Consider the following 143,540-nt stretch of genomic DNA (forward strand, 5'->3'; position numbering starts at 1 on the left):
CATTCCGATCGTGTGAACACGGCCTTATTCTTCATCTTAAGTCTTCATTCTTTTGCATTTAAACTCATTATTTTCTTCTTGGCCTGCTTTTGTCTGACTGCTGACCCAATGAACATTCTGCTACACCATTTGTCACGATTCAATGTTGTGATCTCTAGCATTGCGCTAGTTTTACATTGTTATAATTGTTTTTTCACATTTTTTTGACTTTTTAGTGTATAATAGATGTCTTTCTTGACTCATTCTACCTGCAAAATATGGGCAATCCCCTGGGATCAAACCCAAACCTTGACGTTGCTAGCGCCAAGCTCTAACCACTGAGCCACAGGAAAGCAAATATAAAGCATTGTTCCTTCCAGTCTTTGTTAACCATTATATATTACTCATAAATTATTATATACACAATTAAAAGTATAATTATTAAGATTGATGTGATTAGGAACTGGTGAAATATGCCTGGAAAAAAATATGATCAGAAAATCTAATTGCATCTAATTACATCAACATTTTCATGGGATGAATACTAGTGGAAGTAACTGTAAAAAATGATTGTCTGAAGATTGTTATCAGTTACTATATAGAAATATGATTTGATATGCGTTGTATTTGCACAATTCTATTAATTATGATGATGATTATTAATATAACCATTATTGTTGCTGGGTTATTTACAATATTGAAATTTGAGAAGTGTCAACACCATATCAGTATGTCAGTACACAATATTATTTGTAAGCTTGTCTATTTACTTACAGTTGGAGATTGAAATACTGAAATGAGCACGAGGTTCACAAACAAGAAAAGGAACCTCAGGAATATAAGGTCCGTAAACCATACCACGAAGGAGCCGCCCGAGTTGAGAGGTGTTTATCCCTAGGGCACTGTACTCATACTCCAGTAGTAAATCCTCAGATTCTCCATTATTAGACTTGACTGAATCTGTAAAAGGTTCACATGATGAATATGTTTCAATGAATATGTTTCCACACTGCACTACAAGAACACAAAACTCACCTCCAAGTCGATTGTATTTTCTGCCCATGTATGGCATGGAATAGCCGAAGTCAATCAGCTTGATGTCCAAAGTGCTCGTGTTGATCAGGATGTTTTCTTCATCGATGAAGTAATGAAAGACGGCCTGGGCAAATAATGATTTGGGAAATAATGGGAAATAATGATTTGATCCCCTGATGATTTTGTAAGTTTGCCTGCTTACAAAGGAATGAAGTGTCTATAATTTTTATGGTAGGTTTATTTTTTGACTGATAGATAACGAATATCAACCAAAAAATCTGAGAGAAGAATGTATATAAAGGTTGTAAATTGATTTGCATTTTAGTCAGTGTAATAAGTATTTGATCCCCTACTAACTAGAAATAATTCTGGCTCCACAGATTGGTTATGTGCCTATATGGAGCGCAGATTAGTCCTGTCACTTTAAGTAAGTACTCCTAAATCAGCTTGTTATGAATATAAAAGATGCCTGCAAACAGAATCTGTATCTTCCATTTCAACCTCTCCACCACCATGGTCCGGACCAAATAGGTTTCAAATGATGTACTGGACAAGACCTGCACAGAGAGAAGCTTGGTGAGAAGGAGAAATCTGATGGTGCGATTATTTGGAAAAAGAAGAAATACAAAATAACTACCAATCGCCCTCTGTCTGGAGCTCTCTTCAAAATTTTCACCAATGGGGTGAAGATGATCATGAGAAAGGTTAATGAAGACATGAATTAAAATTACAATTTTAACCTAAGCTTTTGTTATATAAGAGGGAATCGTATTCACGTGAACATCATGTAAGTGTTAGAACTGAAAACGCCCTTGTTACAGTGAGTACATCTGTTATTGACACCACACGAACCCCAGGTTCTGGAATGCACCTATCTATGATGACATTGATAGGTCAAACACCACCTCCACAGAAGAATATCAATGACTACTTCTCTAGCCCCGCCAACTGGTTCATGCATGACAGAACTGAAGTACCAAAGTGGCGCGGAACAAGATAGAACGAGCAAGCAATAAACAAACATGCCCTTAAAGATACCTGAATATTGTGCCATCCCTGGTTGTGGAAGAATACAGTGGCTTCATAACCTTCCTTCTGATTCCGATATTAGGAATTTGGGGTTAAAGTTTTACTTTAAAACGTTCCAGCTCAAGTGGGAACATGGAGCGTTTGTTCATTTCATTCCTCAGAGGATTCCTTCGTGAACAAGTCAGAGGTCGACACTGGAATTGTGGAATGACTAAATTTTAAAAGCAGTGCTGTGTCATGAATATTGGATCCGATAGGACTGGTGCAGCAATCTTATGCGAGTAAAAAAATGTTGTACTAAGCGTCACTATTGCTTTGCTAGAGATCGCTTGATGTGCCCTTAGCACTATTCGTACGAGATTAGTATTACCTTGGGACCTCAGTCATTTGTATTTATTGCAGAGGTTGTCTGTGATCTTAAGCCCCTGCGAATCGCCATCTTTGTGATCAGGTGGGCTCAAATACATTTTTTCAAGGTGTTATCCACCGTTTGCGAATAATGGAGGCTGTTTTGAAGTATTTTGGTATTATTTTGGGTGCTGGATGATATCCATAAGTTACCGGGAGTCTCCCGTTTGTTTATTTATCATGGAAACTCTCGTAACGCGGTGATCTTTTTTCCTGTTCGGGACCACTGGTCTCAAATGCAGACAGGTAGTCATTTATCATTAAACGCAGTACAACTATAGGCTATACAAACTATACACAAAGCCTTGCCATCACATCCGGGAAATAAGTCAGTAAATTTGAGTAAAATTATACCATGTGATTTCGTCACATGAAATACTGATGTGGGGAGGTCATTTATAAATTACAGGAGGTTTCCAGATAAAACTGATGCTGTGCGATAACTGTGAATGGTGCTAATGTGTAACCTAACGTTACGTCTCTAACCAAATTCACAGCAGGCTCCAACTATGAAAACTTCTATCCAATCAAAGTGGTGGGCGTATACTTGTAAAGTCTTCAATGCGGCACGCCCATTAAAACCGAGCGTTTGCAGAGCTGGCCTCAAAACCCGGGTAGATAATAGCCTATGACTTATTCATTTTGATGTTTTTTAATGTAAAAATCACCCAGAACTACACATAAGAAGCTTGTTAATGACTTCAAGACAGATGGGACCACAGTTAACAAGCAAACCATTGGTAACACGCTATTTAGGGATTTAACATGACAAAGACACAAAACATATTGCCAAAACTGTATGTATGATTATTTAATATATTTTTTTAATTATTTCCAAGTATTATTACAAATTAGATCAATAATATCACAACTTAATAGGCCTAATTAGCCAGCCAACAACTACAACTAAGAAAACAAGATACAAAATTAATTGAGCACTAACAACCACAAACGTGATACAACCCACATTAGGTGCACATACATTTTAATCCAGATCATTAAGTTAAAATATCCAATGGAAAATATCAAAGAGTTATATTGTATGTAGGATAGATAATTGGATCATCTCTTTAACAACTCAAATCAAGATCCATATGGGACTTATGTTTTCAATTTTAGTTTGAACATGTTTGTGGTTCTTGGTGCTCAATTGTTGATTTTTTTATAAAATACTTGAATACTTGTGCAGCTAAACTGAAATGGTTAATATATAATATATAATGCAAGTTAACAGGGTCAGAAGAATATCTTACCAGGAAAGGCCAAGTGGAATGACTATAGAGACAAAATGAGAATAAATTATAAAAAAAAAAAATATGAAAATGAGTAAGAGATATCGAGGTTGATCCAGACACAACATTGACCTGGTCGCCAAAAAGTATTAACTGTATTGTCTTTGAGTTTAAATTACACACACACATATCTATTGTATAGTCTATATTGTTATCTGTTCATAACCACCTGTACATTAATGTTCACAGTATATAGCCTTCTGTTTATATTGTTCATAGTACATACCGACTGTCATATTTTCATAGTACATGCCCATTGTAAAGTATTTTCCTAATATTGTATTCTGTATTTATTCACACTGTATATCCTGCACTTGCTAATTGCACTTCTGGTTAGACCTAAACTACATTTCGTTACACTGTACTTGTATATGTGTAATGACAATAAAGTTGAATCTAATCTAATCTAATATATATATATATTAAGATGTTTAAATTAATTCATAACAATATCAATTAATCGTTAAAAAAATATGCATGTTGGGCCATTTCTTGGTAACAAAAACGATTATCTACCATACCTCTAACTCGTAATAGACGACGAAGTTATCTGTTAGGTCTGTGCTGGTGGTTCATAATGAACATCGATCCCCTACTGGAGAAATAAGGAACAACAGGGTCCTAAAACTACATAGGGCGTAAAACTGCCTGGGGCGTAAAACTGATTGCTCCAGGTCTCCAGACTCCCCCTTCTCGTTTCAGAGGTCGTCATCCCCTGATTGTGACGTCACCGTGTTTGTTTTATTCTATCTGAGCTACAACCAAGTGCAGAGATCGAGCGACCGAGCAGCTAATCTGTTATATTTCAGTTCAGTTCCCACGATCGATTCATTTCTTGTTTGATATCGACAGTTTGAGTGATAGTGTGATGTAAGTCGGTGGAGGTGTCTTTGAGTTAATGAGGGGTGGGGACTGAGGTAATTGAAGTGTACAGGTGATGCGGATTAAAAAGGCTGATAAAAAGACTGATTGAGAGGCTGCTTGTGGTTCGGGAGCTCGAGTGTGGGTGACACGTTAAACGGCCGCTCGAGATAAATAGTGTCTCCGGCGGTGAAGACAGGTAGCCAGATAGAGGCGGGAGTTAATAGAGCTAGTCAGTGAGGGCTGTCTTTGTTGGTTAGGGGAGCTCCTGAAACCTGGATTCTAGCTGACAACGTGCTAGTGCTGCTGCATACCCTGTGCTGGTGCCACGTCAATCTGGATTATAGCTGACAACGTACTCTGTGTCTCCTGTGATCGCTGTTGGCTGGGAGATTGAAGCAAGCCTTGACTAAAGGGGGGTAATGTGCCGTACTGGAGTGTATTTATGGTTTTAATTAAATAAAGCTTTCATACTGGTCCCTGTGGTGTTCGGTCTCTGACTTACATTTGCCTGATTGTTACAATAGTTTGAGCAAAGAGAAAGAGAATCATCGAGCAGTTTATACAGAGAAAGAGCACGAATTACAGATACAACAATCAAGTGTTTTATAATTTCAACATGTCTTCAGTGGAAAGAAGTATGGATACAACTTTGCCCGGTACGGTCATGGAAGACTTCACCGTGGATAAACAAGTACCCGTCAACACGACACTGTCCAAGGGGACTAACTTTGCAATTGGTACGTTAAGTAATGTGTCCATCTTTCAAACTTAGACATTCAATGTTATTTTTGTAGTTGTGCGTCGTTTGGAATCATCAACTAAAATGAACACCAGAAATTTATTAAACTCTTTAGTTACATTTTTTATGGGCATGAACGTACGACAAACACGTAAATGTTTTCCCCCATGCATGACAACATGTGTAAACAAACAGTATTGTGTGTAGTGTACTGAAAGCTCTGTGTCTGTTTACATCAGTACGATACAATGCAGTAAACCTTATAAAGAGTCTAAATCATTATCAAAAAGAACATCAACCTTAAGTTGATGTCAAATCATACAAACCATACAATATTTCCAGAGATTTCTTAAAATTGCATTAAAAACTAGCATTACTGCATATTTATAAAATGACAGGTGATAATATCAAAAGTCATTGAAACAGTGAAGTTTCTGCTGTGGGCCTCCACTGTTTTTTTTTTTCAATAATCTCTTTCATTACTGCAAAGTTTCACTGCCAAAGCCAAAAAATAATTTCCTATTAAATAACTCTAATGCAATAATCAGTGTATGGTCTGTGCTCAGAGATGTTTAAATTGTTTGCTGTTTGTTCTTCCGTGTTGTAGAGCAACATGCCAAAGAAAAAAATAGCAAAGGAAAGGGCGGCTTCATAAAGAGAGCATGGAAGGCTGTGAAGCGTCCCTTCCGCCGCAGCAGTCATGAGACCAATGTGGAGGCTATGGTGCCGGACCCGGCCATCCCGTGTACTTCTGACGGAGAAGAGATCCGCGTTCAACAGTCTTCTGTCAGCGGTCCCTGCAAGGTACCTACCACAGCTTTGCCCCCTAAAGAGGACAGATGTGATGATCTGGATGTAGTGAGCATTACCAGCAGCGACTGGTCTGTTATCTGCAACAACATCCAGCAGAACTCTGAGCCGCCAGCTGATGCCTCAGCAGAGGATGTGGGAACCGAGCCACAAGGTGAGATGATATGAATGTGCAAAAACCTGGATATATAGGCCGACAATAGATAATCACTGTTTCTTGTTCTGTGTTTTAGAACAACATGTCAAAGATGAGAAGAAAGATCACATTGACTTCTCGTTGAGACCAGCGATTTTCGTAGATGCCCAACGATGGAAACTGGCAAAGCTGAGGATTGCCAGAAATGTTTGTCGCAGCCGCTGGGAATACTACATGTTCATCCGCCGCTGTCCACACCACAAATGCTGCCACCACGCTCACCTCTGCTGTTTAAGAAACGATACAATTTTTTTGGGTGTCAGAGAGCAGCTCATGTCTACAGTGCCTTCAGTCACTCGCCCCTTCTTGATCTTCCCAAAACAATGTAAGACAAAATAAATGTCAAAACCTGGACATTTATGCTTAGATAGGAAGGTCTTGGGTGTGTGGCTTTGTTTTTTTGTTGTATTGTTCTTTTTAAATATGTTGGATCTCTGGTTTATAATTATCAGCTGATGATGTGTAAATTTGAATCTATGAAATTTCATATAAAATTAAGCAACTGGTATTTCTTTTAATACAGATCGCAATGAACAGTTTAGGGTACGCAACCCAGAAGGTGAGTTGACATAAATGTGTAAACCTGGACATTTATGTGGATATTAGAAGATAATTTGCCTTCTTGAAATAGTTCTCTGTGCCCTCTCTGGCACGCTTGTATTTTTGATTACCAATGTTTTTTGTTCTGTGATTTAGAAGATGATGACATAAAGGAAGAAGGAATCTTCAAGAGAAAATGGAAGGCTGTAAAGCGTCGCCTTTTTCGTTGGGAGAGCAGAAGGACGCTTTTGCAGAAGGACATGCAAAAGCATGTTTTCGACTTTCAGGAATCAACTTACATTGAACAGATCATTTATGAGCGGCCTTATCTCAGTGTTCCCCCAATGTTTCAGCCTTCTAAAGGTGAGTCGGTCTGTCTGTTTATCATCACCTGAGGGTATGTTTGTGGTTAGTTTCATTGGGGTCAAATAAAAAATTATGTATCAACAATCACAAGAATTGGCGACATCATAAACAATATTTCTACATTCTTTGTGTGTTTTTCAGAATCGTTTGACTCTAGCTACTCAGATGAGAATGTTATTCTGGGGAGAGAACGCTTCGGACAGGTTTGCTTGGCAACCCGTCTATCCGATGGCCAAAAGGTAGCAACAAACCTTTCACTCCTTATGTACCCAGAGATTCATGTCTTAATCAACACATGTGCTCATTAAACGGTTTACAGGTTGTAGCTTGTCATATAATCTTGTTTTTGATTTACAGGTTGCTTACAAGGAATGTAATAGATATTATTACTGCACTTCTACTTATATCATGGTGAGTTGGTCAGTCATATTGAATTTAAATGTGGTTATTTAATGGCCCATGATACGGTACAATTGATATGAACCTGCAGTTAACGAGAACAAAACACAACCTGAGTCCTCACAAAGCTTTTAGCAGGTCTGGCTCTTGTAGCCAGACATAGATCAAATTTATATAATATTCACAGAAATAAAACAATATTTGTTCTTATCTAAAGAGTTAACCGTAGCCACATAATCCTTCTAATTCTCTTCTCTTTAGGCTGGCTATACTGAACGTTTGATGAACGAAGTGGCAATTATGCCTCTGCTAAAACAACCTCCCATAAGCCCCTACATCATTCAGATGTTAGAGTGGTTTCATGAAGAATTTCATACGTTTATAATTTTGGAGGACCCTGGTTCCTGGACGGTATTGGACAAAATAATGAAACTTCATGCGTTGGATGAAAAGGTAGCACGGGTCATTATGCGTCAGGCAGTACAAGCAGCACAACACTGTATTGCCCACGGAGTCTTTCACTACTACATCGATGAAGAAAACATCCTGATCAACACGAGCACTTTGGACATCAAGCTGATTGACTTCGGCTATTCCATGCCATACACGGGCAAAATATACTATCGACTTGGAGGTGAGTTTTGTGTTCTTGTAGTGCAGTGTGGAAACATATTCATTGAATCGTACAAATCATGTGAACCTTTTACAGATACACTAGAGGACGAGGAGAAACACCCTGAGTGGTATGTGCCTGGGTATGATTACAGTGCCAGCTCGGTAAACGCCTGTCAACTAGGGGCGCTCCTTAGTCGCATGGTTTACGGACCTCGTGGCCATCCGCTTCATATCTCTTTTCAAATCTCCAACGGTAAGTAAAGTGACAAACAAATGTTGTCAATCACATAAAGAGTGCAGAACATTATTTTAGAAGATGTCAGATCCAGCAATTTCCAGTGTTGAACCGTCCTACATGTTTCCAGTTGAAATGTTTATCAGTAAGACCATAAGCCCATTTACACACTGTCTCCGATATTTTCGTCCGTCGGACCAGGATTGATATTCTGCGTTTTTTCGCATCCGTAAAAAGCATTTTGAGTGGTCTTTTTTAGCAATTTAGAGACACTGTACAAACAAGAGCCAAATAAGAAAAAAAAATTGGACTATGTGCAAATACCTTTAGAGTTATGTCCTCTGATACAGCTCGGGTAATCATGACTTACCAGCTCTCTTTAAACTTTTACAGAATGCATGAGGCTTATAGATTGGTGTAGTCGCTATGAAATGACTGAACGGCCCACACTGGATCAGATCTTACAGCACCGCTGGTTTACCAAAGAATGAAGGAGGGGTTTGTATGAAAGCAGCCTATACGATAATACAGTTTTGTTTTCTTGTCTCATCCTCGGGTTCCCGTGGACATGGGCGTAAATCTCATTTATCAGTAGGGGGGGACGATACATATAATATTTCTCAAGAGCAATTTTTGAAGGGGACACAAATAATACAGTTAAAATTGTACATGCTACGACACTAAGCGACAATATGCATTAGGTTTATCATGCAGACTTGCAGTCATATTATAACTGAACTGTGAACAATAAAGCTTTTTTCCATTTATATACATGTTTTGTCTTTGTTGTGAAGACAGGAACTAACCATGATACTACATGCTGACGAGTCACTTTTTAAACACTTTTAAAATGTTATCCCGATTTACTACAACATTGTTTGACAAAGTAACCGTACATCGACATTAATTAGTGGTTGTTATTTTCCCCGGTAGTGCCCAATCTCCGCTAACAAACTTTGTTCATGTTCGTGTACCCAAACAAACTTAAATTCTGTGTTGTACTCGTTGATGAATCGCCCGAGTTTCAGTAAACTGAATGTTTATCTTATCCGCCGCGCACATACTGAACACAATAGATGCCGAAGAACGACCTTCTCTAACTGAATGAACGCTGAGCACCTTTTGTGGACATTAGATATAGTGTCAACATCACAAAACTGTAACCGGTATGTTTGCGGCTGTGTGTGACACGGGACCTGAATGACAGGATCATTGGCTAAGTGTTGCGGTTAATGTTCACATCATGACAGGTCGCTTAAAATATAACAATGCATGAGAAACGGCTTCGCCAGTGTGTGAAGTCCTATGTAACAAGCTAACGTTAACTAGCTAAGTAACGTTTTAATCGCTAACATAGCAGATTCATGAAAAGGTACATCGGTAATCAGCATTTTTTTAAACAACTAATTTATAAATGAATCAGCATGAACTACATTAAAGAGAATCACTTCATTTAAAGTGAATAAAATATCCTTCTTACTGGAGTTCAACAACCACTGATGAACTGAGTTCATACCTGACTGAATGTGTTGCGCGCAATGCGCAGGTGAGATGAACGTGGAGAGCAGGCATTGGGCCAAACCATTGTGAGAGGCAGGGGGAACTCAACAATTTCTAAATTTAAAACGCATTTTTGCTTTTGTATTTTCTACTAATTACACAATTTGATTAGATTAAAATAAATAAACTTATGACAATAGCGAATTTAATTGATCGAGGGGGGGCAACCCTCGGATAGACGGGGACATGTCCCCCCGTCCCCCCCGGGATTTACGCCCATGCCCGTGGACACCTCAGACCCATACCACGCATTTCTAGTCATATTTATGTATTGTAACTGGTTAAAATCTTCAGACGGTCTTTTTATTTTGTTGGTACCACTAGTATTCATAACATGAAAATGTTGATGTACACTGTGTGCATAATTATTAGTCAGATTTTCTGATCATGTTTTTTTCCAGGCACATTTCAATAGTTCCTAACCAGATCAATCTTAATAATATTACTATTAATTGTGATTATAATCTTGAATAAGTGATATATAATGGTTAACAAAGGCTTGAAGGTAAAAACAAATTAGGGAGGATTTATTTAAAAGGTAGAAAACTACGCTCCAACGGGTGTTTCTGCAACAACAATTATCTGTCATTGGTCAGCTTGGAAAAAGGTTCTCGGCGTTTTTTCAGAAAAGTTTACTTTTTTTCATCCTCAAAAGATGCTGAAAACAAGATTACAATGCATAACGTCTTGGTTACGGGTGTAACCTCAGTTTTCTGATTTAGGGAGTTACCGAGTGGGGGAGTTACAACGTCCGGTAGCCCTAAGTCCGGTTATAGCTAAATGTTGATAACTCTGAAGGTACCCAGCCTAAGCGGCAGGTCTGCTCTGCCCAGCCACCCGCATGAGGTGCTTGGTAAGTGATGGATAGAATGCCGGTTCTTCGCCCGTGGGGGAAAGATTGGAGGCTAAGTAGCACACTGACCCACCTATGTAAATGGGGGGGAAGGTGCTTTCGCAAGCATACGCCCTACCGGCTGCCGGTCCTACATGCAGCCATGCAAGACACGGGCTGACACCGATTCTACGCGGAGTGTAGCCCAACCCGCAGCTCTGCAGATATCTGCCAGAGAGGCGCCCTGCGCGAGTGCCCACGAGGAGGCTTAACCCCGGGTGGAGTTAGCTGTCACTGATAGCGGTCACAGGTGATTCTGGAATTGGTACGCTGTCATGGCTCGAGTCGTGTTAGCTGCCGTGAGTGCATGCCACCCTGATGTTGTTGTATGCTACGGCAGCTGTGCTGTCTGACCAGACCAGCATGTGCTTGTCCTGCACGAGAGGTTGTAGCCTCTTTAGGTCAGGAAGCACAGCCAACAACTCTAGGCAATGGATATGCCGCGCAGCCGGAGGCCCGTCCACTGCCCTGACACAGCGTGCCCGTTGCCAACAAAAGGAAAGGAAGGAGTCGGGAACCGGCAAACATTTAAACAAAGATTTAATACAAATAATAACAGCTGGTGGCTCCTCACGGCTGACCGCCGGCGAACAAAACAATCCAAAACAAAAACACGGAATTAAAAAACAAGAACATAAATACAAACGTAAAACATGTCCTGGCCGGGTCCTCTCTCGTCAACAGTCCCGTCGCTTATCCTCTAATGCTCCCAATCTCCCCCGTGAGAGCCGCCTCACGGCTCTCGTCACGTCTTCCTGACCACAGTAATGTTGGCCAGTAACAAAATAAATCATAAAGCATTATTCAGGCTAATGTTATTATACGCTAACACTACCTGTCACTTTTAAAGTTCTTTAAAAAGGTTGGGATGTCTGTTTGTGAAATGCTTTGCCAAGCTGATCATTTTAGCTCTTTTGGTCCGCAGATTTTTTACAGACGGACTTCATCTGCACTTTGCCACATGCGTTTACTCTGCTATAATGCCCCTTCGCGCATCTGCTTCACTGACAAGCCGTGAACAGATAGAAAAGGCACTTATGTTTGCCGCCATGACTTACGTCACCCCGAAATCTGCAGCATAAATACGAGTAAAGAAAGTTGTACTTGTCCACTGACTGAAGAGTGCGCTGCGAGCACATGCGCGCACACAAATGACTGCCACAAATGGACGAATTTCAGGATGCGTTTTAATTTGAAATGAAAGCAAAATTAGTATAGTTTTAACTAGTGGTGGGCCGTTATCGGCGTTAACGCGCTACGGTAGAAAAAATGACGCCTTTAATCTATTCTCAAAGTTGGGTTGGGAACTGTGTCTATACTACACAAGCTATGATGACTTTCACCTTGATATTTTAGCGCGGATGTATACCTAGCTCAATTGCACTGTAGGGGAAAAGAACGAGAGTTTTCAACTCGCGTGATTCGCGGGATTCGCGCCGCCTCATCATCTCATAACCAGGGCTTCATTCGCGTCATTCGCGCCACCTCATCATCTCATAACCAGGGCTTCATTCGCGCGATTCGCGCCGCAAGTAGGTCTATCGCGTCTTTGCATTGACTTAACATGTAAATCACTTACGCTTGACGCGCCATTCGCGTTGGTCTAAACACAACATAACGTTACTGTGAAATTACCACATCAAACGTGACGTGCTAACATGGATGCAGCTATGAAGCCGCCGGGTTTGCTTCAGGGATTTTTTTTTTTAAGAAGCTTCCCAATGGAAACCTCGACAACACTAAGGTTGTTTGCACCTTGTTCAATGTGGAATTGGTTTACTGTACGGAATTGGTTTACATACAGTTGGTTTAAAAAAAGAAAACATATCGCTTGTTGCTCCCTCACTCTTTGTAAGTCGCTTTGGATAAAAGCGTCTGCTAAATGACTAAATGTGAATGTAAATGTACTGTAGGAGCTCTTCCAGTCTCAAGTGCCACCTAAACGCAAAGCATCCCTTAGCTAATGCGGAAGTAAACACAAGTACATCTTATTAAACATAATTTAATTTTCATCACCAATTATCATAGTAGAACAGCTTTCTCAAGCAGTTTGTGATGCATTTCGGAAACAGGAGATTAGCCCCTGGTCTAATGCGCCACCTGGCTTGAGAAACCCGTTCTCAAAGACTTACTTTTAGTCAGTATTTGGGTATCACACATATTCTGAATGCCTTCGGCAGAATTCAAATGAGCCATTTTAATCTAGATTAAAAAAAAATATCTATGCCCACCACTAGTTTTAACACAAGGGTATCGTGGTACTTTTCTAGTACCGGTGTGTCGTGCAACACTATAATGCAGACTTAATTTTGTTTTCAAGAAGCTCATTCCTCTGCTTCTGTTGTTAATATGGTAAGCTCAATGGGGTGACAATATTTATTTTAGTCATGGGTCAAACACCTCTGCTGGTGCTCTTATTTTAATTCACAAGTTCAAAGGAGATATTGTTAATTTTAACACTTCCCCTGAATGTAGATGGGTTATACTAACTGTTAAATTCGACAACTATTATAATTAGATAATATGATGGATTTCCACAGCATCCCCGACCCCTAAATCAAAGCTCTAGTATTGATTGATTCGTGGGGTTACTATAATGACAATTCATTTGAGTATACATGCAGTAATGCTTCAAAGTCTTTAATATCATCACCAGTGGCGGAGCTACACTTTGAAAACAGGGGTGGCAAAGGGGTGTCAAGGTAAAAATAAATTATTTTCCACAAAATGTATATAGATTAAATTAAAGTTGTTTATTTTCCAAAATGTACACAATTATATATGTATTAAGTATACAGCAAAAATAGAACAACAAGTATTCAAAGTGCTCCTTGGACTAATCAAGTCCAAGAGAAAAAACTGAGGTAAACTTGGACCTGTCAAAACAAGGCAGGAGTAGGCAGTTGTACACATTCAAACATGTACTACAAGAATAATAGTAGAACAACAATGCAAAAAAAACATAGAGCTCTTAAACACTGACTCTAATGATAAACTTCAATAGTTGTACCAGGTATAACCTGCATCTACCCATGGTATGGCACCACCAAGTTCACAAATACAAACATTCAGATTCAGAACAGCATAATTCTGCGGTTCTGGTGAGATGAAGCAAAATGTTTTACACACCTCATGAAGAAACCATAATTTGGAACAATTTGCTTGTTATTATTTACCATGAGTACACTGTTACTAATAATACAAATACTAAAGTAAAACATGACGACAAAATCTGAGTATATTGAGGTCTAGCCTATTTGACAACACAAGGAAAATTGCTTAAAGACATCTAGACATGGTATGTTAAGTAAGGGATAATGTATAGCGTGGCGGTTGTTATAGCGAATATAACACCGACAGGCTGTTTAGGAGCCCGGCGTGAAGCGGAGGGGTTGTATTCGCTATAACAACCACCTCGCTATACATTATCCCGCTTATTACATGGCTACCTACCAAATAAATAAATAATTTGACACAACATATAGATTTAAAAGGGAGTTTATTGATTTAAAAACTATTTATATTGCTTCCGCTAAAGAAAATAATCCGTTCGGTCTCTACGGTTAGAATCCTGCGTCCATGGCAACGCTCTGTTTTTCATGACAACGGTCTGTTATACTAAGATTAGTGCTGCAATACACGTGCCAATATGAATAAGCCTACCTTATGTCTGTGATTGTTGCTGAACATTTGCTAACGACATGTTTTAAGCATATTCACGCAGATGTGACAGTATTAGTCAGCCAGTTTCACGACTAGTACTGCTCATGAAGTATTAATGCTAAGCACTAAAGTGCAAAGTCTCCCTTACTTCCAGTTTAAACACTACTTCGTTTAATTTAATACCAATAAAAGCCGTACATACCAGCAAAATGCTCTTCATCGATCCCGTGTGCTGTCGGCGTTGTTTTGGAGCCGTTTGGAGCACGTCACGAAAGTCCTGGGTGTCAGCTTAACCAATGAAAAGTGTAGCAGCAACAGCACGCTGCGGCTGCACGCTTGTGCGTGCTGCGTAAGATGCATTCACGTCCGCTGGGAGATTTGGGAAATGTTCGTAAAAATCTAACAGTGTAATGTTTTCAGCGGGGTGGCAACAGGGGTGGCAAGGACTTCGTCTGGGGTGGCAATTGCCACCCCAACTAGCCCTCTGGCTCCGCCACTGATCATCACTTGTGTCTTATTTCCCCTAATTTTCTACAACACGTTCAGAATATCTCCCACCATTATGCTCCGTTTCAGATCACTTACTAATTGAATTATCATTAAAAAACTATTCATAATTCTAACCATCTTCTTGGCTACTGGAAGTTAACTAACTCTCTTTTAAATGATAACATCTTGACAAATAAAATTTAAGCTTTAGCTACCAGTATCTTTAAATCAGAAATATCAGTGTATCTATCCAAATGGGAGTTTTTCAAATTTAAGTCTAGAAAATTGGCTATTAACACAAGGAAGCAATTAAAAAGGATAGAGATTGTATTAAAACAGTTTTTAAATCAAATCGATACTCTATGTAAATGTCAGATACTTTCTCAGACAAAGGAATGTGAGCTTTAGTTATTACAGTGAAAATTTGATGATTTGTTTGTTTACAAGGCCAATGGAGCTTTTTTTGCTTCTTATTTCTTTGCTCTTGAAAATAGGAAGAAAAAAAATCATTATCAGCATTGAGTATTTTCAACACCCTTAGGATACCAAGCTGATTTCAGTCTTTGTTAGGTCCTTTTATAAAAAAATGTATCAGTCTGATTTTAATTATGACATGTGTTAATCATCTACTGATAAGACTAAAGATTATATTCCTTTGATTAATAATAACTTCAAAAGCTTGTGTGAATCTGTTCTTAAGAAAGAAGAATTAAAGTTAACTATTCAATGCATGAAAAAAAAAGTTCAGGTCCTGAATGATTGTACCAACATTTCTGGGAGATACTAAAACTTCCACTTTATTTAATGTGGAAATGGGTGATTTAATGAGAAACTTTTTCTATGTTTAAACGCTATGGTCTCTTGTGCATCTGCCAACTCAGAAACGTGAAAAAAGACAAATCATTAACTTTTTTTATGTGAGCCTATCTCTGCAAGCCTGTGAGAAAACGAGCGCTTCAGAAATCACTCTCTTAATGACGTAAGCAGCCGTTCTTATTATAATGTTTCCGCCCCTTGTTCTGAACGTGTCCACCCGTTGCACCGTCGCCATTGTTGTTTTCGCATGTGTGAAGTTCCAACACTATTGCAAAAGTAGCAAAGCTTATGAAATGTTCTGTTGTTGGCTGCACAGACCAACACAGAACAATGTTCTCAGCCTCACGGGGCACAAGAGAGCAATGGATTTATTTTGTTTCAATGGAAAAACTGTCCACACTAAATGAGGAAAAGCTGCAAATAAAGACATTGTAAGTACTGGTATTTTTTAAGTAAGACCCCAGGGATCTGTGGCAACTTAAAAGTAAATAAAATGTCACTTTGACACGTTTGTCAGTTCACTATTAGAAAGCAATGTGTGTGGCTTGTAAACATGCGATAGGATTCGCCTGTGTAACGTTAATATGAGATAGCTTATAGAAATAGCGATTTGTTTATCTCGAGTATCTGGCTGTGTTTTCTGATGAAAAGGGGTCAGAGACTAGCAGCTCGCTTGCACTGAAAGAGACCCACACATAAACAGCGATTTTATCCTCACTTGCAAAAGTGGGCAAGAAGCGCATGGTATATTAGATCTGTGGTGTTTTTTTAGCTTTGACTTCACAGACACATTATGTGGACCCCTATGATTTATATTACACATGAGTTAAACCAGAGAAAAATCACCCCTTTACTGAATGCATAAAAAAGGAGTTATGTACAACTATAAAACAAGGCTTAATCTCTTTGATTCCCAAAGCAGAAAAGGATACCCTTAATATGGATATCTATCACTATACTAAATATAGATTAAAAATAACTTGCTCTAGTTTATGCTAAAAGATTAAAATCAGGGCTAGATCAAATCATCCATGAAACTTTAAACAGGCTTAGAATAGATAGACATACAAGCAATAACATTGGCCTTATTTTTGACCCTTTAGAGTCTAAAAGCCTTTAGAGTCCAAAAATTCAATTGGCATATGATACTACCTTTGTCACGAAAGGGGGAGAAGAACCCAGATGCAGGCACCGGTAAGGAGTAACAACTGAAAATTTCAATAATTACAAAGAAAAAACACCCACAATGGGGGACAGACAAAATAACTAAGAAATACTTCAAACTTGTAAACCAAAAACTTCCCACGTGGGGGCAAAACTAGAGAGAAACAAAAACCTAAACTAGACAGGAATTTAGACAAGGCTAGACTTACTTGAACAGATCACAACAAGAGGTAAATACAAAACAAATCAGCACAGGACAACAAACACAAGGATATTAAATATTGAGACTAACAAAGGAGAATAACAATGTGCAGGTGTGGGTAATGACACACCGTTGGATAGCTAATACGAGAAACGAGAGGGGTGGAGCCTAAGACGAGATCAGAGAGTGAATAATATGTTTCTCTCCACACAAAACCAAAGGCTTTGTCATGACTCTCCCACAAGACCAAGAAAAACATGACCTGAGGAGGCAGAATCATGACAACCAACAAAGTTTTCCATATCTTCTGGGCTTGTATACAATTTTTATTAGTGCAAAATACTATTTCTTCATCATTCTCTAGATGTATCAGTAGAAAATATAACGGTAATGGAATATGTGAAATATCTTGGTATTCCTAGAATTAAGCTAAAAAACGGAAAAAAGATATTATGTCTGGCAGAAGGGTTGATGGCGGTTTAGAAATGTTAGATTTTTAGACATCATTAACATTTTCAAAATTAAATGGTTAAAAAAAATCTAAGAGAAAGAACACTCATTATTTTTCTTATCTTTTCTTTTCTATACGTTGTAATTTTTTGCCTGGGAAATTACCAGTTAAATTATCAAATTTTCCCCAGCAAGTGTTATTGGCTCGGAAGATTTGGTTTTTTTTTACATAATTTTCCCCCACACAAAGTGCTTTTATGGAATAACTGTCTTATCACCTCTAGGAATAAGTCTTTATTTTTTCACAATTGGTTTAACAAACTTCGTTATGGACTTATTTGGTGGAAATGGCTAAATCTTATCTTATGAAGACTTTCTTTATACTTTCAACTTTCCTGTCCCCTTTAAAGTATTTCTGAAAGTTATGAAAGCCATTCCAAATGGATTAATACAGCTAATGAAAAGACACCTTACTTTTGTGAGTAATGAACGTTTATTTCCCTAATTGTCCATAAATAGTATTAATCTTTTTTCCCTTCAGGTAATATTAGAAAAATAAGTGTATTTTTTTTTTCAATCCAAACCTCAAGTTGTCAAGATGGCACTGGGATGTTTGCTGGCTAGCCTTCGCCGCTAATGTTTGTATGTGCTGTAAGTGTTGTTCGTTTGATTGATTATTGACCCTTTTGTCATTTGCGATGGGAATTACCGCTACACTTAATTATGATCGCCTTTCCCTGCTGGATTTACGATTTTCACTGAAGGAATGTTGCAGACGCACATCAACAGAAAATCCCTTTTACTCTTGCACGCGTCTCCTCTTTCCCGTTGCTACCCGTTATAAAATCGGTTGCCTTGTTGTGCGAAAGAGGCGTCGGAGGAAAAGAGGACTACGTAGCGGTGTTAGCACTAGGTTGAAGAAATGGAGATCTTCATCGCTCATTTATCACCGTGTTCGATTTAGGTGCCCATCTTCCACCATACTGGTGCAGCGACTAGGGATGAGTCACGAAATTCGAAAATTTGAATACTTTTTTAATTTCCAATATTGTGTGCGCGATCCTACAAAAATCGCTGTGTATTCACACGTAACGTGTTCATGTAACCAAAGGATGGCGCTGCCAATAATGATGCACCTAAAGACTGTCAATCAAGAGACAATCGAGGGAACATTTTCTCAAAACATTTGTTAACGAAAATACGCACAATGTAGACATGGCATAACTGTTACGATAAATTGAGACAATGTCAAAAATGAGTTCTGTGTAGGGTCCTTTAACAAAATGAATGAGAATAAAGTGCAATGCAAAGCTGGCTTATCATGGATCAATAACTACGATGCACAATCATTTGAGGGTGAAGCGCCCAGCAGGTCCATCCACTGATCAGCATTCAGTTGCTAGTTTTATTGTCAGACCAACCAATTTTGATGCCAGACGGGCGGAGCAAATAACGGCTTTAAATACTAAGATGATCGCTAGGGATATGCTTCCGATAGGCTGTCTGAGTTGAGCTGAGTTTGAAAAATCATATGGAGTTTGTATAGCCCGAGTTTACTGTTAGTCTAGAAAAGCCATCACTGCCAGACTGGAGAAACTCTTCATGACAATAGAAATGGAAGCATTTTGAGCTATTAATTCATAAAATCGTTCTGGACTGTTAATAAATGCCCTCATTCAGTAAATATATTTTAAATCATTTTAAGTCTGGTCTAAAATCTTTATGGCTTTAATATATTTTCCTGATCAATCACACTGTTTTTTAGTTTGTGTAAATGTGCATGCTCATATTTCACAAGGAAATGTTCTAGCATTATGAGCTGTTGATGCTGATCGACGTACTGTTAATTTTGATTTTTGCATTTTGATTCTTGTCACTAACGGGCGGAGTCCTATTTTCAGGCTGGGACAACCACTGAATCTTTTGTGGCACCATTATGTTAGCTAATCCTGTTATAGCTGTTAGATTTTACAACTTTTCAGACCTTCCTAGGCAATTATTTAAGAAGACAAATCTAGCTGGTTATTCTACTACCAGGGGAAATGCGAGAAATACACTTCACTTTCCGTAATGTATTACCATGCTGGCTGCCCAGAGTGATCTCACACAGCTGCATTATATTAAACAACACCTTTGCTTACAACTCCCCCAAGGGACATGTTTAAACAAACTTGCAATAAATATTGTGTAGGTTTAAAGAATGTATATTGAAACTCATTTAATCTGTTCAATGAGTGATGGATATAAACTTTGGTTACACTTTATATTAATGTATACAAATTCATTATTTTGCTTATTAACATCCATATTGGTTGTATATTAGTACTATTTTTTGTAAATGTATACCTATCTCAGACAGTAGTCAACATTCATAAAGTTCATATATAATATATGATAAACCTTATATAAATTCTGACGACTTTTAAGAATGTTTAAACTTATTTTTGAACAAAGCAAATGAATTGAGGCACATACCATAATGGGTATTGGTGAAGGAGCTCCTCCTGAACATACTGTAGCATCACCCACCTTAAGTTTGTCGAAGTTTAATATATTTCATTGTTCAAAGTTGAAATTTAACCATATATGAAAAAATAGAAACAACTAAACCATTGTTTGTTTATAGATGAAAGTGATCAGCTGTATTGATTAGTAGTCTAAAGTTTCACATTTAAAGCCCCGTCAGGGCAGTTTAAGTTAATTTACTGGGAATGTGCAATTAATTGTATGATGTAATTATTGTGATCATTATTTTGCCGGTAATGAGGCACTGTGTCAGGTAAACTGTCTATCAGTGATGTGTTTGTCATAAGTGTTCCACAAGCATGATATGGTTTGCAGACGGTTGCAAGAGTTGATGTTACAAATACATTGTTTGTATTTACTGTGTGAACTCATTGTCCTGTTAGCTCAGATAGCTTTATTTTCCCTCTTCAATAAGTTTTGTCAATTCTTGTTTTTGTTTTCTATTTCTAATAAACTTTGCATTGGACTTTGCAGTTGTGCTATCTTACAATCATTATATTGTAAATGTAAGTGTTGCAGATTTAACCGATTAAAAGTGGCGATGAGGTCTTAAAATCTAAAGAAATAGTCTTTAAAAGTATTAAATGTAACTATAATTTCCTGTATGTACCCTGATATGGCTTTAGTGGGAAAGCTTCATCTGCTACAATGACATGATTCACCTTTCCTAATTCAGGAGCACCTGGAAGTAGAGGTCTGCGCGGGACAGTTTTCATCCCACTCCCGCTAGGTTATATTCCCCACCCACCCACTCCCGACATGTATTCACTCTGAGGATAGTTATGCAAATGCTGCGTGCACGGACCTTGCAAAAAATGCATTAAGCAGAAAGCACTGGTCCATGTTTGTAGCGCGTGCACAATAATCCTAAATGCAGACTGTGCTGGTGCTTGTTAAGAATGAGTGCAGACATGTAGTTCTGAATGGACAACGGATGTTTTTAGACCGCCCGCCGCCCACTTCCATTCCAATCATACCAAAGTTCCCGATCGCTGCCGCATTTTATTCGGAAATGTATCCAGCGTCGCAAGAAATCTGGTTAGGTCCCGCAGAGCTCTACCAGGAAGTTCTGCTGGTGGAGGAACATTCAAAGTTCCGTCTCTGAGTGCTTTTCCAATTGCTGAGTTTGCAAAAATGCCACCATCGCTATTACTCCCATACCTGCCCACATCAATCACTAGAAAGCGATATTCTGCATCAACTACATTCAGCAAAACCATAGAAAATGTACCAGAAAAACCAGAATTTGCCGGGGACTGAATAACAACATGCTTTCCATCCATTGCCCCAAAACAATTGGTGAAGTACCATCTTTCTTTGAGTCTCTTTGAGGCTGTTTTCCTCCACATACCTTCTATGGGCACTGGCATGTGTTGTTCTTTAAGACATGTCCAATTTGCTTCACATGTCTCTGCAACTGTAAAAGCCACAGTTGAGATGCCCAGGCGAAAGCTTGACGCAATGGTTGGGTAAGAATTTCCAGTACAGAGAAATCTGAAAAAATAAAATTGTGATAGATAATTGTGATAAAATTGTGAAAAACACATATCTGCGATGATGCCAAAAAACTTGTACTGACCAAAAACTTTATCATTTAAAAACAACAAAAACCACACAGCCAATACTGCTCAGGGTCAATTGGTTCCCAAAAGTTCGTTCTGCATTTTATCAACATAGGAGCCATCTGGTTAAGCAAGTTTTCAAATTGACCTACTGACTTCCTGAAGTAACGATGAAAACAATCGTGGTACAGCTTTAACTCCTGGATCAATCTATTAAACTCACCGTGCTCTTCTTAGGAATAGGGTGAACACAATATCGTCTTGGTACAGTCCTGGTACCCTTTTTTGCTGCAGGCTAAGCTTTTCTTAGTCTAAAGGATATGGGTTTTGTCTGTTGTTAGTTATTACCAGCTGTAAAGTAACACCACACGCATGGCACGTGATGATCAACTGGTGTTGGTGTAATGTGTAGTTTCCACTGGATGGGTGTCCCGATGGTCAGTCAGTCCGCAGGATCTCACAGGAGGATGACACCAGATGGTTCAATTTGAGCCGGTATAATCTGTGGTTACCTCGAAGTATCCAGAGGATGTTGAGGAGGGCAGAGAGAGAACCATTAGCGTAGCTGCTGTTCATTTACTAGTATGCATCATATGTGTTTTTAATCTAGATTTACATTGTGGGAGTGTATCTGAGCCAGGGATAGTATCAGGACGGCTATTCCAGAGTTTAGGTGCTTCATTTGAGAAAGCTCTACCTACTACCAGAAGTCCCGAGTTTTGTGATCGTAGGGAGCGTGATGGGTTTTAGCGTGATAGAAGCTATGTTAGATAAGCGGGAGCTAAACTTTTTAATGTCTTATAAGTGATTGGAAGTAATTAGTTTAGCGTCAATGCGGTACTTAATGGGTAGCGACTGTCGAGGTGATAAAATAGTTGTTATGTGGCCTAATTTACATTGTAAGAACTCTTCACTGTAAAAAAAATATTATGGAGGGGGTTGAATACAAGATTTTACTTAACTATAGTTAAGTACAGCACCACCTATTTGTTAAGAGTAACAATGGCAATAAAAATTTTTTTTAAATATGATTTGAATATGATTGATTAAAACAACCCACGCTGCAATACTGCTGGGGTGCAGGTCATCAGGACATAAAAAGCCTAGGACGCTCCCAGAAAAGATTCCAATTATTTTAAAAGAGCAGTTTGTGTTCGTTACACCATGACAATAACCATCTATTTAAAGCAAATAGTGTACTTTCCTTTCGTGTCCCTGTTGGTACGTGGGAAGTGGTCACCTCCTCGCCAAGAGGTGATATACCCCCCTGCATGCAGCATGACAGCTCCGATTTTCCCGTATCACTTAAGGATCGCGGGTAGGAAAGCAATCAGTGCGCACTTTGCCTTTAGTTCCGGAAAATCAAGTCTCTGATGATCACAATGTCCCCAGCATTAAACTGGGACCGCAGTCGTGCCTGCTTCTCCAATAGATCCTAGATCAGCTTCTCCACAGCCTCCAGTTCCGACTGTAGCTAGAATGTGTCCTTATCTGAACTCTGGGACACACACATCCGAAACATTAGCCATTTGTAAAGTAATCTGTGATAACAATATGGAGGGAAGTATTTAAAAAGTAAACAGAAAAGATGTTTATTAACTAAAATAACAACTGAAATAATTAATATAATCTTATCTCACCAAGACTGTAACTGAACGTACACCACATACACTTTTGTAGAGAAGTTTAATTAATCGCATGCAGCCAAGGATGCTGGGTTGCTCATCCTATGCTAAACAATGAGCTAATTTTTTATAAAAACAAGGTTAAATCATGTATCGTCCGAAAGCCTCAGAAAAGTGTCAAGATAAAGAGGCACTTGTTTTTGAGAGGTGCACGCTACGATTAAATCCTAATAAGGTAGGCCGGAGATATAACGGTAGCGAGCGCAGAGGGACGGGCTAATAAAAAGATGATATCATATGAAACCTGATTGGAAGAAGATGATGTCAGGCAAACATGATTGGTTTAAACTGTGATAATATCTGGAGAACAATGTATAAAAGATGGAGTCAGATGTGTATTGGTTGGATCACTTCAGATGAACTCTGAATATCCCACTTTGCTTGCCTGGGCATATAAAGTTTCACGAGTTCACCTTAGCAAATAATTAAAAGGGGGACAGCGTAGTTACGCTGAGAATTTAGTATGGGTATTTGGCATGCTGACCGGGGATAGGGCTCCGGGGTTGGCATTCTCTCCCGACCCCGGAGCACTCCCCCTTGGTTCGGGGCGAGGGCTCTGATCTCTGTGTTTGCCCGGGCCCCGAGCGCTTCCCCCCTTTTTCGGGTAGAAAAGAGTTTTAATGGTGAGAAGTCGGGGTGGAGGTGGGATGCTGCGAAAATCTATCAGTGGAGGAGGTAAGGCGGTTTCACAATTTATAGAGCTCGCTCTGGTTTGGTGGGATAGGTGGTGTGATTGCTAATGCCAGGCAGCTGCGTGATTTCTAATGCCGTGCAGCCGGGCGGCTGCGTGATCGCTAGTGCCGTGCAGCTACGTAATTGTTTGCACATGCTCCTCCCGAACTTTGTTAATAAAACATCATTTAAACTCTTTGCACCTGGAACCCTTGTCTCTGCCATTTCTTTCTGCGATGGAAGGCCGATTCGCCACAACATATTTGGTAACAATCCGACATGATCCAGGTTAGAGGGCAGGAGGCTGACGATTGTGACGGGTAAACCAGACAAGCTGATCGCACAAAAAAGGGCCCTAAAACAGGTGAGCATATTTGCTTCATAGTATACGTTTTGTGCCGTCAGCTAAAGGTAAACACTGAATGTCGTTTGTCCTCTTAAGCCTCTTCTAAATTTAACAAATTTAATGTTAGAAATGTTCGATTCCTGTTAAAGAGAAACAGGTCACTTTATAGGGACGCGTAGGTAAGCGAAGAAATCCTGTTAGGAAACAGGTAATGTGGAGTACGAATGCTAAAATATTAAGATATAATTAGATATTTAAAGAGTATCTGAAATATTAATGGGTTGGATTTGAACACAAATACAGGCAAAGGAAGAGAAAACTTTGTTTTTATTTTTATAAATGATTTCTACAGCCCATATTTACAGTTGTGTTCAAAATTATTCAACCCCCACTGATATTGATTGTTTTGGTCAGTTTGACATTGATTATGATCATTCAGTCATCCTGCTTACAATTAAATCAAAGATGTACGTGTAGGTCTGACAAATATAACATAACATTTATAACGAAATAACCACAAATGTCTTTTCTGAGCTCACATCATTATCAGTTTTATTCAAACCCCAAGTGACATTCAATCTTTGTACTTAGTACAACATCCTTTTACAGTTATAACAGCTTTTAAACGTGAAGCATAGCTTGACACAAGTGTCTTGCAGCGATCTACGGGTATCTTCGCCCATTCATCATGGGCAAAAGCCTCCAGTTCAGTCACATTCTTAGGCTTGCGCACTGCAACTGCTTTCTTTAAGTCCCACCAGAGGTTCTCAATCGGATTTAAGTCTGGTGACTGCGATGGCCACTTCAAAATGTTCCAGCCTTTAATCTGAAACTTTGATCTGCTCTAGTGGACTTGGAGGTATGCTTGGGATCATTGTCCTGTTGAAAGGTCCAACGTCTTCCAAGCCTCAGGTTTGGGACGGACTGCATCACATTGTCATCCAATATCTCCTGGTACTGAAGAGAATTCATGGTACCTTGCACACGCTGAAGCTTCCCAGTACCTGCAGAAGCAAAACAGCTCCAAAGCATGATTGACCCCCGCCATGCTTCACAGTAGGCAAGGTGTTCTTTTCTTCATAAGCCCTCCTCCAAACATAGTGTTGATCCATGGGTCCAAACAGGTCTAATTTTGTTTCATCAGTCCACAGAACACTATCCCAAAACTTCTGTGGTTTGTCCACATGACTTTTGGCATACTGCAGTCGACTCTTCTTATTCTTTGGGGACAGCAAGGGGGATGCGCCTGGGAGTTCTGGCATGGAGGCCTTCATTACGCAGGGTGCGCCGTATTGTCTGAGCAGAAACTTCAGTACCCACATCTGACAAATCTTTTCTCAGTTCCTCAGCAGTCACACGGGGACTTTTCTCCACTCTACGCTTCAGGTAGCGCACAGCAGTCGAAGTCAGCATCTTCTTTCTGCCACGACCAGGTAGCGTTTCAACAGTGCCCTTTGCCTTGAATTTGCGAATGATGCTTCCTATGGTGTCTCTTGGTATGTTTAACATCTTTGCAATCTTCTTATAGCTATTGCCCTTCCTGTGAAGAGTAATCACCTGTTCTCTTGTCTTCCTGGACCATTCTCTTGACCTCACCATGTTTGTAACCACACCAGTAAATGTCTAGAAGGAGCTGAGTATCACAGTCATTTTAAAGCTGCCTAATTGGTGCTTATTAGGCTTTATTGCTGCTCCCTGATATCCACAGGTGTTTTCAATATCTGATTGAAAACACTTCATTGAACCTCTGTTCTTCAGAGTGGTAGTCTTTAAGGGGTTGAATAATTATGTCAATGAAGAATTCACAAAAGAAACATTTACTACTGTATTACAAAACTAATTGATGTCATTTTAGTTGCATATGGTTCTTTAAGAAGTCCTTGTAGGGACTGACTCAAGCGTATCTAAACCACTTGTGGTCTAAGAGCTTGACAACCTCTGGCCGGTCTTTTGGAATGTAGGCTTTGCATACAGCTGAAAGCTTTCTACAATCTATAACAGTTTAAAGCGAGCTGGTTAGTCAAAGGTAGCAATTATAATGCTACATTACATGAAATTTAAGGTCAAACCTACGATGGCACTACAAATGATGACATATGTAATCATATTATATAAGCCCTGGTAATAGATAGGCCTTAAATTAAACCCTCTAGTCATGGTCACCACATGATGCACTATATGAATTCTCTGATGAAAGCAATGGTTTTACCCAGATATTTGCTAGATTTGACATTTCTGCTCTAATAATAACAAAAATGGACTCTTTCTGTGTGCACTCAGCTGTGGGTTACAGTATTCTTGTCAATTGACTCACAGATGCTTACTCTTGGCCTACACTCAGGAGACATTTTTCCAGGAGCTTCCCTAGCTGAAAAACATTCTGCTCGCCCTCAAAATCCTTCATAGCCTTGACCTCAGATGGCCGGTAATCATATCCTCCTGTAACAAAGATGTTATCAAAGTTCAGCGAATCTGTGTCAGGGTCACATGACAAATACGATTCCAGACTGTTACAAAACCCCAAAATGCCAGCTCACCTCTATATTTATGGTTGGGAAAGAGTTTGCCCTTTTTGTATTCAAGAGCACAGCAGAAGACTATTAACATGAGGTTGTAGGTTCTGGTGTTGACCAGGATGTTGCTTGTGTGGATGTCGTTATGAAAGACGCCTCTGTCAAGGCTGTGCTTCACAGCTTGAACTGTCTGACAAATGAGGTTCCTGACTTTTTGTTCGGTGAGGTAATGAAAAGAAATTAATGTCTTCAGTTCCAAGCAGGGAGCAGGACATTCCATAACAATTTCTATCTTGTCTGGGTAGTCAAACCACTCAAACATTTCAATGACATAAGGACATGTGGGAGGTTTTTGCAACATAGCCCATCATTGCCACTTCAGTCATCACAGGTTTCGGATAGCCAGCCTAGAGAAAAAGAGAATAAGAAATGGTTACTTGGCTATGGTTAACTCTTTAGATTTAAACCACAAATATTGTTATATTTGGATGGACGTGTCATCAATTTTATCTATGTACGATCACAAGATACGATCACAAGAGCCAGATCTACTCAAAGCTCTGTGAGGACTCAGGCAAAGTTGTCTATTTCATGTCTAACTGAAGGTTCATATTAATGATATTGTACCATAGACAATTAAATGACTAAATATAAATGTATTAATCAACTTACAACAGCAATAGGAATGTCGTGTTTACACCTTTTTATGGATTTGACAGGAACCTGTAAATGAAGAAACACAATTATTATACAAAGATGATTATATGACAATCTGCAGTCTGTTTAATGCATACATTTTTATCAAGATTTGAACATGAATCTTTAGGTACATAAGGAGTAAAATGTTGCTCAATTCTGTAAAAGGGTGCTGCTACCTTTCGACCATCAGATTTGCGTATTGCCATGTAGACGTCTCCATAGTTACCACTTCCTAAAGAGAATTGTTTTTCATAGACGGACTGAAATTCTCCTAAAAACACAGACACAATGAACATAGTAATGTTATGTCGCAACAAGTAGTCTTGTGATATGACTCTATATACTACATATTATGTTGCCAATTCATGTGATTGTCTTGTCATGTTTGTGTTTAGTTTCAATGCGGTGAAATTAAAAATATAACTGCAGACGATATAAACAGAAAGACAGACTTACTATCAGATGGCTTAAAAGACAACAGCGTTCTTTCATCTGTCCCAGTAGCACTTTGTCCTAAAACACAGATATTATGTTGCCAATTCATGTGATTGTCTAGTCATGTTTGTGTTTAGTTTCATTTGGGTGAAATTACAAATATAACTAGGGATGGGAACCGAGAACCGGTTCTTCTTTAGAACCGGTGCCCAGTGAATAGATTCCTTGGAACCGTTAGCGTACTTGCTTAACGATTCCGCTTATCGCTTCTGCTTGTTGCAAATGTGTCATCATGACGACACACACGCACTGCGTTGTTTTGGTTACGCAGCAAACATGTCATCGAGGCAGAAGCAATCTAAAGCGTGGTAATATTTCACTAGAAAAGTCGCCAATGGGGTCATTTGCAACAACTGTAAAAGTTTAATTTCGGCAAAGGGAGGAACTACCTACAATATGCAGAAACATTTGGCCACACAGCACGCAATTCATTTGCAGGATTGTCGGGTGTTTGATACACTACTACTTAGCGACACAGCAACAACAAGTGAGTCAAGCAGCAGCGGAGCTAACAAGACGTCATCTGCTATTAATGGCGAAGGTAACTTTTTAGTTAATGCGAGCGCCATTTCATTGTGTAAACTTTTACTATATGAATAATAATTTGCCTATTATTTTTTTGTATGTATCAATGATGAATGTGAAAAATTCTATAGGTCCCTGGACTTTACTTTGTAGCCTACTTTTAGGTTTTTCTTTGGTTGCTACACATAATTTGTGTATACTCTGAGTATGTGCTGTGTTCTTATCAGATATTAAAGCGAGTTAATACAAACAAACAAATTTGTACTTGTTCCCTCACCCATTAATAATCTATAAGAGAATCGATAAGGAATCGAATCGATAAGCAATATCGATAATGGAATCGGAATCGTTAAATTCTTATCAATTCCCATCCCTAAATATAACTGCAGGCGATAATAAACAGAAAGACAGACTTGCTATCAGACGGCTTAACAGCCAGCAGCGTTCTTTCGTCTGTCTCATTGGCACGTTGTTCTAAAACACAGAAAAACAAATGGTGATTATTACAGTTTAAAGACACAGAGAACAGTGAAAAGGCAAATGATCTAATATCAGCTTAAATGTACAGAGCCCGTATTTATCAAGCTTCTCAAAGTGCCATTTTAGTTTTAAGTGCTGACAATTCATGAAATCCTACTTCCAAACTAGGTAAAAAAGCGAGCTATCATTCATCCATACTCTCCCAATTATTTAAGACCACTCGAGAGGTCTTTCAAGTGCTAAGGAGTTGCCACTAGGGGCTTGTGATGGCACTGAGGACACAGAGACGTGATGGACATAGAGAGGCCAATGGAACCGTATAATTTCACATTATACACACATAAATTCAGTGCTCCCCTACATAGGCGTTATTGTGGGTGGCACTTTTTTAAATGTCATTAATGCTCCATGGATCAACAGTACTGTTGCGAGTTCTTTGACTAACTTTTAAGCGCAGCATTGAGCCGTGAACTCAAACGTTTTTTTTACTTTTTCTTAGGTAAATTCTTAGCAGTGTTCTTGTGAGTAGTTCTCAGAAGCTTGATAAATACTGGTCCAGGTTTATTTCATCTCACCTTGTGGTTCGTCCTTCAAATTGTCCTCCATGCTGGCTCCCTCGGTTTCTTTTGCGTTCGAAACAGCTGCCACTGCAGACGGACCACTGACACAAGACAGCTGAGAACGGATCTGCTCTCGGTCAGGAGTTTGCTGGACATCAGAGACTCCTGGGACACATGTGTCTGGCAGCAGCGGAGTATCAATATCCTTCACTCTGGTCTCGTGGCAGCAGGAAACGTTTTCTGCATCCACACATGCTTTCGTGAAGAAGCCACATTTTCTACATGTACCTCTGGCATGTTGATCTACAACACACAAAACAACAAACAGTAAACTGTTGAAACATCTCAGACCAAACATAAGATTAACATGTTACTGAATAAATCAGCATTAGGAAATGATTGTGTCTTTGGCTCATCAGACAGAAGAGAAACTTTGACAATGACCTGATACAGTATGTTATAAAACAAAGGTAATGCTAGTTTTTGATGTCGTTGTTAATAAATATCTAGACATATACTGTAAGGTTAGAGACTTCACTTCATAGAAACACTTTTCCATCTAGCATTTTTCATATTTAATGTTCAATTTTCTCATTATATTGACTTGCAGAAATGTGCATTTACTAGAGATGTATATTTTCAGGAATATTTATCGATTGATTACTGTGAGAATCTGGATTCCGTCCTGTCCTCTACAAATATTGCATCTGTGTACAATACAGAATTCATATATCATATGTATTCATTCATCCATCCATCATATTAGTATTAGCTTCTATTCACATAATATGTGCCTTACTGTCCTGTTGTTTAACATCGTTGAGAGTTGTATCGTATCTTATGCTGTCTTATGCTGATATAAATATCTGTTGGTCTCCATCTCAAGGTTCCTAATGATGTCTAGGAACAATTGTTTTGATGCTGTAATGTTGAGTACGTATATTGAATACGTACTTTGTGATCATATCTGATTGTTCTCAGGAGGAATAAGACTAAACAGAAAGTCTGGTGATTTTCCACTCTGGTGGTTTTATATGACACCTCCTGTTTCAAGCTTATAAATATTAGTCCTTAACACAATAAACTTTGGACTCTGATTGAACAAGCACTTGTGTCTGTGTCAAACTTTGTCTCCAGATCTGCAAACTCTGTGTGTTCAGTCGACTAGACTCTTCAACCGTAGAATATTGTTTAGACAAGGGGACATAAGAAGTTTACATTCTTACAATTACAAATATTTGTTAAATAATTGATCAATCATAAAAACAAATATGAAGATTTTAATACCAAATAAGAGTAACAGTTGCAGTGTAAGTTATCGTACTGATGTTAACCGACACAGAGCTTTCGGTACACTACACACAATCACACAAATACGTGTTTATGCACCAAAAGACAAATAATTTCCTTATTGCTAAATCCTCATTTCAAGTAAGATTGAACCAAATCCTCCACATCCATTGGTTTCTAGCCATTCTGTGACTTTTCTCAAAATAATATTATATTATAAATAATTTTATCCTCGTACTACGAGTTTATTCTCGAAACATTTCGACTTTATTCTCGTGGCAGAAAAACGCCGTCGTTTTAAAACGATGCACAAATCTCTAAAAATAAAGCTTATAGTGTTTGTATCAAAGCGGATAGAGTTTGAAAGATGGTTACATACCGTTTTTAGTAACTTCGGACTGCATTCTGAACTTAACCTCGGTATATCCTTAAATCTTTCGGAGCGCGGGATCAATACTGTCAACTAAACTGAAGAACTTGCGTTTTAAATGCAAATGAAGTTCGGTGTCCTTAAGGTACGGAACCGTTGAAGGGTCATTTGCGAAAATAAAAAAACAGAAGACTTTCTCGTGAGCACGCGATAAAGTCTTCTGTTTTATATTTCTCCGTAAGATTGTTTACAACATTTCTTAGTTCACAACCTTTTTGAAGTTGCTAAATGCTTCATAAATACACACTTTTCTAATGAACTTCACATTTTTGCTGATTCTCTTGATGTCCTTTCAAATGAAAAAGCTACTACGGTTTCCAGTTTCTTCAGTGAGCTAAGTGCCCAATAATTCCCTTGTAATAACTTTTCTATTAAAGCTTTTATTTATTTTTTTGTACTTTCATTTTATATTGGTTTTATTTTTTTAGTTATTATTATTACTATTTATTTTGTGCTTCATTGCCCTTCTTGATTGTACAAATAACGTTAAAACTCACTGTTACATATTGTAATTGCAACTCTGTCTGTCTTTGAGAATTGTCAATTGTTAGTTGATGACCTATTTTGTATGTACACTTGTTTAATTACTAATAAAAAAATACTTGCCGCAGAGCTGCATAGAAGTATCCAGTTTTTATTTGTTTTATTACATTGGTTTTATTAAATTGTAACAAAATGTTATATTTTCGTTCAAGATAAAGCTATTGTGCACCAAATGCATCTAATAAATAAACTGAAACCAAACACTTAAACACATACACAGGGACACAAGCATGATTTAAGTTACATGTAAAACTCTTCACATTATACTTTTTCTGATCACTCTTCCTAATAAAGGTATAATGAATAATCCTGTAGTAAGACTTAAAATACCACTTGTGTCAAATGAATACAGCAACATTTATTCACTAACCATATTAAACATTATACTTAAATACTTCAAGTATTACAAATACTTGTAGAACTTTAATATGAATCTTCTGTAGTCCTTCAGAGGTCACTGTGGGTTTGATGTTATTGGACTGTTTGTGTTCACGTCAACGATCTCTTTTAGCAAGTGTTTTCCAAACACACTATAAGCAAAAATGACATCCACCGCATAAGTATAATGCTTATAAGGCTATACATCTGCAATTTAATTAAGCTTCCCAAGCACTGGAAGTGGTGTTAAAATCTGCCCAGCTAGAAATGTTAGTTCTAATACTGCTTTGAAAACATTACCTGTTGAAAACACTACTGCAACATAACATGGTAGTTTTATTTTTGTTTTCCTAAAAGGCAGGATACCATGCAGTTCTCTATAAGTGAAGATGGAACAACATGTATAGAACAATACAAAATCCATTTCTGTATGTAATCATACAGAAGCCCATCAAGGAGGCTGGATACGAAAACACCTAATGAGTCTGAGGTGCACAACTGATAATGTGTCGCTTTGATGGGAATCATACAGCAGTACCTCACCAAAAGGCAATTGTTTCAAATATACTGATATGCAAACACAGTACCAGTTTAAATTTTGAAACTCTTGACTGTATTCGTTTCTTATCTTCAAGTCCAATCTAAATTTGTTCCACGTATGGATTTCTTTTGACAGCGGTATTTGCCTAAACATTATGCTCTCAAATTCTTGTATGCTTCAATCACGGGAACAGAATGTGTTGAGAGTTTCTCCGACAGTTTCACACGCGAGAGATCATAAAGCCGACAGGTGCATCTTGCGCATCATGATCACAATGATTCCAGCCCTCAGTCCAAGAAATCCTACAATAATCCCGACCACAAGCACTGTGGTTTCCACCTGCTGAGAGTCTTCAGAGACCTCCACCTCTGTGTAAACAGACACATAGAAGGTTACAAATACACCAGACATATATCAAAATGTTTATAAACATACTTTTAGAAAAAATGATAGGTTTCATTTAGTTTAAGCTTATTTTCCTTTTAACATCTGTTGAAGTCGTTTCTGCTCCACTTTTGATTTTCAAGTTTCCCAATCCGTTCTCTATTGGACCAACTCTATTTTCTGATATTATCGTAAAAAAGTAAAGATTTCCCAGAAAAATTACTCACCCCAGAACCTGGTGTTTCCCTGCTCTAGACCCCTGTGAGACAGGTCTTGGAAGACTCTCAAGCAGGTGGAAACCACTTTACTTCAGAGAGTCAGGAAGTGTGTGAGGCATTCGACAAAACAAGTACTGCAGAGCTTATGGAGGAAGAATGTGGTCCTTTTATATTTTAAACAGAAATTGGGCATTCTTTTGGATGAATAACTTCATCAATGTGGCGTGGCATGAAGGGAATCAGCCTGTGGTACTGCTCCGGTGTAATGGAAGCCCAGGTTGCTTTGATAGCGGCCTTCAGGTCAACTGCATTGTTGGGTCTGGTGTCTCATCTTACTCTTGACAATACCCCATAGATTATCTATATAGATTCTCTATGGGGTTCAGGTCAGGCAAGTTTGCTGGCCAATCAAGCACAATACCACCATGGTTATTGAACCAGCATTTGGTACCTTTCGCAGTGTGGGCAGGTGCCATGTCCTGCTGGAAAATGAAATCAGCATCTCCAAAAAGCTTGTCAGCAGAACAAAGCATGAAGTTCTCGAAAATGTCCTGGTAGAAGGTCCACTATATGTCAAGCAGGACTTGGCACCTGCCCGTCATAGCTCTGTCGTGTTATAATAGGTACTACTTTTCTTTACTTGTATGATTAGAGGATGTAGTTTCTATCCAGTGTGTGTCAAGCATTTAGCCATCACAGATGCACAGCGGCAATTAGGCGGCGATACACGGCTCACGATACTGATGATATCGTGATGTGGCGATACTACTATAATCAATATTTTGTCTGTCAATTCTACAGCGATACATCACGATATCTGCGCAACTATGAAAAGAGGGACCACTGACTTTTGGCACTGTAGAGCTGATCTGCTCTCTGACACAAATTAATCTGCTCTTCATGTGAGTGGCAAGAGTTGTTGCTGGAAAAATAATGCCCAAAATGTGCAACATTTCAAGTAAATTAAACATGTAATGCTTCAATTAAAAGCTTATCTTTGTAAACCGACACATTCAAAACATTTAACAACTCTTAAATATTTAATAATGGCACATTTCACGAGTTCACCTTAGCAAATAATTAAATGGGTGGCAGCGTAGTTAAACTGAGAATTTAGTATGCCTATTTGGGGTACTGTCCGGGGACAGGGCTCCGGGGTCAGCATTCTCTCCCGACCCGGAGCACTCCCCCTTGGTTCGGGCAAGGGCTACAATCTCTGTTTGTCCGTGCCCCGAGCGCCCCCCCCCCTTTTCTGGTAGAAAAGAGGGTTAATGGTGAGGAGTCGGGGTAGAGATGGGATGCTGCGAAAATGTGTAGGTGGTAAGGCGATTTCACTATTTATAGAGCTCGCTCTGGTTTGGTAGGAGAGGTGGTGTGATTGCTAATGCCGGGCAGCTGCGTAATTATTTGCGCATGCTCCTCCCGAACTTTGTTAATAAAACATCAACATAACTAAATATAACAGCCAATTATTTAAACCTGGGAACATCTTAAGTGTTAACCAGCTTAAATAAAATAAACACTTAAGTGCTACAAATTGCATTAAATCTATGCACATTAACGTTCATTAACAAATATGGATGGAACATAATTTATTCTACACTCAATTCTAAACTCGCAAAAAGACGCAAGTCAACATGTAAACGTCTGTTTGCGACACCTGTCTTTCACTGCTCATTTACACTCGTGACTGGGTGATACGACCGACGCACACAAATCATGAACAGAGAGATGCACAATTTTGACAGTCTAGTAGAAGTTCATCTTTCGTTGCTCAGTCTACTTCTGGTATTTACTACATGCTAACTGTGATGCTTAACTCTGACACATGCTAAACTCATGTTGAAGTCGTTCACTACGTGTAAAACAAATGTAAATTCTATTCAACCCGATTGATTGTCTTACGTTAAAACGATTGTCATTTCACAGAGGTAAAATGACATTCAACATGACTTCTACTTGTTTTAAAGAAAAAATATATATATATATTTGTGATATTATCTGATAATGAGTTCTTTACTAACACAAAAAGGGCAAATACATATAAACCTGAATTCACTCATAAGATTTTTTAACTTTTTATTGAAGTTGCAGCTAAAGTCAACCCACTTCTTTTAATACAGACCGAAGATAAAGACAAGTTATCTACATTTCAGAAAGAATAAAATAAAGCGATGTTTCATAAACAGAAACAGACAAGAATAAAGTTGAAGTATTTTATTGTTATGTTAGACATTTGTGCGATGAGTACACAAATGAAAAAGGTCAATTAAGTGATATTTAGATTTTATTAAATGACGTTATATTTTATTATTTACAGTCACAGAGTTCTTCAATTTAAGAGTTATTTGGCCAAGATAAGATGCTGTAATTTAAAGCAGGTTAAAGAACCGCATTTAGGTTTATTCAGGGAAATTATAATGTTCAATAATTATATAATGAAAATAATATTCACTTGAAAAGAATGGTGATAATCACTGAGCCATTAGATTGTTATCCATGCTTATTTAAAGGTGGGGCGTCCAATTTCCGAATTATGCTTGATTAGACAAACTCGGCCCGAGTACCAAAACAACCTTGTAGCCAATCGTACATTAGTCATACATTAGTCTTGCTGAGCGCTGGCGAAAGCGAAAGATGAGGGTAGGAATATGTCTGTTTTGGTGATTTGAACTTCAACCACGGCTAAGAGAAATCGGACACCCAGCCTTTAAAGTTTTTACTTCGTGGATTTCTATGTACAAGTGATGGATGCTGAAAAATGTTTGCAGTATTTTAATGTCTTACAATGAGTGCTAATTGTGTCTTCATCTTCATTTAGGTGCAGTACAGCAGTCCAAACCTTGAGCATCAGAGGCTGAAATAAAAAAATACATGGGTAGCTATCTCCGGTCTGCTCCCGATAGATGTGGGGGTATGGGACAACAAAAGGGGAAATCAGCGATTGATGGGTGTTCAGAATCTGAATAAGTAGGCCTTTAGCCTATTGTTTATCCACATTGTTTCTGTTCATTTGGGATATGATCTCTATATAAACCAATAATCAATATAAAATCCTCTTTGAATTACATTTTTAAATTCTTGAATTGTAGCTGATTGGATTTAATAAAACATGTCTTACATTAAGTACTGTGGTTTCATTATTTTTGTGGTCTAGAATAGGACATCAATGTGTTAAAAAAAAATGTAAATCATATTAACGTCAAAAGTTGACTTCAATTTGATGTAAAGTAAAGTTTTGACATCGATTTGATTTGCATTTTTGACCAATTCTTTGACGTAAATTTGATTTATATTTAACATCAATTGCCCGCTGCCTGGTAACGTACGGTACCGGTTAAGTTCACAATGCTTTGCGAAGGGACTACAAACGGTATGTAGCCATCTTTCAAACTCTATCTGTTTTTATAAAAACACCATTAAACTTCATTTTTTAGAGATTTGTGCACTGTTTTAAGTCATCGTCTAAAAAGAACACCAGAAAGTGTTTTATATTTTTTAATTTCCATAAACGTACGACAAACGCATGACAAACACGTATAAACATGTGTATTTGTGTGATTGTGTACCGAAAGCTCTGTGTCGGTTAACATCAGTACGATTACGTACACTGCAACTGTTACTCTTATTTGTTATTAAAATGTTTGTATTCGTTTTGTGATAGATCAATTATTTAACAAATATTTGTAATCAATAATCGATAAATATTCCTGAAAATATACATCTCTAGTAAATGCACATTTCTGCAAGTCAATATAATGAGAAAATTGAACATTAAATATGAAAAATGCTAGATGGAAAAGTGTTTCTATGAAGTGAAGTCTCTAACCTTACAGTATATGTCTAGATATTTATTAACAACAACATCAAACACTAGCATTACCTTTGTTTTATAACATACTGTATCAGGTCATTGTCAAAGTTTCTCTTCTGTCTTATGAGCCAAAGACACAATCATTTACTAATGCTGATTTATTCAGTAACATGTTAATCTTATGTTTGGTCTGAGATGTTTCAACAGTTTACTGTTTGTTGTTTTGTGTGTTGTAGATCAACGTTCCAGAGGTACATGTAGAAAATGTGGATTGTTTACGAAAGTATGTGATGATGCAGAAAAAGTTTACTGTTGCCACGAGACCAGAGTTGAAAATATTTATATATGATGCCAGGTACATGTGTCCCAGGAGTCTCTGATGTCCAGCAAACTCCTGACCCTAACTCCAAACCCTAACCCTAACCCTAACCTCATTTGTCAGACAGTTCAAGCTGTGAAGCACTGCCTTGATCGAGGCGTCTTTCATAACGACATCCACACAAGCAACATCCTGACCGAGAGCAGATCCGTTCTCAGCCGTCTTCTGCCAGTGGTTCCTCTGCGCTGACAAGATTCTGTCGTTTCTTCCGGGGCTTGAGAGAGCGCATCCGTCACAGGCATCGTCGCTCCGAAAACCATCGCTCCAGCAACAACTTGTGCCACTCACACAAAGGTCAGATTGATTTAGGTGTCAGAGAGCAGATCATGCCCGTCCCGTCTGTCTGTGATCTCCAGCAAACTTCTGACAGAGAACACGGCTCAATGCTGTGCTTAAAATTTAGTAAGAGAACATGGAACAGTACTGATGATCCATGGGGCATTTATGACATTCAAAAAAGTGCCACCCGCAATTACGCCTATGTAGGGGAGCACTGAATTTATGTGTGTATAATGTGAAATTATACGGTTCCATTGGCCTCTCTATGTCCATCACGTCTCTGTGTCCTCAGTGCCATCACAAGCCCCTAGTGGCAACTCCTTAGCACTTGAAAGACCTCTCGAGCGGTCTTAAATAATTGGGAGAGTAAGAATGATTGTTTACTCGCTCTTTTACTTAATTTGGAATTAGGATTTCATGAATTCTCAGCACTTAAGACTAAAATGGCACTTTGAGAAGCTTGATAAATACGGGCTCTGTACATTTAAGCCGATATTAGATCATTTGCCTTTTCACTGTTCTCTGTGTCTTTGTTTTTTTATACTGTAATAATCAATATTTGTTTTTCTGTGTTTTAGGACAAAGTGCTACTAGGACAGACGAAAGAACGCTGCTGGCTGTTAAGCCATCTGATAGTAAGTCTGTCTTTCTGTTTATATCGCCTGCAGTTATATTTTTTATTTCACCGCATTGAAACTAAACACAAACATGAAAAGACAATCACATGAATTGGCAACATAATATGTAGCATATAGAGTCATATCACAAGACTACTTGTTGCGACATTGCATTACTATGTTCATTTTGTCTGTGTTTTTAGGAGAATTTCAGTCCGTCTATGAAAAACAATTCTCTTTAGGAAGTGGTAACTATGGAAACGTCTACATGGCAATACGCAAATCTGATGGCCGAAAGGTAGCAGCACCCTTTTACAGAATTGAGCAACATTTTACTCCTTATGTACCTAAAGATTCATGTTCAAATCTTGATAAAAATGTATGCATTAAACAGTCTGCAGATTGTCATATAATCATCTTTGTATAATAATTGTGTTTCTTCACTTACAGGTTGTTGTCAAATCCATAAAAGGCGTATAGACGACATTCCTATTACTGTTGTTAGTTGATCAATACATTTGTATGTGGTTATTTAATTGTCTATGGTACAATATCATTAATATGAACCTGCAGTTAAAAAAAATAGACATTGTCAATAGACAACATTGCCCGAGTCCCCACAGAGCTTTGAGTAGGTCTGGCTCTTGTGATCGTATCTACATAGATAAAATTTATGACACGTCCATCCAAATATAACAATTTTTGTGGTTTAAATCTAAAGAGTTAACCATAGCCAAGTAACCATTTCTTATTCTCTTTTTCTCTAGGCTGGCTATCCGAAACCTGTGATGACTGAAGTGGCAATGATGGGCTATGTTGCAAAAACCTCCCACATGTCCTTATGTCATTGAAATGTTTGAGTGGTTTGACTACCCAGACAAGATAGAAATTGTTATGGAATGTCCTGCTCCCTGCTTGGAACTGAAGACATTCATTTCTCTTCATTACCTCACCGAACAAAAAGTCAGGAACCTCATTTGTCAGACAGTTCAAGCTGTGAAGCACAGCCTTGACCGAGGCGTCTTTCATAACGACATCCACACAAGCAACATCCTGACCGAGAGCAGATCCGTTCTCAGCCATCTTCTGCCAGTGGTTCCTCTGCGCTGACAAGATTCTGTCGTTTCTTCCGGGGCTTGAGAGAGCGCATCCGGCACAGGCATCGTCGCTCCGAAAACCATCGCTCCAGCAACAACTTGTGCCACTCAACCAAAGGTCAGATTGATTTAGGTGTCAGAGAGCAGATCATGCCCGTCCCGTCTGTCTGTGATCTCCAGCAAACTTCTGACAGAGAACACGGCTCAATGCTGCGCTTAAATTTAGTAAGAGAACATGCAACAGTACTGATGATCCATGGGGCATTTATGACATTCAAAAAATTGCCACCCGCAATTACGCCTATGTAGGGGAGCACTGAATATATGTGTGTATAATGTGAAATTATACGGTTCCATTGGCCTCTCTATGTCCCCCATGTCTCTGTCTCCTAAGTGCCAACACAAGCCCCTTGTGGCAACTCCTTAGCACTTGAAAGACCTCTCGAGCGGTCTTAAATAATTGGGAGAGTAAGAATGATTGTTTGCTCGCTCTTTTACTTAAGTGCTGAGAATTCATGAAATCCTAATTCCAAATTAAGACTAAAATGGCACTTTGAGAAGCTTGATAAATACGGGCTCTGTACATTTAAGCCGATATTAGATCATTTGCCTTTTCACTGTTCTCTGTGTCTTTGTTTTTTTTTATACTGTAATAATCAATATTTGTTTTTCTGTGTTTTAGGACAAAGTGCTACTGGGACAGACGAAAGAACGCTGTTGTCTTTTAAGCCATCTGATAGTAAGTCTGTCTTTCTGTTTATATCGCCTGCAGTTATATTTTTAATTTCACCGCATTGAAACTAAACACAAACATGACAAGACAATCACATGAATTGGCAACATAATATGTAGTATATAGAGTCATATCACAAGACTACTTGTTGCGACATAACATTACTATGTTCATTGTGTCTGTGTTTTTAGGAGAATTTCAGTCCGTCTATGAAAAACAATTCTCTTTAGGAAGTGGTAACTATGGAGACGTCTACATGGCAATACGCAAATCTGATGGTCGAAAGGTAGCAGCACCCTTTTACAGAATTGAGCAACATTTTACTCCTTATGTACCTAAAGATTCATGTTCAAATCTTGATAAAAATGTATGCATTAAACAGACTACAGATTGTCATATCATCATCTTTGTATAATAATTGTGTTTCTTCATTTACAGGTTGTTGTCAAATCCATAAAAGGCGTATAGACGACGTTCCTATTACTGTTGTTAGTTGATCAATACATTTATATGTGGTTATTTAATTGTCTATGGTAAAATATCATTAATAGGAACCTGCAGTTAAAAAAAATAGACATTGTCAATAGACAACATTGCCTGAGTCCCCACAGAGCTTTGAGTAGGTCTGGCTCTTGTGATCGTATCTACATAGATAAAATTGATGACACGTCCATCCAAATATAACAATATTTGTGGTTTAAATCTAAAGAGTTAACCATAGCCAAGTAACCATTTCTTATTCTCTTTTTCTCTAGGCTGGCTATCCGAAACCTGTGATGACTGAAGTGGCAATGATGGGCTATGTTGCAAAAACCTCCCACATGTCCTTATGTCATTGAAATGTTTGAGTGGTTTGACTACCCAGACAAGATAGAAATTGTTATGGAATGTCCTGCTCCCTGCTTGGAACTGAAGACATTCATTTCTCTTCATTACCTCACCGAACAAAAAGTCAGGAACCTCATTTGTCAGACAGTTCAAGCTGTGAAGCACAGCCTTGACCGAGGCGTCTTTCATAACGACATCCACACAAGCAACATCCTGGTCAACACCAGAACCTACAACCTCATGTTAATAGTCTTCTGCTGTGCTCTTGAATACAAAAAGGGCAAACTCTTTCCCAACCATAAATATAGAGGTGAGCTGGCATTTTGGGTTTTTGTAACAGTCTGGAATCGTATTTGTCATGTGACCCTAACACAGATTCGCTGAACTTTGATAACATCTTTGTTACAGGAGCATATGATTACCGGCCACCTGAGGTCAAGGCTATGAAGGATTTTGACGGCGAGAAGACAAATGTTTTTCAGCTAGGGAAGCTCCTGGAAAAAATGTTTCCTGGGGGTAGGCCAAGAGTAAGCATCGGTGAGTCAATTGACAAGAATACTGTAACGCACAGCTGAGTGCACACAGAAAGAGTCAATTTTTATTATTATTTGAGCATAGATGTCAAATCTAGCAAATATCTGGGCAAAACCATTGCTTTCATCAGAGAATTCATATAGTGCATCATATGGTGACCATGACTAGAGGGTTTAATTTAAGGCCTATCTATTACCAGGGCTTATATAATATGATTACATATGTCATCATTTGTAGTGCCACCATAGGTTTGGCATTAAATTTCATGTAAGGTAGCATTATAATTGCTAACCTGGACTAACCAGCTCGCTTTAAACGTTTATAGATTGTAGAAAGCTTTCTAATGCATGGCAAACCTTCAAGACAGGAAAACGGCCATTCGTATAGAAACTCTTAGAAAACAAGTGGTTTGGAAGCCCCAGCGCTAGAGTCAGTCCCAGCCCTACTACTGTCTGACCCAGAGCTACAGTCAGCCTCTAGCGCGACCAGTGGAGAGTTAGTATAAAAGGAAGACGGCGTGCAGCATTCATTTACCTTTTGTTCTTCAGAGCCATCGCTCATGATTAACACTTTAAAATTTAAGCTTATATATTGCCGGATCTACGACGTGAAGCAGCGGATGGTCCCTATCCTGCATCAAACTTCCCCTGGGCATCTCAGCGGTTCCAGAGATTCTTGGCATCATGGCTACACTGGGTGGCGCTTAACACGCAAATGAGGGAAACGTGAACAAACTAGTCTGAGGATGAGTTTAGGATTGTGTGTAAAATAAAATGTGGTCCATGCATATTCGTGAATGAACGTTCATGTGCATGGATGAAATGCAAGTCGCTGCACTTAAATGTTTATTTTATTTAAGCTGGTTAACACTTTATTTTCCCGGGTTTAAATATGTGGCTGTTAAATTTAGAAATGTGCCATTATTAAAAATGTAAGAGTTGTTAAATGTTTTAAATGTGTCAGTTTACAAAGATAAGCTTTTAATTGAAGCATTACATGTTTAATTTAATTGAAATGTTGAACAAGTTGGGCTTTTTGTTTTAGTAGTTAGGCAGAATTGACAGACAAAATATTGATTATCGTAGTATTGCCACATCACGATATCATCGGTATCGTGAGCAGGCATCGCATATTGTATCGTATCATGAGGTACCCTCTGACTCCCACGCCTAATTGCCACTAGGCATCTGTGATGGCTAAAAGCTTGGTGCACAATGGGTTACACTGGATTAGATACTAGATCCTCTAATCATACAAGAAAAGTAAGGTAGTACCTATTATAACACGGCAGAGCTGCGTGTCTCCAAAGGCCTTCATCAGCCCTGAGACATCAATATTCATTGTTGTCATCAATCTGTTTGTAAGAACTCTGACAAAAGAAAAAAGACAACCATATCAGTAATCAATGACTTATTGTGCTAAGATGAGTTAAGATCATTGAAATCATTGAACAATACAACTAAGTGACCAGAACAGCTGAGAAATAGTTGTTATAAGAGAAATAAGTGGTTAAAATAGAAAGATTTAACTCTCATTCATAAATTTAGAAATGTATAAATAGAAAGTTCAGATATTACAACAAGCGAGTAGTTATTCAACCAAGTGATGAAGTGACGGTCATGGCCATCACATGCGTCAGCTGCGCGGGACGAGCAATCTTTTTCAGGTGTAGGTTAGTTTCAAGCAACTGTTGATCACGCTCAATAATGTAATGACAGTGCATTGTTAATGGCCAGAATGCACATATATTGACAGAAATAAATGTAATATGCGCAAGCGATGCATTCTAGGGATGCACCGAACATTCGCCCACCGAAAATTTTCGACCGAAAATGGCCCAAAAGTGCATTTTCGGTTTTCGGCCGAAAGACTTTTATCACCGAAACAATACGACTGAAATGTTGTGATGACACAAACAGATACCGCTCCTTTGATGCATCTGTAGCGGACGTTATTCCTTTAATCGCAGCACTAAAGCGTCTCCTAAACTGCATTCACCCTCAGGGCTCTAGAGTGCGACCAATATTCCTTTACGTGTGTGAACCAGAGGTCGCGTAATCCGAAAGATTCTTTGTCATTGACAGATTTTTTTTACCAGTGACGCCGTCATTCTGGCAGATTACAATGAGGGCAATTTGTAAACACCCGTTTCCCTTCAGCAGGATATGCTCGTGAAGCGATCTGCGTGTCATTGTCATTTGACTGACTAGACATGTGATGCGATTTGGGAAAACCCGTCGGATGTCACGCTGGGACGCGGGAAAGACAGTTCACCTATCAAAGTAAACCACATAACATGAAGAATGAAGAAGTATTAATGCACATTTCCCGCCAGTCCTGTGTAAACTATGGCATGCAAAGTTTTTTATACAATGTTTTCGTGAGATGACAGAGCTCTCAGTCTACGGCACCAGGAGTTATGCCCGGTCCACTGCTCACGCGAGCCGGACCGCGATCGCAAAATATACAAGAGATGATCAAAAGTCCAGACACTATGCACATGATAAACAACTTAAAACTTGCTTCACTGCTTATTAGTTGTTGTCCGTAATGTTTCCTCGTGTAGTGATAATGGCAGAGCTCTCGTTATTTAAATGTGCGCTGCACCATTTTCCTTACTTTCGTTTTATTCCAACGGTTTTGTACAGTATTTTTATAGACTTCAACACTAGGAAATGTTTTTTTACTAAATTGTTATTAGAGTAAGTCTCTTACCACTGTAAAGTGATTTTACTTGTGATATTGGACTGTTGGGCTTCTATTTGCATAACTTAACTTTAAACACGTTTTTCTCCAAATTCCGTTCCTGAACATCATAGCGCTTCAGACGACAGGATAAGTAGGTTATTCTATTCTTACGCTACTTATTATCAACTTTGCACATCTGCAATTCTTGGTGCATTTGTTGTTGTTAAAGTTCTACAGTTAACATATGGGCTATGGGAGTCTTTGTTTGGATACACTATTATGTTGAAGGCCTACAGAGAAAATATTGTTGTATCTTTAAGCAGTTGCACTTGTTCTGAATAGACTTTCTTGTAGTAGTCCTACAGAGAAAAATGTAAAATGCACTTGACCTAAATGCACTTTGTTTTCATGAGAGAACATTTAATTGTACAACTTTTCAGCAGGCCAGTACCCTGTACATTATTATTTAATATACACATGAGTGGGGTCAAGTTAAACATCTTAGTTTAATTTTATTTTATACTGTGCATTGTTGCAATGTGTTAAATAAATATTTGCATAATTTGTAATTGATTTATTCTTTGAAACTTTACTAAAATCAAGGCATTGCAATTGCATAATTAAAGTTAGTACACAGTAATAGCCATAAATGCAAGGGTACTAATAATTGGCCAAATTTCTTTCGGTGTTTCGGTTTTCGGCCTTGGTTTCCTCTTTTTCGGTTTTCGGTTTCGGCCAAGAATTTTCCTTTCGGTGCATCCCTAATGCATTCGTCACTCATTTTCGTCTTCCCTCCTTGATTCAGTTATCTATCAGTGTCCCAGCCCCCAAAGATGTAATTCGCGGGTAAGAAGCGAAGGACTGAAAGAGCAGACGAGTGGAGCGCTCAATCTCGCAACTGAAATAAATATGCAGGATACAAGAACTTCCCTGGCTAAGGTAGAAAAACAGCAAACATAAGAAATGTGTCAGGAGTATTGTATGCATATGAAGCTAATGCAGGAAACATGCGTTTAAACTTTACGCACTAAACTATTGAATAAAGCTCTAACAATACTGCGAAGCATACAAAACGTTATACATCACGCTACATACTATTTATTTGTACGTCGCTATTGATAGAAGCCAAACGTGTATGAAGAATAGTCTCTTAAAGCCTTCAGGTCTCACGGGTTGTTTGAGACATTCACCCGCCTAGTCAGAGCACAAAATACTAAACGGAATTCTCTTACACGCCTTCGGTCTCTGAAACGGACATATAGCCACAAAATTAAGTCAAACTTCCCATATTTACAAGAAAAATGGTAAAGGTATTCAGTTTCGTGACCAACAGTTGAGAAACAAAAATGTGTTTTCAAGTTTATTGCGGGGGGGCCGCAGCACAATAAAAATATCTGTTTATAATGTTCATCAAACAACAAAGGACAGGCCCAAAAATACTGACTTATATTAAAGAAATTATAGGAGTTGTTCACAACAGTGTTAATTTCGTTGACGAAAACTGAGGCGAAAAGTATTTGTTAACGATATGTTTTCAGTGACAAAAACGAGCGATAACTAAATAAAAATGAATGCATGATAAGGAAAAGTGTAATACAAATATACTGACACTTTTCATCAACTAATAAAGACGAAATATTCTTGTCCATCTGGCGGACATCAGTTAGCGCACATGTGCTGCTTCGCTCATAAGTAGAGAGAAATCTCTGGGAGAAGGGTAAACAAACACAGACATAAATTCTGTCTCCAAGCGGTTTACAAAGAGCCTTATTTTCCTCCACGATCACCGGTAAAATGCCACAAACTTGAAGAGCGACTGCAGGCAAGACACCCACGAAACACTTTGCAAAGTCAAACTAAAAGTTTTAATATGCCCATGTTAAAATATCAGCTAACACCAGCTGCTGTACAACAAGAAATGCAACAAAGTCAGCCAAAAAAAAAACAGCGCTGTCCTCCACTCATTACAGAAGTGATGAAGTGAGTTAAACTGTACATGCAAACATGTTTTATATCTGGTTTGAATGACTAAAGAAATGTAATACAATTTATGTCTTTTTGAAAGCTATTTCTCATTAACTACTGTCTAAAGCAAAGACAGTGCAGGCAGCAATTTTTTTCAAAAAAGCATGCCATGAGCCAATAGCGTTCGAGTGTGAGAGCGTTTCATTGGTTAAATGAACACGCCCTACTTCGAGTCATTTGAGTCAAATGAGATTGAATGAACTTCAATATGTCGTACATGGTCTAATGTTTTGATTTCCAACAATGCATATCTATTTACAGATTTTTTCTGAAAAATAAAGGTAATGACCTGGTTTAATTTTGTTCTAAGGTGGAGTAAATTATATCAAAACAGTTGAAAATTTGTATGGAATATTTAATTACACAAACTAAATGATTTACATTTAAGCATTTAGCAGATGCTTTTATTCAAAGCAACTTGCATTGCATTATCCTATACATTCGTTTCTTAGTATGTGCAATCCTTTGGTATCAAACCCATTACTTTGTCGTTGTTAATGTCATGCGCTTACAACTGAGCTACAGGAAAGATATACCATTTAGATTTTAGTAGACTAAATATAATGTGAAAATATTTTACTTGACTAAATGTACATTTCGTCGACTAAAACTAAAAGGATTTGGTTGATTCAAATGTGAGAAAGTAGCTTTAAGAAAGATGTGCTTTAAATATAGTAAAGTGTTTAAAGAAAGTTTACATATACAATAAAAATAATTAAATCAATTTTTTTTATGGATTTATTAACGTATAAATCCGTTTGTGTATCTGTACTTTACTCAAGTACTTCAATTTTGGGAGACTTTTACTTTAACTCCACTACATTTCAAAGTCAAATATCTTACTTTTTACACTACTACATTTTCAAAATCAGTCGTTCCTTTTTATTTACAAGTCAGTAAAAACTTAACTGGTAAAACAAGCCACCAATCACAGTACATCGCGCGCTTTATTTTGAATTTGTTTTGTTTTGCCCCGTTGTCCCCTTGGTCATGTTATCTACTTAGCGCGAAAATACGATTAAACACATCAGATTCAGTGCAACTGTCTGCAACAACATAACATTTCAACTGCCAATGTCTTTAGTGAAATCATGGAAGAAACTGCAGAATCTAACGTGCCACAAAACCCATGGCCTTATTTACGCATTTTTTTTGAAATCGTTGAAAAGAAGAACGAGTCAATCATTTATAAGTGCCTTCTCTGCCTGCCTCGGTCCTGTACAATTTCTTCATACAAGAATTCTCCTTCCAATGAGGGAACACAGAGGTAAGCCATTTTAATTTCTCTCATTTAAAATAAAGAGATATTAATCTAACAGTAGCTTGCAGAACACATTTTGGTTAAAATATAGACTGTAACGCTACCATGAACATTGTACACGTCGTCAGCCAAGTAAACTTAGCTGTTTCAGCTTATTTCATATTTGAATTTGAAACTTTTCAAGCTGAGTGCTCTGATATTGTGAAATGGGAATCAATCGAATTTAACATTTTATGTTGGAATTTAAATTAATTATATTTTGACTAGGCTGCACCGATTCAATTCACATTTATTTGTATTAGCGTTTTTCACAATACATATAGTTTCAAAGCAGCTTGAATTTGTCTACATAAATATTTTGAGTGATTTGTTATCAGAGGTGACTGTCTAAGTTATCTAAATGTACAGTTTTAAGATAATACAAATCATGCTGTTACAGCTAACATAATGTATTAATTTAAAGAAGGAAACAATGAGCTAATTAAAGTAAATATTATAAGTTGGGAACACAATGATTATATTATAAGAAAATTTTGCATTGGTGCATGCATGATGCTAAAACAGTTGACTGGTGGAGTGCTCCTTATTAACAGGTATTGTTCCAAAGACTGATCTAACAGCCTATGCTGAATATAATATACTCTGTATTTCTTATGACATGCTTAAAGAAAAGCACATAAAATATATTTTATTAAATCAAAATAATAGTACTTGGACATTTGAAGGCAAATACTTTTGTACTTTTACTCAAGTAAAAGTTTAAAGGCAGCACTTCTACTTTTACTTGAGTAATATTTTTCCTTGGGTATCTCTACTTTTACTCAAGTACATGGTTTGTGTACTTCGTCCACCACTGGTATTAAGTACATTTCAATTAAGTTTTAGTGATTCTTTTTTCTTGCCTCACCCCACGACTCTGGTGCTATCAAATTAAGGGCTGGTAAAGGAAATTTACATAATTGTACTATCATAATTGTATTTTCGACATTTTCGAATATATAAAACTAATGTTAAAAGTAAAGTAAATGAGTTCAATTGTTTTTGTTGTTATTAAGTTTAAACCATTTGATCAGTAACATTGCTTGTGCCATCACAACAAACCAAACCGTATCGTCGTACGAACCAAACCATGGAATTGGTGTATCTTTACACCCCTAAAGAACAGTATTAGTATTGGCTTGGCATAGTTATACTGACCATCACATTCCTCTTTTCATCACCGGCCAGTTGCCCTTCCAGATTTTTCAGGTCACGCCTGCTGTTCATCTTATCAAGGTGGAACGGACTCTGGGGGCTCAAGGTTTTGGCCCACCTCTAACAGCTTTGCCCGAATATCAGACAGAAGATAGAGGACCCGCTTTTGGAATTCTGAAAGTCAAATTGGAATGAAAAACATTGGTCCCATTTGCAAAACCACCACTTTCAGTAAGAATATAAGGTGGTAACTTACTTCCATTATCCAATGGGAATAGCTCTCAGCCCTCTTTGTTCTGGTTCCCCATACCTGGACTGTTGGACAACTCATAAGTAGAGCGGGAGGGCTGATGTTGAGAGCTGTGCTGTAGAGACAGGGATCCGTGGTGAGGAGTGTGGGACCGCTGGTGTGGGGTGCTATGGGTCGGAGATTGGGAACGGTGGCGTGAAGTACTGTGGCGTGGAGTTTGGGAACACGGGCGTGGAACTGCTTGCATGGGTTGCTGTGGGTCGGAGATTGGGAATGGTGGCATGAAGTACTGTGGCGTTGAGTGTGGGAGCGCTGGCGTGGAGTGTGGAACTGCTGTCGTGGGGTGCTGTGGGTCTGAGATTTGGGAACGGTGGCGTGAAGTACTGTTGCGTGGATGTGTGGGATCGCTGGCGTGGAGAGCGACAACTTTGGAGCAGAAAGTGAGGGTCATGGAGAAGACTTCTAGACCAGGATTAAGACTTATTTTCTTCTGATCCTGATACCTGGCTAGACATTTCTCAAAGCTTTGGTGGTTTTGGTTTTGGAAAGGAGAGACCTGAGGGATGAAAGACAACCAAATGGAAGGATAAAATGAAGAATTGTCAGCAAATATATAGACTTATGGTAAGAAATATGCACGGCTTAAGATGCAAGTCCCATGTATGTGGACCCCATTACAGTGTTCCATATCACTTCGACAAGTTTCAATAACAGAAGGATTATAGTGTAGACTACATGCCATAAGGGCACACTGCGCTTTATCTGACTTTCCATCAAACTTCACTGTTAATGGAAAGGCGTGAATTTTTTTTTTTAATAAATAAATAATTTCAAAAACAATATAGTAATACATATATTTAAATCGAATGAATAAAATAATCAAATAGAAAAAAGGAATTAAACCGTCTACTGGTTAGCTTTTTCATCTTTATGCCCATTACAACTGATAACAAATATATTTTGATGGACCTGCTCTTAAAAAAAAGTTAAGCGATACTTTTACCACGGAAGATAGAAACAATACGTGTAATAAATAAACATTATCACTGGCTTTCTGTCACATGACTGCAAACAGCGTCCCTCGCTCTCACTCACACCGCGTATCGATGGCTCAAGTAGAGTCCGTTTCGCTCTTATGGACCCTTTAGATGAGACGAGCAAGAAAGTAGTCCTACCTTCAAGAAAATTTTAAAAACGATAACCGATCACAGCTGTCTGGAGCTGTATGATTAGTTTTAATGATTGATATATGTGCTTTTTGGAGCTTCCAAATTTTGCGTAGCATTCACTCCGATTTTAAAGCTTGGAAGATTTACATTTACATTTATTCATTTGGCAGATGCTTTTATCCAAAGCGACTTACAAGTAGGGTGCAGTGGGCAGCTATCACTGCAGAGCAAACAGGGGTAAGGTGCCTTGTTCAAGGGCACTTTTGTCATTTCCTGGTGGCACTGAGAATTGAACCAGCGACCTTCTGGCTACAAGTCCAACTCACTAACCACTAGACCAAATCTGACCACAAGATCCAGGATATGTTTTATTTTATCTCCAACTGCATGATTTGGAAAGAAAAGTCATATGCACATAGGATGCCTTAAGTGTGAGTAATATGGAATTCAGTATCGCTCATGTTTAACAAAAAGTACTGCTCCTGTGCTCCCTAATTTTTGTTTGTGCTTTCATATTGTTAAGCAACTTTGAAGCTTAAAAGTGAGATTACTGTGTTCTGAACATTCTTTCACAACACAGCTTCCCCAAATTACCTTCACTTCGAGGACCATCTGGGGTGCTTTCATCCTCATCTGTGTAAGAAAAGAAACAACAGTATAATTACCATGAATAGTATCACAACATATATTATCCTCCTACACCAGAAACCTTTCAAAATGGGCAATTATTCTGTACCTAAGATAAACCCTGGGTAGTTTTTTTTTTCATTGATGCCCTCTTGACAGGACCACATTCTTCCTCACTAAGATCTGCAGTACTTGTTTTGTCGAATGCCTCACACACTTCCTGATAATCTGAAGTAAATAGACAAACAAGCTTTTAATACCTTCATTGATTTGATTAATAGAAAAAAAACGTAATTTCGCTGTTAAAAATGGATGTTAACTCACTTGACTTGAATTTGATCTTCAGCAGTGGAAACATTTTCCAGCTACTTGCTGGCGTTCGCATCTCTTTAGCTGCTTTAGTTTCATTAGCCCCTGGTGGCTAGTGTACCAAGTTGTCCTTCACCCAAACCTCCGGGATGACTCCTCCTTTCCATTTGGCTCTTCCATCAACACATCATGACCTAAACAATAACTACTGATTTGTTTAGATTTTTGTAAAGTGTTTTTTTTTTAATCATTCTCTGAACATGCTGAATGCAATCTATTGAAGGGCAGCATTTTCCTCTCCACTCTCAAAACAAGCATCATATACAACATCCACATCCTCACAAAGATAATGGAAAAGCAGTAAGAAACATTAGTTCCAGTGATATACTTACTATTCAGTTACGTTCCATTTCAAGCAACATAGGGAACAAAATGAATCCACGGCCAGCTTTACCAGGGTTGGCTGGCAGACAGACAACATCACAAATCAACTGCTGTTTGCTGATCAGTCGGCGAGTTGTTCTACTGATATCTCTAGCACAGACAATGTTAAGCAGTTTGGAATCACATGGATCAGTGAAGAAACTCTGTGTTCTATTGGCGTAGCCCTTCTTCATGCTCCTCCTTTACAAAGACAGTCATTGTTCTGAAGGACGAAACAACAATCTCTTGGCCTTGTGGATAAGCGAGAAAAGCTCTCTTTGGTAAAAGACCTAGATTTTGTAGAATGTTCTAGTTCTGCTAAACGCTTGACAACTTGGGCTATAGGATTGTGAGATTGTCTGACCACTTTCTTTAGAGTTTGCGGTTAAGCATGAAATCCCATTCAGTGAACAGTTGAAGAGTTCCACATCATCGGTACGTGAATTAGTGAATGAACATTGTATACAGTGAATGTGATTCCATATGTATCCTCACACGTCTTTACATAGTACATGAGTAGCTCTCGGACATAGTCAAAGTGTTCCTTACGCTCTGCATCATCCGAATTCAACAGGACTGACACCCCAACCATCAAGAAAAAAAAAGTGCTTGTACACAACATGTGAAACCACTTTTCTTAGAACCACTGGTCCAGTATAAAGGAGAAACTGTCTAAGTTCTGTAGCCTTCAACCTGTCCAATTCCATCAATGTCCTAGGTTGCCGTGCAAACTCACTAGGTAGTTCACCATTCAATGCCTCAGTTTATCTGAAATGTCCTCCTTTGCTGAAATGACAGTCTGCATGTGTGGGGTCCTCTCTGCATGTAGTGAAGCATTCTCCTAACTGCACCCAAACACACCAAGTGCATGTAATCCAATGCAAATGGACAAACACATGGAATTCCAGCTAGTGTCAGAGGGGATTTCCCAGTTTGGTGGTCTTTGTAGGCAAGTCTACAGAATTCAGCTTCAGACCTTGCATCAGATTGGTGTGTAACAATCCACACACGCTGAAGACAGACACGATCCAACACCGAGGTAAGTGAAAGTGATTTAATATGACACGGGGTAATGACCAACATCCACAGGAAACATTGAACAATCCAAGGTAAACATTCAAGGGACCTCGGAAAAGATATAAACAGAGTATCCAGGGGTGAGTATAACTTGGGTAAAATACAAGTAGACCTGACCCTGACTGGTGGTGCGAGTGGAGGTTAAATAACGTGTGGGTGATTGAGTGCAGGTGTGACTGATGGGATGCAGGTGCGAATGATCAGTGTTGATGAGTGAGTGCACAGAGTCCTGGGATGTAGTGTAACTAAAAGTCCAGGGATAAAGTGTGACGATGTACCATATTTTCCGCACTATAAGGCACACTTAAAAGCGCAGAGTTCAAGCTCAAGGCTGTCGGTCACACAGTAGAACATGGGAATAGAGCAGCAGCGAGAGACTTCAACATTAATGAATCAATGGTACGGAAGTGGAGGAAGCAAGAAGATGACCTGCGCCAGCACAGCTCTATCTAGTGGATGCATAACGCAAACCCAGTCAAACGTTTAACTGCCGTATCGTCTACTATTCAATGCGCCTTATAATCCGGTGCGCCCTATATATGAAAACACTTCTAAAACAGGCCATTCATTGATGGTGCCCCTTATAATCGAGTGCGCCTTATAGTGCGGAAAATAGAGTAATGGAGACGCTGGTGCCGGGGCGTGGTTGAGGCCGGTCTTGCGGGTGTTATAACCAGACGCTGTAGCACCAAGAATAACTCGTCCCACAAAGGTGCCTTTAACTGTGCAGCGCTCACAAGCGAAGTAGCTATTGTGATTCTTTATGCATTTCAGAAATGATCGAGCTGGTGCATCACAAACAAAGGCTTTTACAGTTACTTGCAGTGCTTTCTCTCCATGGACTATGCCATCTTGCTGCATCTCCTGTAGAAAATCAGAAAGGAATTCTTGAACTGGGTTTTGCTTTTCCACAATAGAGTGGCACAATGAAGAGTTCAAAATCATGGAAACTGAACAGGATTGGCCACATTTGCAGACTTGATGATTTAAACAGTGGAATACCATCAATGTTGAAGCACATGTCTATTCGGTCTTCAGGGAAAGCAGGATTCTGGGCTAAAATTTTAGAACTCCAGATACCAAAGTAGCCGATGTCCTTGGCGCCTTAGAATATCTAGTCATTTATTTAGTACAGACAGCTTGCATTTGTTGGTAGCTGCCCAAGATGCAATTTCCTCACCCAGATCAGGACCAGTTTCCTCTGCAGAATCATCACACAGATTGTCAGCAACCTCAGAGTCAGTGTCAGAAGATAGCACTAACGCATCAGAGTCATAATCTGAAATATTGCCATCTCCTGAAGGTGCAAAAGAGACAGTTTCATCCTCACTGAACTGAGCCCTCTGTAATCCATTTGTATCACTGCTATTTGAATCATCAGCTGCAAGAGACAGCACTTCAGCATGACGTTTCCCCCCCGTTTCTGTGGTACACCATCATTAAGCGTCACAAATAGCTGCAAAATATGAGAAGTATATATGCAGCGTATGAGGCATGTGCATTTCTAAAGCATTTACACATATTTACAAAGATGTTGTGGGAAAATGACATGCATGGGCCATTTTTATATATTGTTAAACATTAAAACAAATGTTTATGCATTTCAGCATTAAGGAATACCATCATTAATTAACAGACAAACAAATAATAAATAAAGTATACACTGAACTTTTTGCTTCTAACTCAGTCAGCACCAGATACTTCCTTGTTAGTATTTTAATCTGTTATTATATTATCAATATGTAATAAGTCACATAAAATATTATAGCTGTGGCAGCGCATCGTGATATAGAATTTTATACAGTCAAATATTACTGATAAGCTTTTAAAAGGCTAACATCTTCTAAAACTGTCCTTAGGTGAGTAATATTACATTCATTAGATGTATTCTGATTCTGAGATCCGTTTTTGTATAATGAGGATCTTTCTCAATTATAGGGTATAATTATAAATATAGGGCATATTTGAAGCGTTGTGCTCCCCCTTTTGGTGACATTTGCAACTGTTTATGATGAAGTTTACAGTAGCCCATTAAGAATAATGTATATGTCGGGTTGCATCAGTGTGCATCAAATTATGAATTATAATGGATATGTTGAGCTTTGTCGCATAGCATCGGTGAGATTCAAATGAGGGCATTTATATTTGTCCGAAGATTAACTGCAAAACTAACATTAACCGCTGACATTTCAAAATCGTTAACTCAACGTTACATGCTTAATGGATCTAACGTTAACTCTGTTAATATTACCTCAGAAATCTTAACGGTATTTCAGGCGGGAAATTTCAATTCACCAAAAAGAACAAAATACTCATTGCAAAGTCAAATATTTTATCAAAAAACAATCTTCTAAGTTTTCAAAGTTACCCAATATAACGTATGTTTTATTTCATGAGATGTTTATTACTCACCTGATAAAAAGCGATAACCTTCTCCAATGCTTCGACTTAACCGCACAGCAAGCTCTGGTCTTTACGCAAGACGTGATGACGTGCGTTTCAACGGTCAACGTAGTAAATCCTCAAAATATTTTTTATATATTTTATTTTTTTACGTGTATGTATAAAATTATATGTTATACTACATTAGCATCAAATTACACACAAAAAATAAATTAATTGTTATAGTCAATTCACTAACTTCAGCTGCTAAGAAACCCGGAAATGTGAACAAGGTCATGGCGCCGTCTACAGGTGGTATTCAGAAATACATAAGACAGATATTAAATGGGCATTAAAAATACAGAGAATGAATGGGCATTGTAGGCCCAACATTTTCATAATTAAAATTTAGAAAAATAAAAATCTGTTAAAAAATTATTAATTTTCAATTAAATACATGAAGTTATAATACTTTAAAGATGGTACATACATGGTATTACAATTTTATGATTATTTTCCATGACAGCAAATTATCTAATTTTACAGTAATCAGGAGATTGACAGTCATGTTTAGCTTCTTCCATTTTCTAATGATTGCTCCAACAGTGGACCTTTTTTCACCAAGCAGCTTGGCAATTTCCCCATAGCCCTTTCAAGCCTTGTGGAGGTGTACAATTTGGTCTCGAGTGTCTTTAGACAGCTCTTTGGTCTTGGCCATGTTAGTAGTTGGATTCTTACTGATTGTATGGGGTGGACAGGTGTCTTTATGCAGCTAACGACCTCAAACAGATGCATCTAATTTAAGATAATAAATGGAGTGGAGGTGGACATTTTAAAGGCAGACTAACAGGTCTTAAAAAAAAGAAGAAGTAGAAGAACGTTCGTTGATCTTTATTTATTGTTACATGCAGTTGATGTGTTTGTAAATATAGTTTGTGTTTTTTACTCAAAACCATTAAAACTTAATTTGTGGAAATTATTCTGTAAAAAATTATGTAGAAGTTTTTTATGTTATTTTGCTTTAAATATAAAATTCATAAATTATTTGTGTTCACATTTTTCATCTCATAAAAAACAATTAATTTGATGTTTCATTTATTGTTCACTGCTAACTTTTACAATGTTTACTTTCTAAATACTGAATACTAAATACTTTCAACTGAAAACGCAAAAAATTAGGCCTTTTTATCTGTCCATTTACACAGAAATGGTGATTAAGGTGACTGAAAACTAGGGCTGGGCGATCTTCCCAAAATAGCATATCAAGATCTTCATAACAAAGAATCTCAAGCCATGATCTGAATTGAAATACAGGGTTGTACATTTCGTGTTTTAAATAGCACTACGCAGTGCTGCAGAGGTTTGAAGTTTTGTAGCACAGGCCAAACAGTTGTACAGGTAGCAAAAGTATAAAACGTCTGTTATCATCTGTAAAAAAATACAAATGCACAGACCATCACATAAATAGACTGGTTAACAACAAAGGATACTAATGTTTGTCCACATAAAGACAGTGTTTACAGTAGCTTATACTATAGTATTTACTAGGCCTATAGTAAACTGCAGTAAAATGTGTGTGTTTGAACCTTACTATAGTAATTATTAAAGTTGGGCTGGGTGATCATCTTTAAAAAACACAAATGCAGATCATCACAGACTGGTTAACAACACAGGACATTAGTATTATATACAAATGGATCAATTAGGGCCATATCATTTTGTTTTACCTATTTTTATTGTTCTGTGTTGAATTCTTGACAGACAAATGAGAAAAAAATGAACCCCTTTCTCTCAAAAGGTATGGCTTTTGCTGAAACTAGTGACTTGGCATTGGCACCTATTGTATTATTGCTCCTGTATGACATATCGCCTTGTTGCTCCCTGAACTCTCTGTAAGTCGCTTTGGATAAAAGTGTCTGCTAAATTACTAAATGTCCACAGTATCTGGTGAATAAACACCAATGGAGCACTATTAAACCATAAAAAAAAAACAAATTTGTAATAGGCTAGCTTTAATGGTAAACAGCTGGTGGTTTAGGAGATTTCTAAAATTATTTCTAATCATTTGTTTAGGCTTTTTGTTTATTTTGCAGCAGGGTATAACTGCTTTCAGGTCAATTTGTACACATCTACGTTCATAGCTTGATCAATTTAATCAGGTTTAGGCTGGTCAATGACTTTTTAGATTTCTCCCCCAAAACATACAATAAACCCATAATGCAAGCCATTACTTTTAAAGTCCAATTCTGCAGACATCTTTGAGCAGCAGATGTGTGAATGTCAAAACACCAAATTTATTTTGTGAAGCAGGTGGTTTAATTGATTAAACCATTTTATTGATTATTAATTATTATATAAACCTATTATAAGGGTCTTCAACAGGGTCAGTGGTGGTGATGCATGGGGCTCTCCAACCATTGTTTGACATCAAAAGAATAAAAAAAGAAAACGAGCATCAAACAAAATGAGATAAAAGTTTATTTAAAATTATGAGCTTAAGGTTTCCACAGAAAATCTATTGAGTAAATTTAAATTGTTATGTAGAATTCAAGAATGATTATTTTAAAATTTGTAATATAAGCATCACGAATGACTTGCATATGAGAGTGCTTTTAACATTGTCAAGTGTTGCAATAAATTGAATACATTGTGTCTCTTTATCAAACAGGATTGGCAGCGGCACCTTTCAGGAGCGGCTCATGAAGTTGTGGTTCCTGTATAACCACAAACAAACATACACAACTGAGAATTGTCATCATCACCCTGGATACGTTTGGTTGTTTTAATTGTCGTAAAAATGCAATACCTGGGCGGTCCCACTCTTCTTACACAAGGCTTTCAGAGTCAGAACACTGAAACTGATGGTTACACAGAGCTGAAGAACTGCCAAAACTATCAATATTATATCCAGACCTCCGAGAATCATCTAGAGTAGGAAAACCATCAGTGTCAATAGACGCTACGTATGCACACAATGTATGGATGTGAATCTAAACGTACCCTTAGTGGTCATTTCAATAAAACATTACAGGTAGCTAGTACAAATTTATTTACTGGACGCTTGGTTATAAGGACCTCTGATTCAACAAAATCTTACAACATCTTCAGAAAACAAAGTAAATCACCTGATTGAGATGCTTGTAGTACAGACAGTTTTCTTTGAGCTGCTTCTTATTATCTTCATAACCTGAATGGTCATAATAATCACAGTTCTGATTGCTCCCCCCTGCAAGGTCCACTGAACACAGAACGACGGCTGTGATTGCTAGAGCAGCACTTGCCATGTTCAGACTCACGGCGATGACCAGCTGAAACACACAAATAGTATGAACTGATGACGCTGAGAAAACCGAATGGACAATAAAACCCTCTCATAAAAATGTATGTTATGGCATTGATGGACACTCACCAGACAAGGACTGGGAAACTTGGCAGCAAGAATACACACGATTCCAATGGCAAGAAACTAAAAGGCAAATAATCAAAAACTTGAAAATACTTCAAATTAAGAGCCATTCTGAAAGCTAAATGCTCACAAAAAGTTTAATTAAATGTCACTATCGACCATTTACTTTATACGTTTATTTTACTACATGACCTGTTTTACAAGGTAAGGATGAGGAGAAAGATGATTCTTACCACACCACCAAGCCAAAAAGGTGCTTTAGTTTCCATGAGGTTATTGAATATATTGTTGCCTTCAAGAATAGCCCCCAACACAATACAGATGACTCCCACTATCATCTGTACAATCTGCAGAGTAAAACAATAAATAGCACAGCTATTGACCAATCCAGGACTGAAAAGATTCATCTTATAGTTAATAATAAGTCAAAATTATATTTGTGTAACAGTAACTCACCCCAAGAGCTGTCTGAGTTTCTGTCAGCTTTCCTTTCAGCTTTTGAGCTGCGGAACACACCGGACTGTAGCACAAGTTACCCAGAATCTGACACATAAGTGGCCATTTGCTCTCTGGGTTTGGGGTGAAAGTGATAACGGTCACACCGTCACCCTGAGACATTGTCAGAGACATCCTGAAGCTCTAAACGGAGAGAAGTGGAGTTCACCTTCACACGGGTAGTAATAGGCCACAACAACAACCAGTAAGGACAAACAAAGTATTATTATCTGCCACATTATTTATTCCACAAAATATTATTTAGAAAAAAAAATTGTTCTGAATAGGGATTTATTGTCTAGCCCAATATTTTTTTAAACATGTCCTACATTAAGTAATCCTAAATAAAATATTAATGGGGCAAGGGGATGTAACAACATTATCGATACCGTGATATCGCAGTAGAAAAACGGGCTCAATATTATCGTGGTTACATGACGAGTGTATGAAACAATAGGTCTTCTGGGCCTAATAAAGAAAGTTAGAAAAAATAGTAGATTTTGCCATTGTCAATGTCCATCTGGTACAATTATTTTATTTTATAAAAGTGATTTTTAGGTCATTTGACCCATCTCATAATATGACTCATACCTCTAAGGATAAGAAAAGAGTATTCTTATTTTATGTTTCCAAATCATAATTTGTCATTTAAAATATAGCAATAAATACCGTACATTGGGTGTTATACCGAGGTATTGTCGAACTGTGAGATTTTTATATTGTTACATCCCTAATTGGGCATATTGTCACTAGACATATAGTTTTGGTTAGCTTTCACAATAGGAACTGCTGTGTCAAATGTTTTTGCTGACACTGTTTTGGTGTAAAATGTAATATATATACAATTGTGTAAACAGAAATTGTAATGAATTGCATTTCAAACACATACTTTTTATAGTTAACTCACAACCTCTGGTTTATAAAGCATGTGAAATTATAAATTAAACATGATACGTGGAAATGTGTAACATTTTGTTTCTCAACAGCTTTTGTTAAAGTTTCGTATGAGGAAGTTTTACCTGCAGGTTCAGTCTGCTGAACAAGGAAGTTGTCGAGATGTAGGTCACGCTATGTTATTTGTTAAAATTTCCCATGTGATGTCCGTCAAGTTGATTAAAAATCAATATTTTAATACATTTAAGGTAAATACGTAATCCAGAAGAGTACCCTCAATGAAGCCCTGTTCAGAAGTCCGTCGAGCAAGTCACGTGACTTCAGCTACGGTAATCGACGTCACGACATTGATTGTTCAACTATTTGTTTGACAGCAATTAGTAATTTCCTTCTTTGACACCAGAGGGAGTTAAAACAGCGTCACATGAATCAAATCAGAGATATACTTATGGATGCTTATGTTTATTTCTCTAGATTAACTGGAATTTTCTTCTATAAACATAAAATTAAATTGAAGACATTTGCAACAATGTTTAAATCATGTCAAAATAGAGTAGCTGCATCTAACTAAGGTTTAAAGCTCAAAATAGTTACAAAGTTGATATTTTTCAAATGATAGTTTATCTCAAAACTACTTTTTTATGTAATAGTCTAATGTAATCAGATTTGCATTGTGATGAACACTCAGCGATGACATGTTAATATGTTATTGGCTTAATAAAACAGAATTAGCGAGAACATTAGTTATTGAAATTAATGACCATTTGAATTAAATCAAAGCCCGGAAAGTCCATTGCTACGACACCAAAACAAATCTTAGGATTTTTAGACGACACCTCATCAAGATATCCATACAGCCAGGGGTTGATTTCCTTAGCTATTCTTTTTGGTGTTAAAAACATCCCTCCCAGTGTACCAATGCCTGTGCCGCTAGAATAGGTCAGAACAACAGAACTTTGAAGATCATCTCCACAATACTCATTAGCTTTTCTCAGATTCTCTCGAATGTCATTCTCCTTTTCTTCAACGTGAGTGACTTCATAATCTCCTTTTGTGTCCGTTTCCAACAGAGGGACACCCATCTTAAAGCTGTCTTTCTGAACAAAAACAATCTTACCTCTAACATCACCCATAGTTGGTATCAAAGATTGAATCCAGAAATCGCTGTCATTTTCGATCATGTTTTGAATCAGCACCTGAACATTGCTTTTATCAAACAAGTCAGGTTTTACTCGGACGAGCACCGTTTCACTCCTGAATTCGGACAGAAATGCCTTGATCGTTTTAAGAACCTTGGGGAATGATGAATGTTCATAAATCACTCCGTGCATGACATACAACTTTTTTTCAGAAGCAAACACTCTCAGATCCAAGTAGCGTATCCCAGCCATCAGCTGGTCCTCCAGAGACAATTTCTGGCATTCTGCCGCCGGTCCTCCATAAAGAGCCATGGTGTCATGGGTACCAGGAATGGTGATGTCAGAAATTAACTGGTGATCATCCAGAGTTTGCATCCAGCCAATGTTGTAGGAATCAGGGAGACTGAGAGTCATCTTGTCATTGAAGGCTCGTTCTTGACCCTGGATTTTAAGAAAACTGTGAAGTAAAATCAGAGCATAAGATCAGCAATGTTCTCGCCACAAAGGCCATTCTTCCAGTTAGAATGGGTAAACAAACTACAATGGCGCACAATGAAAAGTGTTTGACAACCTTATCTGTACTCAAGTCACTCGATTATTGTTCTAGGACACAATGTCAAAAGGAAATGAATTCATTTTTTAAATCGAGTTAAAAGACGTCATTGTAGTTGCTATAAAAATATGAAACATAAAAAATAGATAAAGAATAATTACTGAGATCTCTTCATCTCAGCGATTTCTTCTGTGCAACAATAAAATGAAATTGCGAGAAAATAAAACTTTTGCTAAATTACATACAACTAAAAAATTTCTCCTGAAAATAAAAACTTCAGAAATCCAAAAATGTATTAAAATTAAAAATCATCTAGAATCGTTTTTTATACTCACAGAAACATCAGGAAAAACAGACTCTTGCCATTAACCACCATCTTAATCTCCTTTATGCATATAGCAGAAACAATGAATTAGAAATCTTTCTTTTAATAATACAGAAGAAAAAACATACATCACATTAAAGAAATTGTTTAATTGTAACCTTTTGAATAAGAAACAAAATAGTTACCTCACACTTCATGGACAACCACTTTTACTCGGTCGAACAATAATACCAACAAGGAAAGGATCTTTTATATAGCGGTGAGAAAGGCTGTGGGGCGTGTTCAGATTAATTTTGTTATTTTATCAGTGTTTGGTGAAGGAGTAGTATTAGATCTAGAGGTCACCCTCAACAAAGAGATTTACTATTGACTTTATAATGATTGTAGAGTGTATGCACATAATCTGCTGACCTCTCTTACTTCTGTCACAATTATTAGACCAAACACTACAATGACGGACATGTTTGAATTTGAGGATGATCCAGAGAATCAGATTAAAAGTAAAAAGCACTGTTGGAGCTGTGCTTTGTGCACATAGTATGGCACAAGATCGTTTTGAATGACCTGAGTTTGAGCCTCTAGTTTTCTTTCAGTCCTAATGCCTCTTTCCTCCCCTATCGCTTGCTGTGTCTCTCTGTACCATCCTCTTTATAATAAAGGTGATCCCCAAATAATTTCAACATTTACTTTCCCCATGTATTCTGGGAACTTAATGTATTTACAAGTCAATGAATGTTCTTTCAGTCGGCTCACCTGAAATGATTAAATAGTGAAGGGGTGAGACAGATATGAGATTGGGTTTATGAGACAAGATAAGATTTTTCACACCCTATGATGAAAAAAGTAATCTTTTATTCAACTCAAAATCACAAATTGAAAAAAACGGTACATTTTGAAATCAACCTTGTAATCGTTTTACTTATTAATTAAAATATGTTTAATTTCACCCTCAAAATCTTGTCACGCTTTAATCTCGCAAGATCTTGAGGCACGCGATCATCCCTATAAAATAGACACATGCATTGCTGAAAATCATGTGTATGTCTTACGATCATGTCTTGGATCCATTAAATTCATGTTGTGTCATGATCCTGTCCTTCTAGTCAAGTGATTTTTCTAGTTTCTCGTGGACAGGGTCATGGCAGCCTCGTTTCTTGTGTCTTTCGTGTTTGTTACCTTCTGTGTCAGAAAGAAATTTCCATTGTTTGTTTCTATGTGCCCTGTGCTCTCCTGTTTCTTATCTTGACCCAGTTCCCTTGTTTCCTCGTCCGGCTTCCCGCCAGTGTTTCACCCCACCTGCCTATTTTGATAGGCCCTCATTTTATCACCCAATTTAATGCCCTTGTGTTTGCTGTTTTGTTTTGATGTGTTACCCGCTGTATTATTGTCCTGATCACTGTCCCTGAGTCAAGCTATACCCCCGCAGTTTCTAATTTTGAGTTTTAATGTTGTGTTGTGTTTTGTTCTTGTTTTTTCCCCACTTGTGATTTTTTTTATATATAAAGTTTTTCAGTTCGTAGTGCTGTCTGCATCTTGGTTCTGTCTGAAAATCATGACTTGTGTTATTGAGTTATTTTATGTATTTTAAATTATAATTATTATTATTATTATTATTAAGAAGAATCCATTTTTGAGCTGCAAGCCAAAAATTCACAGTGACACTTAGAGCGCACCTTAATTATTTTGTTAAAAAAATAATATATATATATATATATACATATATATGACAATACGTTCTAAATGTGTGTGTGTGTGTGTGTAATTTAATGTATTGCTTACAGTCAACTTGTTTTCATGCCCAGCCTTGTAACAATGAAAATTGTAAAAAGCCCTGTGTAAATAAAGGTTGAGTTGAGAATTATTAATGAAGAAGAAAGGCAAAAATATAAATATGGTTCTGTAGGCTGCTGTTCAGCCAGACAGAAGAACTAATAAATAAGACACAGTTTTAGGCATGAAAATATTTTGAGCGTATAAAATAAAACAATAAGAGAGTGGCAAGTGAATGCACATACTCTATTACTGAGATAATAACAGAAATCACAGTTTTTAGATCGAATCAAATGGTTTAAAGCCTCAACGATTAAGGTTGATGATCGTTTGAATCAAATCGACACCTGGAAAGTCCATGGCTATGATGCCAAAACTAGGTTTGGGGTTGTCAGTATTCACATGTTTGAGATAAGTATACAGCCAAAGATTAATTTGCTTTGCTATTTTTTGGGGGTTAAACCCTTCAATGAACCGATGCCTGTGCCACTTGAATAGTTAAGAATAACACAACCATTTCTACATGGTTCTCTAGCCTGATTCAGGTGTTTCTTAATTTTTTCTTTCTTCTGTTCAACATCAGTTATTTTATAGTCACCCTTTTTATCTGTTTCAGTAAGTTTGACACCCAGTTTAAAGTTGTCTTTCTGAACATAAACAATCTTTCCTCTTACTTGACCAATATTTGGCATTGAAAAATCGACTCAGCTAATAGCCTTATTAATCTTGTTTTTTAACCAAATCTGGAACTTTGCTTTTAAAAAGTGAGACAGGCTTTACTCTCACAAGCACAGTTTCAGTTGGGTAGTCAGATAAAACTTTTGAACTTCAGGAAATGTTGTATGTTGGTAAATTATTCCATTTTTAATTTTCAAACCTTCTCCAGAAACTCTCAGATCGAAGTAACATATCCCAGCATTTCGCTGGTCCTCCAATGACCATGCCTGACATTCTGCCAATTGTCCTCCATGAAGGGCCAAAGCATCATGAGTACCAGGAATAGTGATTTCAGAAATGAACTTTATCATCCAGCCAATGTTGTAAGAATCAGGGAGACGGTAGAGTTTTTTGATCATTAAATTCCTCTTTACAACTACTTCTCTGCAGTCTGTCAAATTATATCAGAATATCAGATTAACAATGTTAATGGTTAGTCATTCATATTAACCAGATGTCAAGGATGCATAACAAATCTTTTTTTCTCTCTTGTATGCTGATTTTTTATTTAAACATGTGGAAGCAAGATTAAAAGTAATATGGTTGAATATTTGCAAAACGGCTTAAGCATTGCCAGCAAAAACACGTTTCGTCTTAATATATGGCTGCTGTTACATTGACATCAATGAAGAAATATAATATAGTTACCATCTGTCGCTGCACAAATTTTTTAAATCAAAAATCAAATTCAACTTAAATGAAAACACAGTTGGCTTTTCAAGAACATATCAGAAAATATCAGACAAGTGTTTAATGTAAAAACTGAATAACATTTCAATTATAGTTAATATATTTCTAAATGCTTTTGGAAAATAAAATAAATTGAATACATTCATTGTTGTTTTTATACTCGCAGAAGCAGCAGGATGCACAGAAATGTCCGGTAACTCTCATCTTTGTCCTCACCTGTTAAGCAATACCTTAATACAACATTATAGCTGCATTAGCTAATTTAACATATATTTGAAAATAAGTGCATGCTGGCACCAAAGTGAAATCTGAAAATTCATAATAGTAATACAGCTTTTTAGCATTACATTTTTTATTAATTAAATACTGAATAAAAAGCCATGTTTCCTTAAATTAAACATCTCTAGTTTCCTTGGACATATAACTTGTAACACAATAAAATACCTTCCATAAATGTGATCTATAATAAATAGTTTATTCAGTACCACTTACCTGAAATGTAAATAAAAAACAGCTACAGCTGTGAAACCCACTCGGGTAATGTGTAGATGGTATTGAATCAAACAAGCAATGATAATGGGTTTTTTTGTACCGTGCAGTCCGAATACTCTGCACTGCCCTTGATGTGTGATAATGCACCATTTACACTACCAGAAGAACCATAGAGAGACTCAATTTATTCTCAACTTTAATAAGGAAACAAATATATATTATATAGACAGATAACTAATGAACATATGCTGATATAAACATTAACTGGATTGGATTAATGAAAGACTTCATATAGTTACTAGTCAGATGTAATTTTACGATAAACAGACTCATACTGAAACTTAAAATATTTCAGAACCAAACAAGCAGGGGGCCTACTTACTGACGTGAAGGGTCAAGAAAGTCATTGTGCAGTGTATCGAAATAGAATAAACTATAAAAATCATATAATCATAAAATAAGATTGATAAAATGATACGGTCATAATAACCAGTCATAAAATATTTTGCATTGGCCATTTTAAAAATCATGCATTTGATTTAGTGTTATTATGAGCAAAAGAAAATATTTTTCAAGTTTAGTGTCCAAAAATTGTACTGTTTTGGTAAATTACCGAAAGAGACAGCAAATTTATAAGAAAACATGTAATTTTCACAACAGGACAAAACAGGTTATTATTACTGTATATTTCTGGTGCCCCATCCCAATTTTTTTACAGTGAACCCTCTTCACACCGCCTTCCATCAGTTAGCATATACAAATCCCCCCACCCTCAAACCGAGATAAATTGAATGTTTATTCATGTGAAATTTCTTCCAAGAGCGAGTTTTGACTTCTATCTGACAAATGATGAAAAGTGTTAGGGACTTTGGGTCCGTCTTCTTATCACCATGTCCCAAACAAAGGTTATGTTTGTGTGTTTTTGCAACCTTATAAGTGTTGAGGTTTGTGGTTTTTATGACCTGTTCTTGTGTCCCCACTTTCACTGTCTATCTTCACCCACTCCACTTGGCGAAAGGTGGTTCCAGCCTGCCAACCGGGATGCCTGTGTCCCAAGTGATTGATCCAGTCAGTGTTGAAGAATTGACTGGTCTGGATAAAAGTCCTCTAACTGCAGCCCTTGTGTTATACACAGAGTTATACCAGTTTAAATGTAACTTGAATGTCTGTTTGATGCTCTCCTTTCCTATAATGAGGTATTTTTATGAGTTAATTAAGATAAATGATCTTTTGAATCAAATCAGTGCCTGGAAAGTCCATTGCTATAATCCCGAAACTAGTTTTGGGCTCTTGTGGTTTAGCATTCTCATTCAAATAATTATACAGAAAAGGGTTAATTTCCTCTGCTACTCTTTTTGGGGTTAAACCCCTCAATGCACCCATCCATGTACCAAGTCCTGTGCCACTTGAAAAGCTCAGAACAACACACCCATCTCTACATGTCTCTAGAGCATGATTCAAGTGATTCTTAATTTTCTCCTCCTTTTCTTCAACACGACTTACTCTATAGTCACCATCCTCATCCGTTTCAGAAAGAGGAACACCCAGTCTAAAATTGCTATTCTGAACATACACAATCTTTCCTCTTACTTCACCAATTCTTGGTACTGATGAACTGACCCAGCTAATAGAAGAATCAATCTCTCTTTTAACCAAATCTGTAACTTTGGTTTCAAAGAAAAAAGCAGGCTTTACGCTGACAAGCACTATCTCTGTGGGGTAATTAGATAAGAAATCCCTGATTGTCTTTTGAACTTCAGGGAATGATGTATGTTGGTAAGTTATTCCATGCATAATATGCAAGTCGTACTCAGAAACTCTAAGATCCAGATAACGTATTCCAGACTTTAGTTGGTCCATCAGTGACCATGCCTGACATTCTGCTAATGGTCCTCCATAGAGAGCCATGGTGTCATGGGTACCAGGAATGGTGATGTCAGAAATTGACTTGTCATCATGGAGAGTTTGCATCCAGCCAATGTTGTAAGAATCAGGGAGATGGAGTGTCTTCTCATCATTAAATACTTGAAGTTGACCAAGACTCTTCTGCAGTCTGAAATAAAACTAAATTTCAGGTCAACAATGTCAAATACATTTGTATGCCAAAGACTACAAAATCATAATTGATTCTTTTGGTGTTCATTTTTATGTTAAAACTTCTTGCAGCAGACAAGGAAAAATAAAAGAAAACAGTTGCAAAATGACACATTGATCAAATTACATTGGCTGCTAAAAAACAAAGACGTCAATGGAACTATAACACAGCTGTCAGCCTTATTATTTTTTCTGTTTGCTAACGAAACAAAAATAAAAAGTATGTTAATGCTCCAAAGTTTAACACGAATAAAAGTAAAAACAAATAAACAAAACAAATATATTTTACAACATTGGTTTGAAAGCTTTGCATCTTCAATGTGCATAAAAAAATCAAATGTAAATTTGGCATGTTCATTTTCTAATTTATCAGAAGCACTTTACAAGCAAATAATTGTCTCACAGTTTCATTTCAATTTGAATTGAAAAAAAAACATTTATTTTTTGATGGTGTAAATGGAAGGAAAAACTGCAAGGCTTAACACGGACCACATTAAATCCCTCATTATTGTGTCAATAAGTATTTAAAGTGAAAGTTAAATGACATTTTTGTCAAATTAGCCTAATTGTATTTTTAAATGACCCAACTCCAAACTGCTCACCAGGTTGTGGGAAAAAACATAAAAAATAAAATACATGTCCTTGATTATTGTTTTTATACTCACTGAAGCAACAGGATCCACAGTAATGTACCAGTAGTTTTCATCTTTTTTATTACCTAGGAAAAAAAAACAATGCAGATGAACACACTTCCACAATTACGATTGCTAAAATTTTCACATGAAACCATGCTTTTAGTTTATATGTTATTACTTTATCGATTGAGTAAACACATAACCCTAATTTAATTGAGTAATGCGGGGCCTCCCTAAACTGCTACATTTAAGTTCACTTGATGCTAATGTAGTTTGAACAAACTTTTAAATTGACGTGTTATTCCGCAAACTCCACGAGGGAGCATAGGGCCTCAACAACAGTCTTCCAAGCGAACTCCGTTTTGAGCGTCTCTGGGCCAACAATTATCCAGTTGCCTTCATTTCAGCTTTGGTGCACCATCTTCATGTCTGTCTTGACCTGCCCACTCTTCTCTATCTTTGTGGAACTTTGTTCTGCTTAGAGAGAGAAGTCTATAGTTTCAAATGGGCCGTGAAGTGTTGGAAGCATGTCTAGCTTTGTTTGTGCGTCTCTTGATGTCATCCTCCGCCCTTATTAACCACACTACCAAGTAAATGAACATGTCAACATCACCAATGTCCATACCATGTAGTTGGATTTGGTCCTGTTGAAGGCTGTTAATCCTCATGGTTTCGGTTTTATTTCTGTTTATTTTGTTTGTAAATTAACTTTCTCTACTTGCTGTGCATCTTGTTGCCTGTGCGACAATAGGGTGATATAATCTGCAAAATCAAGGTCTGACTCAACTTCGTGCTTATTTATTTATTTAGTGTAACCTTTGAATTGGGCTGTATTCAAGTCCACCTTTGGAGGTTCGAGTTCAAGTAAAGACCGAGTGCAAATGAGACGTTCAGACAGAAAAAAAGAATCCTCTTCAAGACCACACTTGTAATGATCAAAAGAAGATCAATTTAAGTTATTTATTTACTTTAGGTATAGCAATCTTAATTTAGGTAAAGTCAAATAAAGACTTTTCAGTGTTAACTGCATTGAAGCAACATCACTTTTGCAACCACAATTAATGTTGAAAAAATTTAGAAAATCAGTTGTATATCTCGTTATCGACAGGGTAGAACAATCACCTCAACTACTAAAGATAGTTTCGTAAAGAACTTGCCAGATCTGACTCCTCTAATAACCTTTCCAACTAATATAGAATCGCTCGATGACATGACCAGCAACATGGGCACTATTTTCTCTAATATATTAGAAGCGGTCGAACCTCTGAAGTCAAAAAAGATTAATGAAAAGATCATAGCACCATGGTATAATAACACCACTCGCGCCCTAAAAAGAGAAACGCGTAAACTGGAGCGAAAATGGAAACAAACCCAATTAGAGGTTTTTAAAACTGCATGGAAAGAGAGTGCAAGCTGTTACAAAAAGGCACTCAAAGCAGCAAAAGCCGAGCACTTCCGTAACCTCATAGAAACTAACAAAAACAATCCAAGGTTTTTATTTAGTACAACTGCTAAACTAACAAACAAACAGACTCCACCTGACCTTGGTATTCCGCTTCACCTTGGTAGCAATGAATTCATGAAGTTTTTTACTGAGAAAATCGGAAAAAAACGAGACAACATAGCTAAAACCAAACCTCCAAGTGTGTCGGAAGAATTAGTTTCAACCGTCACCCAAAAAGAAAAGCTAGAGTGTTTTTCTCCTATAAATCAGGAAGATTCAATTAAAATTATTGCAACATCCAAACCGACGACATGCTTATTAGACCCCATTCCGAGTACTTTATTAAAAGAGTTACTACCTGCTGTAATTGAGCCCATTTGTAACATAATCAACTCGTCTATTAATCTAGGACATGTCCCAGGACCCTTTAAACTGGCTGTAATTAAGCCTCTTATCAAAAAACCAAATTTAGACCCAAATGAACTTGGAAGCTATAGACCGATTTCAAATCTCCCGCTCTTGTCTAAAATACTAGATAAAGTAGTGTCAACTCAACTGTGTACCTTCCTACAAAATAATGACATGAACGAAAAGTTTCAATCTGGCTTTAGACCGCATCACAGCACTGAAACTGCGCTCGTTAGAATTACAAATGACCTCCTTATTGCTTCAGATAAAGGTAACATCTCACTCTTAGTCCTGCTTGACCTTAGTGCTGCTTTCGATACTGTAGACCATAAAATACTTTTAGATCGTTTACGCAATTATACCGGTATTCAGGGACAGGCACTACAATGGTTCAGATCTTACTTAACAGACCGATATCAATACGTCCATTTAAATGGGAAATCGTCAAATCTTACGCAAGTAAATTATGGATTACCTCATGGATGGGTTTAAGGACCTTTGCTTTTCTCCATATACATGCTGCCCCTCGGCAACATTATTAGAAAACATGGAATTAGCTTCCACTGTTATGCAGATGATACTCAGCTATATATCTCATCAAGACCAGATGATTCCTTTAAGCTATCCAAACTGGCAGAGTGCATCAAAGACATAAAACATTGGATGACTAGTAATTTCCTCCTTTTAAACTCTAGCAAAACAGAAATATTACTTATTGCACCAAAATCAAGTAAACAGAATATCTCTGATTACAGCCTGCAAATTGAAAGCTGCACTGTTACTCCAACAAATACAGTTAAAGACCTAGGCGTTATATTAGACGGCAACCTGTCATTTAAAAATCACATATATCTCAAATATCTCAAATATCACAATAACAAACTTCTTCCACCTTAGAAATGTTGCCAAATTACGAAATATTTTATGTGTTGCTGAAGCAGAAAAGCTTATTCATGCATTTGTGACCCCACAGCTTGACTATTGTAATGCTCTACTTAGTGGTTGTCCTGTATCATCGATAAACAAACTACACTTAGTTCAGAATGCAGCTGGCAGAGTTCTTACTAGGTCAAGAAAATACGATCACATAACCCCAGTTTTAACATCGCTTCACTGGCTACCCATTAAGTATCGTATTGATTTTAAAATTCTTTTAATTACTTACAAAGCCTTAGACGGTTTAGCCCCTACTTATTTAACAGAGCTTTTATCACGTTACAACCCATCACGCTCGCTGAGATCTCAAAACTTAGGACTTTTGATAACACCTAGAATAACTAAATCCACCAAAGGGGGACAAGCTTTCTCATACGTAGCACCTAAACTCTGGAATAGTCTTCCTGATACTATTCGAGGGTCAGACACACTCTCCCAATTTAAATCTAGATTAAAGAGACATCTTTTCAGCCAAGCTTTCACTTAATGCATAGTTAATGAACAGCAGCTACGCTAATTATTCTCTTTATTCTCTTTCTGCCTCTGCCTCGGGAGGCCCATCCCGAGGTAGGAAGAAGTTCCACCATGTCCAGACGACCGACAGATGCCCATCCCCAATTTGAGATTATGCCAGCTACAGCTTTAGACTGACTGACCATCCCAGCTCCATCTAAGGCAATTCCACCACCAGCCAAGAGAAATATGACCATCGGACCATCCCAGCTCAGACCACTACATCCCCAACCAAGAGCCAAGACGGACTATTTGTCTTATTAATGCTGAAGTTACAATATTTGGTATTAAATGCTTAAAACTGAAATCACATGTCAGCAGTTTGAGTGCAGCTATGACACATCAGAGGGGATCTGGCCCTCCCGGCTGAGCATGGTTCAATCATGGGAGTTTGGGTTCCTCGCCACAGCAGGGCAGTGTTGGCCTGCTCACCAGGAGACTGCATTTATTTCTTTATTTAGAAATTAGATATCATTTATTAGAATAATCTTACTCGTTGTGTAAATACCATGCACAGTGCTGTGTTTTACCTTTTCTGTTTTTCCTGTTTGCCCCTGTAAAGCTGCTTTGAAACAATACACATTGTGAAAAGCGCTATATAAATAAACTTGAATTGAATTGAATTGAATGGAGACGGGCAGGTGACAAGGATAACACTACATGGGGAACTGGGTGGACAGGTGAGAGGGATGAAACACTAATGGGGAATTGATGAAGAAACAAGGGGGCGGGGGTAAAGGAAAAACCAAAACAATGCCATGCACTTTCTCCACATAAAACACATGGTTCTGACATGATCCTGCCAGAAGACTCGAAAACCAAGACAAGGAGGGGCAGGATAATAACAATTGGTCTCTTGATTCTTGCGTTTTAACGTTTTCATTGTCTGTTATAACAGTGTGCTAAAAAACAATTGTTGAGGCAATGAAAATATCTATTTGGATCAGGTGATAATGATCTTTGCGGAATTATCTAAATAATTACTCATGAGTGCATTGTGTTATTGATTTATGAGTACTGTGTGAGATTAAAGCAGTGGTATGGCTTATTATACTTAGAATTGACAGAAAATACACACACAAAAAAAATCAATTGGTGAATCAATCAGACATCAGAAATAATGAAACTCGAAAATAGAGACAATCAACAACTATTGTACTAAACTCATTCATGACTCCCAGCATGCATTGCAGTTCATCTGTCAGATTCTATAGAAAAAAGTCAGATTCTATAGAAACACCTCGAGTCCGGACTCAAGTACAACAGCACTGCCTTTGAATGCATTTTTTACAAATATCTTGTGTAAAGAAGAACCTGTTGAACAGGTTTTATATGTTTATCAAACAAAAGTCACCTGAATAGTGACCTGTGTTACAGAAAACTGTAGGCTTCTGTAAAACAACGTGGATCTTTTTATAAACAATTATTTAATTGTTCCACCAGTCAATATTGTTTGCCCAAAACATACACTATCAAAATATTATACCCCAAAGATTTACGGGTAATCCTGCATTTGGAAACTATAATATTAGTTAATTGCATTTGGATGCAAATGGAAAACAAATTAATTGCATATCTAGTCTTTTAGAGGTTTTATTTAATTCCAAAATTTAAGTCATAGCTTGATTTTTAAGTACGCACGACATGACAATATATTGCATGAAACAAAAGAAAGCATATGATCAGCATTCTTTAAGAAAATCAGGTTCTGCAGGTATACAAGCAAAGCTCACATATGTGAAAATCCCCCACAGTTTAATGTTTCTTTATGATTGTACTGAAACATTTTAAAACCTTGTTTATTCTATCCTTACAAATGATAAAATATTTTTCTCATTCTTGTAGGCTGCAACAAAGCTCTGGTAGGAGGAAAACATGCTACAAATCCACCTGTATGTTATAATTCAGGTAACACAGCTCTACTTCAATTTTTATCACTGTATTTTTTTTCAAAAGCTTGTGAATTTCACAGATATGAAGAGGTTTGACAAACGTATGAAACATACCTTATGTATAATTGTAGGTAACTTTCAGCCCAGAATGAAGATACTTTCTGTCCTGCTCTGTTGAAGGTGGAGCTGTTTGGTTTCTTTCAGCAAATCTCTTGTTCCTGTTGAAACTTAAAAAGCTCACGTGTCACTAACATTTGTCCGTTCAATTTAATTCAGTTCAATCAATTTATCTATTTTGCACTTTTCAAAATTTTGCAGTGTTACAAAGCAGCTTTACAAAGGCAGTGGTTTCTGTAGTAAAAAATATATGAATAAAATGGATAAATATACAAAAAAATAAGAGACAATATATGGTATTATAACACATGGAGTAATTGCAGTTTTTAATTGATGAAATTTAACCAAAATAAACACTACGTTATAGAGATTTAACGATATCAAAACCTCAACGTACGACAATACCTGGGTAAACCACCCACGGTACGGTGTTTGTTGCTATTTTTTTAAATGCCAAATGATGACATTGAAACGTGCCAGAAGCATCCTCTTTTATTTATCCTCTAATCAAAAATTGTCAAGGTTCGGGGTGAGGTGAGGACAGAGGACCGAGACGCAGACATTTATAATAAATATAAAATAGGAAACAAAAACCCACAAGGCTTTAAAACAACATAAAGGGTACTAACAGCAACAGGAACGAAGACTAACTAAACTAACAGAACTAGACTAAATACACTTTACATACTACATAAGACTAAACTTACTAACATGACAGGAACTCACCCACAAGAAACAAGCAATGTGTGACAAATGACTACGAACAAAAGACAATGAACCAGAAACAAGAGGTCAATAAATAGGGAGAATAATCAGTAGGGGACAGGTGTGGGGCATAACTAATTAACAGGCAATAACCAGACGAAAGGGCGGGAAACACAGACGAGACTCAGAGAGAGAGTATGGCGTACAAAGAGGCCCAAAAACCTCTCTCTACAAGAAACAAGGGATCCTGTCCTGGTTCTGCCACAAGACAAAGAAACAAACGACAAGATGACGCAGAACCCACGCCCTAAGGAGCAGCAACCTGATGCTCCTCAAGGCACAAACAAGACAAGACAGACTGAGACATGAGCAATAAAAAAACAGCTGGGATGGAAAGCTGACTCACGGATTGGGTGGCCTCACTGGACTGCATTCTTCTTATTATTTTTGGGTCCGAAGCTCGGTTCATTTGCTTCATCAAGCCAGCAGCTTCCCAATTCGCCTACTTATACTATGCGCTAATAGTATGTACTTTTTTTGTTATGGAAAAGTATATACATTTTAGTGTGTAGAAAAAGAATATGCACACACTGGGATGACTAACAGGAAATGGAAGTGGCCATTGTTGCCTAGACATCATTGTTGCCATACACACATCAAAATACAGCTCTTCTTTCCATTTAAGTATTTATTCATCAATTGTTATAAATGTAATGTTAACTCTGTGCTTATTTTTATTAATTAAGTGACGGATCAGTTATTTAATTGTATTAATGCAGTGGAGCGATATCCATATCCATATTTATGTAGGCTACTTAATAACAATACCTTGCATTTGTACTATTGGTGTTTGTATACAAAAAAGTCTACTAAATTGAAACAACAATTTTTGTACTTAATCCACTTTAATTGTTCAGCAGTAGTGCTGAGGTCCAACTGAAGATACACCGAAGTATGTATATACACTTTAAATATCTTGCACTAAAAGACTCATATTATTCAAAAGAATCCTCATCAAGTGTGACATTAAACACATTTTAGGCATAATATAAAGAAATATGCATTGTATAGAACTCCAAATATAGTTTAATTATAAGCGATATGTAAATACATCTATTTATTTTAAATGTATTAATTATAACTAGACTTGTGAAATTAGATTTGACTTATCACTTTGATCAAATCATTGGAATAAATACACATTTTGTTATATTTAAAAGAAGACCTTGTGACCTTGTGCACCTTGTCTGTCTTGTCACACCAATAAGCCTTGCCCTGGAGGAAACCGGGGGACTCCTATTTCGACTATCGCAACAACTGAGAAGGAGCATGGTGAGGTCATTCTTATTATCTAACTTACTTGATACACTTCTGATACAAAAGATCTTGAAATTATCGTGATGGCAGTCTCAGTCTCAATCTAAATCTGGATTTGTCCTCAAATCCTCACAGCTTTGTCTGTGATGTAGCCTATACCTGTCTTCCCCGTGCACCACAGATAACATTAGGCCTGTTTTGTCCTTATGCTTCCATTTTACTTGGTATACCATATGAACAATAATTAAATGCATTAAATATTTATAAGCAAGCATTTTTATTTTACTGCCTCTAATTTACAATCTAGTTGAAAAATGACAGATGGAAATCCTCCTCAGCTTCGCCAGTGCCTTCTAAACACCGCGTCTACAACAGTGAAAAGAATGAAGACGCCTCCTGGTGGTGAATATATGCAATATCTTCTCACACACATACAGTATGCATTATATTGAAGTCAAAATCAGACAAACTTTGATTTCTGTCAGTTTAAACAGTAGAGGACCTCTATCCTAGACGTACCTAACCGACTGTATACAACTGTGTGATAAAAAAAGATCTGATCAAAATAAATAACTAAATACACAAATGTGGTCAAGTGCTGTAGACTTTTATTAATAAAACAGGCCCAAAGTATGGTTTTAAGTAACAAAAATTTCAGAGAAAGTTTAAAAAAACATACATTAATTTTACATCAACGATATGATTATGATGTTTCAACTGGTGGAAATCTGCTTATAATAAATAACTCCCTTTTCCTCCTCATTGAGAGTTAACAGCAGTTACTTCCAATAGTATGTTCAAACAACAATATATGACTTTTCAGCGTGCATGAGTGGCTTTTGGGCTTGTGGCTCCTCAACAAACTGTAAAACCAAAGAAAACATCATCACAGAGCGACAGTGGATGTGATTTGTTGTTGTTTTTGAGGAGTGTATGTGATCACTATGTGACTTGTTGTGATTGGAGTGATGATGGAATACCTTTGGACTCCCATCCTTTTTGCACAAAGCTTTCATAGTTAAAGCACAGAAACTCATGGCTACGCAGAACTGAAGAGCTGCTAATACAGTCATCATGATATGTATGCCTCCTTGAAAATCCTAAAAGAAAAGAAGGATAAAGGCAATATCTGTATGTAGTATTATAAGTAAAAAAAAAAAAAGTAATACAACTTATATATGCTCTCAATGCAAACACATAACACCACAGAGAACAAACAAAACCATTACCTTACTAAAGTTCTTGTAATGAATACAGGCGTCAATGTTATTTCCCTCTTCATGGGAAATTGTTCTAAAGTGACTGTAGGCAAAAGGAGGATAACAATCTTCATAATAATTTGAACTCTTCATTACTGTCAGTTCCACTGAAAGCTGCACAACAGCTGTGATCGACAGAGCAGCACCGATTATGTTCAGAATCTCTGCGATGACCAGCTGTAACACACATACAATAAGACCTTTAAACACCTTTAAAAAATTTGTGAAAATCCTCAAAATACTTCACATGCACTTACCAAAACATGACTTGGAAACTTCACTGCAAAAATACACACGATTCCAGCTACAAGGAACTAAAGGGAAAGCAAACAATTAACAATCATTCCACAAATTTAAATTTTTATTTTATTGCTCTCATACAATACTGGTTTGTTAATGTTACCAAACAGCACATGGAAATACATTTAAAGGATAGTTCACCCAAAAATAAAATATTATTCACCCTCACATTGAATCTTTATTCTGTGGAACACAAAGAAGAAATGTTGATGATATCTTAGTGGTCATTGGGATTCAGTATTGTTTGGTTAATAACTATTTTCTTCAGTGTTCTTTAAAAAAAGTCATTCAAGTTTATAATAAAAAAATGTGGAAATAATATTTGGGTGAACTATACCTTTCATACTAAAATGCAAAATATAAAGCATTCTGAAAGCCACTTGCCTTTGATTCAACTCCATTCATTGATTATAGAGTTTTAAATATTTAATTGCATTAACTGATAATAACCCAAAAACAATATTGAATTGAAGAACAGAATGAGAAATGTCTTACCATAGGACCAAACCAAATGTATAAGGTAAGGCCAAAACACCATAATGCCATTTTCACAGCACCAATTATTATCTGTACAACCTTTGACACGAGAAAACAACATGTGCATCAATTATATATACTAAATAACTGGTCTAAAATTACATTGTTAAGCTTGATAATCGAATAAAATATAAAAATAATACTCAACGTGCCAAACTCACTCCGAGAGCTGTGTGAGTGTCTGTAAATGTTCCCTTCATATCCTAAGATATAGAACACACTGGACTGAAGCACAAAATAAACAGAACCTATAGGTTATATGAATGTATGAGGTGATAACAGTCACCCTGACCCTCTCACCTCACACACACTGAGACTTTTGACCAGGCCAAGAATAAATGGTTTTATGCCCATACAATAAGAGTCAATGGGTACAAGTGGTTTTTGGTTACCAACATTCTTCAAAATATCTTCTTTTGTGTTCTGCAGAGGAAAGAAAGTCATTCAGGTGATATAATGCTGAATAAATGTTGAAATTATATAAAGTAGTACTAAAAAGTAATTTTTTGTATATTACGCACAAAATTAGTGTGCAAAAATAGAGCGCAATAAGTACATTTAAACGTTACGTATTAAAGTGCAGTTTTTTCACGTGGGATAACAGTCCTCCGCCCCAGACCCCCTCACCTCACACACTATAAGACTTCTGATCTGGCTGAGAATCAATTTTGCATGCTGAAAACAGAACGTTGCCGCTGAACGTTGCACTTCTTCTCCAGGTGCAGCTTCTGATGTTGTGTGCTTCACTGACTGCAAAATCACACACAGAACAGCCTTACATAAACACATCGTGATCACGCTGGATGTGATTCCTGGATGTAATTGTGGTGATAATACTCTACCTTTGCACCCCCACTTCTCTTGCACAAAGATTTCAGAGTCAAAATGCAGAAAGCAATAGCTACACAGAACTGAAGAACTGACAAAATTATTGAAGCTGTATCTAGTTCTCCATAAGTCACCTAGATGTGGGAAACCATGCGTAAACTTCCAGAGAATGATGCCCATGAAACCAGTCAAACCACATAAACAATATACAAACAAGAATTTATTTTAAAATTTACATGTAATTTTGATACATTTATGTACACAAATATTATATAATATTATATATTTATTTCCAAAAGGTATATACAATATATCGTTTTATGATTTTAAAATGTACTATTTAGGTACAATTCTAATTTGTGAACACAAACAATATTTCTTCCAAATTTCAAATAAAAATAATTTTTCATTTGCACTTATTTGCAGAAAAGGAACTGAGAAACAGGTCAAAATAACAGAAAAGATTCTCTGTATTTTTCAGAACTCAAATACTGCAAAGAAAACAAGTTCAGATTTACTTAAAGAAATACAAAAGTCATATTTCTACATGCATTTAGGAAACATTAATGTACAAAACCATATATAAAATTGTCGCATATACCAACTTTTAAAATAAATGTTCTCATTTGTGAAGGAAGAGATAACTTAATCTTACCATGTCCCTCAGCCAAGATGAAGCAATAAAAAAGAAAGTAAATCCGAGACAACCTACTGCCAAATTCATGACTGTAACTACTATCTGTACAATCTGTCAAACAAGGGAACAACATGATTTTCAAACTGATGATATTGAACAAATATCCAAAAGATCGATCAAGGTACAGTTAATGTCTCTCTAACCCACCCTGAAGGCTGTTTGGATGTCAGTCTGCTTTCCTTTCATATCCTGAGACATATCATGTTCTGGACTGTAGCAGAATCTGCGCAGAAACTGAAGCCAAATGGGCCATTTGCTTTTGGGGTTTAATTTGATGGTGATAACCGTCTCATCCTCACCCTGAGATACTACCAGGGACATCCTGAAGATTTGAACGGATAAAAATGATCGAAGTCCACATGTATTTTCACAATTTCAAATGAAGGAAGCATGTGACCAATATTCTTTAAGGAAATCATGTTAGGCAGAAACAATGGAAGCTCGCATGAAAGAAATTCCACCCCGTTGAAAGTTTCTTTACAATAGTTATGAAAAGCTCTTGTTCTTTCTTTCCTAACAAATTGCTTTTAAACAGTATTGCTGACTGTCGTTTTCTTGACTGCTTCAAAGCTCTTCTAGGAAGAAAACATGCTTTATAAATCTTGCTTATGTTTGCAAGAGTTAAGCAGTTGAAATTCTGGTAACATAGGTCTGCTTCATTTTCGCAAACTGTACTTTAATGCGTTTCAATAGCATGTCAAATTTACGGATATTAGGAAAAACAGTAAACGTACACATACCTTAGGTAATTGTATGTAACTTGCAGCAAACAATGAGTTAAACTCTGCCTGGCTCTGCTTAAGCCGGAACTGTTGTGGATCGTACAGCAATGCACATGTCAGACTTCCTTTTTATTTCTCTTTTGAAGAACCCAGGGGTGTATTCCAGAAAGCTGGTCATGTGACTACCCGTGTAGCTAGTTTATAACCCCAACTTTCAGTTCCAAAAACTGAGGTAATTTTAGGGTCTGTAAGGAACCGAAGCAACTTACTCTATTATGTTCCAGGGTTAGTTCATTTTTAGGAACTTTTACTAAGATTTAGGGGTTGTTTTAAGCAAGACATGTTTGCACTCTAGATGAGCGTCAAGTGGGCGTGGAAGCACATATTACATATAATATATTATAATTTTACAGCAATATTACAATTACATTCAGCATTCACAATAAATGTTATTATTAACTCTATTATTTAACCTTTTAAATGAAATAATCGTTAAATAAAATAATGTAAGCTGTTAAACATTGTTAAACAATATATTTATATTAAATATTGTATATACTTTGAATTAGGTTTATTAATACATCTTCAAATATCACTGGATAAATATACACATCTACAATTCTAACAGTTAATGGATGTTATAGTAAAACATTTTAACTCCCAAGGAATGCATATCATTACTCTTGTGTCATGAGTTGCAAATGAGGACCCAGGTGCAGGAGAAAAAATAACTTTATTAACAAACACAAAGCAAAACAACCCAGATGAGGGAACAAACGAGAACGAAGACATATACAACATATAAAACATAAACCAAAACTTCCCACGTCGGGGGCAGAACAAGTGGACAAGATATACAAAAACACTTTATAAAACTCAGCCAGGACTACACTAAACACACACAAGGTAAGATCAATGTCAAAGAAAAACTCAATAGGACTTGGAACAGCAGTTCCAACAAAACAAACTAGCACAAGACAATAGACAAGAGGTCAATATATAGGGAAAAAATCAAGATGGGACAGACGTGGGGCCGGAACTAATTAACAAGCAATAACGGGAAGAAAGGGAGGGAACATAGACAGGAGTATATGGCAGACCAGAGGGGTCAAAAATGTCTCTCTCCACATAAAAGAGGGAATCCTGCCATGATTTACATTTACATTTACATTTAGTCATTTAGTCATTTGGCAGACGCTTTTATCAAAAGCGACTTACAGTGCACTTATTACAGGGACAATCCCCCCAGAGCAACATGGAGTAAAGTGTCTTGCTCAAGGACACACTGGTGGTGGCTGCTGGGATTGAACCAGCAACCTTTGATTTACCAGTTTAGTGGTTTAACCCACTAGACCACCATCTCCACCATGATTCTGCGACAAGTTCAAGAAGGACATCACATGATGAGATAGAATCATGACATCTTGTCCACGTATTATGCAATGTTTGATGCATTGGGTCAAAGATACTTGTGGCCCATTGTTAGAGAGCCAGATTTAAAACTCAAAGGTTGCCAATTCGATTTAATGTAGTTGTTTTTGGAATAAAAGAGTTTCCATTAATATGACTACATCAGAAACTGTTGCAAATAAAACTGATACAATGCAAAGTAAGTTTTCAGAACACCAAATAAAGGTATATTTTTTATAAACATATAGAGAAGGAACCAAAAAGAGGCCTTCGATTACCAATGTGATCAAATACATATACACAACACAATTTTGGTAAAATACCATGTAAACACGTTAAAATTACAGTTACAAACATCTCAACTAATCTACAGTTTATGTAACAAAGTAAGCCATGATGAGTATATAAGTCAAATATTATAGGATAAAAATAGTGCATTTATTTACAATACTTATATAAAAAAAATTATAGCGTTTATAGTTTAATAAACACTTAACCTCAATAATTTAATTTTATGATTTGTATCCTGTACTTTATACACTGATGCAGATTTAAATCTTCTGTGAAAAAAACTTTGATTTATAATTTTCTTTTACAGTCAAAAACTTTAAGCTTCCCGGTCGTTTCCATGGCGACTCGTGAAATCTGTGATCCATTGACATTGGCTACGTCCAAAGTGCGGTCTTTGCACTTGACCACTTGACTATTTTTCACGTATTTCCTGTTTTTGGCCCTAGTGTTCTAGTGGGCATGAAGATCCCAAGTGAGCAAGTAGTATTTCTAACCCGGTGGGACACACTTAGCAAGTTCAGACACATAACGTTAATTAATGTGGTGTTTCTAATTATGAGATAAAAAATAGTCTTTCAAAATACAAAACTCTGGAGTTTTCACCAATAAAATATGTAACATAATTATATGCTTATTATATAGTAAAGTCAGATTTATTTTTATAGCACTTTATTTGTATTACCCAAAGAACAAAATAAAAACACGTTTTAGCCAAACATAGATTAAATAAAGATATAACCTTAAAAAGTAGTAGTATAACATACACTGGAAAGCGTTCCACAACATCTCGCGAGACCCGACCAAAAGTTTCATGATTCATATGCAGAACATGATGCATGATGGGATACGTTTAGCCTTAATACCGCTCCAAAGCGGTATTCAAGCTAGTGTGGGTTTAGTGTGCGTTAAGGGCACTGCACTTTGGCATTTCTGGTTGGGTCAAAGATAGTCAACCCATTGAAACAACCCAAGCTTTTATTAGAATATAATGAAAGACACAGTCGTTCCTGCATACACAATATGATTTATAACGGTTTCCTTTTACCAAATAAACCATCAGAAATGTCCCATTACAGCCATACGTTTAAGTACCTAGTGTGTTTTGTGTCCATTCCATTACTTAACAGTGTCCATTCATTCACATAGCCAAACATCTCGCTTTAACAGAACCCAACATATTTCTACGAGTAGGACATCCCACCCCAGCACAAATCGTGCATATCACTTTATTGTGAACCTGGTACCGTTTTATCAGCAGCTGCAAAGCAGTTAAACCTCTGCGATAGACTAAATTCCACAATGTTGATAAGATGTACGGAACGTGTCTACAAATCAAATGTGACACATGCAGCAATGAACGCAAGCCGCCCACCTCTCGGGCGTTTTTTCCGCAACTGTAAACGACTTTGAAAAGTTGCTTTCTGCTTCGTGTGACTTATGTGTGGGCTAAAATCTACCTAAAAGGGGAATATACTAAAACTCGCGTGTATCCACGTCTGTTCTCTGAACGCCTTCATATGGGAAATCACCTGCGGCCTGGCGGCTTTGTGCTGATCATTGCAACTACTGCCATCTACAGCTTGAAAGATGTATTGCATCATTCAATATTCTTAGTTCACAAAAGATTACGGTATACAGATATGAATAATAAAATATTGGCACAAGATCAAAAGTATTACATAGCGATGTATTTGCACAACCCCAGTATCTCTAAAATTAAAAGGTGTCGAAAAGATTTATAGAAATAATATAACAATTTCCACATTTAAATTCAGACCAGTGTGCAACCGTCCTGAACGCATCTCTTTACATTCTGTACTTGTTTCCTAATTAGACTTGACGCCCTACAATTAGTTATTCAAGAAATTTCTAAAATCCCTCATATTAAATTTAATCAAAATTAGTGATTTAATTAAAGTAAAAACTAAAACACTGTTTAACACTGTACACCTGCAGTGGGCGCTGTGTCACAGACTATGTTGCACATTCGGGGATTTTCGACTCTTTTCCTCGCTGCTCGTTGGCGCGATGATGTAATCAAGCAAAAGAGGAGTAAAGATGGCGGAGAACAGCGGCACAGATCCGGCCGTGGAGACGAACACCGAAGAAAATGATGCCGCTAGCGCGACTATCATCAAAGTCACCGTCAAAACACCCAAGGATAAAGAAGAAATAGCCATCGCTGAAGACGCATCCGTCGCACAGGTGATGTTTGAGCGTTTTCGGCGTTTCTGTCAGTCAGGCGTCCGTTACCACAGCGGCTATTAGCTTTAGCCTGCGAGCTAACTACTGACGACGACAAACAACCCAAGCCGAAAATCTCATCAATAAGCAGATAAACAGATTTTCAATTGTATTGTTTTAAAAAATGAGCTTATTGTAAGCTTCTAGGTCGTATTTTTTGTGGTTTTATTTAGGTTTATAGGGCGAGATTTTGAATTTCTGCACTGTCGTTGTGCAACAATCGGCCTGCTCAGGGAGAAGCTTCTAGTCTGTCGCTTTTATGAACGCGCCTTTTCTCTTGTAATGGTAGTTTTCTTTGTAGGTACAATAGTATATTAATAAAATGAAGGTATCGAGTCATATTGTCGCCGTGAGCTGTATCAGTTCTTTATGTGTCTTTCTATTTCGGTTTCATTGGCACAGTTGCGGTTTTAGGTTGACGTTTACGACTTCGGTTTTAAGATTGGAGCTTGTGATTGTGCTCAGAAGGATTGTTGTTTTTGATCAAATGTAGTACGCAGTTCGTAACAATGTTTTTTCTGTTAAATAGTTTAAAGAAGAGATTTCCAAAAGATTTAAGGCGAAGCAGGACCAGTTGGTTCTTATTTTTGCTGGTAAGATTCTGAAAGATGGAGACACGCTCAGTCAGCATGGCATTAAGGACGGACTCACGGTTCACCTGGTCATCAAAACCGCACAAAAGTAAGAGGAACTGGCTGTAAAGACAAGCTACAAACCAGTTGTTTTCGTATGCAAAGTCTTTTTGTATTGTACGATGGTTCGTTGTGAAATAATATGGGGGTGATTTTAGGTCACGTTTGTATTTTGTTTGTTTTTAGGGCTACAAGTGGTGGTAGTAGTTCGCAGACCTCTGCCTCTTCTGACCCTGGACCATCACAGGGGAACAATGATGGCACCGCAAACCCCAACCCAGCTGGCAACCTGGGAACATCACAGGGCAGTGGGCCATCCCCTAACCCATCACAGCCAGCCAATATACTTGGTAAATACTTCAAAAAACTTGGCTGGGGGTCGTTTTACTGATATCTAATAATTTACTTTATATTTTTGTTTGGAAGCAATGGTTTGAATGCAAATTAACATTCACTACTAAACCTACAACAGCTTTTTTTGCAATTTACTATACTACTTATAAAGATCACTTGACCGTCAGTATTAGACTTTATATTTGCAGTCCCCATTACAGGTTATTTTTCTTGTGAAAAAATTGAATCTCATACGAATGAAGATTTCAAATGTCTTTGTTGTATCAGTGAGTGGTAAGCTTTTACATGTTGCATCTACAATGCTATATACCAGTTTAAGTTAACTAAACTAAACTAGTGTATAACTGTTATGGTGTGAACCCTAATGCAGTGATATTTGCTGAATTTTTTTCTTTAGCTGGGTTTGGTGACCTGTCAGGCCTGTCCAATCTTGGAATGGGCTCCGCTAACTTCATGGAACTTCAGCAACAGATGCAGAGACAGCTCATGTCCAACCCAGAGATGTTGTCTCAGATTATGGAGAACCCGCTTGTGCAGAGCATGATGTCCAACCCTGACCTTATGAGACAGATGATCGTAGCCAATCCACAAATGCAGCAACTAATGGAGCGCAACCCTGAGATTTCACACATGCTTAATAACCCAGAGCTTATGAGACAGGTATGTTAGAATAGTTACGGTCAGTTCTTGTATTTTCCATATATCAAGCCATTCCTCCTGTTAAAGTGGACATACATAAGCTAATTTAAATCTCTTCCTGCTCTGTAAGACAATGGAGTTGGCACGGAACCCAGCGATGATGCAAGAGATGATGCGTAACCAGGATCGGGCGCTTAGCAACCTAGAGAGTATTCCCGGTGGTTACAATGCTCTTCGGAGGATGTACACAGACATTCAAGAGCCCATGTTTAGTGCTGCACGTGAACAGGTTTGAGCTATATTTGTGAATGTCATCTGCTGAATGGCTTTTTTATTATTAATATATCAATACTTCAACTTATTCTTAAGTTAATTTTGTGATTTTTTTTTTAGAAACGTTGAAATGAGTTGCAACTGTAATATTATAATTTAGTTTGGTGTTAAATTACATTTTTTTCAACAGTTTGGAAATAACCCCTTCTCAGCCTTGAGTGGTAATGATAGTTCGGGAACACCGCCCTCCAGGACAGAAAACCGAGAGCCCTTACCAAATCCCTGGAGTTCCCCTGACAACCCCTCCTCTGGGACAGCTACCACCACCAGCTCCACCACAAGCTCGACAACACCCAGTGTGTCTAACCCTCTGGGGGTTGGCTCCTCGAATCTTGGCAACGGTAGTTGTTGTTTATATTTTTATTTTCTATAGGGTCAGGTATGCTAAAATTGGTAAATTTTTTATAAGAAATGTAATGTCAAATTAACCTTTCTGTTTTCAAGCAGGTACTATGAATTTGTTGAATCAGATTTTTTTTTTTTTTAAGTAGGTATGTTCAATAGTCCCGGCATGCAAAGCCTCATGCAACAGATCTCGGAGAACCCTCAGCTGATGCAGAACATGCTTTCTGCTCCTTACATGCGTACCATGATGCAGTCCCTATCCCAAAATCCTGATGTCGCCTCACAGGTTAATAAATGACATTTTGTTAAAGTTGTAAAAAAAACGTTGATGTTCTGTCAGTATAAGCAGTGTATGTTTTCTTATTTTTCCTTGTGTTTTTTTTTAGGTGTTGATGAACAACCCTCTCTTTGCTGGAAATCCACAGCTACAGGAGCAAATGAGACAGCAACTTCCTGTTTTCTTACATCAGGTGTGTGTGAATTGCCATTAATTCTGTCTACTATAACAAGGAAAATTTAGTTTTAATTTTTAAATTGACTTTCATGGGATATTCAGATGCAGAACCCAGAAGCTCTCTCTGTCATGACAAATCCTCGAGCCATGCGAGCCCTAATGCAGATCCAGGAAGGACTGCAAACCCTTCAAACCGAAGCCCCTGGAATCATGCCTGGGTGCAGTTACTTTTTTTAACTAGAAATGTGTGTATGGTGCTTTTTTGGATGGGCTGAAAAAAAAAACATTTGTCTTAAATACTCTCAAGTCAGTACTCTTACCAAACTAATGAATGAATCGGGACTCCTGTATTAAACTTGCCTTCTTTATTTCTAGTCTGGTGCCAGGTAGCTTGCCTGGTGTTGTACCAGGTGTTGTACCAGGTGTTGTCCCAGGTGGAGTCCCAGGTCTTGTCCCAGGTGGAGTCCCAAGTGTTAATGTGACCCCTGAGACTGCTCCAGCCGCTGGCCAGGGCCCCGCCCCTGCTCCTGCTGCAGGGACTAATCCCACCCAGCAGCAGCTCATGCAGCAGATGTTACAGATGTTTGCTGGAGGGAATGCTTCGGTACTTTTATATATTTTTTCGGAAACAGTACTGTGAACTTTGCATTCAGACTTTGTGTGAACAGTGTACATCATTTTTCATTTTATTTTGCTTTGCAGACTCAAACTCCAGAAGTGCGATTCCAGCAACAACTGGAGCAGCTGAGTGCCATGGGCTTCATCAACAGAGAAGCCAATCTTCAGGCCCTCATAGCCACCGGAGGTGACATTAACGCTGCCATTGAAAGACTACTCGGCTCCCAGCCTTCCTAATTCCATCGGCTGAGAGCACGCAAAGGAAGACAAGAAACGAACATAGTCCTTCATCACTTAAAATCTGATGAACCCTGCATAGACAGATGTCCAATTACTACTTTCTCTTTTTTTGTTGCTTAAATCGTTTGATCTCTGAATCATAAGCAAATGAGGTTCAAATTTGTTTCCTTGAACAAAAAATAAACCACAATCGCTGTGAAATGACGTCACACTAACCCTCATCACTAGTACGATGGGACAAAGCTTAAATTGGCTGAACCAAGTTAAGAATACCATTCCTAACAGTTAAAACATACTCACATGAGGCATAACTCATTGGTTAGGGGAGTAAAAACTATACGCTTGAATTCCTATGCCAGAGTTATTCTTGTCTGTTGTGAGAGTTCTTGGTTTCTCTTAATTTCTCTCTTTTTCTCCTTAATCATGCCTGATCAAACCAGTATTTATTGCAAAAATGTAGAGCTTACCCTTTACTCCCTTTCCGCTCCTCCTCATTTCGCTTTGATTTGAGAGTTCCTTGACATTTGTTGTTAATTGGAATCTAATAGACATGAACATGTTCGAGCACTATAACACAATGACTCTGATCGCTTACACCTCAAGCTATATAGAAAGGAATGCATTTGGAAGCGATATTCAAAATAAAACATCATCTCTAGTCGTTTACCTTTGTGAGGAGTATAAATCAACGGTGAAGGCTTGTCATGTGGGTAAGGTTGTAACAAAGCATCAATAAAATATTTCTCAGCTTAATGAGCCATGGTGAAAGCAGACACTATTTGTTTCCACTGTGTCTTTATGCTCTGACAGAAATTAGTGCCTGAGGAGACTTGTATTCTGGATTCACCATCCTGAAGTTGATATGAAAAATGATACAAAAATCTGGTTATGGCATATTGGTGATGCTAGCTTTACTGTACAACAATCTCAGTTATAATCGACAGCCATCAAATGGAACTAACAGCTGAGTATTCATGTGAATTAAAATGTGTTGAACTTTTTTGCCGCTTCAGTTTCACAAATACACTTTTCTTCAGTCTCAAGTTGCTGGGTTTATGGCCTAATGGTCAACATAAAAACTAGGTTCTACATTTGGTGCCGGTTCAGACATTAGATTTTGAGGCTTACAATGTATGAATTTGTATGCTCAAAGGAAATTCTTTATTCTTCACAGATCTTTACATTTGCTACAGTGTAGTCTTTACTTGGCACCACCAAAGTATTGGTAAGCTTGAAGTTTACTTTAGCCAGATTACAACATTTAACTTATCTACTTTAATGCTTCGTAAAATCTGACGATAAAAACAGTTCCCACTGTCAAGAAATACATGAAAATTGGGTTTTTTTTTTGAAATGATAATTTTCTGTACTGGAAAAGACAGAAATAAATTTATCCTACTACAGTTAAAAGGTGTCAAAGGTTTAACTGTATTGGTAATAGTTTACAATCAATAACATTGAATGCGTTACTAACCATAAACTAACAATTAACAATGTGTTATATCAGCTTTTATTAATTTTTGTTTAGTTAATAAGTGCGTTGTTTGTTCATTTTTTTATGTAGGGTGCATTAGGCCTGACAGATGGAGCATTTGATTTGATTTTTTTGTTGAAAATAAGTTTAATAAAAGCTGTACAAGGATTGTTGATTCTTAGTTCGTGGTAACTTGTATAGTTACATAACGTTAGCAAATTACATTTAGTCATTTAGCAGACGCTTTTATCCAAAGCGACATACAAGTTGGGTAAACAATGGATGCAATTGGGTCAACATTAGGACAACAAAAAGCATAAGTTCACTAAAACATGTCTCACAAAGCCTACTACAGTGTATAGAGCTAAGTTTTTAAAATTGAACCTTATGGTCAAGTATTGCCATTTTTCTAGTCATAATCATCAAAAAAATCTGTTACTCTTTAACAAGTCTGAAGAGAGACTAACTTAACTGTTAATGGGAAGCCTATGTATGCTTAAACCTAAATACTAATAAGAAGAACTAGCGAAACTCATGTGTTGTGTATTATTCATTTTAGATACTCTATGACCTTACTGTAAACTTGTTTAAAATTCTTAAATGCATTTAATTCAACTTTCTATGCGAGTTATACGCTACGTTTTTGTATATGGAAAACCGGGCGGCACTACATTTCCCACAATTCATTAGCCCGGAAGTTGAAGTCAGCTGACGGCCGACTTCTGCATTTAGTAGTTGGTTGCTACCATCTCGCTTAAATTCGAAACGTTTGTTGTTGTTGTTTATTCTTTTCTTTACACTATGTTGCGTCCTAAAGCATTAACTCAAGTGCTCAGTCAAGCAAATACAAGTGGCGTCCAAAGCACACTGTAAGTACAGTATACGGAAGTAAACCTTTATTCTTGCGTTTAGCCTTAGCTTGCAAATAAACTGCTTGGGAATAAAGTGTTGTTCTTGTTATTTTGATGTTAAAATATTGCGCTCGGTTCTCTTTATATATTGCTTGAAATGTATTCATCTTGTTGGCACGTGTGGTGAATCGTTTATATCGTCATATTGTTGTTCATATTCATACAGTGGCTCCAAAACAAGCCACATTGAAAAAGGTTATTTAGGTATTAAATGCTACAAAAAAAATAGGGGAACATGCCCATTGTTAATGTGTTTTTTATTTTAAAATGAGGGAAGTGATTTTATACATCCTTGATTTACCACCAGGTAAAACATTTTTTGAGAAGGTTATTTCATAATATAAGCTGTTGAATAATTAGTTTGAATATGCCACTTGTTTTGTTTTATTTTTTATTATCAAATGTGATCACATTTGGCATTTTTAAGTTTGTATTTAGTGTCTAAATACCATTGACAACACAACTCAGGCTGTCTAAAGGTTTGCATTGTGTTTGTGGTGTTTTGTTGTTTTTAGATTGTTGAATAATGAAGGCTCTCTGCTGGCCTATTCTGGATATGGAGACACAGATGCAAGAGTCACTGCAGCTATTGCCAGCAACATCTGGGCGGCGTATGACAAGAACGGCCATCAGGCCTTCAATGAAGACAAATTGAAATTCATTCTGATGGACTGTATGGTAAGGATGAAATAAAGCAATTGTGTTGTATAATTATAATTCAAATTTTAATCTTTCATTTATTTTTCCAACATTAATGGTCAACTTCCATCTACACACGATGATCTAGTCAATAATCAATCTACATTATAAACTAGCAATAAACATCATGCATCAAATGTACAGTATGCATGACATGCAAAAAATTCAGCACAGCAAGAGATAGTATAATTAAAATAATGTCTATGCCTATGTTATAAGCATTTTTCATCTAGCCTATTCCAAAAATTTAACAAAATTTCTAACTAACAGAAAGTTTAGGGTTTATTGGTCTGCAATATTGATATTTTCTTTTATTTCTGTACAATGTGTAAACTTTTCTCTTCCTCACTCTAGGAGGGCAGGGTGGCCATTACCCGTGTTGCAAACTTGTTACTTTGCATGTATGCCAAAGAGACTGTAGGGTTTGGGATGCTTAAAGCAAAGGTGAGACGCAGAATAGGTTAACTATTAATTATATAAACTGTATAAAAATTCTAAATTGTTATGTTTTCATGAAAGTAATTTTGCATGTTTATTGTATTTGCAGGCTGAAGCATTAGTGCAGTACCTTGAAGAACCACTAACGCAAGTGGCAGCATCATAGGGTGTTTTTAATCATTGATACATGTGTATTTGTGTACATTGAATAATGGTTTTGAGCAAAATTGTATTGTAGATGATGTGGAGACTATATTTCTACTGCTTTATTTATTTGCTATCAAGTAATCTTTGCACAAGCGCAAATAACTTTAAGGAAACTGCAGGTTCTTCATGTTCTATTACTTCTTGTTTTCAATAAGATTTTTGCAGTCTGTGATCAGGCTGCATAAAGTGTTCGGCAAATGAACATTAAATCTGTTTTTTGGTGAAAAAAACTGTTGTATTTTCTTCCCTAAAACCAAAAGAATTAATGCTTTATTACTGCATTATTGCTTACTAAATATTCATCTAAATATGCGTATTTCGTCCTGTTTTAATCTTTATGCAGTATTTGTTTTCAAAAAAAAAAAAGATTTGGTAATCATATTTTCAAAACAGTTTCTTAACAGTTGTTTAGGAATACATTATTATCATGTTAATTGAAATTTTGTGCCGTTTTTCCACGGCATCTGATCTTAGGTAAGATGTATTTTTTTCAACACCCTGAGGGGGGAGCTGTGTGGTGTGTCTTGTTATTGGCTGAGCAGGTGCACTATTACATCCAGTTTCATGTGACTGCACCTGCGCCTGCCCTACCTGTTTGACCTGACTTCAGCTCACCTGAAGCCACGCCTACCTTCCCCCACTAACAGCGCATCTGATAGCGGAACTGCTGGCTAAATAACATAAGCAGTTCCTTGTCCAAACAAGTGACCTGTTCAACATACACGGCTGGGTTTGATTTCTGTTTTTACTGTTTTTGTGCTATTCTTGGTCTACAGTCGCAAAATAGTGAGGATATTTTATTTTTCTTCGGGGTAGGTTGAATTGTGACTCATGCAGCAGTAATCTAGATTTGTAGAGAAAAGGTTGTACAGGAGTGAGAATATGGGGTCTGATGAGGCCTACAACTTTGTTTTCAAAGGTATGTTTTCCTATGTTTTTGTATATGTTTGTTTTACAGACCTTCACAGCTTGAAAAATGTAGAGGGAACTTTCATGCCATTGTTAACAAAAGGAACTTTGTCCATGTCACATGTAGCCTAATTAACATGTTAAAATAGTAATTTACAAATCTGTATTTGTTTCATTAAACATTTCAGTAGTGTTTTTGAGTAATTATTGTTAAAAGAACCGTTTATGCATTATCGCCTGCTGTTGATTTCGCATGGCAGTTCAAGAAAAGTTTATGAGAAATATGTAACATGGCAAAAAAGTAAAAACTGACACTACTTTGCTAAACGGAGGAGGTTTTTTTGTAAAAACCAATGAGTCCTACAGGCCGGTTTGATGTCCAAAATCAGATTTCCATGACAACAGTGGTTTGTTTAAACAAGATTAAGTTGTTACTCAGTATAGGAGTGGAAATAGCTGTACTCGTTGAAAAATATTTCAAACGGTGAACTGTAAGAAAGTTAACCAGCATAACTACACCTTTCAAATGTTCATAATTGCAATTTTATCTCATTATAGTAAAATTATTAATCAAGAACAGTTCTGGATTTTCATGACACAAGAGCATGACATACTGTAGATGCGTGTCTTCATTATGTGATTTGATAGTTTAAATTAGGAGCTTTTCAGTTCTGTTAAAGATTCATCTATTTCAACTTAAAAACTAGTCAAAAAGCTGACTTTGAATAATTTTTAGACTAAATCAAACTGGCTCAGTTTAAATGATATTAAACTTCCTTAAAAATCCAGTTTGCCACAGGGCGGTGAGGAAGTTTTTATCAGGTTTTTTATTCATTATGTCAGACAGTGTTTTTTTAACCTCTGGCCCAGAACCAAACACAGTGCACATTTTTGCACGGTTTTACAGACAAGGCTTAAGGCTAAAAGAAATGTTTGAGCTGTCCTACCTAAAAATAACTTGGCCTGACCTATCTTAAAACATCATTAAAATTGTTTTTTCTAAAAATGCACACCATTTTTACCAATGCATTTTCATAAAAGTGACCTAAATATACAAATTAAACTAAGACATAGCCCAGGCTTAAACTAAGCCTTGTCTGTAAAACCAGGCCTTTATGTTTCTCTTTTGTCTCGTAAGACCCAGTTTAGTTCACGGATCTCTTTTAAAAAGCTGATGATTTCAATCATGGGATTTGAATAAAAATACAAGATGCAGTGCTGTGCCTGGACATGAAATTATAAATCTACCCCAATTCCAGTATTTCATAATTGTCCTGGGTGGAGTGTTGATTTTACTGATGAGATGTTGAAGTCATCCTAGTTTGCACCCACTGTTAGCTAGATTAGGCAGTGTTAAACAAACTCATTAGATGTAATAGAGGAATTGTTTTGACAGTAAGGTTAGTTGGATCTTTGTCTCAATGTTTCATAACATCTACGCATTTAGCAGACACTTTTATCCAAAGGACTGGAAATAGCTGTACTTGTTGGAAACTGTTTCAAAATTCCTTTATATTTTTTTGTATCGAACCCACAACCGTTTGCGCTGCTAACGCAATGCTCTACCGTTGAGCCTTACCTTCTTTCATTTTTAGAATACATATAATATTTCCTACCTTATTTCCTCATCTGTACATGGCTGAGATGAGTATGAAGTCAATGAATGAACCAATTTTTTATTTGTGCATAAAAAGGCCCTTTATGTAACCATACAGCCGACAATGAACCTTTAAGAACCCTTCGATTTTTTGGAATGTATTCAGGTAAAACTACCTGTTGCTACCTGAACTTCTCATACAGTAATCAATAATCATTCCAAAATTAACCCTGAACGACTGACCAATATAGGAAATTCCAAATAAATTGAGCTACGACAACTCAAAATGTTGCCTAAACTACCTGTGGGCTTAAAACATGGTCCTGACTGATCCAGTTTTGGGATAAACTCTGAATTTCTCAAACTTACCCACAAAATCCATCAAAACAATGGTAAAATGTAGCTGACTGAATCATCAGTCTGTGAGCGGTTGTTCCTTTAATTCACAACTTATCATGGACAAATCACACAAAGAGATTGTTGCACAAAAACAGCCGTCCCTTAAAATGAGGTTGTGAGTGAGCCCCATGAGTCTGCCATGTCCTTAGTGAGCAATAACCTAAAAACCAGTTATCACTCAGTAAACTCCCCGCACATGCACAAACCTGTTTTTATTGCAGTGGTTCTGATCGGAGAATCTGGCGTGGGCAAGAGCAACCTGCTGTCACGCTTTACCAAAAATGAATTCAATCATGACAGCCGCACAACCATCGGAGTGGAATTCAGCACAAGAACTCTGCAGCTGAACGGCCTCACCATCAAAGCTCAGATCTGGGACACAGCCGGGCTGGAGCGGTACCGGGCCATAACCTCTGCGTGAGTTAACCTTGATGTACTTGACAAAAGTTGCTGATGCTTGAACAAATGTTTTCTGAAGTTCAGCTGCTAAACATCTCACTAAAGTTCAAAATACGCTTAAATGCAAATACACTTTTAATTATAATTAAATTGCCATTCATGTATTCTTTATCCATTTGAGAACAATGCAACAAAGTATGTTGCACCACCTGTTGCTATACAATTCGTCTCTACTTGATGTTGTAAACACTTTTCAAATCCATGCTTGTCACAAAGGTTTTATGACAGTCATGCAGACATTGAGAATTTTATCAGGTGTAAATCATTTTCTGTCTTTCAGATATTACCGTGGAGCAGTTGGAGCTCTTCTGGTCTATGACATTTCAAGGCACTTGACCTATGAAAGTGCTGAGCGATGGCTGAAGGAACTTTACGATCACGCAGATCCTCATATCGTGGTGATGCTCGTGGGAAACAAAACAGACCTGTCTGCCGAACGTTCTGTTCCGACGGAGGACGCAAAGGACTTTGCAGGTAAGACTAGTTATGTTTGTGAAAAAACGTAGTCATTTTTTACAAGTGCATATTTTTTAACCTTTCAAAGAAAGTGTACGGTAGCCTCTCTATTATCTCCAAAAGAAACTGGCTTCAAAAGATTTGGAATATAGCACATCATATCTATGTTTGTAGTACTATAAACTGGTTTTGCTATAGAACTTGTTTAAAAAGAATGCAGCATTATAGGTTGATATATGACCATCCTTCTTTGTCCCAATCTAGAAAAAAATGGTCTTCTGTTCATGGAAACCTCAGCCTTGGAGTCAACAAACGTTGAAGCAGCATTCAACACAGTCCTTACAGGTCAATGTTTATTATGAACACATTATAGTTTATTTACATGTAGTTTTCTCACCCAAGGTCAACACATACGGAATTGTGACAGCTCCTATAGAAATGTTGAAACTTTCCAGTATGTTACTTTAGATTTTTGAGAGAAAACACCCATTTTAATATTGTACATTTGAAAAAAAATCAAAACCTTTTAACACTGAGAAATATCCATTGAGATTGTGACAACTAACATTAAGCTCTGATAATACATACAAAACTGATACATGACTGGTATAGGTACACAAGCACTTGAATTCATTTTCGTAATTTCATTGTTTTTGGTCTGTTTTTCTCAGAAATCCATAAAAAAGTGAGCAGCAAAGAAGTGACTCGAGGGTCTTTAAATGCTGTGACACTGTCTCAACCGAAATCTCCAGCAGCAGATGGAATGGACGAGAAGAAACCGTGCTGTAAGAACATCTAATTGAACATCCTGATGGAGGGACGTCACAAGTGTCCTCATGGAAGTGTAAATTTAGAGTGCAGAACAGAGCACAGGATCCTGTGTCGATGAAGTTCATATAAATGGTGAATTGATAAAGTTCAATGAAGGTTAAATGGAAAGGTAATCCATTTAATTGGCTGACATAGCCGTATTGGTATTCTGAAACATTATAATTAAAAAGCATTTATTTGTGTTTGTCAAATTTGGCGAGGTTAAACGCCAATTGTGGATAATATTTTTCCATGTTTGTCATTTCTTTGCAAAATTAAGACATTTTTGTTTTTGTAGATTTTATTTATAAAATGTCATGCTACTTTCCGAATATCAATTGATCATTTTTAAATCAATGAGTGTGATGCACATTCATGCACACAATTTTGCTTTTCACTTTACGAAAATGACTTTTAAATTGAATGTTTAAGCAAAGTGCAACTTTTGTAAACCAGATGGACATGTGACTTTTTGATGGGGCGTTTTTGCCATTGTGATGAGGTAAACTCTGATGCTAAAGGTATTGTCATTTATTGATACAGTATGAGGAAAATTTGAATATTTTCCCATGCAAATTAAAGCAGTGACACTTTCATCAGTCCAGCGCTATAGTCAATTTCTGTTTAGGATTTAGCACTCGGGTGAACAAGCACAAACGCTTCTGAACATTTTCACAATTATTGCCCACACAAGAAAACAAGCAGTTCACTATACAGACCGTGGTGCATTATATCGGGTAAGTTTGGAATCTAGGCTTTTGGCTAAATGTAGTCAAATAACGGTAGGCTAAATGTTAAAAAATAATTTACAAAAATAACAAAACATTATTTGTTATAGAACCTTCGATAAAGTAACATTCATTCATTATTAATTAATAATATTCAGATTTAAAAAACAAATGTGACGTCTTCCCCATATCTTACATTTATGAAAAACACCATTTTACTAAAGAGGTGTTTGAAAACAGCAAACAAAACCACTGCTGGAGAAACACATTTAAAGAGTTGTATAACTTTCACTCTAAACCTTACAATTGCTGGGATATATTTCTTGGGAGTCCTGTGTGACAACTGCAAAAAAATGAATTGTATGACTTAAGAAAATGCAATTGACATTTATTCAGAATAAGAAGAGCTTTACTGCCAAGTGTGCTTGCACACACAAGGAATTGTCTTTGTTGTTGGAAGCTTCTAGTACAGACAATCAACACAATACAAATATAATAATTTACAGTCTAAAAGATTCTAAAATATGCATATATATATATATAAAAGACTATTGTACCTAAAATAGGGAATAATAACATATAAGAGACATTGTACGGGATAGGGTATATAGTAGAATATACATATAAACAGATGACATTCTCAATTCATTCAAGTGAGGTTACTGCATTCTCTAATCGGAAATGAGTCATCAATCTCTTCTACGTGGCATTTCCAGGCCCCACCATTCCTTGTGGAGCACGAATGACGTCACAGCTGGGTTGCTACGGAATGTGGAAGAGCTCACCTGACCCACACCTGCGTCTCTGCGCACTCTTTTATCAGCTGTTCGTGTCAGGCAGTGGCACATCATGTATTTATCAAACCTTGTGTTTATATTAGATATATATTTAAATCATTGTTATTCGTGTTATATTTCCCTAGCCATTATAAAAAGCTACACACCTGTGACGTTGCACCTGTACGGAAGTCCCGCGCCGTAACGCGTTTCATTGGTCCGTCCCTCGACGGCCATGTAATTGAAGCGTTCGTGAGCCAATCCGATCACACGGGAGGCGGGTTTACAATCCAGGAACATGACTTGTTGTTTGCCTGAAGATAAGCAGAGAACGGGGTGAAACCTGGATGACGTATCCTATCAACACCGTGCGAAAGTTGATCATCAATAATCTCATTTTGCGTTAGGTCTGCGCTATATCCACTGCTCGACAAACGCGGAATTTGTTATAAAGTTTTCGTTTGTTTGAACGTGTTTTTGACGTCTGAAGCACGCGCGTAATGAAGCGCTCGTGATCAGCTGCTGCTTCCTCTCATGGGCAAAGTTTTTTTTACTTCGCGATAAATTTGTACGCACAATACGAACACTGTTACTACTTCACACTTGACAGCACGGATTTATTATTGAACCTGTAAGAAGATTAAAGTCATGACGGGCCGAGAAGACGAATACGACTATCTCTTTAAAGGTGAGTTGCAGTCTTTCAATTGAACTCCACCATGACGATCAAGACATTGTTACAGTTATTTCCTGATGTGCTTAATCTCTCTCTTGTTGTACTCTTCCTTTATGCATTTCTTTGGTAAAATACTTTACAGGCTGCCACGACATGAAAGGCACAAACGTCATTTTAATTCATTGTAATATGAGTAGGCCTACACGAATATACAACATTTAAATGTTTATCAAACATGGTCAGATGTTGAATTGCCTAATAGTCGTTCTAGCTTCACGACACGGAAATAAAAGTGGTAGATCGGAAATGCCTTTTGGTAAATCAATCATTTGGGTAGGAGCTGATTTTGATGACACTCAACTGATTTCCTGCATAAGTGCCTGAAATTTAAATGCAGTTAAACCGGCACGACCTGTATAAAACCTGGACTTTCTCAGGATGAGTTTGCATTCAGAGGGGTTAAATGGCCTTAAATAAATGCTTTACATGGCCCAATAACAGTCGAGTGAACCTGTTTTTTACGGGCCTTTTCAAAAAATTTCTCGCCCCACCAAACATAAATAAATGAATAAATACTATTGTCTAGTCATTTTATTTTTTAATCCAGGTAATCTTAATAAATGAGATTATTATACAATTTAAACTATAGTCTAACTATTTTAGACAAATATTCAATAAGTGATCAAATAAGAACAAGCAATCAAAGTACGTGCAATTGTACAAATAAATGGAGTAATGCAATATGGTTATTATATCATAATATTGGCATTTTTTGTGTAGATAAGAAGACATGAAAGAGAACTCGATTCAGTATTTTGCACATTATCCGACTCCAAGATGTGGCTTTTCAGTCATGTACATATGTTGAGCCCTGGTTTATGTACATGTCTCCTAATGCACCTGTTAGATTAGATCTGTCTGTTCACAAATGTGTTGATTTGTTTGAATAAATAAGTGGTTTTCAATAACACTAAGCTTGACCGGTTACCAAGTTTTAAAATAAATTTGTTTAAATTATTAACGGGTTATGATTGTGGAGCCTTTTAATGTGTTTATGGATTCAACATTCCTTCATTTTGTTGAGTTTGCAATACAGACCATTGGTCACTTCTTTAACAGGAAAATGATAGAAATAATCAAGATGACTATTATTATCTATTCACCCCCATGTCATTCAAAACCTGTGTATTTGTTTTCTTGTCTGCGGTACATTAAGGGTCAAAAGCTACCGTTTTTATCATGTAGCAAGCGGTTAAAAGTGACCAAAAGAAGTCCATATGACTTCTGTGCTATATGTCAAGCCTTTTGACGTCCAGTTGGTTCCTCACAATAAAGGAGACGTACCTCTATTAAAAGTTTTCGAAAGTGAAGGTTATTCTTAAAGTCTTTTATGTGTCACTATAAACAACTATATTGGAATAACACGAGGTTAAACAATAAAAGCATTGAAATAGTTTCTTTAAGCTCAGATGGTTTATTCTCTTGGATGATTCTGATAATGTAACACATTAAAAAAACATTTAAAAGCACATCCGTTCTATTTTTGCACCCTTCAGTGAGAGTCAGACATCACCAGTATGTCGTAAGTCTACCCGTGTAGGTGAAAAGGGAGTTGTTCTTTAGTCTCGTTTACTCATTGTTAAAACGGCTTTAGTTGAAACACACCCTGTGTGTGTGAAATATCTGACTGTAATTGCTGTTGTGTGGTGAAGAGAGGCCGGTTTCCTGACACAGCACGAACACAAAATGAGACAAAAGCACGCACAATAGCATATGAAGAAAACCATTAAGTCAAACCAGTTGATCTCACCGTATCGTCTTCTTTCGCAGTGGTGCTGATCGGTGACTCGGGTGTGGGCAAGAGTAACCTGCTCTCTCGCTTTACCCGCAATGAGTTTAACCTGGAGAGCAAGAGCACCATCGGGGTGGAGTTTGCCACACGAAGCATCCATGTGGAGGGCAAGACCATTAAAGCCCAAATCTGGGATACAGCCGGACAGGAGAGATACAGAGCCATTACATCAGCGTAAGTGTCTTGTTGGAACATTAATCAAAGAAACCCTATTGTGTATTTTGTTCTGCTAAGACCATCATAACCTTCAAGAAACGTGTAAAAAGATGTGAAAGTTTCACATCTTTGACAAGCATAATTATAACAATGCTAAATTTTGTTTCCTATTTCATTATTTGACTTCGCTCTTATGTGGTAAAACACTTGTATTGTTCCTCTTTTGTAAATGCCTTTGTATTAAAGCATCTGCTGGATGACTTGTTGCCAGCATTTTTTTCCACTGCATTGGCAGTAGATGGTAGGATCCCTTGAAAACCTACAAAAACAAAACCGTGTAAACCTTCCACCATGTGTTTGTTTGTGTCTCCAGGTATTACAGAGGTGCCGTCGGAGCCCTGCTGGTGTATGACATCGCCAAGCATCTGACCTATGAAAATGCAGAGCGCTGGCTGAAGGAGCTGCAGGATCATGCCGACAGCAATATTGTCATCATGTTAGTGGGGAATAAGAGTGACCTGCGCCATCTGAGGGCCGTGCCATTGGATGAATCCAAAGCGTTTGCAGGTTAGAGTATAGTGCTGGGAGAGTTACAGTACATTGAAACCGCTTGTACCTAGAGTAAAAGCTTTGTTAAACTACAGTTACTTGTGTAAAAATGTTAATGCTACCAATACATTAAAGCTATTGAGGAAAGCAAAATATAGTTTAAATGTCTGTTCCTGACTATCTGTTTATACCACTTCATTCATAGCAAACTTTCAAGCATTAAACAATGGCTATTAAAAGAATTTGCTTAATTAATGAATTTATGTTGGCCGTCAAAACGTATCTTGGCATGCTTAGATGTCAGATAGTAACTCCGCTTTGTTGGATTGTGTGCGTTACAGAGAAGCACGGGCTTTCTTTTTTGGAGACATCCGCTCTGGACTCTTCTAATGTCGAACTTGCCTTTCAGACCATTCTCACAGGTGAGTCCCACAAATCATCTTGATGGGTGAATTTCACAAAGAAAAGTCATGCAATATGTTCTTTTGGAGTATGAAACCTATTAATACACGTCTAGGTTATATTTAGCCAGAATACGGATTATAACAATGTATATACCTAAACATTTTTTTACATAAACACATATAAGCTTCATAAAAAATGAATAGACCATTCCAAATTTTCATTTAATCAGCATTTCTAGATGTATTGTGGCCATTCCAGTCCAGTGTCTGTTGAATTTCAACAAAATCAGACCACAGGAGGGATATAAAGTCATCCAACAGCAATGTGAAATACTGACAGCATGACAAGATACATGAAAACTGTGATTAAAATTAAGGATATCACATAAAAACATAGTTTTAAACTTTTCCTTAATACATTTAGAAATATTACTGTTGTATTGCTCAAAAGTGAATATGAACTTGTTTTCTTTGCAGTATTTGAGGTCTGGATTTTTTTTTGTTCTGTTACTTTGACCTCTTTCTCCCATTTTAATTTTTTGTTAATAGAAACGATAGTTTTGTTAGAAATTTTGGAAATACATCTCAGGAAATAGCCGGGAAATACCTCTCAGCTATATACAATGTTAAATTGTTCATTTTATCAAAAGAACCCATAATTGAAAACTCAGTTACCTGAAAAATCCATCAACCAACCATAATCTCTGCCAACTTTTCTCACCGAAATCCATCCTGAAAGAAATATTGTTAGTAATTCATAGAATAAAACAAAAATAATACATTTACAGAAACGCATATAAGAGTGAATTCAGAAAAACTGAAAATGAAATGGTCTCTTAGTTATCTACGTGGCTGTATGGGTAGGATTTTATCTAAAGTCACATTTTTATGCTAAAACTATTTTTTTATTTATTTAAACCAATGACCATGTAATTACTAGCATCATTATCGGCAAAGCTACAAGATATCAAAGCCAATGAATATATATATTTATATTTTTTTAGTTAATCCCATCACGAGATTGTAAAAAAATCTTCATATTACCTTAATGGTTTTAATTGTTGTTTTACAGTAATAGGAATCTAATGAGAATCACCATTGAGAATAATGGAAATGTCAAAAAAAATGACATATGGTAATGAGAATTTGTGGACAGGTGCAAAATTGTCATGAAAATAGTGTCTAAAAGACTATTAATGTTTTTTTAATTGTTCTTTTAATTTCTTAGTCAAAAGAAAGACGTTTTTTATACTATGTAATAAAATGTGACCTGGTTATATTTTTGTTTGTTTCATCCCAAAACTATTACAATATAATATATCAAAGTAGAATTCTTTGACATTAGTTGTGAATGAAAATGGAAGAACATAAAATGATATGTAGTATTGCCACTAGATGGCATCAAACTCCATGCCATAGACAGGCAATACTATGAATGAATGAAAGTGTTTTTTGAGGTCAAACTCCAGTTTGTCATCCAGAAGTAGCGCTCTTTTTAACTCTTCATTTGGCCTATGAAATACCTCTCAGCTTCACGGTGTTAAATTGTTCATTTGTCAATAGAACTCATAGGTGAACACTGTAAATGATAAACCTGAAACTTTCATCAACCATCTGTAATCTCTGCCCACCTCTCTCACAGAAATCCATCGTATCGTCTCCCAGAGGCAGATGTCAGGGCGTGGTGATTCCGACTTCTCACCCAACTCCAAAGTGGTACCCATCACTGTACAGCCGACGCAGAATTCCGGCAAACAGGGCTGCTGTCAAAATAACTAAGCCGCCACAGCGCCACCACAGGGTTTGGGGAAATTTTTGAGCAGGCTGTTGTTGGGCTGGGCATAAAGACGGGCCGTGCTCATGTCTGACCGACTGTTGTTTGACCTCTGCGTGGCGTGGGTAGCATATTTAACAAACATACTTGATTATGCCCAGAACGAGCAAGTAATAAGCTTCAAACTTGAAGAGCTATAGAAGTTGAAATTGAATGGATCAAGCAATTTTTTGCTGAGCTTTGCTTTTTGTTTCAGACTAAATAGAATTGGGCAGTTAGCTGGGGCGCTCAGACGTGACTGCTCTTATTTATCTGCACTTCAGTCTGCTTACAAATGAGCAGAAACAACTTCACCAAAGATTTTTTTAGAATGTGTATTACTACTTTTAAATATAAATTGTTGAAAGGTTCTCATAAAAAAGGGTAATTTGTTAAAAGTTGTATTTTTGTTTAGTTAATCGCCACTAAAATGACATAGTATCGCACATCTCTGAACCGGGAGAATTAAAAACTGGGGTCACCCTAAACACATTTATTTCATTCCTGTGCACACGGTTAGTCCTGTAACAGCTCTTCTGTATTTATTGAATGCAAATATAATCTCGATATTCTGTGGTGTTTTGTTTTGCCTCCTTTATATGTACGATATTATTGATTGGGATTTCTCAAGGGCTTCTCCAGTCATTTCACATTTCAGCTGTGGCTGTCTGTAGTCATGTTTCTTTCGATCCGAGAAGTGTCCTTTGAAAAAAAAAAAACAGCTGTATAGTTGTAGGAGAGTACATTCAGGGTTGGGAATCGGTTTTCTTAATTCAAATTAAAAAAAGGAACTAATCAGTTTCATGATGTTTGGTTATGTTTGTCTCTTGTCTCTTGTTGAATGTTGAATGTTATCTTCTCAAAAAGTAATTCTGAGATAATGAGCATCAACTTTGATTTTAGCCATTTATTTCACTACGATTTCAATCTTTGACATGGTCTCACCCAGTGAATATGAAAGATATCAAGGTTATATTTTGACAGAATGTTTTTCACATAATGTAGGATGATTTTATGTAAAAAAAACACTAAATCCCAAAAAAGACTTTAGCTGGGTTTTCACAGCCTTGGTCACGTGTGAATAAAATATGTATGCATTAAAGCCAACATAGTTCATAGTTTCCCATCATTTAAATCAGCGCCAACCTAATTTTACAATCAATGCATGGTATATATGTTTCCTATGTTGGAAAGAAAATATGTTATAAAAATAAATGATAAAAAAACCCATTTTAATGTGTTATAATGGTATAATTCTTTGATGCCCTTATAAAAGGGCGGTATATGGAACCAAACTTTTCTTAACTATCTTTACTTTCTTAAAATTACCTAAAATTGCTAATGACATAATTAAGGAACTGAAACTGGTATTAGAATCATTACAATTCCTATGATTCCCATGCTTAATCACATTATAGAACCAAACACCTGTCAGACATTTTTATACAAAAAATTCTCTCTTTTTTTTACATTGATGCAAGATTACTTTCGCTTTATTGAGTTTTTCAATCAGCTTGGATAATGCAATGTGGGATGAATTTGTCTTACACAAGCGTCTATCGTTGAGTAGACACACAATGCATATTATATTGCAAGGCAGATGAACTGATGGCTTTCGAGGCCCTGCTGAGGTTTTCTTACTGGAAATGAATTCCTCGCTGCCCACCCCTGTTATCTGCTACATGTAACTTGAAGATCATCTCCTGAGACTTCGCTCACTGTCCCAGCTTTGTCTTAGTTTTTGTCTTTCTAGTCTAAATTTGGTGGGTCTATTGTCAAACAAATGTTTGCTGTAGGATTCATGTCCTCCGTGTCTCTGGGGTTATGTTTCCAGCCATATTTTATTTTACCATTTCATTTTAAACAAATACACGAGGTGCTTGCCTAATATGCCTTGCCTGTAAGCGTTATGCTAATGCCGTCAATCTGTTAAGCTGGATATCAGCCGTTTAGCTGGAGTCGTTGATAATTACTGCTTTGGGAAGATGCTGTCATCGCGCCTGTTCTTTTCCCTGTGGGACCCTTGAACAAAGGAAACTGCAAATACATTTGCAATGAACAACATGGATGTTTATCATTCGCCGGGTCACTCGGGCGCACGAGACGGTCTGTTTTGGGGGGAAATTACTTTTTAACTTGGGTGGATGGATTTTCTATGTAGAAGAAAGTTGTGGATGTTAAAGGGTCCCCAAATGTTGTTACCAAAAAATCTGGATTCTAAAGTCATTAATTATACTTTGCACATATTTGAACAATATCTTATATGTGATCAAATATTTTAGAATCATAATTTATAATCACTACAGAAAATTCTTTTGAAGATGTTACTCATTTCAATGACTTTTCCAGTAGGCTGTGGGAACCATTATTTTAACCTGTGATTGATTCGGGTTGTTTTTCTCGAGGTTTTGTTGGGGTATATAATGGGTGAATTGAGGTCAATTTGTAAAAAAATTAGTCATCTTACTGTCAAAATGTCCCAAATGACCTGACTTCACACCCTATTTTTTAAAACGTTAGCTGCATAAATAAACAAGTGTTTGACTAAAACAGACATCAAGATAGCACGGATCGTTCTGTTTGTTTTATTAGAAACATTTACAATACAATTTCTCGAAAATAACAAATCAAAACTAGTATGGCATAGATACATTGATCAAATATCAAAAAAGAAACGCACAAAAAACATGTTCTAAGAAGAAAACCTGCAATTTGTGTGCCTCATGCGGACACCATACTGAATCATGAAATGAAACCACTCGTGGAGTATCGGCTAGCCTTGTCTATGATATGGCAAACCTCTCGTATATCAACAATAAATTGAACACTAGCATCAGGAGATGCTTGACCAAACTAATACACTATGACCACTATGAGAGCTGTATGAACCACTTCTACTGTGCTGGAAGCTACCAAATACATACTGTCGGACTGGAGTAACTCAACCCAAGTGAGGTCACCGAAATGACCATCCTCACCCCTCTTCACTGTTCCTGTCTGACTGAAATTGAAACCACTACACGACTATCATTGCCACCACAGAGCCAAAACAAAGATGCGCGTTCACCATGAAGTATTGAGACTGTGTGTGTGTGTATTTTTTTTAAGTATAACCTTGTAAACAATAGTTGAGTGCTCTGTCATGTTCGAGACACCCCGGGTCATAATGAAAAGGAATCATTAGCCCTCGAGTGTGGCTCGTACATAAGCCTCAATTTTTAAGAGATGATACCAGTCACATGCAAATAACCGTATTACTTTGAATGTGCTCGAGATCTGTTGAAACAAATATAATAACTGAATATCAGATTTGAGGAAATAAAAAAACATCTGTGATTTCAGATTTAGTTCCATGCATATTTTTGAAAATTGTAACAATGTTACATTTAACGGAGTTTGTTTGTTTTACTGTGTGAATGCACAATCATTTTCCTATTCACCCTGTTACGGTCATTTGCTTCACAACGATTGCATTTAAGAACAAAGAAAAGCAAAAAAATAAAAGGAAAGGGACCTATCCACTCAGATATATATGGCGTTAAAGGTTGAGCACACAACACTGGGTGCTTCTGCTATGCAAAAATGCGGTATTGAGGCACAAACTTGAAGTGAGTAAAATACCCCAAAATCCTATAAAATATTTTCTGTCCTATCATTAATGCACGCATTTAAAACGGCGCTAAAATATAAGCCTTCGAAACCCCGCCCCGCTTGTATTATGCTGTCAAGGATAAGTATGAAGCATTATCTACCTTTCATAAATAAAAATTCTATAGTTTTAATCATTTTAGTAAAAACTCAACTCCATGCGTTTTAGAAATATATTAACTTTTTAATTTATTACTTAAAAAACAAAACGTCTTGAGGTTACTTATAAATATGTTTGCTTCATTAAAGATATTCATAAATAACATCCAGATACTGAACTCTTCCTCTTTCTATGAAATAATAATGCATGTTAGCAAAATAGAATCTTACGAAAGAGCTATAAGACATTTTTCCCTTTTATTTTGCTTTGTATAAATGCTGTGAGGAAGAACCAAAACAAGTCTGGTGGTATTTCTCTAGCCAGGAATTTCAACTTAAAGCTTGCTTTTGAGAAATGAACAAAAAGGCAAAATTAGACATCGGTTGGGTGGCCTTTTTTTACATTCAAATACATTATTTGCCCTTTGAACTATATTGAGAAAAGGCATTATAATTGCTTAAGTGCATGACGTACAGTATATGTTCTCTGGTGATATTATGACATGAATGCTGCAGTGGTTATAGATAAATGCATGCAGCTTTGATATCTGTTATGTAAGAACTTGTATAAGAGTATACTGTTTATCTAACCAAAAACATAGTAAAATTAAAAGCGCAAATATACCCATCATAGAAATGTGGAACGTTATTTTTGTGCATTAGATACTTTATGTTGGGACTGGAAAAATAAACTGGTGTCGTTCTGCACCGTTACATTAAAATCCTGTAGTGGCTTTTATAAATTTCCATTCACAGATCTCAGCTGTTCAAATGTAAATAACGCTCTGGAAAAGAATTTCTCAGCATGCACAACCAAAACGAGAAGGAGAAAGAAGTAGTTGAATTGCAACTATTTAACAACACCACGAAATGACTGAAAATAGCAAACGGAAACGATTCACAGTGGTTCTTAATATTAAGCTTCACGTTAGACATCACATTCTTAAACCTGTTAAATTGTAAACCGGACCACCTCTCCTAAATCTTGACTATACTCCCATTTCCTCCCTATCAGAATGTTATTTTGGATTAGGCATAACAACAGTGCTCATGTCATCCTGAAATGATGATGCAGTTTGCTGGCTGACTTTATTTCAATGAACTCCATTAAACCATTCTGATAAGGATTTTAAATATATATATTTTCATCTGGGCTGCAGTGTATCCTGCCATTAGGGCATTTAGATATTTCTTTTGTATTTAAATACCCTTTTTTCGTTTAGTATAGGCTCTAATGAAGGCAAATGCTGTACAAACTAAACTACAGAGGTTCCCTCCCCCACTGATTGTAGTGTACCTTATTTTTTGGTCATATATTTTCATCGTGTTTAAAACGGGGGCTTCATCAACATCACACTTTTTCTATTGGGATGGCGCCTTAGTATTAAAAACTTAAAAGTAGGCTATTAGAATATTTTCAGAATTGCTTATATAGTGAAATATTTGTATTGATATGCCTATGGTAGTCAGTCTTTATTATACATCTCCCTAAATGTCGATAAATATAGTCTTGTACTATCAAATAAATAATACTCAAAAAGATCTCGCTGTTATGTATCCCTTAACAATGTATCCCTTTGAAAGCCTGTTAAAACATACGGCATATTTCTCATGAATCCAGGCTTCATTCTCCTACATCTATTAGAAATTGTGATGTTTGGTAAAGAAACCAAACTATGAAGTGATGCATTTCAGACCGTGAGCTGCTATTGTTTTCCTTGCGAAAACGTCTTGTAAGGGATTGTATTGAGTAAATGAAATGTTCATGGCTTTAAAAATTCTTAGGGTTGTCAACCACTGCAAAGCATTTTTGTGACAGTGCATTTTTGGATCAAATAAACATGGCAATTATCTTCGAGCTGACTCTATATGATATCTTGTTGACTTAAGTTATTGCTCTTCCCTGCGTACAATGACCTACTGACCTCAAAACGTCCTAGAACGTGGTTTATAGACAGACAAATGTGTTTCGGACTTCTAAAACAAGAGCCATTTAAGTTTGCATATTCCATTCTAATTCCAAAACGGTTTTGGCTTTGCACAAAGATACATTCCTTTCGTGAACAATAAATGTCGGCTCTGATCGGTGCTTCTGGGGGTTTGTAAAAGGTGATGGTAACAACAAAAAAATCTATTCATAAATCTATTGGTTTATGTAACGTATTACTGACCTATTATTTTTAATTCCTTTCCCTAAAACAGCACATTCTTGAGTGAAACAGCGCCATATAAAAATCACTGAGCGACGTGTCCGACATATGCTACCAGTGCAAATAGAATCAAACAATCCAAAATGGAACATAAGTGCAATAATAAAGATAACATTAGTTGTCATGGGAATACCGAGTTTGCAGTCTGGAACCCTACATGCCTTTTGATTGCGTATGCTGTTTGCTTTCTAAAAAATAAGGTGCTTTACCAAGACTTTAAGCCTCTTCTTAAATGTAAAGGTTACTTAAAGGGACTTAATATAGGTAAGTTTAAAGAAAGTACCTTAAAACACGGACGCTTATTTAAAGTAGTTGTTCGTCAGACAAAAAAAAAACACTGTCAGTTGTAATACAGCCATAATACATTGATTCACACGAGGCAAAAAACAACCAAGTAAACCACCTGCTATAACAGTCAACTCAGCATTAAAACTTCTTCAAAAGGAATATTTAAGATTCTAATGGCTCAAAGGTAAATTGTTACACAGTTTGATAATTACAATCACAAGCTTACCCTAGCATGTCTTCTAATGCCGCACACATGTGGCGCACACGTACTCGCTAGAGAAAACCGACCCAAACGTGCTAGGTTTTAAGGGCTCCATTCTTTTATAGTGGCCTTCTAGCAACCAAAAAACCCTTTCCCAACCTCCAAACGCTCTAATCCCCTATTCCAAAATCCCCCAGCCTGCGATGAGACAGGCAGTGGGTGTGTAATTTGATTCAGCATGAACGGCCACCAAATTGGGCGTTTCCCCTCCGCTTGCTTGTCAATTACAATTGTCTGATTTCACTGCGGAGTTCAAGGTTGTCCTCCGATTGGCTGCTTGCGACCATGTACTGGCAAGCCTGTCTCGAGGGGGTCACGGCAGGATGTCCCGCTTACCAAGGAAGACTCCATGGAAACTTCCACAGCCTTGTGCAGATTAAATTTCGGGACCGAGAATCGAAAGATTTAAACGAAAAGTTGAAGAAAATGCTACGGGGTGAATCAAAACAAACGGACGTAATTACGCCTGCCCCTCTCTCTCTCTCTTTGAAATAAAACCTGCTCTTGAATATTTCCCCCTGTGGCAGGACAAAAGAGGCCCCTTTTCCCAATGGGAATAGCCATTGCTCCGAGGGGCAGGGGAAAAGCGAGAGAGAAAGCGACCGTCAGGAGGGGCCCCAGCTGCGCCTACAGAGCGTTTGGGAGGGATGCGGCCCCCTGCTCGCAGTCTTGACCAATGCAAGACGGTGCTGTTCGCATTCACGCCACTGTACGCGGCCCCTCCTCTCCCCAGCAGTTGCTTTGCACCTGGACTCTGATGTATGGTTCATTATCAGCTCCTCCTAGGGCAGGCCATGTTGGGGCGCTCCGGGGATTGTACCACCACTGCGACAAAACAATATACTCTTTGGGAGGAGCTCGGTGACTGTAGTCGCATGGAACAGTTGAAGGGCGAGTAGAATTAGAGCACGGCCCCCTCCCCGACACCACGTTTCTCGAACCATTAAAAAAAAAGTATGATATGAAGCACCTGCCTCTTGCTTTGCAACTCAAACGTAGGGCCACGAGAACAAGCGAGTGGGTGCTTTACATTGTACTGTAGTCTTGCTTTTCTTTGTCTATCGGGTCTATTCAGGATCAGATTACCGAGCCCCCCTGCAGCCCCCCCACATCTTCCTTATTTTACTTCATCTCACGCCTTACATTTGAACGTAGTAAAAATGTGAAAAAAAAGAATTTGTGAATTTACTGAGTGCAATTACAAAAGAGCTCAATGAGAAAACCAGGTTACTGAAATGAATGGGGAAATACCTCCTGGATGAATTCCAAGGCATTTGAGCTGACCAAACAATTTACAGCAAAACACTCGGAAAAAAAAACATGTATTTTTGTGATAAAACAAAAGTGTACCCAGTAAGACTTTTTTTCTGATATATTACACAATAGGCTAAAAAAGAACAATTTGAATCTCCCTGTTTTAACATGTCAGTTACCCGTCAGATTATTGATTAGAAAAGCAGATCAACCCTACGTATGAATTCACATTTTATCATTTAGAACTTGATCCGAATTTAAAGCCACACCGACATCAGGTTGCGTGTCCAAACGTATATATCAGCCCTGTTGGCCATTTCTATACCATCCATAACATCTAGCAAATGCTTTTGTTTTTGACAATCACTTGAAATCAGTTTTAAGGTGCAAAGATTCTAGTTTGCCTTAAAGAATACTTTCTCTTTTGCAGAAGACGCTGGGATGTAAAACTATAATCCAATGTTAGGAAATAAACTTGATATCATCATCATCATTGTAATAAAAAGAATGACAGTAACGAGAAACTTCCCCAGAAAAGGGAAAAAGTGTCAAATGTTCACATTATTTCTCCTGTTACTCTCCACACTGCACGTGGACAAAACAGCACCAGTAAAAAATTAAATAAAAGAACAAAACAAAAAAACAATTAAACATGCTAAGAACTACGTTCTTTCAGTTTAAAAAAAACTTTTATAAAATATATATATGTATATGTGTTTACATACAAAAGAAAAATCTGAAAATACTTTCTTCTTTTTTTAGTAAAGCAAGCAGTGTCATCTAAAATATCTGCTTGTTTAGGTTTTATGTTTTCTGAAAAATAATAAAAAAACAACAACAGAGTGAATACTGACAAAATAAAGAAAGGTTAAAGGTCAACTGAATCTATAGAGTAAAACAAAATACACGCACCAAATCAAAACAAAGAACTCTTAAGAGAATATTCGGATAGCCTGTGTAACCAGGGTGTGGCAGACGGGGCATTCCGGATGGTTCAGCTCACAAATTCGGATGGCGCACTCCATGCAGAAGAGGTTGTGGCCGCACGGAACGAGAGCGGCCGTCACTTTGCTCTCGAAGCAGGTCATGCATTCCCGGATCATGGCGGGTGGCGAATCTGGCACGGGGAGACGCCCGGTGAAGGTGGTGGTGGCATTAGCCGGCTCGCTGTGGGCGCGGCGCGCCTGGGCGTGGGGAGACCCGACGACGTTAGAGTTGCCGGTGCCGCACGGGTCGGGTAGGCCCGGTGACAGTCTGGTCAGAGGGAGAGGCAGGCCTCCGAAGCTTTTGGAGCGCTGCTGAGTGTAGTACGCCACCTGTTTGGGATAGTCGGGGTCCCCCCAGCTCTGAGTGTTCTCAGAGCCGAAAAAAGAGCATGGCTTGTCCCCGTTGCTGGGGCTGGTAAAGTCACCTTTACTGTAAATCCCCCCTCCTCCGCTACTTCCGACCACAGCGTCGGAGAAATTCTGGCGGTAGCTGCTGGTGAGCGGCTTGCGCGGGGCCCCCTGTAGCCCCCACACCTGCTGCAGGCGGCTCTCCAGACCCCCGTTGCCACCGTCGGAGCCCAAGCAGTCGTTCTCATTGTTGTGGTCGTGCAGCCCGCCCGTGCGGAAGGCGATGTGCGCCTCTATTTCCTCCCGAGCCCGCTCGGCGTTCCCCGGGGAGCCTGTGATCTCAAAGACGGGGTCGCGGTCGCGGCTGGGAGTGACGATGTACGTGCACGTTTGCTGCTGGATCCGTTTTATGGTCGAGCCTTTGGGTCCCACCACCAAACCCACGACGCGGTAGGGAACCCTCACCTGTATGGTGGTCTGGCCGGGTAGCGGTGCAGGGGGTGAGCCGCTGAAAGAGACGCCCAGCTTGTTCCTGGAGGCTCGCAGCATGGAGAAGTGCTCAGCGGCTGAGATGATCTCTCGTCTGGCCAGGGCCACGTCTTCTTTGCGGCCGGTGATGAGGAAGACAGGCTCCTCGCCTCTGACCGGGGTCTTGATGTAGGTGTTTGTCTTTGCACGCAAAGCTTTGATTTTGCAGCCTGTTGAGTGGAGAAGGAGCATCGTGATTATGGTTGGTATCAGGTGCACTGTTTGTAAACACATTTTTTGTTTGTTTTGGGGGTCATAAGGTCACTTATGCAAATACCCACACAAACAGTCAGCAGATTTGCACAGAATCAAAGCATTCACAAAGCTCTAAACATCTGTGTATTCATTTAAACGTTTTATAATATTAAACGCATTTTAATGACATTTGATGAATACCAAACGAGATTAACACATTTAACCATGTCTTTAAATGCATAGCACAAAACTGATGCCGAAAATTCTGAATATCTGCCCATGTTTTTTTTATAGTACACCAAATACACCACATTGAAACCAAAATTATTATCTTAACATTTATTTTACTTTATTATACAATGAGCCTCATTAAAATTAGTGTAAATCATTCATTAAACCATTTGAACCAAATTGTCGTTTAATTCATAACGTGACGCTTTAGCTAAAAGTGGTTTAATGAACGATTCGCAAAGAAATGTGTTCAGTTCATGTTTCATGAATACAGTCCAGTGACTTGTGGATATTCCTGTTCTCTCTCTCTCTCTGTTAACTGTACTGATCAATTGCTTTTAATGAGACATTATTCTGTCTGAATACTGTAATATGTTGTTTTATTCATGGTATAAAAACAGTTCGGTAGGCTCTTACCCATCTTAAGTATTTAGCATAATAAATTCCATTTAGACGAACACATAAATAGTCAGTTTTGATATCTCCTATTAGCTTGAAAAATCTGAAACGAGACAATCCCGCCTACTCTGCAGGAAAACAACATGCGATGTTCTGTGGATTACTGACAGCAAAAAACACTCTACAGACAATTTTCAGCAGCACTGACAAAAGGTTTTTCCGATAATAGAATTATCACCGCTGTTCTCTGCCATTACGTCCGTACATTTCAAGAACTGATGTGAGGACACAAATGAAATAAATACGTCCACGTGATGTGAGAGTTGAATCATCTCACGGCTAGTCCTTTTCAAAGTTGTTGTTGAGATATGAATTCATGACAGTGCAAGATGCTGTACTACACAGAATCTATCAGACGTATCATATACAGCTCGAGGTTCTTTATTAGCACCTCGGTGGTGTCTTATCAAGAGTGGGGAGGCTTTGTCTGCCTAGAGGCCTGTTCACCGGATAGATCTCTGCACACCGGTTTCATGCCTCATTGTGTACAGCAGAAGCAAAAAAATAACCTGGATGGACTGTCTAACACTGACAGCAGGAAACGCAGCTGAATCGGCCCCTCTCGCTGCAGGAGAACATCTCCAAACAGGCATGGCAGCCGCAGCAGGTGAACGAAGCGCTGAAACCATCCGGCTGAAATTCCAACTAATGCTGAGATATAGAATATAAGTGATAAATTATGTGTCTATTATTTTCAGAGTCCCTAAATCAATGACTCTATTGTTCATAGAAAAACACTTCATTACACAATTCAAGAAATCCATGAAAATTTAAAGTTTTGCAAAACAGTATGTAATGATGAGAAGATGGTAAGGACCCTGTTCCAAATCCTTTTAATCAGCAAATTTCAGACCATGAACTTATGTTCACACCATCTGAATTCAAGTGTTCCCCTCTGGGACATGCAGACTACTTTACAGCCCAACAAAGTCATCATACACAGGGACTCCGCTGCCTGGGGATATTTATTAGTGTACTACGTGGGTAAGACATCACATTGTTAATGAATGGACAGTCGGGGGCTTCCTGACCCCCTGCCTTGAGAGAGCAGAGCTCTTGTACAGGCAGACGGGGCGTGACTCCTAAAATGTGCTTTCCAGTCTGTCTCCACAGCTATCCAGGAAATTTTTCATATGCCATCCAATAATTTTTAAAAGCCTAAGTAGCTAAAAGTATAAGCAGGAAAGTGACTAAGTGTTGGTTTTTGATTTTGTTGTGTCACAAAAAACTCCCAAAACATATCACTGCGTCTTTAACGTGTTAAAAAATCTGACCCCACGATCAAAACATAATAAAAGCTTTTCAGCTGAGTCACCTTAGTATTTTTCTCTTTTTCCATTCGTATGTTTAACGCTCCTCTGAGTGCACAACCACAACAAGCACGCGGACTTTCAATTCTTTTGTTTGACAACACAGTCAGAATTGCATCACTTGGAGCCTGTAGCTAACGATCACAGCTCCATTAGACTGGACTTCATCGAGCTTTCGTCGAGATCCGAGCAGCAGCGGTCAGCTAAAGTTACCCGACAACTTCTCTTTGTCTGATGTGCTCTGACAAAAACAACGTGGTGCTGCATGGAAGCCCTCGAGAAACTACGGAGGCGCCAGAAGGAGGGAATGATTCAATGTTTCCTGTCAACAAAGACGCTCGAGCGTTACAAAGTATCCAGTGTGCGTTCGAACTGCAACCGTTAAACGTTCATTCTTTTAAAGAAAGAATTACGCGCGCTCAGACGACAAAGGAAACGAAAAGTGCGCGTCTGCATGATGACACTGATGGCGTGGATCTGGAATAATGCGACCATGAGGTGCGCGCTGCTGACTTTGTTCTCTAACCCCTTTATAACTTCAGAGTCTAAACGTTTACGTTCGTGGCACCAAACGCATTAAGTTGCGGAACTGAATTGTGACACAGTTTGAATAAAATGGGCACATTGTCCACCCTAACCCGCAGGAAAACGCTCACCACTCCCTTTTCTTTGTCAGTAAAATAGCACATGGCTTTTAAAACGGCTAAACACTTAACCGGAGCGGCACGCGCTCGGGAACGAGTTGGGAAACATTTTAACAAGTATTTGCGCTTACCTTGCCTCCCCACTATTTCGGCCACATGTTCGGAGCTTGGCACGGGGACGCACTCAGTTATGTTGCAGCCCCGTCCTTTGATTTCGGTGGACGAGCTCTCGTACAGGGCGCACAACTTGCTCTTCCCCTGTAACATCCCGGATTCGGATCCGACTCCTCCGACGTGATTGAGATGGTTGTTGTTACTCCGATCTTGAACTCCACCACCGGCAGGAGCCCCGCCACTGTCCTCGCCCTCTCCAAGACCCAACAGCGACAGTTGGCCCAGCGCAACTCTAAGGGCACGGGAATCGTCCTCCTCCTCATCGGGTGGCACCAGGAGACCTTCGCTGCAGAAGCCGGAGCCGGCTAAATCCCCGCCGTAGCCCCCATTTTTCTCCATGATCCCTGCTAGAACCAGCAAGCTAGGCATGGCTAACAAAGAGTATGAGACAAAGACACTGGCAAGAGACTGGATGAACAGCACCCTAGTAGCTACCCCGCCCCCTCCACCTCGATACGAGTCCCCCCTTCGCGCTGGGCCCGCCCATCGACCCGCCCCCTCTCCGATTCAGATTGGAACAGAGCGAACGGGACACAAGGAAGTCTGCGCCGAGAGGGGCCGGGCAACGCGACGCCCCGCCCCGTCTGGTTCACTGCGTCTCCGCCTTGCTGAGACGGAGCGAGTCACCCAACATCCATCCATCCCGCTGCATTCAAGACTTTTGTGGCAACTGACTCCTAATGTTTATTCATCCAGAGCACCCTTATGCAGTAAATATTAATGTAGATTACGCATCGATATGTGCTTTTCTTTTGTTATAGGAGAGGCGTGTTATGAAACCAAAAAGAGTCCACATGTGCGCCCGCAAACCTCCGCCGTCCATGCGGTTTTGAAAACGCGTCGGAATTGTTTTGTTGTGATTTTTTGGTTAAGACGCTAACGACATGACATAAACATCACGACAGTATCCGTAAGTCTTTTATGTAAAGGAATTCTTATATCTGTTCCTGAAAGATGCCCAAACAAGAAAGAGTTAAGCTGACATAATTTGGGGGTCCGCCCACCCCGTTTGCCGTTGGTTGCAGCGGGTCACGGAGTTGTTGTTTGGACCACCGTTGCGCATGGAGTGCTGTGACACTGGCTGTGAGAGTAAGAGATGTTAGAGTTATCAGACAGACGCGGCGTGATCCGCACCGCACAGTCTTTGCGCTTACGGTAGAGAGAGAGAGAGAGCACATTTCTCCCACAGCTCTAACAAAGACCATTCGGTTCCGTTAGCCGCGACGGGGTCTTGATGAAGCCACGCCTGGCGGCAAGGATGAAATCTGGAGAAACAACAACAGATGAAAACAAAAACGCAATACATGTTGATTTTTTAGAGATGTAATTTTTATCAAGTACGGGGGAGACAAAGCCAAACTGTCACACTTTTAATCCAGTGAATAATTTCAGTTTAAATGATTTTTAAGGATAACTATTTTTAAAGTGGCATGAATGTAAGTGTACAAAATGCTAATAAACATTTCCTCTATTTCCCAGGAAAGAAGACACGTGAAAACGTGCTTGCCTGTTGTGACAACATGCCCCAGGAGCATGTGTACTAAGGGCGTGTATTAATTAATAGAATAACCTAAAACGTGTGATAGCTTGCCTTAGCTCACCTTTTTGGCAAAATACCCTTGATCTGAGAACACGGTTCTATCTCTGTTAAACTCTTTACCTTTTCATTGTAACTCAAGCCTGGAATATGTAGGCCTGTCACACTGGTTTTATTGGATTTACTTGTTCACATTTAGTCATTTAGCAGACGCATTTTTTACACCTTTTACAAAAATATGTACAAAGGATTCAGATTTAACATGGTGTTAAAAACAACATACAAACCACTGCTATATAAATAAGCATTTTCGTAACTTGATTTTTTTAAATCTATAGCCTACCGTATTAGCTTTGTAGTCCTGATCTGTCCTATACAATTTTGCACTTTAAAAATAGCGTAACAGATTTCTGCAAAGACAATTATAATTCTTTATATTTTCTTATACAAAATGGTAAGTCATCAATTTACAATTTGTGTGACGATCATTAACATTTCATTTGTTCCTCTTTGCTTTAATGACAGAGTGTGCTTGAGACGGCACAAATTCCAATTTCACCAGCATCCTACCGTCATCTGAGAATGTGCAGGACCTCTAGTGTGATCCCATGGATGCACGAAAACTTGACCTGTACAAAACTAGGTGACAAACCTGCACCTTTCATAGCTGACCTAACGCAGAATTAAAAAAAGAAATAAAGCAGAATTTCAAATGTTTATCTATCCCAACTTGTCTTTTTTAAACTTTTTTCTTTATCTTCAAGTACATTTGCGTGGAGTTTGAAATGCGATCTCACATTTACATTTTAAACCAGTCGATCAGTATGCAATATTTGCTTTCAAGCTATAACTAATTCTTTAGGAAAGATACTTTCTAAATGAGCTTAGCAGTGATTACAAGTCTTTGCATGGGAAAGTATTGCGCGGGTCTGTTTCTGTGTACTATGTAGGAATCAGTCAAACAGGTTGTCCACATAAAAGCGCAGCATCACAAGGATACATTGATATGAGATGTACAGGAAGGGTGTTTCTCACACACTGTGGATCGCTGCCAGCATCTTAGTCACAGTCAGTATGTCCAAAAGGTCATCTGCCTCCATTAATGGTGTCTACTGGGAGCTCAAGGCCCAAATCAATATCAACTATGGATAACGGATCATGTTTCCCTGCCGCTCCAGCCTGTCTGTGGGCTTTTGTTTGTAAAGTCCCTCATTTACTGTTACTCATTCATTTCATTCGTCTGTTTTAGTGGGACACGCATTTGATCACTGGAAGCATGTTTGAGGATTTGTGCTGAGGGTTGTCTCTGTCATCACAGTGCTTATATATTATATCATTGTAATGGAGTCACTACCCACATTCAAATAATGACCTAATATGACATCATCCAGCAGAGCGTCTTTGTCAGCACATAAGACACACGGGGATGTGGTGTCATATCACATCACACAATAAGATGAATCTGTCGACTTTAATACCAAAACCTAATTTAATTAATAACAAACTGGAATACGTGCAAAGAAAATATATAGATACGTTTTTTTTAAATATACATATTGTAATCTTTTAAACAATGTTTTGTCCGTAAGACAATTATGAATCACAACAAAATTAAAAAAAGTTAATTTGTGAAAATATCAATCCTATAAAGAACATTGAATTTCTATGTCAAAACATATTTTACTTTTACTTAAATTTTTTCCAGTGTGATTTTATTGTGTGCACTGGAGCTATTATAAAAATGAATTTAAATAAGTACAAAAGACAATATAATGTAAGAGGGTTGTGAACACACATTTAGACAATTAGACTTTTAATATGTAGATTTTTAAATAAATAATATAAAAAATAACAATACATTTTGAATAGATAAATATTTAAATAGATATTATTTACATACATAAAATAATAACATTAAGATATAAATATCATCATGGTGAGTAGAGTGTTAATATCTTCTGGGCGCTATGACTCTAATGGCTCTTCCTCACTCACACATGCTCATATAAACACTTGGGGGTGCACATTGAGTGTAAATGCTTCTGTAAACTGGGAATATGAGTCAGGTGAGTATGACCTCATCTCTTTTTCCTCTGCTATGAGGTAATGTATCTCTCTGTGAGCCAATCACCAGAGGTGCTTCACCGATGACACACCCCTGTGATGATTCACATTCTCGCTATGCCACATGATGCCCACACCCTCAGGTGATTTCACTGTACAGATGGACCATCGCCAAGAGCACAAACCCTTCTCTTTCATCAGTTCATAATGATCCATTCTTAAAAAAGCTTCCTTGCAAACTAAATTTATGTACAATACATTTTCATGTTACCAGAACAAAGTTTTTTTTTTTTGAATAACAGCACATAAAACCTCTGAACATACTGTATCTATACATTGCTTTGATAACATACTTTAAACCCCCTCCCAAAAAACCATTAGCCTACTGATTACTAACCTAACTGTGTTGTACTTATTGCAGTTATGTCATTGCAGAGTTTCTAAGTGTTTATTTTTGTCCCCTAGAGGGCACAACATGCGGTTTACTTTCAACGGTTTGGACACACCCACTCGTTTTATGTTATTTTCCACATTCTAGAAAATGATTATAAAAACGATCGAATAATTCTCGTAGAGAGAAATAAATAGATATTCTATACAGTCCAAGATATTTAACCAAACGGTTTAGGATATATTGTAGATTTTTAAAGCAGCTACCCATTGCCTATACGTTCTGCATCCTCTCAACCTACTTCATGGTGTATCCTAGAATGGTTTGCTAACAAATGCACATAATTTAAATAGGTAAATGTAGTGTATAAATAGTCGTTTATTAGTATACTAGAAACCAAGGGCATTGTTACACAAGAGCCACCACGTGCTGTTTCTGTGACATGGTGCAGCAGTTGGCAATTTTAATTTTGTTGTTATTTGTGATCAATTTCATGTAGCAAAAAAGTAATAATGACATATCTACACGTGTTGATATGCTGATAAATACAAACACGTTTCCCTAGAATGAACTTAACCATTACCGCAGGTAGCCCAAATTTCCGACTGGATATTTTTTATTGAAATTAAAATCATTTTTTCCTACAGCACCATCTGGTGGTTGAAAAATTCACTGCATAGTTGTTTTGAGATTTACAAATTAACAGTTTTGGACGAGTATCATGATTTGCAAAAACATTTTAAAACTATAGGGGATGTGACTAAACCTCCCTCTGGTTTTATTTATTTATTTAATCATTTATTATTTATTTATTTATTGGCTGGTGGAGCAAATAACACAACAGGCTTCTGTTTCCTAACTACATTTGTTAGCAACTAACAATAAACAACACTTCCAGATCAGTTAATGTTTATTTCAGTACGTTTTGAAAAACTATAGTACAAACATTTTATTTCAGCATTTCAGAATACTTACAAACACACACAACCACTAGGGAATACTAATGTGATATTGGGAAACTGAGCCCCTTTAATGCTGATTATAATTAATTTCGATCAGAATTATTATACTCTTTTCGCTACTGCAAAACAGCAACTATAAAGTTCACATTTCTATGACAAGGTCTGATAAACAAAAGTCACAAGCCGGACATTTCTCAGACCTTCATAAACAGGCGATGTTTTAAAGTAAAGGTGGTAATCTCACATGTACATGGAAACCATTGTGCCAAATCCACCTCTGCCCTGCATCTACAAGAGATGGTAAGACCTGGTTCATTTTAGGCCTCCATAAAACATAATGGGCTCATCATTCTGGACACTGGATAATTATGGATTAAAATTACCTGCTGAAAAGACACAGGCTGAGGTTAAAGTTGGTGGAAGTCTCATTCTGGGCACATTGAGAAGCTCGGCTATGATTTTGCCCATGGCCCAAACATCAGAATACTGATCTCTGTTTTTTCCTTGGAGAATCTCAGGAGCTGCGTAATACAGATTGCCTCCTTCCATGCCAAAGCAAAGGCCGTACTTTTGGAATCTGGCCAGTCCTAAATCAATTATGACCCCACGATAACTGTTGTGTTCCACCATTGGACGAATGTTTGAATGGTGTCATAAACTTTGTTTATTGAACTACATACTATATACCCATAAAAGTGTAAATAAATACTTTCTGTCTGTTAAAATGAACTTAACCAGTCCGAATAAGGAAACCATTTCAAATTTCAAAAAGAGGTTTATTAATGCCTTTCCACATTGATTAAGTGTAAAATCATCTAAAATCATAATGTAAATTTATGAGTGAAGTTTAGGGTCTTCTCCTTTAGAACTTACATTATAGTTATTTGACAGCTAAATAATTTGTGTTAATCAGGGAGTCCAAAGCAACTTCATAAGATTTGCAACTAACAGTGCATTAAAAATTATACATATCCATCACATATGACCTTTTGTCCTACAAACGCAATGCTTTACTAATTGAGAAACAGGAACATTAATTGTTAGAATGAAACATCTCACCATGATGTTGTCTGGTTTGAGATCCTGGTGGACAATGTTCTTGCTGTGCATGTTAGCGAGCCCACTGCACATGCCATTGATAATGGTGACAATAACAGACCTTGTTAGATAATAGAATAGAAAGCATAAACACGAAAGGATGCTAACATTATTTTGCATGATTAAAATCTATACACGTTGTATGCTTTTATTAGGGTTGATACGGAAATAAATGTATTGTTGATAAAGATAAAAAAATAACAGGTGAAATATAACCTGAATAATATATGATAGTATGTATACATATTTCCAAGCCAATTTTGTGTATTTGATGTGGATCCGCATCAAATAAAAAAATAAAAAATAATCTATGAATCATGTTTTTTCTCAGGTCAGGATGAGGGACTAATGTTGGAGCATTTTTGAAATTTTTAAGATGTTTTAGGGTACCTCTTTATATGTTTGTGAGCCGAACATAAGGTTTTCCATAGTTTTTCATGAGATTAATTCCAGAGGAATGTTCCACATCCCCTAAGAGTCAAGTCAGGGCTCCCCAAGCAGCTTCACCACATTGTGATGATTCATTGACCTACAATAGATTATACGTGTTGTAAAGGCTGTAGGTTAACTTAACTTCAAACTTTTTTAAAGTTTACATTACTTGCTCACACAAGTTATTTCAAATACTCACCAGTACACATTCCGTTCAGTACACAAGAGCTGGGCACTTTCTTAAGTGCTGCACGGGTGTTTCCATAGGTCACTTTATAGACCCAACCATGGTTTCCTTTACCGAACGTCTGAGCCATCTGGAGACATAACAAATCAAGATAAAATGGATTCGTTATTTAAACAATTAATAGGTTTAAATTACAAATATGATTTTTTTTGTTTGTTTATTGTGTATACACCAAGTTATCAAAACACCTTCAAGTCTAAACGAAACTGAATTATTTGCTGGAAAGTTTCTAGGTCCTGGTATGTTTGACAGTAAAATGTTAAATATGTTGTCTGTTTATGTGCTGATCATTCCTTTAACATGCGATACCTCTTAAAGACATAACTCTTGTCATACTATGATGTGTAACTTGGCTACTTTCTTTTTCTACAATGGTTAGCCACAACTTACTATAATGGTTTTAATTGTTCTATCAGCAACAACAGCTAGTATCTACAAGATAGTTAGAGCATGGCGCTAGCAACACCGAGGTCATGGGTTCGATCCCAGGTATTGCGCAAACTCAGAAACAAATGTATAGTACAATGCAGTGTCTGGAGTTTGGATAAAAGCGTCTGCCAAATGTGTAAATACAGTATAATGTTAATATTTAAAGGTTGTAATCACAAATATAAGTAGTCTCAGAATGTTTAATGGAGAGAGACCTAAACCATGCATGATGAAATAAACAAAAAATGTGCCTAAAATGAGTAATTCAACAAGTTCTGGTATGAATAAATACAAATATGCCACAAGAGCACAAAATTATTTGGTAAGTAAATTCTTTGTATTATAATGTTACACAGTGGGTCCTACAGGCAAAAACCATGTTCCACATTAAGCAAATTATACGTATGTAAATTTGCTGTCCTTACCTGTAACATCGTCCAGTTTCAAGCCCGTTTAAAGAGTGACATGGTCCAACTTTTACGTTCAATGATGTAAAATTATCACCACCCACTTTCAGTCACGAGTAGAGTTTTCCATAGTGAAACAGAAAGCATGAACAGCTTTAAAGGAATAGGCCTACTTCCAAAAAAATAAATTGTGATATCATTTACCCACTTTCGAGTTGTTCCAAATCTGTATAATGTTTCTTTGTTCTAATGAACACAGAGAAAAATATTTGGAAGAATGCGTGTAACCAGACAGATTTAGCCGCCCATTGACCACCATAGTAGGAAAAGTGTTAAGCACAGAGATGTTCTGCTCAATGGATATTAATCAAAATCCCCATGTTGTCTAAAACTACAATTTACAGAATTGCAACAACAACAAAAATAAAGTGGGTGAGTCTAATATGAAACTTGACGTCCAGCTTTACCAAAAACTGAGCCATGCAATGTCGCCAGAATGAGAAATAGAATCAGTTTACATATTTTCTAACTTTTTCAACACAGGGGACCAGGCAGTGCCGTGGTCACCATTCAATTTAATGAATGTAGAAGAGCGGCTTTTATCTTTTATTTGTTTCATGCATTTACATTTTTCATGAGTATAATGCAACACTTTACAGGGCATTTATCTAGCATTCCTGTGAACTCGCACTTCCACTTATATGGCATTGAAAAGCAGTCATCTGACATTCAACGCAACTTTACATTTGAACTCCTTTATCAAACTTGTCAAGTGTGTCATCTGACAAAAGTACACAGAAAAATACTCTAGAATACTTGGAATTGGATTGTTTGAGTAGAATCCATTTACGGAAGTTTATTTAGACTAGAGGAAATGCTGAATCAACAGACAGAGGGATGGTAAAACTGATTTTAGTACATTAAAAAGACAGTCCAACCGATCAAATAAGACAAAGGGGCAAATGTCTTAGCAAAACCCAATAGAACAGGCATAACACTGAAATAATTGTTATTTTTTTACATTTTTAATTATAGCTTTTGGTAGGTTGGTTGGTTGGTTGCTTTATTTGTTTATTTATTAAGATGAATAAATATAAGCTTTGTGAACATCCAGCCAATCTAACTGTCTCTCAATGATACACAAACATCTTACTGAAGCACTTATAACGTAGGCATCAATTCCCAGTTTGACCAGCAGAGTTCCCTGTTGTACAATTAATATTGATCTGTCCACTGCACACACACATCTGAACTTGGCTTTACAAATTTATGTGCCTTTTAAAGTTAAAAAAATATTTTACTTTTACTAAATGGGATATCCTTGACATTTATTTCATCTAAAACAACTCACAATGCATTTAATGTATATATATATATATATATATATATATAAAAAGCTATATGCAGTTTTCTTTTCTTTCTTATTAACTATTAATTTATATGGAAAACATATACATTTTTAATGATATGATGATTTGAATTATAAAAAAATATTTTGAAAGAATCAAGCACAATTTTAATAGTGCCTGGTGTATTAATTTATGTAGAGTTATGATATGTGTAGATAATACAAAATGATTGTGGTTTGATTTTGGGTATCACTTCAAAAACTATAAAAACAGCATATATTTTATTTCAAAAACAAATTGTAATAACTCTCTCTTGGCTTTGTAGATTTATCAAAGACTTTACTAAACAATTTTAGGAAAGAGACAAATATATCATGTACTCTATCACATAATTAAGATAACAAAATATACCATTATCTATTCTAAACAATTCAAAAGAAACAAACAAAGAGACCAAAAAAAATCCTGTGAGAAAGTTTTACATTACATTTGATTTAGCCTACATTTCTTCAGTGGATACCTGTTGTCCGCCTTTGATTTCAGGGACGTTTTTATAATTTTTGTATTGGCCATCACCAGAGGTATCTTCTAATCAATTCCATATGTTTAAATACCAACCTGATTTTTGAACATCCCCCACAAGCTGTCCCTACAGTTTGATGCCTAGTGGGGCAGAAATTGATCACAACTTAAATGAAAAAGACTCTGGTCGCTCCAAATAATCAGGATGTTTTATCAGTGTTGTCTCTAAACAATATTTGTATTTATCATTAATGCTTTAACACCCCTGCACCAAATAGCCTAACTGTTGTTTTTGTTATGGCTTTTATTCTAATAGTGCCAAACTTGAATGAGTTCCAATCTACGAGCAGTGTCATTTTTTATTTACCTTGTTAAAGATGGGAGAGCATTGAAACCTCTTTAAACCAATCTGGGTTTACTTGTGTTCAAAAGGAACTATAGGCCTACAGAGATGCAAAAAGGAGAGAAAAAAATTAATAAGAACTTGACAAAGGTGCATACTCCAGTTAGCTGAATGTGACTTAAAGTTTCAGTACTTTCATAAATAAACATAAAGACACTAAATATTTCATTTTTTGACACTTATGACTACTTTGCACTGGCTTCCTGTAAGGGAAACAAAAATTGATTTTACAATTGTACTATTTGAAGGCTTTATTTACAACACAGATAACTCTATTTTCAAATTTGTATTTATATATTATGTTATCATGCTTTAAAGAACATACAGCCGAAATCACCTATTTTTATTGCGAGTCTTTGCATTATGACTTGAAACCATGAAACTATATCAATAAGAATGACTTAATTGTTGTCAATATAATGAGTTTAAATACCCTCACGGTTGTCCTAAATCTCAAAAGGTAAGAGTTTTTCTTACATTTCTTTGGTGGTGTTTTATGTATGAATTTTATATTGATGAAATGTTGATCACTGCCTTGCTTTTCCAATATTAAACCTTCACTATTAGATTGTCCACAGTGCTTTTACATACGTTGCAAGATGTTTACATACACACAAATATTATGACGTCCTAATATATAGGCTAAAAGAGACTTATTAATGCCGTTTAGCCTACTGTAACATATTATAGTCGGGAGGTGCTTGTTACACAAACAAAGTTTGGACAAATACTCTTATGGCATACTCTCTGACAAAGACTAGCCTTTTATTTTTAGTAAAAGTTTAGATGAAAATATTTGAGAATTGCACTTAAGAATATTCTTGAGAACTTTCTTCAAATTATTTCAAGAAAGTTATTGTATTTTCTCTTAAGAACAGATTGGTTTTGTGAATCCGGCATGTTTGTATGTGAATTATGGAAGAATCTTATAGAACTGAATTGGTAGAGGTGTGGTAGTATGTGCTGCTTGTATACGCCAGTGAGTTTCAGTGTAGTGGGACATGTCTTAATATTGTTGCTGCTGGTCCAGGAATGCATTGTTGCAATCATGTGGTGTAAATCCTGTATGATGGAGGATGTGTACAATTGTTGATGTCCTTCAAAGTTGAGATCATAGTTTGTCACTTGTCAATGTATTCCTGTATAAGATAGAGTTGTTTTTTAAGTCCTCATTTTTTAGTCCGCAAACTATGAAGGTTGCAGCCCCAGAATCGGGACTGCGTATTACAGATGGCTGCATACTCCGGAGATCTGACTTAAAACTCATTCAGGTCTTACCTCTCAGGTCGGTCATTCAGAGTATCCTGGAGAGGTGTGGTCTCTGAGTCCCAACATATCGATGCAGGGTTGCCTCAGGGCTCAGTGCTTGGGTCGTTGCTCTTTTCTGAATACATGACATCCCTTGGCTGTACACAACTCCACATGTCATTTCAGCATGACGACTGTTTCTGCACACTGTTCAGCATGCCTAAGTGACATTTCGCTCTGGATGAAGCACCATCACCTGCAGGTAAACCTTGCAAAAACAGAACTGCTTGTAATCCTGTCTGACCCTAAGATCCACCACAACTTCTCCTTTCAACTGGGCTCATCAACCATCACATCTTTCAGAACAGCCCCGAAACATGGGAGTGGTGATCGATGATCAGCTAAACTTCACAGATCATGTTGCCAGCACCACCCACTCCTGTAGTTTCATCCTCTACAATATCAGGAAAATTAAACCTTTCCTATACGAGCATGCTACGCAGGTCCTACTCCAGGCTCTTGTTCTGTCCAGACTAGTCTATTGCGATGCGCTCCTAGATGGACTTCCTGCTTACACGACCAAACCTCTACAGATGATCAAGAATGCAGCGGCAATGTGGTCTTCAATGAACCGAAGAGAGCACACTTCACTCCTCTCTTCATTAAGTTACAAAAGTTCTGGAATTCTTGTTTATTAACCAAATAGTTCTTAACGAACTAAACAACAAGCACACCAAATGGTCAAGGGTCCAAAACAGTTGTTTCTTGTTAGCCTATGTGTGATTTTGAGCACATCATGTCCGCCTCTCACTAATTTGGTCAAAGGTTATAAACAATTATGTTGTGTTTTTATCATTTACCTATTTATTTTAACCATTTTTGTTAAAAACTTAAACTCATTAAACAAAGATTTCAACTCAAAAGTTTTTGAAGCAAAAAACATGAAGCGTTACATATATTTATCACCAGGTGGCGCCGAAATACTCAGCTTTCACTGCTTAAACTGAATTACAAAGTTACATTACCTTAATTGTTCAAAACACTGATGGTGCTTATCAGGATCAAATGCTTTTTTTAAATAACAGTTATTACACAATATTATACATAGTTTAATAGCTCTGTCAAGTAAAATGAAAGTGTTAAAGAACATCAGGAGGGTTAAGACTACACAGAGGAGAGCACAGACCCAGGCTTTTCTTAAACTGAGGCTGCCATCACAATTTCAAGAGCAGGGGATTTTTCTGAAATGTCTTAAAATGATTTTATCAAATAAAACGTTTCAGAATAAATGAGCTCACAATCCAGCCTAGATCATACATATGCTGTTGTTGTAATACTGCAGACATGAAGTTAGGGGACCCACCTTTTGTTCAAACAAAATGTACAGATTTGTAAAACTATAATATAAAAAGCTATAATATTGTTTCATATTTGTGGCTGTAATTAGTGGTGGGATGAGAATTTCTGAATTCAAGGGTGACTGGGCATGTTCAGAATGTTGAGGGTTTCCTAATCTTTTCCAATGTAATAGCCTCCAAATGCTATGCAAATTTCATACATAATTGTTAATATGACATAATTTTATGCATTAGTTGTTTAAAACAAAAAAATTACCTCAACTACCCCTAAGATTTTGTTGATTTTAAAATCTCTAAAACTCAATTCGTTATTGAGTTACTCAAAATGTAACTTTTAACGGTGCATAACTTTTGGTCGCCTTTAAGAATACAAACAAAATGGTTTATAATGTTAATTTCAACTGTTGCACATTATTGAGGGGCTACTTGCACTGCTATTGGAGAATGGCATGTCAATGTGTGGATGAATTGCAGTGTGTGAGTCCCTCATTCATGTATGCTCTTATCAGATAACAAATGTACAGCCACTTATGTTTTTATCATACAAACAGATACGTTTAAACGTGTTATGTAGTGATACAGGTGGACTCATTTTGCTTAGCATGACTAGATGTTATGATGTCTGGTTTGCATATGAAAGTAATCAGATCTATATTAAATTAAAAGAATATCTCACATAAATATGCAAATTGACTTGTCATTTAGGAACCTCGATGCTGTTGAAAGCCTGTGCAGGTGACTTTCTTCCATGTGAAACAAAGGATGAAAGTGTGTCTGTGTTGTTGTAGATCTGGTAGAGCTTCAATGACAGCAACTTTCAATTTAATAGAATTTAAGCTATTCACTGAAAAAAAAAACCTACATCGCTATCAAACACTTGTACCTATTGAATAATAAAACATTAATGTGAGGCATCCACCAACGGAATTTTAACAGTGTTATGACATTTTATAAAATATCGACAGTATGAAATATACAAATACAGTCAGCTCCATCAAAGTTCAAACTACAGTTTCACACAAAAAAGGCAATTCATTGATACCACTCAATTTAATTGAGGGCAGCAATTCTATCTACTAAATATGTGTTGCTCCTTCTTATAAAAAACAGACTCATTCACCTTTAAATGAGTTAGTCCAACATGGTTTTATTAAATACAGCTCAGATCAAACTAATACACTGAAAAAATATCTAGTTTCAGTGTATAAGTTGCGCCATTTATGTGTTAAAAAAATGTGATTCATATATGTTGAAGTTTCATATTTTGATTAATTTGGTTAATTTGACATGTTCAGTTATCTTAAACAAGAATAAATAAAGATAACAGAACTGAACAGAAACTAAAAATAAAAAAATGTAATCGCACACCTCCTTAGCAGAGCCATTCGCTGCAATACCTTTTTAAGCCCATTCTGAACAATGGAAACTACAATACTCCAAAATATAACAAACTCTTCTAAATCTCAAAGATAAATTCACATTAAACAATAACAAGATTTTTTCTCACATAAAATAGCACTTAAAGGCAGGGTGTCCGATTTCCAAATTACTCTTGTTTATACAAAGTCAGGTCGAGTACCAAAACAACCTTGTAGCCAATCAGCAGTAAGGTGCACAGTGCACAGGATGGACATTTATCAAGCTGAGCGCTGAAGAAAGCGAAAGATAGGGGTAAGGGTGTGTCTGTTTTGGTGATTTGAACATCAACATCCGCTATGAGAAATCGGACACCCTGCCTTTAATTGAGAAAATAACTCTCAAAATCCAGACTTATGCAAAGCATGCTGGGAATTATTTATCTTCTGTCCAGTTTTAACAGATCAACACAAATCATTCATGGCTGAACTTTAAAAAAAATCATGTTGCGACAACATATTGTAAAACTAAAATGATGTTTAAACGAATGTTTAAATTAAATAAATTGGAAAAGGCTGCAAAATTACTTTTTTCACTGCACAGGGCTCCTAGCATACTTTGTTCCAATAACATTTGATAACTAGATATTTGTTATGTCCTTAGTAAGAAACAATGAGGAGGCATACGGACATAAAGAATACTTTATTTTAAACAAAGCAAGTAGCAGAATAGTATAGCGCATGTAGTTGCAGGCGTAACACTTCTCACTCTCCGTCTCCTATCCCCACATACCCATAGAAGCAACCTCTACTGCCACCTACAGGTCAACATGCACATAAGAACACAACATATTCCCTCATTACTTAAAGCAAACTGTCTACACAGTTTTTAACGAACAACAACACGAAAATCCAATACAAAGTTACTACTGTACTAAGTATACACTTTTTTATAACACAATTACTTGCAATTAGACTAGGAAAAATAAAGCATTATAAGAATTATTAGAATGTAGCATTCACATGAAAATCTATATAAGATGACTTAGGAATTATTCAAACTTTATAGACATATAATGAAAGATGACTATGTAACGTAACCTTCCATCCAACGAGGAGGTCGGCTTACACGGGTAGAAACCCTTTGAAAAACTTCAGGAGCTTGAGACTCTGGAGGAGGAAGAAACTGAAAGGACAAGTCCACAGCATCTGTGTCAGTAGCCTCCAGAACAGGTGCAACAGTACGAGCCAGATGAGAAGCATGCCATTTCTTCCCGTCGGATAACAGGTAAGTACACACCCCCAATTTACGCACAATTTGGAGAGGATCACTAAATTTCGGATGTGCTTTCGGAACATGAGTTGGGATGCGCACACGCACCCAATCCCCCACTTTAAAATCAGGAGCACGAGCTACACGTTTAGAATCAGTGTATGCTTTCATTTTCTGTTGTTTCAAAGAGACTCGCTGAAAAAGCGCAGGAGCATCCATCTGCAGCAGGGGAGGAGGAAGAACATTAAGACGCGTTCGCATCTTTCGTCCATGAAGCAACTCAAACGGGGATAACCCCGTAGCAGAATGAGGTGTAGCACGATACACTTGGAGAAATTCCATGACTGTAGGTTTCCACGGCTTAGTTTCGAGAACAGCAGACTGAATGCAGCTTTTCAACACTCGATGAAACCGTTCCACAGCTCCATTCGCAGCTGGGTGGTACAAAGAAGTACGTACGTGGTGAATGTCTCTCTCTTTCAGAAATTTAGAAAAATCGGCAGAGGTGAACTGAGTCCCGTTATCTGACACGACAGTACGTGGATTGCCATATCTGCTAAACACGGATGACAAGAAGGCGATAACATTCTGAGTAGTGATGGAAGCGGTGAAAGCAACTTCAGGCCACTTACTGTGATAGTCAACCAATGTGAGAGCATAACGACAGTCTCCCACAGCGGTTTCAAATGGGCCCACCACATCAATCGCAATCTTGTCCCACGGAACAGACGGAAAAGGTACTGGCTGCAACGGCGCAGCTGAGGTGTTTGCAATTTTGTCAGAGGACAAACACAGTTGACAGGTCTGGATGTGCTCTTTAACTAGGCAATCAATGCCCGGCCACCAGTACAGTTCACGAAGCCGTTGTTTGGTACGCACAATTCCCTGATGACCTGCGTGAGCTAACTTAACCAATGTGTGCCGTAGCGCGACAGGAACAATAAGGCGCTGTCCCCTGAACACATAATCCTGCTGTACAGTTATTTCGTTGCGTAGATGAAAGTATGGACGTAGAAGAATATCCACAGAAGTTGAAGAAGAAGGCCACCCGCAAGCTATTTGAGCACGTAATGCACTCAGTTCCGAGCATGCTGCGGAGGCAGAAGCAACCTCAGCAGGCGACAAAGCTGACATCTCCGAAGAAAGAAAAGCCACAAACTCTGGTTCAGCATCGAAGTTGTCGTCAGCTGATGCAGGCAAAGGCAGACGAGAAAGACAGTCAGCCGTATTGTTTTGAGCTCCAGGCCGATAAACAACATCATAGTTAAAGCACATCAACCGCGCTGCCCAGCGCGCAATACGCATTCCGGCGCGATCAGTTCCTTTGGATGAGAAAAGCACAGTTAAAGCCTGGTGATCCGTGCGCAGAAGGAATTTACGACCCCACAAGTACGTTCGCCACTTTTCAACGGCCCAAACACAAGCAAGTGCTTCCCTTTCAATGGTCGAGTACTTGCGTTCAGTCAATGACAATGTCCGGGACGCAAAAGCAACAATGCGCTCTGTTTTATCCTCGTGAACCTGAGCGAGAACAGCTCCTAGGCCATAGGCAGAGGCATCCGTAGATAATACCGTAGGCAGATCTGGGTCGAATAATGCGAGAGCAGGGCTGTGGACAAGCAATTTCTTTACAGCCTCAAAGCATTTCTGCGCCTCCTCTGACCAGGCGAAATCGGAGCCCTGTCTGATGCAAGCCCGCAGAGGCTCCACGAACGTGGCGAAATTAGGAATGAATTTACTATACCAGGATAGTAGACCAAGGAAAGAGCGGAGTTGTGTTGCATCTTTTGGTGCAGGAGCATGAAGAATGGCAGAAAGATGATCCTCATCAGGTTGAATTCCTTGCGCATTCACAGTATGACCAAGGAACCGCAGACTGGATTTGTTGAACTGACACTTCGATTGATTCAATTTCAGTCCGGCATCCTGCAAGCGTTGAACAACAGCTTTGAGTGTGTGGTCATGTTCGTTTTGTGTACGTCCCCAGACAATGATATCGTCAAGGTAATTGGCAACATTTGGAAGTCCTTGTAAAACTGTTCCCAACATTTTTTGGAAGGCAGAGGGTGCTGAAGCGAGGCCATATGGTACACGGCAAAATCTGAAAAGTCCTTCGTGAGTAATAAAGGCGGTCAGATCTCGGCTGTCGTCATGCAATGGCAACTGAAAATAGGCACTCTCCAAATCGATAGTGGAAAATACACTCGCTCCCCGTAACAAAGACAATAGTTCATCAATGTGAGGTAGAGGGTAACTATCCGTAACCACAGCCTTATTGGGCTCTCGCAAATCCACACACATACGAATGGCACCCGATTTTTTCTGTACCACTACTATAGGGGAGACCCAGGGCGAAGCATCCACACTCTCGATAACGCCTGACTCAAGAAGCCGTTGGATTTCCTCAGTGACGGCATCTCTAACAGAAAGAGGTAAGCGGCGGAGTTTTTGGCGCACAGGGGCAACAGCTGATGAAATCTTAACTCTGTGCACAAAGCCTTTTGCACAACCGACATCTGCTGAAGGCGTCAAAGCAGACAATCGCAGAACAGGAGTAGAAATCTGGTTGGGCAGCACAGAATTGCCTTCGAAACGGAGATGTAAGCCTTTAATAAGATCCATACCAAGCAAAGCAGTACCCGACTCAACCACAAAGAACGACGTAGAGCAGGTGATGTCATCCTTAGAGACAGTGACAGGTAAACATCCAAGTACAGGAATCGGATCAGAAGAGTACGTCACCAGTTTCAATGACGGAGGCAGAAGGGCGTCTTTCTTGAAGTGAGTTTCATACAAAATTTTCGGTAAGGTAGAAACAGACGATCCAGTATCAACAGTAAGCTCGACAGGCACGGAAGTAGTCGCGGTCGTAATGACAGCACTGCACCGAATTTTATCCGTCAACGAATCATGCATATAAAGAATCTGCACTTCAGGCAAGTCAATTTCACACACTGAGCGAGCTTGTCCCGAACGACACACCCGTGAATAATGTCCCATCTTTTGACAGTGATTACACTGTGCTGATGCAGCAGGACAACTACGGTCGTTCGCGAGGTGTTTCGTAGACCCACATCGATAACACTCACGTGCCGACGAACCAGGTGCAGAAGATGACGGCTTTGAAGGACGCGCTGTAGACGGCGGTTTTGGAGGTGGTCTACGGCGATGACGCACAGCTGCAGACGGAGACTTGGCATGTATCACTTGCACAGGTACTGAACGATGACTCGATAACACTTTGGCTTGTTCACCAGCAGCTTCTGTTTGAGAAGCAATCGTAATGGCTTTTTCAAGAGTCAAGTCCGTTTCTAATAGCAACCTCTCACGAATCCGATGACTGTACACATTCTCCACTAGCTGATCACGCAACATGTCATCCAGCGTAGTTGCAAAGTCACAAGTAACCGCTAAGTCCCGTAGAGCTGCTACGTACTGAATAATGGATTCTCCCGGTGCTTGAACTCGTTTCCTGAAAACATGGCGCTCAGCCACGATGTTCCGTCGAGGAGTAAAGTGCAGTTTCAAGGCCGCAATCGCGTCTTCCACAGAATCACCTTGATTCGGCAAAGTATAAAACAATCGCTGGCCTTCAGTCCCCAAACAATGTAGAAGCAATGCTCGCCTGCGTGCAACCGGCCATCCATCTCCAGAAGCATCAACCACCAGCAAATAATTCTGGAACATCCGGAGCCACGTGTCAAAAGGGATAGCTGGATCTCCAGGACATGGCAAAAACGGCGTGGGAAACGAAGAAACAGAAGCCATCCTCATCACAAAAAAATCCTCGTCGCCAATTTGTTATGTCCTTAGTAAGAAACAATGAGGAGGCATACGGACATAAAGAATACTTTATTTTAAACAAAGCAAGTAGCAGAATAGTATAGCGCATGTAGTTGCAGGCGTAACACTTCTCACTCTCCGTCTCCTATCCCCACATACCCATAGAAGCAACCTCTACTGCCACCTACAGGTCAACATGCACATAAGAACACAACAATATTATTCATGTACTCATCTTCTTGAGCCACTGTATGCAAATACACATCGAGCCAGAGAGTTGTGATATGTCTAGTTCTTATAAATTTCCCTCTCAGAACTGAAAGAGTTGCTGGAACCTGGATGACCAACGACGAGTGTGAGTTGTTTTCTCATCTCTTTGTATCAATACCGTAATTAAAAAGTGTTTATGCAGTATAGTTGTATATTTACTTTTTAAAACATTAAAGTCATAAGAGTTGGCGTAAGTGACGTTTAAACTGTAACCTTACATTGAGATTTCTGTGCTAAATTTGTGTGAATTGGTGTTTGAACTGCTTTTGCAGTGTCCGTTTTAATGCATTTGTATGTTAAAGTTATTTTCAGTCTGTAAGAAGATGAAAGTTACCGGGACATTTCTCTGCATTCTGTTGCTTGATACGCGAGTCTGATTTTTTTATCAATTTACCAACATACAACATTTCCTGAAGTTCAAAAGACAATCAAGAATTTATAATCTGACTACCCAACTGAGACTGTGCTTGTGAGAGTAAAGCCTGTCTTGCTTTTTAAAAGCAAAGTTCCAGATTTGGTTAAAAACAAGATTAATAAGGCTATTTGCTGGGTCGATTCTTCAATGCCAAATATTGGTCAAGTAAGAGGAAAGATTGTTTATGTTCAGAAAGACATCTTTAAACTGGTTGCCAATCTAACTGAAATAGATTAAAAGGGTGACTATAAAATAACTGATATTAAACAAAAGAAAGAAAAAATGAAGAATCACCTGAATCAGGCTAGAGAACCATGTAGAAATGGTTGTGTTATTGTTAACTATTCAAGTGGCACAGGCATTGGTGCATTGAAGGGTTTATTCAAGGGTTTAACCCCCCAAAAAATAGCAAAGCAAATTAACCTTTGGCTGTATACTTATCTCAAAGATGTGTCTACTGACAACCCCAAACCTAGTTTTGGCATCATAGCGAGGGACTTTCCAGGTGTCGATTTGGTTCAAACAATCATCAACCTTATTCGTTGAGGCTTTAAACCATTCGATTCGATCTAAAAGTATGTGCATTCACTTGCCACTCTATTATTGTCTTATTTCATACGCTCAAAATATTTTCTTGCATAACTGTGTCTTATTTAATGGTTCTTCTGTCAGGCTGAACAGCAGCCTACATAACCATACTTATGCACGCTATCAATTATTTTTTTCCATTATTATAGAAAATGCACACAACATGGTTGAACAGTGCTAACTATGCCTTCCAGCTACAAAAACACTTTATCAAAGGTTACAAGTTCAAGCCATTTTCTTCAATATTTTGCATCAAATATTTTGGATTTTGGATCAAATCCTTAATAAAAACAAATAGATTTTAAATATTTCTTATTTCACTGTATTTATATATGTGAGGAATCCAAAAGTAATCAGATTACATTAAAATAATTTTATATGGTATGTTGGTGGATTAAGATACTGTATACTTTGATGTTATTTGTAACTGACTTTGTAACCCAAGTGTGACTAAGTAAACCAAGAGCAAAAACAGTACTGTACATTGCTGACAGAAACCACTACAGATATATTACTTCTACAGGGCTCCCACAGCTTCACCACATTACTGTCACGGGTTTGTGCAGGAAAGAGCATACTCCAAAGGATAAATCAAAATAAATTGCTTTAATATAAAATCAAAAGGGGAAACATGGAACCGGGAACACAACACACCATAACTTATACAATAGCAGAAAAGGAATACAATCAAGGGGAGAACTTTAATACAACATATAACGAGGGTTAAACAGGTGCAAGGGATGAACTAAGTGAGACACAGGTGAAAACAGGTGAGGGACTAATTAATGAAATTAATGATTAACTAATAATGAAATCAACCACGGGAGGAAAAACAAAAACAAACATAAAACAACTGTGACAGTACCCCCCCTCCAAAAGGCGCGTCCTCTTAACCAAACAGCACCAAGTCGGGATGGGGGAGCCGGCTTCCTGTAGGCCAGTGCAGGGAACACTGGACATGAAGGGCCGGCCGCTTGGGAGGCCTGGAGGGCGCCGGCCGCATCGGTACTAAATGAGACACAGGTGAAAACAGGTGAGGGACTAATTAACTAATAATGAAATCAACCACGGGAGGAAAAAAACAAACAAACATAAAACAACGGTGACAACTACCCACTTACCGACCACTCTTGTTGAAGGATTTAGTTATATTACATTTGTTTCACATTTTCGATTTTGGACACAAGTATCTAGAAATACTCACCAATACACATTTCTTTCTTTTTTAATTTCTTAAAAGTCTACAAGGTCAAAATAGCTGGGCACCTTCCATTTGCTTTGTAGACTTTTGCAAAGTTCCTTTGCTGAATGTTTTAGCCATCAGCACTCAAAAAATGAACTGTCGGTGCTATTAGTTTTACTTAACCCATCCTTTTTCACAGTACATAAAGAATGTAAGTAACTGAATTTACATAAGTTAACCATGTTATTTATACTAAAAATTTAGATCTGTCAGCTCTACTTAGAAGTATTTGACTGGTCAACTTAACATTGTTGAGTAGAACGCAAAACCCTATAATATAGGACCTATTGTTGAGTTTACTTAATATAAACAAGTTAATTCAACATGACTAGTTGAGGGCTATTTTCAGTTCCCCGCATGCTTTGCTAAAGACGGCATTTGGGCCGTAAATTTCGAAATTAATTGTTATAATAAGTGTTTTACAGTAAAGAAAAAATACTTCATCTTTAAGCTTTACAATAGTTTGTTGTATTTTTTAGTTTTAGGGTTGCCATTATTTAGAAGAGTTGTACATAGCCTGTGAGAGGTTTATGCGTGCTCGTGATGTCTATTGCATCATTCAATGAGCTTTAATTGTGTTAATGCCAGTACTGAGATGCCTCTCATCTGATTTGCTCATTGTGTTTTACATGTAGTAAGTCCGTATATGATTTATGTATGACAACAAAAAGTACCATTGAGAAGGATAAATATTGAGTTTAATTAACTTACCGGTACAATCGGAATGGTTTGGATTTACTCAAAAAGTTTAGTCAACATTACTTAAATTAGTTTGTTCAAACAACAAATGTGTTATTTGTTCAAATTACTTAATATTGTTGACGCAGCTTTTTTAATTAAATTCAACAAAAAATGTTTTGAGTGTGGACAAGTAACAGATCGTCATTCTGGATTCATTATATATAAATATATACAGTAACGTGAGTGTGTTCACTACCATCACTGTGGATGGAGGGGACACATTTTGAGTATGGCTTACAGTACCATACCCGACAAAATGGTTATGAGGGTTACTTTAAAACTCTATTCCTATATATAGATATATAAATAGAAACTTATTAGAGAAGGCTGCAAGATTAAAATAAAAACATAATTGACTTTGATTTTGTAATCATGATTATTACAGTTTTTCTTGATTGTTAAAACACATTTCTTGAAATTATGGCTCCTTTTCTCGAAACTCTAAACACAAATCCATAACTTCTCACTCAATTCCCTCAACATCTTATTTTCAGGTCAAATTGAAGCTCTCAAAACTATTCAAACTTGCTGAAAATGCAAACTTTTCCCAAAACATGAAACGCAACCCCTCAGAAACACTTGCACTACCATGTCTTATTGGACACTGGTGAGATCAATTCAAAACACTGTTACTAAAACCCCGAATTGGGATTCAAGAATAGAGTAATTTGACATCTTAGTGTCTATTACGTACAAAATATACAACATAAAAGAGTACAGAAAGAGCAAAATGCAAAAATATTTTTATTACACTACTCTAAAGTAATCTTAGATGTAAGTAGATTATCACACACGACAAGAATGAGAAGGCAATACAAGACGCAGCTGGTTTGCTGAATGCAGGGTTCTTGATGGGGTGTAGGAGTGTAGAAGAGTGTGAAAGTATGCTGCTGCAGATCCAGTGATAGTCCTGTAGGCAAGCATTATACCACTCTTTTTTTTTGTAAATATTATTTGAAGAAGAGCTATTGGCAGACTTACACGGAATTCTGCATTAACTTCTACAGAACTGCATGAGTAATGTCATGCCTAACATTCTTTAAATCCTAAGCCGTTTGCGTGATGATGCTTTGAATGTAGCACTAGCTCGTAAACTCTGTTTTATCATTCTGAAATTCATTTTACAGAAATCTGCTGATTTTCCTTGACTTAAGCACAAGATGTCAAGGAAATGTTTGCATATGGTGTGGCTGTTGATTAATTTTTAAGCTCAACAACACCATATAATTTGTTTAATGTTAAATGTCTACACATGTACAAGGAGCAATGATAATGACCGAAGCTTACAGTTTTTGAGAAGTGCCTAGTCAAATGTATAGCCAGTGGTACAAAAACCATTCAAAATGGGATTTTATGTATGCTTAGGTGTTAGTGATATTAGGTTTTCAATTTATCATGACTATAATTTATGAATCTCAACTTTAAATGTGTTCTATTGTGTAAATGTCGATCCCAATTCTTCACAAACCACGTGGTGTCTGGATCATGCCTTTGCTCTTTTTTTATGTTCCACACAAAGATAATTCCATTTACAATTTCACAGTCAACAATAAATTGACTAATTCATATATTTATTTGGATGAAAAATATGAAGAAACTAAAATATTTAGAGTAAAGTAAGTGTGAGTGATTGTGTTTCTAATTAAAGATAAAATCAAAAGAAAATAATTGTTTTTGTAATCATATATAGTTTTTATAGCATGTTATAAAACAATTTTTTTTGTTATATTATATGTTTTATTTGTCACCCAATCACTAAGACAGCAAGAGGTAAGATCTCAAGATAGTTCATTGGCAACCACACCGGAGAACAACAGGTAAGTAATGATTATATGAATAACTGAGAGGTTTACTGGTAAATACTGTCCTTGTGTTGAAGGAGATCGTGGACGGCAGACCAGTGAATCCGGCGGAGTGCAGGTGAGGATGGTAGCATGTAGCAGACATGGAGAACGTGGGAGACTTCGTGTGCAGGGTGCGAGCGTGGTGTGAGAGCTGGTGAATCCGAAACAGTATGTGATGATAGTTCACCCAAAAATGTCATTTATACCCTCTTGTCATTTCAAACATGTAGGCCTATGTCTTACTTTCTTCTGCAGAACAAAAAATAAGAAATTATGTTGGTAGCCAACAATTGACTATGAACACTAAACTAATGAGAATGGATGCTGTTGTTTGGTTACCAACAATTTTAAAAATCTTTTATTTTGTGTTCTGCAGAAGGAAGGAAGTCATGCAGGTTTGAAATGACAAGCGGGTGAATGATGACGGAATTTTCATTTTTGGTTGCACTATTCCTTTCAACAACACTTCCTTAGTATACCAAAGGAAGAGTAAGTTATTTCCAAGTTTTTATACTTAATGATAGAGTTACACTTATGCTGCAATGCGTGCTGGGTACAAATTCTTAGTTGATTTAACTTGTTGAACTACAAAATGCACATCCATAAATATCCAAGTTCAAAACTTAAAATAATTGTCACAGAATGCTTTGAGGGGCACCTGCCCTTGGACCTAAATGTTTCAGTTATTTATGCTTGGTCAAGAACATTTTTAACTGATAGGCTTAAATATTTAAAGGTCATAGAGCTAAATGTTTTTTGTATTATTAAAGTATTGCATTAGGTTAACCGTTTCCTATGTCATTACTGCCATGTGTTGTGTGGTGGCTTCTAAGTATGTTCATTGCATTTTCATCTACTGATGCAGTTGAGCAGTTAATTTTAAGCAGCTTCAGTTATAAAAATGTTGAGTTTGTATTTGCAATCGAAGCTAAATAAAGTGATTTTACAAATGCTGGTCTGCACCCATTGTACCCAAAGTATACAGTTGTCATCTACTGATGCAGTTGAGTGACAGTAAATGAGTTTGGTTCGATTTAATTGATTTGATTTTATATTTGAATTAATTGTGAGTGAATGGGACATAAGCTACATTAAAGCTGCACTTTTTTTGCATTCATTGTGTGTCCATTTATTATATGTATTCAGACAAATGTAAAGAAATTAGTCTAATGTCTTTTTTTTGCTTAACCTGACATTGAACATAAATACAGTAACCCAACAAGATTTTGTTGACATTTTGACACTACAGCAAATTTTGACACATACAGTTAATAACTAACAAACTATTATAGTGTCCATTCCTGGAAATCCTCTTCAGATTTGATAAGATTTGACAGAAAAAATTTTTTTAAGAATGTTTGAAAGAATATTCGTAACTCTCATATTTAGTGATCTTCCCTCCACTTGTGATGATCTCTTTATGTTGCACAGATCCTTCCTCCTCAGTGTAGCTTTGGTGAATAAATTTTCCGCTGTCTAGAATGGGGAAAGGGAATGGTGAAAGGGACATTCCAGACATGTGACTGCTCAAATCCACTCGATTAAATGAGACTACAGCCTTCTCCATTTCTCTCATTTGTGGTGGATCCTGCCGATAATTTACCACAGGAGGTTTTCTGATCACCGTCTGAAGTGTTGGCGGTTGTGGACTCCTTCTCTGACTTATTTCATTTGCCTGTGTTACAGTGAAGTCTTTTGGTTTGTCCATAGAAGCTCTGTAATTTCCCACAGAAGGTTTCCCGACCTCCATCCTTGATGTCACAGGTGCTTGCAAAGCCCACCTTTGATTTCCTCTTATTTCATTTGCCTGTGTTACGGTGACGTCTCTTGGTTTGATGTCTGTTTTTGAACCTGAAGCAGCTCTCCTGATGTCTGAAATGACTCCAGCCATAGAAGCTCTGGAAGATGGATTGGTCTCCACCATCCTGGACACTGGAATACGGTACGGATGATCTTTAAGGGTTTCTTGAATTTTGCTGGGAGACACGGATTGGGTGGGTAACCTGATTCGGGCACAGAGTTCAGCAATGACTTTACCCATAGCCCAAACATCTGAACGCTTGTCACGAACTCCCCTCGTCCGCAGGATCTCTGGAGCAGAGTACGCTTCATTGCCCAAGTTTACTGCAGAGCTCAGTCCATTTTTAGAGAACTTTGCCAGTCCCAAGTCAATGATCACAGCACGATAGGTTTGATGCTCAACCTAAATCAAGGTGAGAGAAACAAAAATTGTACTTGTTACAAATTTGGTTTCTCCTCCTAAATCAAGGAGACAAAGTTGATCCCTAAATACAACATGGAACAGTACAGCAATAAATATGAACACACAGTCTTCTGTTTTTTTATATCATATTCAGTCTGGCTCACCATTATGTTGTCTGGTTTGAGGTCTTGGTGGACGATGTCTTTACTGTGCAGATGAAGCAAACCTTCACACATCCCAGTGATGATTGTGGCTCTCACTGCTGGAGTCAACTGAAAATACAAAAACAATTATAAAAAAATTCTTGAGTAACACATTCCTTGAAGCATGTACAATGCATAATAAAAGTAGTTTTAAAACATTGAAATGCACCTTTGAATGCATTGTTATGTCTTATAAATCATTGTTATTACAGTTACATTATAAAACATAGCAATTCATTGTTACACTACACATTTTAAATTGGTTAAACTTCTTTTCAACTACATATAATGCATTACAACACACATTATGGAGAATTATAATGCATTTTAGCCTTTAATAACTCTTTATAATGCATTATACATACAGTGAGGGAAATAAGTATTTGATCCCCTGCTGATTTTGTAAATTTGCCTGCTCACAAAGAAATGAAGTGTCTATAATTTTTATGGTGTGGTAAAACATTTCTGATAGTTGCTCACCAGGTTTAAACAAGTGTCAGGATACATTTTACTCCTCTGTAATTCGTTAAGGTTTCTTGGCTGTCACTCAGCAAATTGGAGTTTTAGACTCCTTCACAGAAATCTTGCAAGGAGTTCCAGAACAAGGGCATTTTATAGTTATTTTGTGTTTCTTCTATTTCCAAATAATTGCACCAACAGTTATCTGCTTCTCACGAAGCTTCAGTCTGTAGCCTATTCAAGGTATATGTAGGTCTACAATCTTGTCCCTGACATCCTTTAATACTTATTTGGTCTTGACAATGGTGGTGGAGAGGTTGAAATGGAAGATACAGATTCTGTTTGCAGGCATCTTTTATATACATAAAAAGTTGATTTAGGAGTACTTACTTAAAGTGACAGGACTAATCTGTGGTCAATATAGGCACATAACCCATCTTTGTATAGACCCTTTATTTCTTTGTAAGCAGGCAGTCTTGCAAAATCAGCAGGGGATCAAATACTTTATTGTCCTCACTGTACATGCTTCACGGAAAGTGTTGCCTTATCTTTCTTTCAGGGTCATCTGTCAAGGTTCGAGTCGAACATGCAACGCTGCACACCTTCAAACGGTATCACTGTCTCACACTCACACAAACCACATGGTTCTGAAAGGCTTCAGCAACAAATATTTTCCGAATGTGCCATAGTTCTTGTCATATACAGTACAATTACCTGTATTTTGGAGCTTTGTGATTTAAAGATGGTCGTCTCAAGATCTTCCCCGAAGATAAATTCTAAAGGAATGTTCCACTTCGAGTCTTTTATACAAGGGTCACCAAGAAGCTTCACCACATTAGGATGCCGAGCATTACTAGGGTTAAAACATCCGGTGTTAAAGTGAATTCAGTAAGATAAAGGTCATAACAATAAATATGTTTTTTAAATCTGTACATACTCATATACTTTGCATTCTCTTTCCAGGTCTAGTCTGTTGATGAGACCTACAGGAACTCTCTTCAAAGCAGCCCATTTATCCCCATACTTCTCTTTATAGACTTTCCCAA

The 143,540-nt window shown here is 37.6% G+C and overlaps 11 protein-coding genes, 2 long non-coding RNA genes and 1 pseudogene across 19 annotated transcripts in view; 5 read left to right on the forward strand and 9 right to left on the reverse strand.

Annotated features, from left to right (window-relative positions):
• The first annotated feature begins 4,452 nt into the window (after positions 1–4,452).
• On the forward strand, positions 4,453–10,580 carry LOC130432429 (uncharacterized). Of its 2 annotated transcripts, none has more exons than XM_056761771.1 (12): positions 4,453–4,613; positions 5,138–5,344; positions 5,954–6,310; positions 6,390–6,677; positions 6,876–6,911; positions 7,049–7,255; positions 7,400–7,497; positions 7,616–7,669; positions 7,919–8,291; positions 8,367–8,525; positions 8,901–9,066; positions 10,289–10,580. In XM_056761771.1, exons 2-11 carry the CDS (start codon positions 5,224–5,226, stop codon positions 8,996–8,998), a joined length of 1,791 nt encoding a protein of 596 aa, XP_056617749.1. In that variant the 5' UTR covers positions 4,453–4,613; positions 5,138–5,223; the 3' UTR covers positions 8,999–9,066; positions 10,289–10,580. The 2 variants fall into 2 exon arrangements, with proteins under 2 accessions (XP_056617749.1, XP_056617750.1); XM_056761772.1 differs by having other exon boundaries at positions 7,052–7,255.
• A 14,515-nt stretch (positions 10,581–25,095) lies between these two features.
• LOC130432439 (uncharacterized) lies at positions 25,096–31,570 on the reverse strand. 2 transcript variants are annotated; one of them, XR_008908475.1, is made up of 8 exons: positions 31,476–31,570; positions 29,822–30,109; positions 29,180–29,240; positions 28,203–28,259; positions 27,923–28,017; positions 27,720–27,770; positions 27,072–27,454; positions 25,096–26,973 (listed from the first exon to the last, which is right to left on the reverse strand). It is a non-coding gene; the product is annotated as an uncharacterized LOC130432439 (long non-coding RNA). The 2 variants fall into 2 exon arrangements; XR_008908474.1 differs by lacking the exon at positions 31,476–31,570 and having other exon boundaries at positions 29,822–30,343.
• A 570-nt stretch (positions 31,571–32,140) lies between these two features.
• LOC130432438 (uncharacterized) lies at positions 32,141–55,359 on the reverse strand. 3 transcript variants are annotated; one of them, XR_008908473.1, is made up of 9 exons: positions 55,307–55,359; positions 51,410–54,350; positions 51,195–51,313; positions 51,053–51,091; positions 49,296–49,845; positions 49,043–49,213; positions 43,146–43,240; positions 33,600–36,447; positions 32,141–33,356 (listed from the first exon to the last, which is right to left on the reverse strand). It is a non-coding gene; the product is annotated as an uncharacterized LOC130432438 (long non-coding RNA). The 3 variants fall into 3 exon arrangements; XR_008908472.1 differs by having other exon boundaries at positions 33,600–39,963; XR_008908471.1 differs by having other exon boundaries at positions 33,600–43,240.
• A 2,372-nt stretch (positions 55,360–57,731) lies between these two features.
• On the reverse strand, positions 57,732–60,406 carry LOC130432435 (uncharacterized). Of its 2 annotated transcripts, none has more exons than XM_056761780.1 (7): positions 60,197–60,406; positions 59,139–59,321; positions 58,916–59,029; positions 58,686–58,742; positions 58,402–58,584; positions 58,083–58,202; positions 57,732–57,990 (listed from the first exon to the last, which is right to left on the reverse strand). In XM_056761780.1, the coding sequence occupies exons 2-7, from the start codon at positions 59,310–59,312 to the stop codon at positions 57,937–57,939; spliced, it is 702 nt and encodes a 233-aa protein (XP_056617758.1). In that variant the 5' UTR covers positions 59,313–59,321; positions 60,197–60,406; the 3' UTR covers positions 57,732–57,936. The 2 variants fall into 2 exon arrangements, with proteins under 2 accessions (XP_056617758.1, XP_056617757.1); XM_056761779.1 differs by having other exon boundaries at positions 59,139–59,346.
• Positions 60,407–60,790: 384 nt separating this feature from the next.
• LOC130433272 (1-phosphatidylinositol phosphodiesterase-like) lies at positions 60,791–62,159 on the reverse strand. The gene is made up of 2 exons (XM_056763061.1): positions 62,099–62,159; positions 60,791–61,667 (listed from the first exon to the last, which is right to left on the reverse strand). The coding sequence occupies exons 1-2, from the start codon at positions 62,137–62,139 to the stop codon at positions 60,812–60,814; spliced, it is 897 nt and encodes a 298-aa protein (XP_056619039.1). The 5' UTR covers positions 62,140–62,159; the 3' UTR covers positions 60,791–60,811.
• Positions 62,160–64,164: 2,005 nt separating this feature from the next.
• On the reverse strand, positions 64,165–64,886 carry LOC130433337 (1-phosphatidylinositol phosphodiesterase-like; annotated as a pseudogene).
• A 1,036-nt stretch (positions 64,887–65,922) lies between these two features.
• On the reverse strand, positions 65,923–73,906 carry LOC130433137 (1-phosphatidylinositol phosphodiesterase-like). The gene is made up of 3 exons (XM_056762856.1): positions 73,794–73,906; positions 68,517–68,569; positions 65,923–67,810 (listed from the first exon to the last, which is right to left on the reverse strand). Exons 2-3 carry the CDS (start codon positions 68,555–68,557, stop codon positions 66,967–66,969), a joined length of 885 nt encoding a protein of 294 aa, XP_056618834.1. The 5' UTR covers positions 68,558–68,569; positions 73,794–73,906; the 3' UTR covers positions 65,923–66,966.
• Positions 73,907–76,409: 2,503 nt separating this feature from the next.
• LOC130433149 (uncharacterized) lies at positions 76,410–80,273 on the reverse strand. Its single transcript, XM_056762869.1, has 12 exons — positions 80,180–80,273; positions 79,587–79,761; positions 79,398–79,490; positions 78,757–78,876; positions 78,542–78,664; positions 78,215–78,337; positions 78,076–78,117; positions 77,873–77,953; positions 77,335–77,391; positions 77,048–77,254; positions 76,799–76,918; positions 76,410–76,681 (listed from the first exon to the last, which is right to left on the reverse strand). The coding sequence occupies exons 2-12, from the start codon at positions 79,758–79,760 to the stop codon at positions 76,616–76,618; spliced, it is 1,206 nt and encodes a 401-aa protein (XP_056618847.1). The 5' UTR covers position 79,761; positions 80,180–80,273; the 3' UTR covers positions 76,410–76,615.
• A 3,636-nt stretch (positions 80,274–83,909) lies between these two features.
• On the forward strand, positions 83,910–88,721 carry ubqln4 (ubiquilin 4). 2 transcript variants are annotated; one of them, XM_056763240.1, is made up of 11 exons: positions 83,910–84,067; positions 84,636–84,787; positions 84,925–85,088; positions 85,490–85,752; positions 85,862–86,020; positions 86,195–86,405; positions 86,553–86,695; positions 86,796–86,879; positions 86,966–87,081; positions 87,239–87,467; positions 87,566–88,721. In XM_056763240.1, exons 1-11 carry the CDS (start codon positions 83,921–83,923, stop codon positions 87,716–87,718), a joined length of 1,821 nt encoding a protein of 606 aa, XP_056619218.1. In that variant the 5' UTR covers positions 83,910–83,920; the 3' UTR covers positions 87,719–88,721. The 2 variants fall into 2 exon arrangements, with proteins under 2 accessions (XP_056619218.1, XP_056619219.1); XM_056763241.1 differs by having other exon boundaries at positions 86,556–86,695.
• Positions 88,722–89,893: 1,172 nt separating this feature from the next.
• lamtor2 (late endosomal/lysosomal adaptor, MAPK and MTOR activator 2) lies at positions 89,894–91,728 on the forward strand. Its single transcript, XM_056763066.1, has 4 exons — positions 89,894–90,064; positions 90,622–90,784; positions 91,160–91,249; positions 91,353–91,728. The coding sequence occupies exons 1-4, from the start codon at positions 89,997–89,999 to the stop codon at positions 91,407–91,409; spliced, it is 378 nt and encodes a 125-aa protein (XP_056619044.1). The 5' UTR covers positions 89,894–89,996; the 3' UTR covers positions 91,410–91,728.
• Positions 91,729–91,888: 160 nt separating this feature from the next.
• Positions 91,889–96,676, forward strand: rab25b (RAB25, member RAS oncogene family b). The gene is made up of 5 exons (XM_056763065.1): positions 91,889–92,369; positions 94,577–94,772; positions 95,095–95,288; positions 95,535–95,615; positions 95,942–96,676. Exons 1-5 carry the CDS (start codon positions 92,333–92,335, stop codon positions 96,067–96,069), a joined length of 636 nt encoding a protein of 211 aa, XP_056619043.1. The 5' UTR covers positions 91,889–92,332; the 3' UTR covers positions 96,070–96,676.
• A 1,210-nt stretch (positions 96,677–97,886) lies between these two features.
• On the forward strand, positions 97,887–104,264 carry rab11al (RAB11a, member RAS oncogene family, like). Its single transcript, XM_056763042.1, has 5 exons — positions 97,887–98,272; positions 100,091–100,286; positions 100,642–100,835; positions 101,159–101,239; positions 102,864–104,264. The coding sequence occupies exons 1-5, from the start codon at positions 98,233–98,235 to the stop codon at positions 102,998–103,000; spliced, it is 648 nt and encodes a 215-aa protein (XP_056619020.1). The 5' UTR covers positions 97,887–98,232; the 3' UTR covers positions 103,001–104,264.
• A 1,339-nt stretch (positions 104,265–105,603) lies between these two features.
• On the reverse strand, positions 105,604–116,184 carry mex3a (mex-3 RNA binding family member A). Its single transcript, XM_056762864.1, has 2 exons — positions 115,628–116,184; positions 105,604–112,827 (listed from the first exon to the last, which is right to left on the reverse strand). The coding sequence occupies exons 1-2, from the start codon at positions 116,037–116,039 to the stop codon at positions 111,728–111,730; spliced, it is 1,512 nt and encodes a 503-aa protein (XP_056618842.1). The 5' UTR covers positions 116,040–116,184; the 3' UTR covers positions 105,604–111,727.
• Positions 116,185–140,937: 24,753 nt separating this feature from the next.
• LOC130433338 (chromosomal serine/threonine-protein kinase JIL-1-like) overlaps positions 140,938–143,540 on the reverse strand; it is a 9,143-nt gene continuing 6,540 nt past the window's right edge. The window contains exons 9-12 of the mRNA XM_056763162.1: positions 143,432–143,540; positions 143,209–143,347; positions 141,997–142,104; positions 140,938–141,832 (exon numbers count right to left, since the gene is read on the reverse strand). The exon at positions 143,432–143,540 is cut by the window's right edge and continues 66 nt beyond it. Coding sequence (XP_056619140.1) covers positions 140,978–141,832; positions 141,997–142,104; positions 143,209–143,347; positions 143,432–143,540 — 1,211 coding nt within the window. The 3' untranslated portion in view covers positions 140,938–140,977. The remainder of the gene's footprint in view (positions 141,833–141,996; positions 142,105–143,208; positions 143,348–143,431) is intronic.

Source organism: Triplophysa dalaica, chromosome 12, assembly GCF_015846415.1.
Source record: "Triplophysa dalaica isolate WHDGS20190420 chromosome 12, ASM1584641v1, whole genome shotgun sequence".
NCBI classification, from domain to species: domain Eukaryota; kingdom Metazoa; phylum Chordata; class Actinopteri; order Cypriniformes; family Nemacheilidae; genus Triplophysa; species Triplophysa dalaica.

Excerpts from the sequence above, each read along its gene's own strand:
- LOC130432429 (XM_056761771.1), top strand. The coding sequence starts at position 5,224 with ATGTCTTCAGTGGAAAGAAGTATGGATACAACTTTGCCCGGTACGGTC. Across the intron at positions 6,311-6,389 it reads TGTGGGAACCGAGCCACAAG|AACAACATGTCAAAGATGAG; the intron begins GTGAGATGATAT and ends TCTGTGTTTTAG. Across the intron at positions 8,292-8,366 it reads AATATACTATCGACTTGGAG|ATACACTAGAGGACGAGGAG; the intron begins GTGAGTTTTGTG and ends AACCTTTTACAG.
- ubqln4 (XM_056763240.1), top strand. The coding sequence starts at position 83,921 with ATGGCGGAGAACAGCGGCACAGATCCGGCCGTGGAGACGAACACCGAA. Across the intron at positions 86,696-86,795 it reads ATCCTGATGTCGCCTCACAG|GTGTTGATGAACAACCCTCT; the intron begins GTTAATAAATGA and ends GTTTTTTTTTAG. Across the intron at positions 87,082-87,238 it reads GCCCCTGGAATCATGCCTGG|TCTGGTGCCAGGTAGCTTGC; the intron begins GTGCAGTTACTT and ends CTTTATTTCTAG.
- lamtor2 (XM_056763066.1), top strand. The coding sequence starts at position 89,997 with ATGTTGCGTCCTAAAGCATTAACTCAAGTGCTCAGTCAAGCAAATACA. Across the intron at positions 90,785-91,159 it reads TCATTCTGATGGACTGTATG|GAGGGCAGGGTGGCCATTAC; the intron begins GTAAGGATGAAA and ends TCCTCACTCTAG. Across the intron at positions 91,250-91,352 it reads TTGGGATGCTTAAAGCAAAG|GCTGAAGCATTAGTGCAGTA; the intron begins GTGAGACGCAGA and ends TTGTATTTGCAG.
- rab25b (XM_056763065.1), top strand. The coding sequence starts at position 92,333 with ATGGGGTCTGATGAGGCCTACAACTTTGTTTTCAAAG. Across the intron at positions 92,370-94,576 it reads CTACAACTTTGTTTTCAAAG|TGGTTCTGATCGGAGAATCT; the intron begins GTATGTTTTCCT and ends TTTTTATTGCAG. Across the intron at positions 95,616-95,941 it reads ATTCAACACAGTCCTTACAG|AAATCCATAAAAAAGTGAGC; the intron begins GTCAATGTTTAT and ends TGTTTTTCTCAG.
- LOC130433137 (XM_056762856.1), bottom strand. The coding sequence starts at position 68,557 with ATGAAAACTACTGGTACATTACTGTGGATCCTGTTGCTTCA. Across the intron at positions 67,811-68,516 it reads CTGTGGATCCTGTTGCTTCA|ACTGCAGAAGAGTCTTGGTC; the intron begins GTGAGTATAAAA and ends GTTTTATTTCAG.
- LOC130432435 (XM_056761780.1), bottom strand. The coding sequence starts at position 59,312 with ATGTCTCTGACAATGTCTCAGGGTGACGGTGTGACCGTTATCACTTTC. Across the intron at positions 59,030-59,138 it reads AAACTCAGACAGCTCTTGGG|ATTGTACAGATGATAGTGGG; the intron begins GTGAGTTACTGT and ends TTTACTCTGCAG. Across the intron at positions 57,991-58,082 it reads AGAAGAGTGGGACCGCCCAG|GAACCACAACTTCATGAGCC; the intron begins GTATTGCATTTT and ends GTGGTTATACAG.
- LOC130433272 (XM_056763061.1), bottom strand. The coding sequence starts at position 62,139 with ATGGTGGTTAATGGCAAGAGTCTGTTTTTCCTGATGTTTCT. Across the intron at positions 61,668-62,098 it reads CTGTTTTTCCTGATGTTTCT|TTTTCTTAAAATCCAGGGTC; the intron begins GTGAGTATAAAA and ends TTTACTTCACAG.
- rab11al (XM_056763042.1), top strand. The coding sequence starts at position 98,233 with ATGACGGGCCGAGAAGACGAATACGACTATCTCTTTAAAG. Across the intron at positions 98,273-100,090 it reads ATACGACTATCTCTTTAAAG|TGGTGCTGATCGGTGACTCG; the intron begins GTGAGTTGCAGT and ends CTTCTTTCGCAG. Across the intron at positions 100,287-100,641 it reads TACAGAGCCATTACATCAGC|GTATTACAGAGGTGCCGTCG; the intron begins GTAAGTGTCTTG and ends TTGTGTCTCCAG.
- mex3a (XM_056762864.1), bottom strand. The coding sequence starts at position 116,039 with ATGCCTAGCTTGCTGGTTCTAGCAGGGATCATGGAGAAAAATGGGGGC. Across the intron at positions 112,828-115,627 it reads CGAAATAGTGGGGAGGCAAG|GCTGCAAAATCAAAGCTTTG; the intron begins GTAAGCGCAAAT and ends TCCACTCAACAG.
- LOC130433149 (XM_056762869.1), bottom strand. The coding sequence starts at position 79,760 with ATGTCCCTGGTAGTATCTCAGGGTGAGGATGAGACGGTTATCACCATC. Across the intron at positions 78,118-78,214 it reads AAAGTCTCAGTGTGTGTGAG|GATATGAAGGGAACATTTAC; the intron begins GTGAGAGGGTCA and ends TCTATATCTTAG. Across the intron at positions 76,682-76,798 it reads AAAAGGATGGGAGTCCAAAG|TTTGTTGAGGAGCCACAAGC; the intron begins GTATTCCATCAT and ends TTGGTTTTACAG.